The 144,179-nt window shown below is 40.9% G+C and overlaps 1 protein-coding gene across 2 annotated transcripts; it reads left to right on the top strand.

The window, feature by feature from the left end:
- Positions 1-31,621: 31,621 nt before the first annotated feature.
- Positions 31,622-120,693, top strand: col5a1 (procollagen, type V, alpha 1). 2 transcript variants are annotated; one of them, XM_033646867.2, is made up of 66 exons: positions 31,622-32,047; positions 51,779-51,946; positions 58,697-58,910; positions 60,483-60,645; positions 72,786-72,917; positions 73,728-73,835; positions 73,936-74,427; positions 75,101-75,604; positions 75,725-75,781; positions 78,320-78,361; positions 78,940-79,002; positions 79,113-79,187; positions 81,069-81,161; positions 81,613-81,669; positions 81,846-81,899; positions 82,116-82,169; positions 82,325-82,378; positions 82,499-82,552; positions 82,656-82,709; positions 83,200-83,244; positions 83,959-84,012; positions 84,536-84,580; positions 86,670-86,723; positions 86,810-86,854; positions 88,075-88,128; positions 89,238-89,282; positions 89,500-89,553; positions 91,157-91,201; positions 91,579-91,632; positions 95,037-95,144; positions 97,083-97,136; positions 97,606-97,659; positions 98,442-98,486; positions 98,667-98,720; positions 98,803-98,847; positions 98,944-98,997; positions 99,107-99,160; positions 99,261-99,314; positions 101,247-101,354; positions 101,510-101,599; positions 102,155-102,208; positions 102,504-102,611; positions 102,748-102,855; positions 104,041-104,094; positions 104,237-104,290; positions 104,419-104,526; positions 104,621-104,674; positions 104,803-104,910; positions 107,448-107,501; positions 107,743-107,850; positions 108,000-108,053; positions 108,154-108,207; positions 108,335-108,388; positions 108,492-108,545; positions 108,661-108,768; positions 108,974-109,027; positions 109,144-109,197; positions 109,429-109,536; positions 109,829-109,882; positions 109,978-110,013; positions 110,123-110,176; positions 110,321-110,588; positions 112,586-112,698; positions 114,422-114,490; positions 117,911-118,144; positions 118,369-120,693. In XM_033646867.2, exons 1-66 carry the CDS (start codon positions 31,948-31,950, stop codon positions 118,513-118,515), a joined length of 6,078 nt encoding a protein of 2,025 aa, XP_033502758.1. In that variant the 5' UTR covers positions 31,622-31,947; the 3' UTR covers positions 118,516-120,693. The 2 variants fall into 2 exon arrangements, with proteins under 2 accessions (XP_033502758.1, XP_033502757.1); XM_033646866.2 differs by lacking the exon at positions 114,422-114,490 and adding an exon at positions 114,288-114,356 and having other exon boundaries at positions 31,623-32,047.
- Positions 120,694-144,179: the final 23,486 nt, after the last annotated feature.

Here is a 144,179-nt window from a genome sequence, read left to right on the forward strand (position 1 = left end):
TATGTTTTTTTTCTAATCCTAACCACATGCTTTTGCTGCACAAGGACATAAACGTAAAAACGAGGTGTTGTACTGACGTTGTGAATGTATTTTGAAACAGACTGTTTGCATGTAACAAGCAGAAATTGTACATTTCCTGTGAAAACATAAGTGTATTCTGAATGTGACATGTGATGTAAATTCACAAGCCGTCTTGGAACATCAACAACAGACACAGAAGGTTACCTCATGTGTTACATGTGCACTTGAAAGTCCACCGACAAAGCAGCAATATTAGATGAGTTGGGATGAGAATGCGTCAGTTCACCATCTGAGTTTAGAGTCTTTGGATGCTAACAAATTTATTAAACAACACAGCTGAGCCTGATGGGAATGTCATTATTTCTGTGGGTACTTTGTCATAAGCCAAGACCAGTCATAAGTATTGGTCAAAGTAAAATTTTGACTTGCTGGAACCGAAACATCAGTGGATCCTCAAACTCAGTAGACGTCATCCTTGTGTAAACATGACTGTACAGAAGTTCATCCAAAGTTCCATTAGGCATTGTCATCTCTTGAGCCACGGCATTAGTGTAGCTAAAAACAAATAAAGAGATACAGATTAGATCCTGTCATAGCGTTTTGTTTTAGTCCATGTCTCCTGTTGTTCCTGGCCAGCCATGCAGTCTCAAGACAAATGTGACAAAGTAACAGGGAGGCAGCAGAAACTGTTGTTCAAAGAAAAAGTGATGTTCCTTGACTGAGTAAGCCATCAGAAAAACAAAGCTGTTCTCACTAGTTTCCCATGACTGAGCAGGCCTGTAAGAACACCAAGTCCTCAGACTGTAAAAGTGCAGTCATAAGTAGCAGACATAATCATAAGGTGATTTAAGTGGTGGTGAAGCAGACAGTGCAGACTGACCACAGCACTGTGAGTCAGCCAAAATGACAGCTGCATCAACATAGCGAGGAGGACACACGGCTGTTTTTCAAAATGTACTGTATGTGAATTGATTTAAATAATCTCACTTACTTTTTCTAAACAGAGAAAGGCGGACACTTTAGTTACGTTGCTACACTCACTAATGGCACACTATACGCCTGCTTTTAAAGGAACAGTTCATCATTTCAGGAAATATGCACAATTGCTTTTTTGCCAAGAGTTAAATGAGAAAATCAATACCACTTTCATATACAGTAATGTGTTAATCACTAAGATTTAAAGGTGTCACTGTGCTAGGCTAAGCTAACTGGTTGCTTGCTGCAGCTTCATATTTAGCATATGAAAGTGGTATTGATTTTGTCATCTAACTCTTGGCAAGAAAGTGACTTTAAAGTAGTTTTATTTCAGATTTCTCTTAGGGCGGAAACCACTTTCAGCTCTCTCTGTTCCTAAATTTTGCTAATTTATGCGGGGAATCCCATTTTTTCCTTGCACCCTTGCCCATGGCCCTTCCATTTCAATTAGCATTTTTCCAATAAAAAGCTTCCCTGTGAAAAATGTCAGTTTGGCCATTTCATCTCTCTAAACTGAAGAACGCTGGCTCTGTACTTGCCTTCTGGCTTCCGATAAACACCTCACAAACAGCTGAAGTAAATTTGTGCATCCTGATCTTACAGATATACAAGAAATGACCCTGACCTCTTAACACTGCATTACGTGGTTGTGGTACGTAATGTGTTTAAATTACGTGCCAGCACCACAGAAACAGTGCAAATGGAAAGTTGATGAGGATCCTTTGTTTGGCAGGTTTGTATGATATCCTAGATTTGCACCCCATAAATGAGTTTACATGTGGCGTTGTCGCAACACACTAGATTTTCCCTTTGCTCTCTCTCTCACCACACATGCTAAATGTAAAGTTTAACATAAAGTTACAGAAGTTAGGTTTAGGCAAGCAAAGTTAGTGTGGTTAGGTTTAGGAAAAAAACATCATGATGACTTACTTTGATATGAATCAAAGTTTACTCAAAAGTTCAAAGTGACAAATGGCGGTCTCCTGGGGGAAAGTCCTGTGTTTTGGGACCTATCTGCCACCCCATGCTGCCTCCTTACAGGACTGCTCTCTTCTGCACGAGAGCAGCCTGGTGGTGGACACATGAATTTCCTGGATCAACAACATCACTCAATGAATATGGTTACTGTTACGACCCCATAATTAGCAGTATAATATGAGTCAAACCAACTCAGCATCACGTTATTTGACGTACCTATGTCACTTTAGGACATGCTTATGTTCTGTATATTACAAATATAGTTTATTTTAACTGAAAACACAATCTTTTTTTTTAAACTTAAGCAAGTATTTTTCGTGCTTAACCATGATTTTACACATTACATGCCACCACCATGTAATGCCATGTTAAGAGGTCATGGTCACTTCCTGTATTTCTGTGAGATCCCGTTGCAAGCTTGACAGTGGAAAGCAGTAGAGGCAGATGGATGCAATAACCAACACAAGAAGTGGAAAAATGATGGCCCTCCAAAACCTTTTTGCCACAGACCTTCTACGTCATTTGCATGCGTCTGTTGGCTTGTGATGATGTGAACAAGTTGTACCATTCTGACGTGGACTCCAGTGACACTGTTGAGGAATAAAAAATGAAGACTATTTCAAAAGAAAAAAAAACAACCCTTCAAGCTACAGCACAGCAACAAGAATATTCCAATCCTGCATTGAAATATTATTACAAGAGTCAGATTTATGTCAAGAATCCCTTTCAAGGTAAATCATTACGAGCATAGAGTCTCAAAAGTGAGTAGATAAGCGCTTGTGATGCCAGACATGTGGTTTTCTATATAAAACTGTTGGACCAGGAGAAAGAGAATAAGCCAGTTGGCTATTGGTTTGTAATTCCTTGCTGCTCCTAATGACATTATCTTGATGCCTTTATTGATTTTCAGCTATGCTTGCTCTTTCTCATGCTGCTTCCATCTGCCTCAGCTAGCGATTTTGGCTTTGCTTTGTCATTGCTTTCACATAAGTAGAAACAGTGCTGATGGCTATTTCAAGGTGTTTGTACACCTCTTCAAATCTCTGCTATTGGAGTGGCAATTGACCTCGCAGTTTGTGTTCCCATCAAGAAGAACACCAAATGATGCCATATCCTGTGGAAGAATTGGGTGGCATTCCTCCACTAGAGGCACAGATGGTCGCCGAATCAATGCCAGCGTGTGCTGCAGGTTTCTGGCAGCCATGATGGCTCACAGTCTTATTAGCACACTTTGTATTTAGTGCTCCATGTCTCTTGATGGCTACTTGCCTGTATTTAGACATTTTGGTGGACAAAGATTTGCTGAGTTCAAGTTGAGTTCAACATTGTGTCACTGTTGTCCGGTTTGGTTCCATGTCAAAATGTCCATGCCACTTCACTGGAATAGTTTGTTTGTGGGTCATTTGATGCCAGAGGATTCAATAGACCACATATGAACATATAACCTTTTCTTATAGTGCAGTGGAAATCGTAAAATCTACATGAGTCACCATCAACTCTTGTCCGACTACAATCATGACTTCAAGCCTATATTCATCACATATTACCTAAATGTTTCTGGGAATTTATAGAACATGTGTTCTATAAATGTTTAGTTATATAGTTATACATATTATATTTATAAGTGTTTAATGTTTATTCAGGAAAACAATGTCTCATTCTTGCATATCACTTTTGCAGGGGTGGATGAGTCATCTAAGTGGAGTTTATATTTCAATTTCTCCAGAACTTCTCCAGAGTTATGAAGTGGGTGACACCCATTATTTCTACTATTTATTGTCTATAGTATCTTACCATTGTAGATTTTATGTTACTTGCTAATTATTTACAGATGTTTTAGTTCCTTCAAAGGTCAGGTGCAGAGCTTTGTGTATATAATAAGGACACAGCAAACTGGAGTGTTGAACTGGACAATAAAAAAGGCCAAAGGTCAAGACCACACAAATCACAAAACCTCCCACTGAAGCAGCATGTCTTTCCAGAAACATTGTCGTGGTTACTCATGATAATAAACAAACCCTGCTCTGGACAGTTACACCACCTGTACTTTCTTCCAAAGAAATAGTACCTATAAATGAACCTCCTTTCACCTCCCTTGGATTGTGATCGCAGCAGAAGTTTCAGAGAAGAATATCTCAAAAATTTCTATGCTGGTCTATTGGATGAGCATGTCAGATGAAGCTTTAGAATAACATCAATATGGGATATCTTGGTTATGGTTAATAAACTTTGGTTAAAGGGATTTTAAGAGGTACTTATCCAAAGTCAGTGTGTTACATACAGTGGATGGCAGTGGGCATGCCCCCAGTTTAGAGAAGCAGGCAGAATCTGAGCAATGTCCTCCTGTGGAGTCGGCAACAGCAACGTATTTTAGCCACCCAAAAAAGTTAGAGACGGAGCAGCAGAGGAGCAGAGAGCTGAATAGAGAGAATGTGTGATGAACTTGACCATTCGTTAATTCCTGTAGATATAGAATGCTCTGTTTCTTTGAATAACAGGGCTCACATTGTAGTGTAGAGCGTCAGATAGGATTTACAAAGACAGACAGCAATTGTGGACAGGGATCTTAAGCTGATATATTGCTTTCTTCAAAGCCAGACTCGAAAAACAGTAATTTAACATTACTGAACACAGGAGCTGCTGGTCTATTACTGCCTCCATCAGTTTGTCTGTTTTTGTGTTCAGATTCACCAAAGTCACACAGTAACTCAAACTAAATGATTGAGGCAGCAGTACACCAGTAGCGTGTGTGTCTACGGCTACTTTCTCAATGGAGTCTGGTGGCTTTGATGAGAGCATAGATGGGAAGCCGGTAATGTTGCTGTCTGCAGCAAGGTAAAGCAGTGAAAATACTTTAAACATAGCATACACTTTAACTGTCTCTGAATTTTTTTTAGGTGGGACTTTTTTTAAGGTGGCTAAAGTAACTTTGGAGAATACAATACATTGCTGCTGCCCCCCAGTCCACAGCAGTACATTGCATAGCTTGTGTGGTGGTACTCCTGCCTGCTTCTCCAAACTAGGAGCGTGCTAACCACCATGGACTGTATGTATAATACACTGACTATGGATGAATACTTCATACAACCCTACTTCAAAAAATCAGAACTAACCCTTTTAGGTATGGGTAGAGTCAGGCAAATAGAGGATGTTGTACTGTTTGTACCAGGCAAAGTTATAGTTATATAAAATAAGTCTTGCTAGAATGTCCATCCAGTACCCCATCCTCCAAACCACTAATGTGCCTCCCCCTCACTACATACTATAAAGGAAGTACTACTTTGTGTGCTTCTACTTAAATGCTGGCACTGGATGTAAATGTTGGCTCCAGAGGCTGTACTTTGTAATACAAATGATTTATACATGAAATGACAGATCAGCTTCTTCCTTTGATTTAGATCATTCAATATGCTCAGACTACTGCAAAGACATTTTTTTAATCCGTCTCTAATCTGGGAATTTGACATAATGATGAAAATGTTGGTGAGGAAGGTTCCTTTTGCTAGGCTGAGCCTGGACCCGCTGGAGGTAGTGGTGTAGAAAAGGATGTCAGCAAAACTACGCGCCATATTAGACTCAGTGACCTCCTCCCTTCATGCCATGCTGTCAATGTAATGAAACTCATTCGGTTACCGGCTAATTCCACTGAGGTGTGCCAAGGAGCACTTGAGGCACTGATTTGTGCCAGAGAAGATGATTTGTCTGTCCGTCTATCTTTCTACAAACATGCTAAATCAGAGTGCTCTTCTTTTGTATTTCTAATATGGAATGTATTTGTTGTCACTTTTCACTGCATCACTCATATTCCTCTTTAATTGTCAGACATGACACATGTTTTGCACTTCTGTTTGAGACATCTGTCATTCATTTTGAGAGTATTCTACACGGTACTGTATATCAATTCCTTTTTATTCTTTCTCCAGAAATCCTTCTCTCCAGTGTGTTCTGACATCACATCAAACCCTCTCTGCTGTGGGACACAACGCTTAAAGGCGCAGACGCCAAACTACAACAAAACTGACCGCAGAAAATGGTAAATCATCTTGTTTAATTCACTTAGCTCATTATTCCTCCGCCTTTCTTTCTGAAAGTGTACGTTACAGACACACACTTCGCCTGCCACAGCTTTTTTTAACAAGTTTCTGGGTGTTCATTTTTCTCAGTGGGTTGTATAGTTTAATAACTGCCAGCAGCTCCCAGTTGAGTAGACAAACCTCCATGGTCCCTCTGCCTCCTCCTACCCTCTGGCCTCCCTCCCTTCTTGTAATTTTCTGAAGATTCTGGAAAGTGCTACCTCACCCTTTCTATAAACCCCCCCTTTAAGCAGGGCAATACTTTATGTGTGAGTCGCTGAAATGTTTCTACCACTGCTAAAACTGGATTGTTTAAGACCCTGTTCATCTACAGTACAATACTCTGAATGACTTTTTCTGTGCTTTGGTAGAGTCATTACCATAGTCATGTTTTACTTTGAGAGGAAGTGGCTGTCATTAGAGTTACTGGCCTCCAGGGAGATCAGACAGAAAATCAATTAGAACATCCAGGTATGAGTATCGTCTTTGCATCGGATGAAATGTACAATCTGTGTCTCTCTTCCACGCATACATAAGGTATACGCACACATCTAACATCTGCTTGGAATGCGGCGGGGGCCAGCACTGCAAAGACGATGGAAAATGGCGTGAGGGAAGGCAAGGGAGGGAGAGGAGGAGGGGGACACGAAAGGGGAAAGGCATCTGTGAAAGGAATATGAATGGAAGAGGAAAGAAGAGAGAGCGCAGTGTGATGGGCACAAAGACTATAAACCTGGAGATGATGGTCTAAAAACAGAAGATCTGGAATAAGCCTCGTCAGAGCCTTGCACACATGCCCTGAGAGTGCAGCACGCATCACTAACGCGCACTTCAAAGAGCAGAGCTCAGGCAGGCCAGGAACAGTCTAGACATGCTCTTCCCATCACACCATCCAGTTCCCCTCTGTTCATTTTGGCCTCTCTCCACCAAGTTTTTTTTTCCCCATCTATGTGTCCCCCTTTGGACTGTGTGACTGCTTTTTGACAACAGTGACTGATGTTAATTACATTTATGTGCTCTGTTGGGGCTCAGCCGGATGAGAAACAACACTCTGCAGCCACGTTAGCAATCTCGCAGCCCATCAGCTATTGTCTAATGAAGATAAAGCCTCTTGGGGAAACGCCCAATATTTCTGGAGATCTGGTGTAGCTAGTAGGTATCCGGGCCAAGACTTCCTCTTCCGCATGCCAGTCATTTCAGTTAATCTCTAAAGACATCTGCATATGAATGCAGATACATTTTAAAAAGCTAATATACATCTAAATCATCATCAAATTATAGCCAGTGGGTTTTAAGATTGCATTTCAGCCAATGCATTTTGTTGTTTTTGCTCTCATACATCCTGGTCTAATTCCCAACTTGTCAAATATTGATGCTTGGTCAGTTGCCTAAGGCATCAGACACCGACACACCTAGGAACCCTTTAGCAGCAGTATGAGACACACCTGTCAGCTGCATTTTTTGGTGCTACCGTAGTATAAAGAACAAGAAAATCCACATACAGTAGGGGGGGTGTGAAGGGAGGTAGATGAGTCAAACAAACTTTGGACTTTCACCCGGGAGCCTGCTCTTCCTTTCCCATATGAAACAACATTAATAACAACGTTGTGTGCTAGTTTCTGTAGTATACTATGCTGGTGACTCATGTCACATGATGTAGGTCCTGTGATATTACATTAGTAATAAACATATTCATTTTAAGCCAACCATGTATTTTTCTAAATCTAAGCACATGCTTTTGTTGCCTTAAGTTAGGCACAATGCATTAAACAAGTAAAAATTGACACATCGTCCTTGTACGTCCAAAGTTGATGCAAGAGGGGTACCTAGTGTGTCATATTGTGACACTTAGGGCCACTGACCAAGTGTTTGGAGTGGCAATGTGGTGCTCCACACAAACTGTTTACCTGCTGCTCAAACGTGATTGGTCAGTCTTACTCGGACTACAAACAGACTAGAAACCAGAACCCTTCCAATACCAAAATCTTGTTCCATTGCCTGAATACTCTGCATACAATATGCTGATACCTGTTTTTAGAGATTACCATGTTAGTGGCTCTGTGAGGGTGTTCTTGGGCACACCCATATTCTAATCTAAATGCTGACATGCTGATTTTAAGGAGGGTTAATGTTTACCACAGTGACACAGTAGCATTTGCAGATTGGTACGGAACACAAAGTACAGCTGAGGCTGAATGTCACTAGTTTTGCATTGGAAAAAATCAAATTTTGACCTGATTCATGGTCCCCATCTTGAGGGATTGACAGTTAATGTTTCATGATTCAGTTTCATCCAATTGTTGTTGTGATATTTTACTTTAAACCTTAAATATGAACCTCATAGTGGCGCTAGTTGAAAAGTCAGAGGATCACCACAGTTTTTGGATTAATCCTCAGGAGAAAATGAATGCCCATACTAAATTAGTGGTGCATCATATCCTCATACAATAGTTTTTATCTTACAAAAATGCACATACAGCAGTTTGTATGATATCTAACGAATTAGCGGCCCTTGAATGATGTAATGTAAATTTGTAAAGTTACACACTTAAGGTAAGATTACATAGGTTTGGTTAAAGCAAGTAAGGGAAATAAACATGGTCAGGTATCTTTAGGTTCGGGCAAGTAAAGCTATGTAGCTTAGGTTTAGGAAAAGAAACCTGATGATAATGTACCTAAAGTGACTCAAAGTTTACTTGGTTTCACAATAAGGGTATAATGGGTGAGAGTATATAAGCTTTACTTCTTCTTACTCCTTTTCAGATATGTGCATTTTTTTCTCACTCTCGCTTTCATTTATTTTTTTTACTTTTTTTCCTGTTCATTTGTTGCTATGCTTCTGTTATACTTGCTTTCCTTGGTTTTATATTATTTGTATATTTTAGAAATAAACGTATCAAATCAAATCAAATCAAATCAAGGTCCTGAAGACTGGTCTGTGCTCAGAACCTGTGCGAGAAAGTCCTGTGTTTTGTGACCCATCCACCATCCCAACCTGCGGCCTCTCACAAACTACTTCCTTCTTTATTCCAGTCAGTTTATTGGCTATGTGGTTGCAGCCTTGCCAGTTACGTGGGTTATGCTCAAATTACTGACTCATGATTATGTGGGATATATGTCGAAACAGTGCATGAGAACAGCTTGTCTTGAGACATGTCACAGGATACGGAAGATCTTTGAGTTTGTGGTGAAGTTAGATGAAAATTCATGGGATCACCAAAGTCATTAGCCTCTTGGGACCATGAATGTTTGTACAAAATTTACTGGCAATCCATCTAGTAGTTGTTAAGCTATTTAAGTTTTGGACTGCAGTGTTGGACTGACCGACGAACATACCAACATTGCCAACCTTAGAGCCATGCTGCTAGCTTGACTAAAGAAACTAGGTTAGACTGTTAAAAGTGGAAAAAACACTGGAACAAGACAGGATAGAGGGTGTTAGAATTATAAAAGGAAAAAGGAGGAAAATGAAACATACACAGAGCGGATGAGTAGCTCCCAGTGAGTGGTGGGAAAGTCCCCCCCCCCCCCCCCCCCCCCACCTCCCTACATCTCCTCCTCCTCTCTCCCTCCAGTGATTCCAGTCCTCAGGGACGGGTTCTGTATGGAAGCACTGGACTGAATCAAGGTTAGACGCTGAGCAGACAGTAGGCAGAGTCTTCCGCCAAACACCACAGAAAAGCTTCAGGATGGTTTTGTCTCCATTATGTGCTCATCAGCATTTCAGCACGTGTAGTTTATATCTTGTTTGTGGAGTAAATGACTAAATTTTGTGCCAGTCTGTTGTAGTCTGGAATTATATTGGAGGAAAATCTTTACAGACATTTCTTATTCATTCAGAGTTCTGTGGTCTAGGCGTGTGAGTGTGTCATCAACCACATGAAACAGCCAGCACACTGGGATTTCTGACGTACCCCCTGGTGCCTCTCTTTCTTCAGACCATCGTGACCTGTGGCTGTCTGCATATTTTCAACATCATCTGTGCCCATCTGTGTTTTAACAAAGACACCAGAACTGTTTTAAACCGTATGGGTTTCCCAACTGTCCCTCTTCCATCTTCACCAAATGTATCCCCTCACGACCCCCCAAACTCTCCACCTCCTCTATCTTTTTTCAAGTGTGCATTCACCAGCAGACATCTGGGTTTCAACTGCAGACCATTACATGGTAACAGCTCCAGCTTTTATGATCTTACAGAAAGAAGTGGCAAGTAGCAACCATAAAATGACAGACATCCAAGGAGTGGTGTTACTGTAACGGGCATGTAATGAATGGGTAAATTGTGCCCTTGTGTTCCTTTCATCTGAGCTTTGATAAAAAAAAAAGTTGACTTTCAAACATACTACTGCAATAAATTCTCAACAAGAAGTCACCACTGTTCCTTGAGTCCGCTTTCCAGACATTGTGTTTATCAAGACCAATGAGCACTTTGGCATGGGTTTCAGTGTTAAGATTTTCCACAGGAGTGCTGCCAAACCTCAATGAGATGTTTGTGATGAATCGCGTTAGATGGAAAGTGTATTAAACAGGGCCGAGCAGGAAGATTACCAGTAAAATTATGAGTGATGGAACAATTTGCATGTACGTGTGCATGTATGCATTGTGTATATGTCCATGTGGTTGTGTGTGTGTGTGCTACAATTCACAAAGGAGCAGGGATGCTTGTATAAACACGTGTTATCCCCAGAAAGCCATTACTCTTTCTGTGTAAAGCCTTGAAGAAAAGCAGGGGGAGGGGAGTGACTGGTGGATTTAAATCAAGTCTATGTAGTTCAGGTCCCCCTGCCTGCATGCAGCTCCACCTGACTGTTAATGCATCTCTTTAATACACTCATCCATGCATACAATAAACATGGGATTTTCTTAGCCAGCAGAAAAAAAGGACTGAGGTGAGAAGGATTCATCCCTGAAGCTTTAAACACCACAGGGAAATAGTTTGAATGTCTGAGACGGCTGCTCCTGGAATCCAGAAAGGCCCATTAACTTCAGCAGTACATAAGCGTATTACATAGGGTGGGTCTTTTGTGTGTGTGAGAACATCTGCCGGGCAGATCTGGGATGGGATTAAGATGAGAGGAAGGCTAGGGTCCATCAGTCCTTGATCTCTGTGACCTCTGTACCTTCAGGAGGAATTGTTTCTAAAGTTGAACCTTATGATCGAAGGAGAAAGTCCAAGAATCTCCTCTGGCAAGAAAGACGAGCTCGAGACAAAGTGTCTCTTTTCTAAGAGGGGATTGTTTTGTTTCTGTATGAGTTTGACTCCAAACCCTCAGATTGGCCTTCTTGGTTGGGGAGGTAACTGAGCCAATGGCATTATGACCAGTTAAGGGAAAAAAGATGACCACAGGCTGTTTGACTCAGCACATCTCGCTGTTTCCAGCATTTCCTGAATATCTCACAGTGTTTCATACATAGAACATCTGATGAAACTCTGAGAAAAAGGTTAAACTTTAAGAGGTTTGGAATGACAAACAAAACTAATGCCCCACTTATGTCTAGCACTGTAACGTGATCTGTATCTAGATGAGGAAAAACGCATGCTAATGCCAGGTGTGAATGCATGTAGAACACACCGGGACCAAAATTCAACAACACACGGATCAGCCAGACCACATTTGGAGATGGTCAGGCTCACATTGTGATCAGAGCTCAGCCAGATGTCTGCAGCCATGCTAGCAGCTCCATAAGGCTGTGCTTAAGCTCAGCTGTGAGCTAAATGCTACAGTTAGGGTGCTAACATGCTCATGCTGACAATGCTAACATGTTGATGTAGCAGGTATAATGCTTAGTATGTTCTCCATCTTAGTGTATTGTGTTAGCATGCTGATATTTGCTTATTAGTGCTGAACAAAATGTACAGTTGAGGTTGATGGTAATGCCATATTTTGGTCATACACTAAAGTATTGGACAAATGAAAATATATCCAGTACATGAAATGTTAAGTATAATCACCAGAAAATAAGAATCATTCTGTTTTCGTTACCTTAGAATGAGCCACTAATATCTATATAGGAGGTAAGTCTTTGTTCACTGAGATCGCCATGCTGCACCATCATGTTTCTACAGTAGCCCACAATGGACAAACTAAACTCTGGCACGTAGACAGGGCCATTCCCATTTTTGTACTTGCACGTCTGCCTCTGTAGCCCCTCGCCATGAGAGCATTGGAAAATCACAGATTTTTGAACTGAAACTGCTTTATTCATTGTTTTTACTGGTTTAAATAACCCGGTCCATTTGTTGTGGAGAGGAAGGGACCTCTGTTGATAATTTGGCTCCCAGTGAAAACCTCTTGAACGTTTGGATCTTACATTATCAGAGTAAAAATGTGAGCACACAATAGCAGGTGCTGGGCTAGCAGCCCGTCTGCAACATGCCAAACAGCATTGGAGAAAAATTGTTTTTTGCTGTGAAACTACTTTATTCAATGTTTTTTACTGGTTGGAATCACTTGGTTTGTTTGAGGAAGAGATTTCTGGGGATAATTTGGCTCCTGGTTAAACCTCCTGAAGAATGAACACTGAAGGAATTCTATCTTGGCACATGGGAGAAGTTTCAGGTGGTTGCAATCTGCAATCCTCAACGCTAGATGCCACTTAATCATACATACTACTCTTTTCACAGCATTATGTGGTGGAGGCACCATGGAAACAATGCCAATGAAAAGTCAATTAGGATCCGTTGTCATGGTGAACGCACAGATTCTCTGGTTCAAAGACATCATGCAATGGGTGGCGATTAATGTTATGATCCCAGGTGGTATAAAGAGCAAGAACATCCACATAGGGAGGAGGTCGGGGTTAATGGATGGGTCAAACAAACAGGACTTTTACCCAGTAGACTGCTGTTCATGTGGTGGACCAACAACTGACATTGCCATCCCAAGACCCACACTGCTGACAGGGCTAAAAACCTTAAGCATTTTATACAAATTTTTAAATAAGCAGCTTTCGCCACAAACCTTTCCCTTCCAATTTTGCATTTATGAGGGATTCTAATTGCTTCTCTATCATCTGGCAGGCCATTGGGAAGAAGATCTCTGAGAACATCCAAAAATCATCAAAGCTACAACAAACCAGCAGAAACTGAGATACGATAAAAAATATTCAAACCAGATTTCGGGACAACCCCTTTCTACCCCAAGTGTCATCATTAATGTTTCAACCCCACCACTTCAGACATGTTATATGGGCATTTTGCTCGGATCTGAGCCACACCCACCGAGACTCCAGCTGGCCTGCACTCTATCTCCACTGTTCAACTTCATTTCTATGGTGGAGCCTCTGATTAGCATATCCTGCTGGCTCTTAATTATTACAGCCTGTATGTGATGTTTAATTTATGACATCAGCTCTCTAAAGAGTACAAAAAATACTGTGTGGGACAGAGAACAGCAGGACCAATGTGAGCCAAGAGCAGGGGCTGCATGCCACATGTGAGACCGGGGCAGTGTATTTGAGTGGTTGGTTGCCTGCAGAGTTGAGTGTACAGTCAGCCCAGGGGCAAGGAGCAGTCCAAGCTGTTTCTCAGCTGCCGAAAGAGTCACTGGGGTCATTCATATTACATACAACACTTACCTCCAAGGCACAGTTACAGGTGGTCACAAAACACATGACATCAACTCTACTGGTTGGATGTCTTTCGAGAAAGTGTCTGTCGTTTTTTATATTGGCTGTTGTTCATTCTTGTGTCTTGCACATTTATCACCGCCACTGCACATGGACGTGCATGTATAAGACAGCCAATATATGGCGAAATACAACTTGTCAAACAGGAACATAACTTCTTACATAAAATATTACGCTGCAACCAAAAAGAACATAGTCTTCTCCCATGAGCTCTATAAAATGACATCTTTCCTAAAACTGACTCAAGTGTTTTATGACCAAACAACCAGAAGATCATTAGATAGTATCATTAGATAATAAAAATAGCATAAACTGGACGTTGTTTTGTTTGAACACACACACACACACACACACACACACACACACATATATATATATATATATATATATATATATATGTATGTGCAAATACAGATCTCTGACTTTAAATTGCCAGAGATTTAAATTGTTCACATAAGTTTCTGTAGGAACTGCTGTTTTATTTAGTTGTTTCTCATGTTTAAAGGGACAGTTTGGATCTTTTGAAGTGGGGTTGTATGAGATACTTACTAATGGTCAACATATTACATTCATTACATGGCAGTTGGCACACCTCCAATTTGGAGAAGCAGGTGAGAGTACTGAAGCTAGGCAATGTACTGCTGTTGAGGGGTCAGCAACAAAATGGATTTTAGCCAAGGAAATAATTAATACCATTTTTCCAGAATTCCAGAATAGGATTTTCAATGGAAAGCTGAAGCCATTATATCGTTCTCTCTCTAAAGCCAGAGTCCACTGAAAAAAAAGCAGTAATTTAAATTTGCAGAACACACGAGCTGCTGGCCTACTGCTGCCTCAATCAGTTAGTTGGTTTGTTGTGTGACTTTGGTGTTTAAAATGGTTAGTTCGGATTCACCAAGGTCACACAGTAACACAAACTAACTAACTGATTGAGGCAGCAGTAGACCAGCAGCTCCGGTGTTCAGCAGGGTAAAATTATAGTTTTTGTCAATGGAGCCTGGCAGCTTTGTGCATCAAGGTTAAGTGGTATACATAATATAATGTATACTTAAGCTGTTTTTTGACAAGCTGATTTTTTTGTCCGGTGGGACTTTTTTTTAGGTGGCTAATATACATTTTGCTACTGCCCCGTCCACGGCAGTACATTGCTTAGCTTCCATAGCAGCACCCCTGCTTGTCTTTCCAAACTGCGGGCGTGCCGATAGACATCTACTGTATGTAATTCACTGACTAAGGATAAGTACTTCATACAGCTCCACTTCTAAAGATTCATATTATCCCTTTAAGAAAAATTCTGGCCTCTTCTAATGAGGTGACTCACACTTTATTTATCTAATCACTTAGGCTCATTAATTTTTGTTTTTAGTGTTAAAATTTTCAGAGCGAACATTATGCTGTGGTTTAAACAATTATAGTTTTTCTACTTGCAACTCATTTATGTTTTCATTTTTCCCTTCATTTTAACTGGAAGCATTTCATAAGCTGTCTGCACAAGAGAACTTCATTCACTGGAAACTGGAAACTGTAAACAGTTTACAGTGCCTTCCTGCAGCAGGAAACTTTTTTGTGGATATGCAGGCAAATGAAATCTTGGTGAAAATCATTTTAAACCACATTTTAAAAAAAATATTCTAAAACATAAAATAATGAGCCTTAACTGTGGTCACAGAGACACAGCTGGCAGCAAATCTTTACTGCGACAAAATGCCTAAGAGTATCACTGAGTGCACCCCAGCTTGCTAGGAAAAAAACAATCCATGCATCAATTTTAGTAGTGTCATGAAATAAATAGAAAACAATAGCTGTCATTAAGATAGGAAACAATCTAAAAAAATTATGTCATGCTTTTGGGAAATAAAAAGTTGACGTGATTTATGGGGAAAAAAAAGCAAACAAAAAAACATGTAGTACCACCTCAGTGTGTGTATCTAGCATATTGTAAAAGGTAGTTATGCAAAGAATTAAAAATGTATCGATGAGGTAACATTTTATCCTACTAATTTTAAACTGTGAAAGTTCATAATATATTTTATGTACAGAAAATTTTCTCCACAGGGATTACACTCCAGGCTCAAGGGAGAGGTATTCCTCCAGAGCCAAAACATGCAGACCACGGGATCCCTGCCAATTCGGGATTTGCACTCAATTGATAACTGGCAGCTGGCGAGTTCATGACAACGTGTCAAGTGTGTAGAGTGTGTGTGTGGTGTGGAGATGTCTTTGCGTTCACTAGCTTGTGTGAGTTTGTGTGTATCCATGCTTTTATGGTCGAATCTGATGTATTACTCTCCTGTGAACAGCTGCTGAACACTTTCACATGTGCACAAGTATTATGCACTCATGATAATATTTATATGAGCTCAGATCCAACTAAAGGCCAATGGAAACTCTCTGTGTGCTGAGCACTCATATCATCATCATCGTCATCATCATCAAAACAAACACCAAAAGAAGGGGGTGTTGTGTGTGAGTTTATTTTTGTCTGTGTAGGTGTCTTTACTCCCACAATGGATAAGCAACCACCAAAACTGTCTGTCTGCATGCAACAGAAAAAAAACAGTTTTAACTTCCTGCACTCATACTTGCTTTCCCTCCTTCCTTTATTTAAGTATGAAGTAAATATTTTTGAAGTACAGTAAATGCTGTCTGATTATGTAGTACCACAAAGAAGAAGCTTTCAATTTTAAGCCAGTAATCTCAAACTGTGCTTTTTTCCATTTAATTTTTACACTGTTGACATGACTTGGTTGTGATTGACACAGGGTGGGTCCTAACATAACCACACACTACACAGTCATTGTTTGGAAACCCCATTTGGAGAGGAAGCAAAAAGCAGAGGCAAAACACATGTCTCAATTCAGTCTACTGATAAGATGTGCCAACTTAATGTTGCACAACATATCCTCATACAGTGGCTTATATATCTTTTGAAAATGCACACACAAGAAACATGGTTATGTGTATTTAGGTTTAGACAAGTATAGTACCATCGGTTAGGTTTAGTCAAGTAAAGTTGCTTTGGTTAGGTTTAGGGAAAAGAAACTGCTTGGGCATCTTTAGGTTCAAGAGAATTAAGTTATGTAGGCTAGGTTTAGGAAAAGAAACATGGTGATGACATACCTTGAAATAACTTAAAGTTCCACTCTCCTTGGAGAAAGTCCTGTGTTTTGTGACCCATTCAACACCCCAACCTGCCTCTTATGCAGACTATTTCCTTCTTTACTCGCGTCAGTGTGGTCATGTGTATGCAGCCTTTCCAAATGCTTGGGTTATATATGAATACTTGCTCATGTCATGATGTTTAATGCATTACTTTAGGTATACACAGTGGTGTAATGGTAGCTGATAGGATGGGTGTACTACTAGGTAAATGTGTAGGTTAAAGAGGAGAAAGTGGCTATAATATCCTGTATATTTCAGTGGCTTTTTGGCTGATAGGTGGGTACACTTTAAAAAGCCAGAAAAATACCCCATATACCTCCATATACACTCCAGTACACCACTGGGTATTTGTACAGAGCAGTGCATGAGGACAGCTTGTGTTGTAATATGATCCACAGTGTTTGTCATAGGTTTGACTTCATTCACAAACAAAATAGGCCAAAAATATAAACTCAGTATAATGTTGCACACAGTTAAAACTATATTCATGTTTTATTGTTGCTGAAAATGTTTTTTGTCTCCAACCACACTACTGCCTGCACCAAGGTTGAGTCTGCATGGCCCAAATGCAGACTGTGTAGACTCGGCCATGACGCCATGGTTGAGGTGACATGGCACTGTACACTGGCCCCCTATTAGGGTTTTAAAAGGTTGAGAGTCTATGATGTCAGCAAAAAATTTGGATGGTTGGTGCGGCCAAGTTGTCCTTTTCATTCAACATGAAGCTCAAATCACTGTGAAACTGTACTTCCACAGGGCGGAGATCCTGAAACTGTGTGTGTTGCCCACACAATGACTGGTGGCTTGTTTGAGAGGCAGCAGGCCCCATAAAAGATGACCCTGACCCTAAGCTGTTTCTTTTGAAATGCAGGAACGATTCCTGCATCCTGCAAGCTGAGAATGTGGAGGGCTTGTCAGCTAATGATATATTGGGATGCCATGTTATGTAATGCCTCACAAGTTGGGAGCAGTACATTGTAATCAACACATGAGTTTATAGGGAGCTACTGGAAAGAGGCCCTGGCAGAGCTTATATATTCATATTTTTTCATTAGCAGTCTACTGTACTTTTGTAGTACTCTTATTACCACAGAATTTGAAGAAATCTGACCAAATCCTTTCAGCTTTGACGATATTATAATTATTTTTTTGTATATTTTCATTATTAAGAAGAAAAAAAGTTAATGGTATTAATTATTAGATTTCTAAAATAGTCTTGGTTTTGCCTGGAAAGATGCACGTCATCAACATATTAGATAAGATCTGATTCTACAGCCATGTTAGCAAAGTGGTGCCTTTGGTCAGCATGCTAACATGCTCACAGTGCTGAACACAATTACATGCTGGTGTTTCACAAGTAAATAATATTTACCATGGTCACCATCACAGGTTAGTGTGTTAGCATGCTAACATTCATTATTGAATACTAAACACAAAGTACAGCTGAGTTTGATGGGAGTGTCAGTAGCTTTGCTGGTATTTGGTCATTAGCCAAAGTATTGGAAACATTTTGACTAATTCTGACTATGATAATCACAATAAAAACATTAAGCAGTGACAAAGTTGTTATAATTCTGATAAAAAAAATAATCCTGAGGGGTAGTTAAATGTTTGCACTAACTTATACTGATCAGTTGACATTGCCAACCTTAGAGATATGTTGGTTGTATGGCTAAAAAATAAAATTAGACTCTGAATATGATCTGGCAGGAAGATGTTTGAAGTTCCCCTGTGGGCACTGAATAAACCCCTAAAAACACATCTCTGTTCATCAAAATAAAAATATTTAGCAGTTTTTTTTTCCATGAATAAGACCATCCTTCAAGCCCAAAGTAACTCTACGCCTTTGCCTCATTAAGTATACACAGATCTATGAATATGCAACTTACACCCCCCACAATTCACCTGTAGCTCCAGTGTACCTGCTCACCTTCAACTCTGCTCATCAAACACGCAAAAGTCTACTTATAAATGGCAATAGATGACATGAGCCTTCAGCCTGATTACATTATCAAACAGCTAATATGTTGCTAATGTTAGATAAACCTTGTTCCTGATTGCCAGTTTTGCATAGTTGAAATCAAAGTGAAATTTAGCTTGGAAAATACCCATACTACACCTGGCTTCTCCTCTGATATGACCTGTTTCACTGTAGGGTTATGCTAATGATATGGAAAGCCCCACCTCACAAGTTGACGCAATTGGTTTCTTAGGTTTGTGATGTAGCAAACCCTGGTCATTAGAATCTGTTTTTTGAGACTGTCATGGTTACACTGCAGTTCTATGGCCAAAATCTTGGACCATATAAAAACCACCATATGGACATAATGACAAGATTAAATAGTTCATTTTCACTAGAGGTGTCTTTAAGTGGACCTGGAAGACAATTCTTTAAAAATTCAAATGCAAAATTTGAGTGCTGTTTTCAGCCCTGGTGCAAGATTACAGGAGGTCACAGATAGTAAAAAGACTTAAGGTGAGCTGCCAGACTTTAACCTTTTTGAATGGAATAAAATGGAAAATGGTCTGAAGTACTGAGTGTAATAGAAACTGGCCTACATTTTTCCAATTCTCCAGTGGTGACTTTGGCCTTCTCTAACTAAAAAATGCTTATTTCCACTGTTGGAGATTTCAGTTTCATAAACAACTCGGAGTCTGACTTGAGTCAGTGTAACCCCCATTTACTCTGCTGGATGAATTTGCATTTTACTCATTTTTAATCACCTTTAAATAAGAACATATACAGGTGTCAAAAGCAAATGCAGCCACAATCACTATAAAATATAACTTTTTACAGTGTTCTCAGAATTATGTCAAATACATAACCCGAACATGTCAAGTGACTTTCTAATTTGTTGGATCCACCAGCTTTTGTTTAATGTTTATTTAGCAGTAAAAGTAAAAATAGTGTTTATCTTCTTAAATAACTGATGAACAAGAAGTAATAGAGTTGCCAAAACAAGAAGTTGGGATAAATCAAGGAGCTGATGAGAAACAAAGAGCGAGCCTGTACATGTTTTCTACTGGAGTGAGAGGGGAACACTTTAACAAATTACACTGTCATTACACTGGCTTTGATGTAGATGTTAATTAGTTGAGGGTTGTCTAGCATCATGAATGTACTGCTGTGAAGTGCATTATAACTTGGCTGAGTAAATTAAACTTGTTATAACAATGTTAAGAGGGCAATCTCACATATTATTGCAAACATTTTCCCCACATTACATCAGTATGAACTATCCTTTTTTCTTTTTGTTAACTGGTGTATCACATTTTTTCAGATTTGGGTTCAAACCCAGCTCCCCTCTCCTGCGAACAGACCTTGACATTAAATCTGTCCACCAAAGCAAGGAGAATTAAAGTGCCAAAGTTGTCGCCTGTCGTCTCAGGAATTAACTAACCATGTCTCCTTCCCCACCCCGTGAGCCCAGCTCCGCCCTGTCGGCTGTTTGTAGTGGTGACTGTAATTATGGAAGGCAGTACATACCCATGTGTTTTAACAAGACCCATTCGTTATGTTCCTCTCTCCCTGCTGAAGGCGGCTCGTCAAATAATTGCAAAGCACAGAGGAGTGACATGGTGCAAACAAGACTGTGTCTACTGAGGTTTGAACTGAGGTTCACTTCATTACAGGTGCAGGAGTATTTATGTAAAGGAAGAAAAAAAACCCAACAACTTCTAATCGAAGAAGTAGAGTGATTTGTGTTGTGACTGTTATCTCAGGAAGCTCAACTCAAAAACTGGAACCAAAAATTTGCTGAATCCAAACTGAGGGTCTGTAGCATTAACTGCCTTAGATGTAAGGATATTTACAGTGAAATAAAAAAAAAAAAAAACATTAATGCACAGATGACACATGACCATGATTTGAAACACTTCATTTGTGAGTGGGGAAAATCATAAATAGCAAATGTTATTTTATCTTCATGTGTTTATTTTATGAAGTACATAGTAGATATGCAATCTGCAGAATCTTGACCTCTCATACAGTAGTGAAAGATGCCCTTTCTTGTTTCAGTGATATTTTGTAAAGACATCCAAAGTGTACTCAACACTTGAAGCTACAGTTTAAATGTATTTGCTGAAACTGTCACTATATCCGCTCAGAACATGACACAGATAGTATATGAGAAAAATCATTCCCCTCTTCCTCTTCATAGTGCTTCCAATGGTATTTGCTAGAATCTACCACAGTAATAGGAAAACAGCCAATCAGAGCTGAGGAGTCTCTAATGCAGCTGTCAGTCATGTCAATAACTACTCGTGAACTGTAGTCAAACCGTCAAACTAGGCAGCGATGATCGAATATGAATCAAGACTGTGTTACTGCATTGTCTATTTCATGCCTCAAATGTTTTCAGAAACATAGTTTAGTGTACAGTTTAGCTGTAAAATGAGAAAGTGTGCTCCGGCTGGTGGGTGGGCAGCGCTTTGATGTGACTCGACTGTTTTCAACATCTCCCACTTCGAACCCTGGGGTGGGGGAGCCCTTCAGTGTGGAGTTTGCATGTTATCCCCAGGTCAGTGTGGGTTTTCTCTGGGTACTCCAGCTTCCTCCCATAGTCCAAAGACATGCAGATTAGGTTAACTGGTGACTCTAACTTGGCCGTAGGTGTGACTGTAAGCGTGAATGGTTGTCTGTCTCTATGTGTCAGCCCTATATAAATGCTCCAGCCCTTCTGTGACCCTTAACAGGATTATCAGTTATGGAAAATGAATGAATGTTTTTAACATGGCAGCCGGGTCAGAATGTTTATGAAAACATTCGAGGCAAGAAATAGGCAATCCTGAAACAAAATATTGATTCATATTTGATCAGCAATGCCTAGTTTGACAGTTTGACTGCAGTTCATGAGCTGACAGCTGCGTCAGAGACTCCTCAGCTCTGAATGGTTGTTTTCCTTCACGTGCAGTGGATTTTTGTGAATGTCATTAGAAGCACTACGAGGAGGCAGAGGAACATGACTATCTGTCTCATGTTCTATTTGTTGTTTCAGCAAGTTTGATACAAAGATGTTTCATAAAAGTTACTAACTATGGCTTCAAGATATTCTTTATTTCACTCACTGGCTCAAATATTAGCAAAAACTTACTGTGCCTAAACTACAAATGCAACCCCTAATAGAACATGGTCATTAGGTCACATTTTAAAGGGAAAATAGATAGCTGCCTGTGGGATTTTTCCTACATCCTGTGGGGATACATGGTGCTGAATAAACACTGCAGTGCATTTAACAGTACAGTGTGTTTCAAACAATCAAGACCCTACTTTACTGAGAATGTCAATGCCAGTTTTGCAACAATTATTTAAAAAGAAAATATGTGACAGGCAGTACATTAACAAAGAGAAATACCCGGCTGATGATTGCATCAGTGAGTTCTCAGAAGCTAACACTTTCGAAGAGTGTAAGCAGATGTTCTGCATTTCTTGAATAGCACAAGTTGGATCAAGCTCCGTATTGTTAAAACAGGAAGAAGGTTGCAGCTCTACTGAACTCAAGGATCACGAAGAACACAAGAGTTTGCCACATGGGTTATAAACCAAACCCACTGTTGCTGTCTAACAAAATCACATCGTAGTCTCAACAGTCCACTGTTAGTGCAACTGACGATACTCTCTGATCATCCCTGAGTCACTCTCTTTGAAGGCATACAGTGCAAGGCCATACATGCATGGTTGTCTTTTTGCATTTCATGTACTTAATACTCATTGATTGATTCATGCCTGGCATCAATATTTTTGGCCTGCGTATTTGTGCTAGAGGAAATGTGTGCTTGCAAATCTTTTCCAATACAATGTCAATGAGCTGCAGCTGGGAGCATGAGAAGACAGGTGAGACTAGCTCCTTGTGTTTTTCTTTGATGACAGGCATTGCTTTGTCACAATTCCAATGCACTCCTAAGATTTTTTTTCTCTCTAGACTTAACAGTCAAGTTCCTTAACACTCCACAATTCCTCCCCCGCAAGTGTGTACGAGGAGGTTTGCCATAATAAAATCTGGCACAGGATAGAGTCACACATTGTGGAATGGAAAATATGGTGTTCTGCCATGGTGCACTGTGCCAAAAAGGCTTTAACAATGCATAACAACACCAGCGTGCAGGTTCATTTTCCATCAAGACATTGTACAGCTGTCTTCAAATTAGAAACACTAGTGACAAATGTGTCTGGAGGCATTATGTTTTCAGGTTGTCTGTTCATCCAACTGTCCAGAGGAAATTTCTTTAAATTTGGCAAAAATGTCCACTTGGACTCAACAATGATTTGATTAGATTTTGGTGGTCAAAGGTCAAGGTCACTATGACCTTGCGCCTGTCTCATTTTCGTGAGCATGATATCCCAAGAACACCTTCAGGGAATGTCTTTTGGCAAAAACGTCCTCTTTGATTTAGGGATGAACCGATTGGAATTTGGTGGTCATAGGCGAATTTCATCAAATTTGGCAGTAACGTCCACTTGGACTCAGTGTAAACTGATTACAATTTGGTGGTGAAGGGTCATCGCCCCTGTGGCCATAACACAAGAATTCATACGCTAATTATCACAAAATTTCACACAAATGTCTCATTGTACACACTGATAAAGTGATGATATATCCAAAAGGTTAAAGGTCAACTTCACTTTGACATCATAATGTTCAGCAAAAACCCTTTTATGGTGATTAACATTACAAATCAGGAACAGAAGGGGAGACATTTGGTCAGTTACTGGATTGGATTTAATCTTGGACATCCAGATTGAAACTGTGCTTATTGTATAGATCTTCTGTGCTGCCCAGTTGAACATATATGTGAAGCATCCGCGTTTTCACAGACATTGATGTAAACTGTAACTGCAACTTGACTGGTTTATGGCGGCATACAACCGTGAACGTTTATTGTGGTTAAATGTGTACAACAGCTTGTTCTGCAAAGTCTTGAAAATCTCAAAAAGAATTGAACACCACAAATTGAAAAATTATTTGCAAATTGACCTGGAGCTACTGCACATTTGTGTTTCAGATGCACACTAATTTAATTGTGAGGTTGTGTTTTTAAATATAAAACTGGTGCCTGACTCATGCTGTCCTTTTCTCTCTCTCTCTTTTCTATTGTATTATTTTTCTTTCTTAGAGAGAAATCAGCTCCTGGGTGTCCCCTTCTCTGATAGTGCATTTGCCTCATTTACATCTAGGACTGTCTTTTGTTCCAGAGAGAAAACAGAACAAGCGGAAGAAACATGCAAACCCACACTGTAAAACTATTTCAAATACACACTCCTTTTGTCACTCCCAGATTTTTGATCTGCAGCACAACATCCTACATTGCATAAAAATCTCATCTGTTTTGAAGCTGCCAGGAGCTGCTCAGTGCCAGGATCCACTATTTATCTGCTCTTTTGGTGTGTTGTATTTGAGTTCCCCCCTTCTGGCTCCCAAAGAGTGTGTCATTAAAGTGGAACCACAGAATCAACTCCATTCTGTAATTCATCTCCATCACAACACTGGAGAGCGATGTTTTGATGTGGGGTCTGTGTAAAAGTATTGGGTGTTTGGGAAATGATTGAAGGGGGCGAAAAGGCAGGTTTAAATATGTGTAATTCAACTTGTACAAAGTTTACGAGTTCTTGACAAATGAAATGCTTTGGTTTACAGGGAACCTGAGGAGGAAGAAGACGTGCAGATGCAAGCTTCTGTTTGTGTAGACTCTCCTTTACAGTCTTGCCCATAAAGGTGTCCTTTTAAAAACCTCCACAGATTTTAAGATCCTACTGCCTGATTAAAACCTTGAGTATTTGTAAAAACACAGTCCATTTGCAGCCATTTATAATGCCAGCAAAAGCTGATTTCTTTCTTAGTTTGAAATTTTAAACAGAAAATGGTCATGGTCATCAGCCAAATTTAAAGTATTCAAAGAATGTATCCTGTATAATTGTGTCTACTTAATCAGGCTACACCCTTAAAACTTAAGGAATGTCTTAGCTCCTAATACTTAAGAGATGGGTACATTGGTTGCTTGGAAACATTTGTAATACAGTCAACTAAGAGTGTAAAGTATCACCAAATTGCTGTAGCATAACCTCCAAAAATAAAATAACAGCTTTAAAAAGCCAAACAATACATCCAACTTATTTCAAATGATATCTGCATCCATGGTGAAAAATATGTGTTTCAGAGTTAGTAGTTTTTCCACCAAGCTCAGAGTGAAATATCAGTAATAGACTATATAATAGCAACATATACTTATAGAACAGTTTGCATGTTATCCTATGAAAATGCACACACAACAGTTTGCATGTTATTCTATGAATTAGCGCGCCACGAATTACGTTGCATCCTTAACGTAAAGTTACGTAATTGACTTAAAGTTACCAAGGTTAGGTATGGGCAATTAAAGTTTCTGTGGTTAGGTTTAAGAAGAGAAACATAGTGGTGACGCATCTTAAAATTACTCCAAGTTCACTCCAAGTTCACACAGTACCAGACTCTCGTCTCCCAGGAAAAGTCCTGTGTTATGTGAACCATCCTCCACCCCAAACTGCCTGCTAACAGAACCCACAAGATTGCTTCCTTGCTGTCTCCTGCTGCGCATTGGTCACATGATTGCAGCCTTCCAAAATACATGGGTAATGCATGAATTACTGACTCATGATTATGTGAGATGTGTATAAATTTGGGTGCTTTAGACATACAGTATTACAATTTATGAGAACATTCTGGTAATTGTGAGGTTTTTTTTGCCTATATAAACACAGATATACAACAGAACTATCCCTATGAACCATGTTTCTAGGACATTCTGATCCTTTGTAACATTAAAATGATACTAACAGAAATGCTGAAGAATACCCCCATTTGCCATTTAAACTTTCAGCTGAATCATTTGCATACTTGGGGATAAAAGTCACTAAATCCTACTACAGTTTAGAGACTAATGCAAAAAGATATTAAATGATGGTCTGTTTTACTGTTATCTCTTCTGGGGAGAACAAACTCTGTAAATATTAAACGATAATTCTTATATGTGTTCCAAGCGATACCTACTTTCATAGCAAAATCAGTTTTCAAGGCATGCAAACAGATGATCTATTCCTTTATTTGGAATAATAAATCAGCTCACATAAGGAAAGAATTCATGGAAAGACCAAAAGACCTAGGTGGGCTCTCCCTTCCAAACCTGCTCTCATATTACTGGGCTGCAAATTTCAATGATGTCTTCCTGTGGCTAAAGGAGTGGAAAGGTACAGCCCCCTGTGTGGCTCAAGATTAGTCAATAATATTAATGAAAACATAATTGTAACCAAACCTTTAGGCATTGTGAAACAGTTCAAAGAGTGCCTGGGTATTCAGAACATTTCTGTTCAATCATCGATAGTATAGAATCATCTTTTCCAACCATCTTTATTAGATAAAGGCTTCCAAATTTGGTATGATAAGGGTATACTGGATAAGGGAACTGTATACTGTAACACTTTTGTAAGTCTTGGACAATTATCCAAAAAATGTGCACTGACTAATATTGATGTTTTCCCCATTACTTACAAATCAGAGACTTTGTACACAAAAAGTTTGCTCATTTTCCAGCAACTCCTCCATTATCATGCCTGGATTCTTTGTTAACGGTCAGTATGCTAAATAAGGGTAGAATCACAATGATTAATACTCATCATGACTGGATATAATATCTCTATATCTCATATTTGACAACAATGGGAAGAGATGAGGATGATGATGATGATGATGATGATGATGATGGGGAATGGAACACGGCTCTTTCTAGGGGTCAGTCGTCTTCTATATACTCAATGTACGCCTTGATACAGATTAAAGTGCTGCAGCGGCTATAAAGCTAAACGTTAAAGAATATTCTCAAACGTAAGCCCTATATGTGACAGCTGTAAACAGCCCAGCAACCATCCGCCATATGTTGTGGTCTTGCTTAAATCTTGACCCTTTCTGGTTATCCTTTGCTGACACCATTTCCAAGGCATATGGCTGTAATATTATGCCCTCTCCTACAGCTGGTATTTTTGGTATATTCTCCGTTCCAGATGATTCCAGTATCCCTGCTCACTTATAGAAGGTCATTACCTTTCCCCCCCTATTAGCCAGATGCTCAGTTCTATTTGGATGTGAACCCTCCATCTCACACAGCTAATAGACCAAGATGCAAAACATCAAGCCGGAATAATGAAATGCACCCTCAATGGCTCCATTAAGATATTTTACAAAACCTGGGACCCCTTAATAAACTATGTGAACAGTCTACTAGGCCTGGAACTATTTGTACTTTGAGATTTTAGCTTATGGTAATGTATTTTCTGATTAATGGAAAATCACTGAAAATACAATGTTAAACAATTTAATCAGAGGCCTGTTCTACGGAGCCAGTTCAACTCACCCAGCATATCTTTCTTTTATTTGGCTTGGCTAATCCTAACATTGGACGTCTTGATAACAGGGGCTACAAAGCTGGTTATCAACTAGTTCAGTCAGGTTTGGGTTTTCCTATCCAGCCATGAACGTCTTCATGTGAAAGAGGCAGGGGTGTTAATTATGAGCAACATTATGAAACAGTACCGAAAGTGTCTGCGACTGTGAGACAGTAAAATATTAGTGGCGTGGGATATAAACGATACTCTGTAATCTTATAACGGAAATGAAAAAATATTGAAAAAATTATCCAAAAAAAAATCACCATTGGCTGAGTCTTAAATTACGTGTAGGTATCACTAATCTATATCTGATAGGAGTGTAGTGTATTTTTTGCTGTTTAGTTGGATGATGATGAATATGTCACATAAAACACTTTAAAGTAGTGCCAGACTGTTTCTGCTGCTGAAGTAAAGGGTAAAAAAAGTAGCCTGGTTAATGACTGATTAGGTCTGTCTGACTGATTTTCTTATCACACAGGTGTCTCATTATTTTGAGCTGCAGTGATGGCATCAGAGTGTAAAATAGCAACACTGTCACTGCAGACTAAAAAAAAAAAACTTTGCATGAGTTAAAATAAAATCATGTATTTAGAATGTAAACAATCTCTCCCTTAGTTAGAGGATCTGTTTTAAAACCACTGGAAATAGAGCCCTGAAACAATGAAATGACCTACTATTACCACTGACCTATAACAAAAGGTTACTCTTTTTTTGCCTGAGACTCCAGACTTCTGTCCATGGATACTTTTTTCTTCTGATCTGACTGGTCAGATGTCAGGGTGTTGACAGGCTGTGTTCTGATACTCCGAGCATAACCTGCTCCAAACCAAGTAGCTGTTCAGCATAAGTTACCACTGTGATTTGTCCCAGTAAAAAGAGAACTAACTTTGTAGTACTAAAAACCCAGGGTTAACCCTGAAGTTACCTCGCTAAGTCCAAATACTGCTTCGTAATACAGGCCTCAGGTGTCAGCTCATTTTGTTAGTCTTCATCATAAAGTAAAGGAGTATATTAGCAAGCTAACTCAAGATTTGTCAGTTAATTCAGTTACTGTAGCTATGCAGTACACAGCTACTGGGAGTAACTATTCTAAATCAATGACTAATCTCTACACTCAATTAAACCATTTGCACCACACACACTTTCCTGTTTAATTTAGTGATGTGTAAATCCCCAGCAGTAAACTAGGTTTTAACTAAGCTAAGTCTGAACTTGGAAACAGCTGGTGCGGCCTGCTTCTACTGTGTGTGTGTGTGTGCTGAGATAACTGGAATTTCTCAGCTGGCTTCAGTAAGAGTCTCATCATCTGTAGGTGTTGCTTCAGCAATGGAGGACAATAATACAGGTGGATCAAATTAGATTCTCTTTGGCTTTCATATCCCAGCCTTTTGCAACATATCCAGCCTGACACCTGGTGAAAGTGAAAAATAGGACAAAGAGAGGGAATTGAAGAAATGGCTTTGAACTGAAACCTGGATCACTAAAACACAATTTGCCTCTCTGTTTCAGACAGTAGGCTATATCCTATCTTTTGTCTCACAGGGACTTACTTTGAGAAAGGTTGTTCTGTCTGAAAGTCCTCAAATGAGGCAAAACCACCAGTGGTCCAGCATCAGATAAAACACCATGTTTCTGGTTAGAGGACAGTTTAAGGGAGCAAGTAGAGGCCTTGTACAGGAGTAGTTAGAGAGCTTTGAGATTAGTGTGGTGTAGGTATAAAGACACCCTAAATACAGGGCTCAGGCCATAATTTGAACCATATATCTGACCACATAACCATAATATGGCTAAGTGGTCAGTTTGAAAAAGGCCAGTGTATTCTTGATGTAAATATTCTCTCCCTTTGAGGGCGAGCTCTTCAAGTGAAACAACTGAATCAAACATTTAACTCCTTTAAATCCCAAGAAAGTATAAACATACAGTATTAGGAGTGACCTGAGGTAAAAGGCAAGGCTGCTCCTCTTGTCAATATTGTATGTTCCTTTATGTTGCAGACTGGATAATTATCGTCTCGTCTTGTCAAGATGATCTAACTTAACACCTCACAATGTGACCCGGTGTCAAATGTGGCTGCAATATTGTGCTGTCTGTTTGCTGTGCTTAAAACCAACTTTTACTGGGCAGTTAATTGAAGTCTGCCCCCCGCTGGAGCAGCCATATGACAGCTTATAAAACACAGCTGCCATTTTTGGCTGTTCTGGAGACAACGTCAGCAAGAGCTGGTGTCTGAATCGCACTGTGGCTCTAAAAAGTTTTTCCTCTGTTCTTCAATGTGGGTAAATGTACAAACTACAGCACGATATGTTTTCTGTGACTCGTTCAAATCATGCGTCACATATAAGGTGCTTGCAGTTGTGGCTATTCTCACTAAATTGAAATACAACGGTGACATGTTTGCTTTATATGTTGGCTTTAAATGTCTTCGACACCCTAAATAGTAAGTTGTTAAAACCAACTGATCAATAAATCCTGTAACACCTGATTAATGAAAAATAACTGCTGTTTTTATTTAGAGGTTGGTCTTTTCTTACATAGGGCCTGTACATAACCAAAGCTGGACCATTGTGCAAGTGGGTGTCAATCACTTAGGTATCCATTATGTCTGTAATTGTTGGTGCTCTCTATTTGTCCACTGAGAGTCAAGGTTATTTATCCTACAGCCTATTGTGTACCTGGCAAAGTACCAAGAGAGAGACCTGGTCTTTTCTCCAAGTCTGCAGGTCTTCTCCTGGTCTCTCCTCTAAAAGAGATTTTCAATCTCAATGGAACTTCCTGGTTAAAAAAAGGTTAAATACAAAACTAAATAACATGCAGTGAACCTTGGGCTTTTGGGGCCTCTGTAGGTCTCCCAGTCACACACTTCGGCATATTGTTAAAGAAATATTCACCCCTCAAATCACGATTGGTATATCAATTACTCACCACATGTCATGTTAAATTTGTGACGAGTACCGTTTTTCCTGCATGAACAAAGAATCTAAATACAGAGAAAATTCTTTTTAAATTGAAATCATACAGTTGGCAACTGCATTTAACAACAGCAAAACTTTGGTTTACAACTCTCACACAACTCGTGTAGTATAGTCCAAGTCTCATTTATCAGTACTTTCTTAACAGACAACCCTTTCTGACAGGGGACTGAAGTAAAACTGAAACTTGTCTATGCTCTCTTCAAAGCCAGATTCCATTTACAAAAACAGTAATTTTACATCGCTGAACACGGAAGCTGCTACTCTACCACTGCCTTAATCAGTAGTTTGTTTGTGTAATAGAGTAACTCTAGTGAATCCAAACTAACCTTTTAAAACACCAAAGTCACTCAATAAGACAAACTAACTAACTGATCGAGGAAGCGGTAGATCAGCAGCTCCTGTGTTCAGCAATGTAAAATTACTGTTTTTGTGAGTGGAGTCTGCCTGTGAAGAGGGCATAGATAAGTTTCACTTTTAGATTAGTTCCCTATCAGAAAGGGCTGACTGTTTGGGAAGTACTGAATATACAAATAGATAAATTAAAGTTGGATTATACTGCACAAGTTGTGTGAGAAAGAAAATGAATGTTTTGATATAGTTTTGCTGTTGTTAGATGTGGACCCCTATGACTTCAATTCATCCAGAATATTCTCTATTTTTGGAATCTTCATATACTGGAGACATGAGAGAGAAAGAAAAAGTTTTCTTCACAAATTCAGCGTAACACAGGATGACTTACTGATCTACAAATGATCATTTAAACGATGAAGTGTTCCTTTAAAATAATAAAGACTTAACCTAAATAAGTTAAGCTAGATGAGTTAAATTTAGTCATTTAATAAGTTAAAAAAAAGTTGGTAATCCAGCTTTATGTGAAAAAAAAACACTAATTGAAACAACAACCTGACTGGTTACATTTAATAAATACACAATTTAAATATATTTACAAAGTAGATCATCGAAATAATGTTCAGAAACATACTGGCTTAACCCTAATATGTGTAAGTACAGACAGACTGGTTTAAGTGGTGCCCACCTGTTTATACAATAAATCTCATCATCTCACCAGGACTCCCTGACCATCACACCCAGCTTGGACAATCACAACTACACACAAAAAGTCATGCATATTAAACTGCACGCCTTTCTTCATGATTTGTGTCAGGAGCAGTTTGCTTTTCCCGCTCTGAGTCTCTCCTCTGGAAATAGCGGACTCCATGTAAAAGAATTCAGAGCGCAAGAATTGTAGGCGTGAAACTTTCCCTCAACTTTTCCTCCCACCCACGGCCAATAACAGGGCTGGCTCTTTCATACGGACTCCTCTGATTTGCCTGAGTCTCCTGTCCGCAGAGTGACTGACAGCCTGGGGGGAAGACTTTTTTTGTGTTGCCCCGTTGGACTTGAAGGGGCTCTACGTGACGACTGAAAGAGTGGGGAGCACTTCTGAACGGAGGCGCAGCGGTGCAGGACAGTTCAGAAAAGCAGAGAGGAGAGGAGCAGTGCGGGAGAGACGGGTGCCCATCCGTCTACTAGCTGGAGGAACGCACACTAACAAACCCTTATGGCTGCTTGAGAAATAACGATACACCCCCCCTCCCCCTTTTTTCTCTTTCTCTGGGACTTTTGGCTTTTAGTATAGTCCTGACCAGAAGTTGTTGCAAGCCTAATTAGTTGCTCCAAGTTGACAAAGTGAATCCACTTGCCGTGGACGTCTCTGGCGGTCATGGATACCCATATAAGATGGAAAGTTAAACGGAGGATAAGGGACGCCCAAATCACTTTAGCGGTGATTCTGCTTTTTGTCACATCGCAAGCAAGTTCAGGTAAGATGCAGCTGTGAGTTTTTTTTTTTTCGTGGATACAGTTTGGAGCTGCGCTGCGCTGGAAAACTTTCTCTTTGGTTATAGTGGATCACTGTGACGTCCGCCCCTCCTCCTAAACTCATCTTTGTGCCTGTATTGGTGCCTTAATGTATTCAGCTTGGTGTTCCCGAAACTATGGGACTTGTCAAAGTATCAAAAGGCTGCAAGTTCTTAAGAAAAAGCGTTTTTTTTTTTTTTTTTGTTTTGTTGAGAAAAGCTCACTTAGTGTGTCTGAGGAGCTGGTCTGCAGGGAGGTTGTGCAAAAGGTTTTGCCACTGCAAAAACATCCAATAGCTGATAAATAGCTATAGATGCAGGCCTGAAAAATGTCTTGTTGTGGCATAATTTATATGCATTAGATAGTGGGAAGATATAAAGTACAGTATGTCCCTGAATTACAAACAAAATCAATTAATTCCAGATGTCACTTTAGGAAGATATATCAAATTTCTGTCTTCCATTTTGCAGACTTATTGTAATGATTTTATGTAGCACAGCTCAAAAAACTTTTTTTCCATCGCTTTTTCCTTTTTCTTTTTTTTAACTGATGAGAGGGATGAGCATAATTTTCATAAGAGGGAGGGGCTGTAGCTCATCTAAAGTGGTAGGGTGGAGCCGCCTTTAAGACTCCAACATCAGAACACACAGTTTTCTTAAGCACAGGGCCCTTTGCTAAGGCTTGAACCTCATATATTTTATTAATGGCATTCTACAAATTCTCCACATGCTTATTAGTAACTGTTTTATAACTCAGAGTCTGAAATATGACTGTAAAAGTTTGGAATGCCGTTTAGATATCAGTCAAACCCAGTCCATATATGGGCTTGAAGGAAGAAAAGATTTTTATCATCTCATCTCAGATTCTCTGGTGTAGCACTGTTGTGTGTCCAGAGGTCATGCAGTGCTGTGGCTGTGGGGCTAGGGTCTGGCCTACATGTATTATTAGCACCTTAAGGCTGCCTGGCATGGTTGGTGGTCTGCTGTCTGCCGTGAGGCTCTGACACAGGAGTTTGAGGCGAACAGGTGGTTTCTTCTGTCTGCTTCATGGACAGTTAGGAAGATTCCAAGACTGTACTGACATGGCATGAATGAGATGCTGTGCAGATGGTCTGTTTAAAGCTACAGAACATTTGAAATGATTAAAAAAACAGATGCAGCTGAGGTGGTTTTACAAGCTCATATAGGCTATACTGTTAAACATATGAAGAAATCACTGCAGCGTGTTTATTTTCATGTTGCCTGTAAACACTGGTTGTTAACCGAACACAACTTTTGTCACAGTGTAAGAGCTGGATCCAGATCTGGGTCATTTTTGATGACAGAGGAGGAGTTAGACTTGAGTTTTGGTGGGACGTTATAGAGAAATTGGAACTGAATCCATTTTGATGCTGCAAGCTGGATTTAATCACCTCTTGATACCGATAGAGAGCAACCAAAGTCTTGTAAGTCATCCTCAAGGGGTCTGGTACAATTCCTGAAACTTGACACTTGACACATGCTGGATAGGAAATACTTGATGACTAGCAACATGCCAGCAGCTACATGCAAGTTTTATGTAAACTAATTATCGTGTTCCTCAAGTTTAAGATTTTCACTTTTTTCCATTTTTTGCCCATTTAACTTATTTTAAGTATTTGTCGTAGTACTAGATTGCAGCTTTTGCGTCAGTGTTCACACTAATGTGGAATTCTGGTAAAATATTACATTTTTAACATATTAAACATCTGTCAGCATATTAAAACGGTAATTGCAGACAATTAGCTAGTTTGTCAGCAGTAAAAAAATCATCTTGACCCAAACCACATGACCCCATAGCCTCAGGGAAGACCTGGTTACATTCATTTGAAAGCTTACAGAGGCTTGTCCTGACACACCAGCACTGCTTATCAGGGACTTGCCATCTTGAAACACAGTATACATGCCTGGAGGGGTAATTGGGTAAAAAAAACAAAAACATTTAGCAGTCATGAATAATCTGGTATTGAATATCATATCAATAATTTATTATTTTAATAAATTGTGTGATTTTTACATTTCACTGAAACTAAAACAAAAATGATTGGGCAACTTTAACATACAACTGACTGTAGACAGTTCAGAGAGTCAATGTTACATCTTTGCGTTATATTAATATTTGACAACTGTTTCATGTAGACTAATGATACTTTAGTAAATTAATGAGGTCCAGTAACTATTTCCACAATGGATTTTATTCCAAATACCCAGATCTGCTAGCAAAAAATCTCTTATGGAATAATTTACAACCATTTTTAATATAAATTATATTGGTCATTTAGCTAAATAACATGATGTAAGCTACACACAGTCATTAATTAGTCATTAATAAGTAAAATTTGGAGTTTTAGTTGATAAAGCTACATTCATTTTGGTGGTGATTTTTGTCACCACCTGGAGGCAGCAGATCCAGCTGAAAACACAACACTGACAATAAGGTTTTATACGCTAGCAAACATTTGCTAACAGTTGCAGACACAAAGCAACATTAGCATTCATTTGGAGTCGTGTTTCTGTCCACCTAGAGAAAGTAAGTTTAATTTTCACTTTCCTTTTAGCTATGTTTTTGTCTTCATTAACTAGTGACTAACTAAGGAACATATCTGGGTCTTTAGCTTGCTAATTGCTCCCCTTTGCTAACTAGCTAACCAGCTGCTAACATTGTGGGCTGTTTGGTGGTGGGTAGGCAGGGTATAGTTGGTTTACCTGAACATTTTCACTTAAAATAGCTGCCTGCTGCTCCTGGAAACAAGGTTGATGACAGATAGTGAACAAATACGTAGAGTTGTGGGCTGTAAAACCCAAATTGTTAAGCAGAAAGATGCTAAAATGGTTAGCAGTAAGATGCTAAAAATGGTTAGCACAGAGATGCTAAATGCTTCACAGAGCTGAGGAAAACTGCAGTGTCAGGTGATAATTTTTGGGTGGGTTTGTCAAATAAGTAGTCCCTTTCATATAACATACAGTCATTTCATCATTCTTAAATGCAGAAAATATTAGTGTCGCTTTAAGGTTGTAACATTACTGGCACACTGAAAAAGATGAGTCAGCAGTCAAACATAGCTTACCTTGTTAGCATGCTAAACTGTTAGCCTTAAATAATATCACAGGATTTACATAGGCCTACTCACAAATCTAACAGTAAAACGAAAACATTTGAAGATATGTTTTAAGTGTTGCAGCGTATTCTAAGAGTATATTCTTCGCGCACTACCAAATTGTTAATTTCAACAGCAACCTGAGTTCATAGAGGATCAGCACAGTGAATGTAAGTCACGCTCTATCTGAGTGAAGTCATAGTCCAGTTCTTCAGAGAGGCCATCCTGCCCTGGCATTAATGAGGAAACCTTACTTTAAACCTCTGTCAAAAGGTGTAATAACAGAAGGCCTATAAGACATAGAGGTTAAGAATGAGAAGAGGGGTCAGAGTTTAGAGGTGAAGGTCAGGACTTGAGGACTGCGGTCAGGTTTACAGTTTCATTGCCTGAAGAAAGGAATTCTGGCTGTTGAAGCTCCGCTGCTCCTTGTTTCTGTAAATTCTCCTCTGACTCTTGGAGGTCAAAGAGTAAGATAAGAAGCGTGTATTGATATATATAAGGCTAGTGTTTAATGCATTTTAAGATTAGAATCATTAGAAGATTCAGTTTTTGGGCTCAGCAACAATCTGATGTACATCTTTAGCCCGAGATGCAGATTTTAAACTTAAACTGATTGAGTTCATAAAGGTGGTTTGTCTGTCTAGTTTCTAGCTAGTTGATGTTTTCAGTCTGACTTAATTGCATCTATTTAACTCTAGTAGACAGCAGGCTTCCTAGTGTGGAGCCTCAGTTATTTCATAGTTCTATGATTAGCATACCTGCTGTAGACCAAATCTACCCTCTTCTCCAAATGGTTTCCTTTGTGTTTCTGCTGAGTTGCTTTTTCTTCTTAGTTTCCTCAATCAATGGACTCTTTTCACAAGTCTTAGAAAGTCTGTTTTGACTCTTTTCACTGTGGTTTGTTATCATTAATTAACCAAAAGTTTTTTTGTCTGTAGCAAACACTCACACAGGACCAAACCCTACTTGTGCAGCATACTTTAGTCATCAAAAATACTGAAATAACATTCTTCGAATACCTTGTGCAAATGAAAACAAGGATGGATTCTGGCCAAAGCTGGTGCTAATAGATGACAGTATTTAATAGACCAGCAGATATGCTAACAAATTAGCAAATATAGCCATGATTTGAATATTATGCTACATGTGTTAGGAGCTGGTATTTGTTCCTTATGTACATTTTAAAGGGATAAACAGAAGAAGGCCTTGCTGTTTGACTGAGCGCCTCCACATCTGGATCCGATAAGTTCCATTGTGCTGTCTGCTAAGCCCTCCAAAACCCCAGAAAAAATGTCTTCCAGATGTTTTCTTCCCATTTTGGTGGAACAGGGGACCATGAAAAAAATATACTGTTGCATTTTTCAAAAGAAAATACACCGCTCTGTGCTGGTTTTAGAGAAAATTCCTAATCGAATAACATCTGCAGCCTTAGAGCTGAGTCTGTAAAAATAATAGCAGTGTGCCTTGTGTTTCAGCCAGGTTCGCACATACACATCCAGGGTCATTAAAAGGTTCTTTTTGTTTAAGCCAGCCAACTTTATGACAGGGTTAAAGGTCGAATACAGCTGGTACGCAGCTGTTTTTCATTTACAGTCTCTTTATATCTGGACTGGTCCTTCTAAAGGAATTTATATGGATAAGTAAGTTTGCCTTTTTGTCACAGTGTATTAACTTCCTCATGAGGCTGATTAGAAAAGCGCATAGAGCTGAATGAATCCATGCAAAATTGAACAAATTGCACGACTTCCAATGTGCTTTATTTGTAAATTCTACAGGATGCTAACAGGTGGTTGTCCTGAATGAAAACTGAAGACATTTTGATTTTGTCAGTGTCGTGGATGCAGTTGTGCACTTATTTTATATTTAGAGCAGATGGTTTTGTTGAGATCTGTCAAAATCAAACCAACTTGTTCAAGGGGAGAGACAGACACAGGTGTGGCTTTGTGTTATCACCTAGCAACATGGCATGAGTCACTGACATCACTCGCTTCCATCAGTAATTATCTGTCAGGCAGACATGATGTAACTGTAAATTTTCTGTGGGGGGTTTCAGGAGGTTGTTCCTTACTCACCTTAAAGTGGCAATCCTGAGGTCATGTCCAACTCAATCAGATAAACAGCGGTGAGAAGAAGTGGCTTCTTTTGTGTGCCTTTTGCCATGGCGCTGAGGAAGGAATCTGAGTTAGCTGGACTGTGGAGAAAAGCAGTGACCCTGCAACTGCATGTGCCACTTCAGCCTGTAAATGCAGGCTTTGTGGAAAGGACTCTGTAAATCAGCTCTAATGCCTGATAACAACATGGGAGATAAAACAAAATATGCAGGGCAAGTTTTTGACCCTATGTCAGAGTTAAGGAGACCCTTTGTGTAGCACAAATAGTGCATTATTTGCCATATCCTGGACAGTATATCGTCTATTCCTTTCCAGACTAATTAAGGGTCAAATAATTGTTTTGAACTGCTCAATGGTCCTCTGTACTCATGACACAGCGTGCTTGATTTGAAGCCAGATACAGATGGTTTTCTCTTTAGGTGTTGTTTGCCCAAAGCTAGTATCTGCTAAAAACACTCAGGCAAAGATGGATCATTTGTTCTTTACTCCCTGGCAGACAAAAAGGGAACAAAATGGAGGCAGTGGTGTTTGAAATGTGAACACGATCACATCAGTGATGTAAAAGTTGGATATGCTACAATCATGATGCAACTCCCACTCCTGTATTTGATTTTTAAGAATATGCTTTTTTGCAGCATGTAGTGCATGGCAGAGTAAAAAGTGAAGTCTGGTCCAGGCTCACAAACCGAGTATTCACTTCAGCAGGGAAACAGTGCTTTTCTCTGTAATGGGGTATTATAATCATTGAGCATGGAAAGCAATGTATGAGTCATCCTTTCCAACCCCATTCCCCCTTCCCCTGCCCGAGCTTAGCCACAGCCTGGACAGTAGGAATACTGAGTGTAAGCATTTCTTTCCTAGTAGGGGAAATACAATGGTTTCTGGTCACTCCAGAGACTTCACAGTCGTCACGTGTATTCAATTTTTACTTTATTAGGTGATGAAATAAGTAGGAGTTGGAATGGAAAGGCGACATTAAATCAAGACTTCAAGTTTCTGCTTATTCAGTGTAGTGCAGTATTTTGTAATTAAGCTTGGGACTTAATTAATTGGGTTTTGTTGTTACAAGGGACCAAGCTAGAGTGTGACCGCAGATGCTAGTTTGTGCTGAAGCAGGCTGAACGAAATGTGTTAGACAAATGAAAAAAGCTGAGATAATTGTTTGAGCAACACTGTCGCCTAGAAATACATTTACATAGTACTATATTTCCACAGTTAATTAATTTAGTCACAAATGTAATGCTGTCTGGATTACATAATGAGGACACTTTATTAATGAATCTGTATGAAAATGACACTGAATGTTTCAGTATGTTGTATGCTGACACCATATTTTTTACAATACTCCCTCTTACAGTAAAATATCACAAAATGACAAAACTAAACCGTGGTTATGTTTGCACACTCGCTGCAAGCAGCTGGTTAACTTTCAGGAAAGACTGTGGTCTTGGTTGCGTATTGAAAAAGTCAACAATGTCTGTATTAACATGTAACCCTAACCATGATCTTTCCTGATCCTTAGCCAAAATGCTTTTGTTGTGCAAACTAGACCATACGTGGCACTCTGGATGTGTCAGAGTAGGACACTTTGTTCGCAAGAAAAAGAAAAACAAGCAAACAAAAAAACCCACCACAGAACATGATCTAGGCAGTAATTTCAATTCCAATTGGTAAACCAAAGTTGGCCCCCTCTTTTTAATTTTACAAAAACATTTAACTAAACTGGAGACCATCTTGCGATGGGATCATTTTAGCTGTGATACAGCAATATTCGACTTAAAACAAATGTGGGCCAGGAGTGTTAAGTGGGGGAGCTTGGCCCCTTTCTTACTTCCTAATTCCCGACTTCTGCCCCCCTTGCTCGGACTACACCTATCTGAAAACTCAACCTTCATTTTGATGTCAGCTACACACCTGTAAACATTGCATGGTTGTGATGCCACTGAGTTGACAAAATCTGCCCACAGACAGACAGACAGACAGACAGACAGCAAGACATGGAAACACCTGGCAAAGTACTTAAAACTGCTTTTGTGGTAGTGTCCGCTACAAGGCTGTTGCCAGGACCACAGTTTGCCATAATGACACACAGACTCATAAAGTGAACACAATACCAGCCGTTGCGACAGTAGATGCGTTTCTGTGCATTTTATGCATTTTTAATTTGCGGAAATGCCAAAAATTCTAAAAAAAAATCTTGAAGTAACGCAAAAATGTTTTAAGTTGGTGTACTGATAAAAGGTAAATGCGATTTAGCGCGATTGAAACAGATGGAAAAAATAAATGATGATGTCATCGCTTAGGCCACTGCTAGCTCCGTTCAACATCTCTGGATGGCTTTTAGCACGCTTATATGCAGATGGGCTGGCATCAGAACTTCTCCAAGAGCACATAACTGTCATTTTAGTTGTTGAAACTTTCTGTTTCCATTGTCCAGAGTGCTCTTCGTTGTTTTCCTTTGTTTTAGGTTTGGCTGGCGCTCTTCTAATTATGTCATCTTGTTGCACCTCCTTCTGCAGGAGCACCTGACTGGAGAATAAGTGCTGCCCACTGTTTACCTCGATGCACCAATTATATTTGCATAACAGTAGTGGATGGAAAAACACATAAATGTGCATTTTTTTGCTGTTTTTCTGATAATTTGCTGAAAATCTCTGCTACATTTGGATGGAAACCCAACTTTTGTCATGGCTGGTGACCAGGGATACAAAGAAGGAAGCCAATGTTGATGAGTCATAAGTTGATGACTCAAGTTAAGTAGCCTACTGACAGTCAGGCAATTTATTCTCATAGTAACATTTGTTCACCCACAGGGTTGATGTTGCTCCAGTCTGACTCTGGTAAAAGTGTCAGTAGGAGATGAATTGACTGTTGACTTGGCTGCCACTGCAACTCCACCAGATTATTTGGCACTACCGTACATGATATGGCAAGCTTTCCTCACCCCAGGCTGCAATTACGGTGTTATCACTATCACAAGAACAGTGATTGATAGCCTAAATATTACCTTCATTTTTCCCTTTCGTGCTTTGCCACTCTTTCCACAACTTACTGAAGCTGTGCCATTACTTTTATTTTTAACTCTGCCCATCCTGTGTCTGTGATTTCCTTTTCCAGACATTGTTGACATTATTACTTGTGCATCAGCAAATGGCTGCTTTTTCTGTATTACAGACATTTACTTCCTTTTGTCTCAAGTTGTCAATAATCAGTGATGCACTATTTCAATGAAACATTATTAGTCTATATGCATTACAGGATTTTAATTGGGAATTTTGATGCTTTTAGTTGCACATAAAGTATCCCTGTAAACCATTTTTAATGTTGCATTTTCATCTAGCCTTGTTGCTGTATATTGGTGTCCATATATTGATTATGTGGAATGGGTAAAAGCATTTATGAAACTCCTCTGTTGTGAGAAACCATTGCATATTTTGATTGATTCCCATCATTAGCTAAGAGACACAGCTACTCAGTTAAGTTTTAGAGACTCTGCCACTTAGGTTTGACAGGCCTTACTTGCATGTCAGTGCTGGATAGTCCTCAACAAAGGGGGAAAAGCCTCATAATTGTGCAGAGTTTCACATTTAGTAGATTCAGTTTCATTGTTTTGTGTCAGTGTGTTTGGTGCTGGAATAATGGTTATCTGTGAGGCTGGGTGAGAGGAAATGGCTCTGTAATGTCGGTGCTGCAGGGCCCTCTTTTATCATAAATTTCTCAGCATTCAGCCATCAAAACCATATCTGCTGTGGGAGAGACAGAATGAGGAGAAGATAAAAGAGGTAGAGGGAAATAACGTGGCTAATGGAGGTTAGAAAATAAAACTGAATGAAGCTGGTGCAGAAGGAGAGGAAGCTACGAAGGGTGGAAGTAGAAGAAGAAGGAGAGATAAGACAGAGATAAAGGCCATCACACGTGCCTTAAACGTACCAGTCCCGCAGTTTTTCACTGTAAAATGAGCATTCAGAGGTGCACTGTGGAATCTTGACTCAGTTTTTCCATCTTAGTCTGTGGTGGACGGCAGACAGTGATTTATCCACACTGCTGTGAGCTGCAGCGTGGAGACAGTGAAGTAAACCATCTGGTATTCCCCCTGTTAAAGCAATAAGAGTCTGGCTATAGCACTGAGCCTCAGAGTACACAAGAGAATCTCTGGTCAGGAAAACTCTCTGTTCTCTGGATCATCTTTCAGGTCTGTGTGCTTGTGTTTTTGTGTGTGTGTGAGTTGTCTGTGGGTGTAGAGGTGAATATGCAAGACTATATCTGCACATTCTGGGTGGATTTGTCTGAGTCTGTCTATGCATGTGTTTGTGCCAGGCTGCTTATCATTTCGTATGTTTCCAAATTCATCTTGCTTGGTGTTTCCTGTAATTTTGCAATTAGAGGCTGGGGTTAATCTTTGACTATCTCATTACGAATGAGTCAGAATGAGTCGATCATGACCAGGGAAATGAAGGCATGGGGTGTATAAACAAAAAGATCTCGCTCTTTTCATTTCCTCCCTTGCCTCTTCCTCCCTGCTGCTGCTTTCACAAGCAGCTCACAGCCCAGGTCACTGGGTCAGTGTCCTGAAATGTCTGGATTACAGCTGGCTGATAAAATGAAATGTGACTGATACTGGCATGTTAGGTCATTTTTTTACAGACTTAATTTTGCTCATGCCAGAGTAAACACTGTCCTCAGTTGGCTTTGAGACCCTGTCCCAGTCACACACGTTCACCTGGCTAGCATTCATGCTTCATCTTTAATCAAAACAAAGCTGCTGACAACATGATGATTGTTAATGCTAATAATTTAGCATTTAAGTGAGCAGCTGTAACTGTTGCTGAACAGCACCTACTGTGGCCACAAGTGGTAATAGACCAAATAACAATGTTGACATTAACTTTTGGGTAGAAAACCCCCGTGTCATGTGTATACACTGTAATGGTGCTGAGCAAACACTGCCACAATTGTTAAGTTTTAGCTACTTACAAAGGACCCTCGTAAAAAAATCAATATCCGTTTAAGTGCACACTATATTTCAAATATTTTCATCACATTACCTTACCAATCAGACAACCATTTCTGATGGTCTACCACTGCCTCGATAACTGTGTAAGGTAGAGTGGATAAAATATTCCACATATAGTGTACGCTAAAAACTGATATTGTTTTTTTTAAGTGGGTCCTTTTAGTTGGCTAAAATGTGTACGCAAACTATGTCCCCATTGGTACATTGCTTAGCTTTGTTGCCTGTTGATTTGAGCTAAGTTCAAATGGAACTGTTTCCATTTGACTGTTTACGATATGGAAAGTTGTGTACACAAAGGTTGTAAATTCCACAACAGCGAAGCATTCATATGGTCTCTTCTCCTGAATATGGTAAATACCATCCCTATTGAACACAGCATTGGTTTATCAAAGACACTTTCAAAGCAGCTCAATACGTTAAATATGCACATCAGAAACATCAGATAGGTCGGACCACCGTTTCAATTTATAATTTCAGCGTATATCTCCGCAATTCAGATCAATTGCCAATTTTCCACCTGAAAGTGATTGTGTTTGTAAGCATGACGTCACGGTGATTAGACCACTTAATAGTTACTCTTGATTACATGTTATTCTAAGGGAGCATATCAATATTGGTACTTTATCCGTATTTTGAACTCTTATTTTTTGTCAGCTTATCAATAGTAACATAAATTTATGTTTTTCAACCACTGTTACAGTTGATTTTTGTTCATATCACCTGGACCTTGGTAGGATTTTATTTTAGCTGTTAACTGAAATATAACAAACTAACAGCCACTAGCACATCACATTTGTGCACACTTGTGGCTGTCCTCTTGTCTTCAGAACTGTTTGAGTACAGTTTGTTACACATGGTGCAGCTTAAATTTTTGTTGGAGCCTCACAGCAAAGCTCATGCAGCGATTGCCAAGAAATCTCTCTGATAGTATTTTGGTAGATTTAATTAAGCCATGTTGCAGAGGTGTGTGTGATTGCTTGCCATCTTGCTAACTCACATCCCATTCAGTTTTAGCAAAGGCATTAGTTTACTCATGTGTTGCATGTCTGCAGTAATGTGTGTGTGTTCTCTCACAGGATGTCCATGCAGTGTATGTAATGCGTTCAATCTAGCAAGCCTAATGCCTGCAGTATGATTTCCAGGTCTGGTCACATGAAACCCAGAAGCAACAGCTGAAGGTCAATGCTGATGGAAGTGCGTCTTCTTTTGTTATCATATTCTTGGACCTGATATCTTAATGCCTTAGTATTTCACAGGAGTTGTGTTTAAAAGGTCTCATGCTGTGTTTTATAGCAGAGCCGAAAAGGGCTGTACTTCCGCAAAACTTATTAAAAGTTAATGCACTTTTATAAGATAAGACATTAACCTTTAAAGGAAAAGGATGAGAGGCAGACTATTTCACACTGAAAATGCCATGTATTTAATGAGTGTTAGTATTGATTAGGCGTTGTGTCAGTATCCAGGTGGCTTACAATCTCAGGTATATGCTAGACTTTGAATTCAAGCTTTAATCTGATGAAAGCCTTACTTCCTTTTAAAGTAAGTAATTAAAGTCAGGGCCCTAATTGTAACCTGCTGCATTTACAGTGAGGCTCCAATTACACAACATTTGGCTTCAGTTAAAGTTTTATAACAGAATCAGGTGAAAAAAACTTGTACACCCTCCCTGTCTGTGATGCGCTCTAGGAGGGGGAAGTCTCTCATTGGGTATTCTTGTTTTTGGCTGTGCTGGTTTCCAAGAGAGGCAGGGTCCTCTTTATGGCTGCTAATTACTCCTTGTCCTCAGCACCAGGTCAAGCATGTGCCTGGAGAGTCAGGCCTCACTTCAGGAAGGGCTAGAGGAGGATAGGGGGCAGGGAACGAGAGAAGAATGTTAATCTCGTCCCCCATGAAAAAGTCCTAATTCACTGGTCCGGCACCCCTCCTCCTGTCAAATGAAATGGTGCCGTCTGGAGTCACAAAGCGTTGTTACAGAATGTGTGCGTGTACATGTATGTGCGCGTTTGTGGAAATGAAGGGTCGATGGATAGGTTAGGGGAATGGGATCCACCACAGTCTTGGCACTGAGCCGAGTGCAGGATTATGAATCTGGCACTCAAGCTACTGTTCAGAGAGGGAGAGAAAAAAGGTAGGAAGAAAGTGTAGTGAGATAGGGAGGGTAAGATATTTGCAAAACCACATCATACCCACTTCTCTCTGTGACGGTTATAAGTTTCACCACACATTTTAAAATAATTCCCCTCTAAAGTATGCTTTTATGAATTCATTATCCTTTATTGTGCTGCAGCCTCATCCAGCCCATGTCTGACAAACAAACCCATAAAAGGCTGAAGACAAAGTGAACCACTCCTCTTTTAGCACACTATATCAAAGATGCAGCACTTTGCTTGCTAATTTGTACATTACACTTACAAGTTCCCACTGTGCATGTGGCCTGGAAAGACCTAACTGTGGGAGTAGACTTGGATACTCTATAACCCAGCCATCAAAGAGTTTATCTTTCAGAAAAAAAGATAGTTTTGAAACACTGAACATGACAACGTAGAGCATTTTTGCATTGTGTAGAATCTGAGCAACACCACTGGACTTCGCAAGAAGTCATGATGAAGTCATTCTACCTGTGCCCTGTGTGAGTTATGTGTCCCTGTCTTGTAATTGTGTCGTAAATGCATTTACTTGTGGAAAGCAGATGCCCGGTGGCTCATCCGAGCATTACAGACATCCGAAATAATACCCCAGCATGTTGATGGAGGCAATGTCAAGATAACATGAGAGGCAAAGGATGTTTTTATTTACACATGAGAAAACTTCCAAAGAGTGCTAAGGCTTACAGGATGCACTGTATTTCTGGTGTTGCTTTTTTGTGTCATGCTCAGCTGCATGAAAGTAGTTAAAGCAGCAGCAGAGGGACGACAGACTGGCAGAGAGCAAATGTACACAAGACCAGGTCATATAAACAGTTTCTGTGTATGTGCGGGGAACCTGCCTCTTGGATGTGAGGGGCTGTGGTCAGAGGGAGAAGTATTTTTAGCATCTAGTGCCAGAAGTGTTGGTCTCTTGAGGGATCTGCCATGCTAAGTGGGTAAACATCTCAGTTTAACAAGGTGGGACTGAGACCCGTACCTGCGGCTTAGGATGTGGTCAGGATAGCTTCCCCTGGAAGGTCAACTGCCGGTGACAGAAATCCATGAATGAAAGTGTGTAAGAATACATCAAGGAGGGAAAAAGAGCTGATCATGCTTGTGTTTGAAACATTGTGAAGTGTTTGTCTGACTGTCTTTTCTCTGGCTCTTTGCATCCATTGCTTTATTGGAAAAGACATTTGCTGTTTCTCAGATGGGTTTTCGATAGGTCTATTATTTTGTAGTTGGCGTCTGGACAAGAATATATTATGCCGTCCTTTCACCTTCCTCCTCTTTTCCTGTAAGCTGCTAATTGGCCCTCTCCACCTGGCTCACCTCCAGGTGACCCAGAAGAGGCCCTGTGGTCCTTTTTTAGATCCATCAGGGGATCTAAAGCCTTGGATGAAAAAATGAATATAAGGAAAAAGGAAATTGGAAAATAGAAATGAGAAAGTGGAACAGTTTAATAATATAACTTGCTGATTGATGGAAGGAAAGGAGTGGTCATCAGGTATGGAATCTCAATGACAATTGTTTCCTTCTCAAAAAAGCTGCTGATCTTTATGGGATTCGTTTGTGTCAGTGTGAATTAGCAAAAGCAGCACTCCTCAGCAGGGGTCGTGACACAGTTAGCATCGACTGGATGCTCCTTATAGACTTCCTCCTTTTTCCTTTTTTTCCCTGTGGTGCTGAGCTGGCTGTTACTATGATGGTGTTGTTGCTATTATGACAGCCATATTGTTACAGTATGATGCACTGTGAGAGCAAGCTGCTGTTGTCCCAAGGGAACCTATTTGAATCATTTATCACTGTTTGTGTGTTACTGTCATCTGCAAAGTAATAAAATGTCTGTGGCTTCTTGGAAACATCTGAACAATGGAGGTAGTTTGCCACCAGTCACTGCTGGTGTTTACCTGTTTTTATTAAGGCACCCTGTTGTGAAGACAGACCTCACATCTAAGTTTAAAAGCAAGAACAGCATTATAAGCACCTTTCTGCACAAAGTGACACTGAAATAATAGCCAATGTGTCGCCATGTTGACAGGGTGATCTCGGAGTACTCTTAAACCTATATTATTAGGGTTATATGAGGGAAGATAGGAAGTGAGTGTTTGTACCTGTCACCACCAGAATCTCTCGCTGCAGGGCTTATACAAGGTTGTGTCCTTATAAGGTGATGGAGAGACTGTGTGTGGTAGGCAGAGGCTACATGGAGATGAATCAAGAGGAAATGGAAAAGGGAGGCCATGGTTGGTTGGTTGTTACAGTCTGAGAATCAGTCTGACCCCACCTTGTCATCCAATACAGATCTTAATACTGTAGCTTGGTTTTATTGTGACATGTAAGTTCCATCATTTAGACAGTGGTCGCTGTGTTTAATCATAGGACAGTAAAGTTATTTCCATGCCTTGTATGGACTCCGTCTACGCAGCCGTCAGTGATCAATTCATTTATTTCCCAAGGGAATGATGTGCCGGTGGATGTTGGCAGGTCAGAGGGAATTAGTGTTGTGTCAAAGCAGGCTGTTGTAGCTTTTACAGGGAACATTTGTGGCTGTCTGAGAAAAGGGTAAAATTGTGAGCTTTGCGTTTGGTCAACCAAGGTTCTTGTTAAAAACAGTATTAAATGAAAAACGCTTTATGTGCCAGTTTATGTGTCACTTACGTCTCTTATATTAGAGGCTGAGAAACTGTAACTCCCTGTGTCAGTCTCACTGAAAGTAATTTTGAATTTAAAGGTTCTGTTTACGACATTCAGAGCATTAATATAGCAGCAAACAACTATTTGTGGAGTAATAGGCTCTCAAGCAGAGAATGAAGTCACACGACCTTTGCATTAGGGCTGGGCGGTATGGAGAAAATCAAATGTCACAATATTTTTTTTTGCTTTCAGAAAATATTTGCACATTAAGATTTTTGATAAATAATAATCAGAAATGTGGATATAATGAACAGTCTAGTAGGTTCAAAAAATTACATCACTTTAATGCAGCCTTTAAATCCAGGAAAAGACAACACACACAGAACTTGGTATATTATGATATCCAAAATCTAAGATGATATCTTGTCTTATACCATAGTATCGATATAATTTTGATTCATTGCCCAACCCTAGTAGACAGTCTGACCGCATGTACATGTTAGAGCTTGTGAGTCCCTGGGAGTGTATCCCACTGGCTAGCTAATTGCGGCCACTCTGCACTGTGCTCATACGCTGTTTTTGGGCAGTTACCGCTGAAAAATGGCGATGGTATTGTCACATAAGTGTATCGATGAAACCTCCAGTTCCCCTCAGGTTAACACAGTTAGCCTTGTCAGCACCAGTGCCCTTGTTAGCACTGTACCCGCTGTTACCACCGTTAGCTGCTAGCTGCTGGCTCAGCCATCTCCATGTTGAGAGCCATGTGCAGACAACCCCAGCCTGACTCTGAATCATAGATATGCTCTGAATGTTGTGTTCAGCTCCTTTAGGGAAGCTCTAGCAGGAAGTTTTGATGTTTACAATTTTGATTTGTTTGATAGATGCTAAATTTATTATTATATTTACGTTATATACTGCAATAGTTAAAAACTTTTAGTGAATGTTTACAATAAGTCTAAAAGGTTAGTGTGTTTATGCTTTACAATGCTTATTCAGACATTTTTTTCATTACTGATAAAAGCATAAAACATTTTGATGCTACAGTGTAAATGCTGCCATTAAGCAGATGTAAAGTCATCACGCTTTCCTGGGTGCTAATTAGTTCTACAACCCCAAGAGTCCCTGTGCGTTAATGCTGTATCTTCTGACACAATGCTGACACCTTAACCCAACATTTCAGAAGTTTACAGGCATTTTTAGACATTCAGGCCCCTGAACGTCTCACTTGCTAAGCGACCAGTGTAACAGACTTTAAAAATGAAAGCCATACCATTTTTTTTTTACATCACATTATCAGCTCCCAGAACCTTCCACTAATAGATCAATAGGTGACAACAATATAGAACACATTTTTTTATTAAAGACCGGTCAATCGGAGCATTTGTAACAGAACTGCATTTCTTTGACATTCTGACATGTTGTTACACTGTAGCAGAGCGCTCAGAGACTCATTTAATGAACCTCTCTCATCACTTCATGGTGAATGATAGACATTTTCTGGCTGGTGGGGGAGTTTTTGTGTGTCTCTTCATTATGAGTTGATGACAGACAAAGCTGTCTTTTTGTTTAGACCCTTCACCTGAGAGGCTCTGTCATCCTGTGGTATGCACTTCCAGGAATATAAATAAAGTTATCCTTATGACGTGCCTAAATCCTACACTGGTTGGGTTTCGAAACAGTCGGGTGTGGTCCTCGGATTTATATGTTTCTCCCAGATGAGGTGATATTACAGTTCTGTGTGCGTCTGCCTAATCATAGACTGTATATGATAACAATCATAGCCACCTTGACATCACCAATTGATCTTTAGGACCCCTGTTTTGAAACCTCAAGTTTGGCATTTTGGCATCATCATTTTGGATTTTTGGAGCCAGAAGCAATCCTATCTGGACGAGAGGATGGAGACAGTCTCAGAACCCAGCAGCTATTGGTCTGATAATGATGAGCTTCTGAGTGAGGGCCAATATTTTGGGCTGATCTGGTGAAGCCAACGGATATCAGAGCCAAGACTTCCTGTTTTGTGCACAAGTCATTTTCGCTAATCTTCATATATAGATGTTTGCATATGAATGCAGATATATTAAAATAAGCTAATATAAAGCTAGCTCCACATGGACTGTGTAACTGCTGTTCAGACGTGATTGGTCAATACCACTCTGACTACAAATGGACTACAAATGGAAACAAGACTTGCGATACCAAAATGTTGTCCTGTCGGCAACAAATTCTGCCCACATATGCAGAATCTCTTCATAGATATTAGGGTGGAGATAACCCTAACTCTAGCTGCTAGCTTTGTTAGGATGGCTCATTTACAGCTACGGTTAACTGTGATAATGCTAATGCTAATTTTTCCTAGTGAAAAACAGGCTTAAAACCATTGAAACAAAATATCCTTATTGGAAAACTAAACATCTGCCTCCTAAGCAGGTCTTTTAGTACAACCAAATGCTGAACAAGACTTTTAGGCCACTGAACTGAAAACACACTGTAATAGCCACAGCTACGACCATGCCTATATTCTGTGAATCTGTGGTTACACCTAACCAACATTGTCGCCACGGTGGGGACTTACCAGTGGACAACACCTATCTGTCACTCAGAGTGGTCACGCCTTAATTATACATAACCTTAAACCTTGATAACATTTAAACAGGTGAGTTATATAAAAATGTAGCCTCCATACAATTGTCATGAAAGGGGAAATTAGTTTAGGAGTCCAAAACTGATTTTTGTCCCAGGCTGTAAATATGTTTATTTCTGCTGTAAAGTTGGGCATTTTAACATGGGTGTCTATGGGGGTTGATTCACTCTTGGAGCCAGCCTCAAGTGGACATTTATGGAACTGCAGGTTCTGGCACTTCTATGTTGGCTTCATTTTTCAGTCCCTGAGGTTGCTGCTTGTGCCTAATACGTCTCCCAAAGCAATGTTGCCTTCCGCATTCACATGTTCATAAATAGAAGTACAGAGACTGACATTGGATAATAGACTTCCTCCAAGACAGGAAATGGGCTGGCTTAGGAGAGAGATAGAAAGAGTGAGATGAGATGAGAACATACAGATTAGGAAATCACAACACACCAAATTTATCTAAGTCAGATCCCACATTTTCCCCTCAAAATGGTCTACAGACTTGTTCCAGACTGTTGTGTGTATAAAGAGGTATAAACTGTTATAAAGTGTGTTTATATCTTGTGTCATTGTTGAGTAATTGAAACAAGTTGCTCCACGACTAATGTCTGCTTAGCAAATTGATGTGATTTGTGTTTTGTATTTGTTGTCAGGCAGATTGTTTGTAAATCAAAGAACTTGGTTACTTTTGGCTAACTCTCGGTCTTGAAGACTCAGAAAGCTTTCTTCAGTTGGGTCTTTGTCTTGTTGATGATACGATAATGAAGGCAAAATGCTATCAGACCTCAGCTGATAAGGAGGAAGTTTGTTTTCCACCATTACTGTACAGCTGTGGACAAAAACGTGCAGCCAAAGTGTTCTTAAATGGAGACCTCTGTTTAAGAATTCCGAGTTTTAAGAAAAAAAATTGATCCACGCTGCACGTGAGCCATGTGTAATGACATCCAGCTGGAGGTTGTTGCAGGGTAATGCAGAATGTACAAACACTCCCGCTCTGCCCATTCGCCTTTCCACCTTTCCCAGCATCCCTTTCACTCTTAGATGGATGGAGCTATTGAAAGTTTTTTTCTTTTTTTTTTTTTTCTCTGAACTGTGTGTGTGGTCTTTGTAGCCTGACAGTGGGACTTTTGTACCTGTGTGTGGGAGTGTGTGCATGCTTTTGTACTTGTCTGTGGGGTTGTCTTTGACACTCCTCATTCACATGCACAAAAATGCATCCAGCAGAATACCACACCACGCTTGCTTTTGTTTTTGTTTTATTTCTTAAACTCCTGTGCCATAAAAGCCTTCTGTTGTGCTCTGTTTAGTTTGTTTCCTCACTTTAGTGTTTGCCCTCCTCTAAAACACCCTGACAGCCCCCATTCCGTATGCTGCTGTCCCTGTAGACGTGACCCAGCATCCCTTTCTGTCCAGGTCTTCCCTGGGACAAGGCTGGATGCTAATGGGTGTCATTGTGTCGCTTGTTGTGTATGCATTTGGCTGCAGGAACAGCTGTTTGTCCTGGGTGGTTTTGGCATGCGAGGGTGCGGTGCAGGGTCAAACCCGATGTCACATTGTTCTGACCCAGTGTACTTCTGTGGTGGCCTGGTTACAGCCGGGACGACCGGTCTGAAAGTGTGCTAATTGCATGTTTGTGGCCAAAGGGAGGCAGCGGTAGATTTAGCATTGCAGGCAAATGGATGGAAGGATGGGTTTTGCTGCAGCTGCAACCCATGATCATGGTCATCTATAAATGGGCACATCTCTGTTTAGCGCCTAAATGGATAACAGAAATCTTCTCTGAACCACAACAGTAAGATCTCCTGCTGAGTAACTAGAGCTTTGAGTCAGCAAAAGACAGAAAATAGAGGGAATGGCAAAAAATGGCCATAATTAAGGCTGGTTTGATAGACAGAAATTTTGTGCTGTTTGTAAAAAGTTGTCTGTTCACACAATATGATATAGTGGCTGTAAATTTAGCAATGTGTGCTGTGGAGTTTGTACAAATGTCATGACAATTTAAGTGCTATTTTTAAAAAAAGTCTAACCTCCTTTTTTTGTCTTTTTCTTCTCTCTGCAGCGGAACCAGCAGACCTCTTGAAGATTTTAGATTTTCACAGTTTACCTGAGGGTGTTAAAAAAACAACGGGTTTCTGCTCACATAGGAGGTCAACACAAGGACCTGATGTGGCTTACAGAGTATCCAAAGACGCCCAGCTCAGTGCCCCCACCAAACAGCTGTATCCAGGTGAGTATCTGACTCGACACATGGTATCTTTGCACCTCTAAGGCTACATCCACACTATTACGTTTTCATTTTAAAACGCATAACTATTGCGTCCCCACTACTCTGGTGTTTTGGAAGCCCTAAAATGTAGACCTTTGAAAAAACTACTAACCCCGTTTTAATTTGGAAACCCATTTTCGCTTCCTAATTGGGTGTTATCAGTCACAACATGTCAAGCCAAAACATTATAGCTCTTTCTAGGCAATTTTGGTATTTTTATCCTTTATGTGTGAGTACTCCTTTCCCATTGCCATGGCTTCCTCAGACAAAGGATAATGCTCCTGGTACCACTCTAATATGTCGCCATATTTGCTTTGTTAGGACTACCAATCTGTTTGCCACCACCTTGACCACCTTATACTTGTGTTACTGTCAGTAACAGTTCCACTTTGTTGTCCGTCGGAGCAAAGAAATGTTTCTACTTGAGGTTAATCACTGCAGATGTTTTTTCAAGACCTTTAAGTTATCTAAAAAGCTCTGCTTGGCAGTCTTGCCATCTGGTCAGCACTCTGACCTTTCACCCCACATCATAGTAAACTGGGACTACAACATTTAAACGTGGCTGGAAAGTAATTTATATTTGCTCCCACCTAGCCTGTTCCTGTCCTTCCCCTCAAGGCAAGAGTTTTATTGGCTCCTGTAACTTGATTATTCATGTCAAGTCTATCTTTGGATTATGAGATTTTCCTGCTGTTTAAGTTTTCTCTCCCGCTTGAACTTGTTTACCCCCTTACTAAAACACAAAGAGTATGTCTACAGTTTGTACTGTAAGCCTTACACATGTAAAGAAATGAAAGCACATCTGGACAATTCTGTTAACTGAGTTAGTCTGGTTGCTTAGTCACAAACATTGAAATGTTGAAGATAATTTAAGGATGGATCAAGATAATGCGTGCTAATTCCCCCCCTTGAAAACACACACCAGATGCATGAGAAATCCAGCCCTGTAATATTTAATGTGGTAGGAGGAGCTGGGTGATGGAAAAGCAGTGAAAATAGGGGTGGTAGAGGGGAGGGAAAGTCTGGGGTTCCACTTTTTTGCCTTATTCTATTGTGCTGACGTGGCTTTGGGTTACTGCTTTATGGTGCGCTGCAGTAGTACTTTGCTCTCTCTCCTCCCTCTCCGCCGATCTTTCCTCGCTTTTCTCCCTCCTTCTCTTTTTATTTTCCCTCAAGCGCCATAATTTTTCTCTCTATCATTTCTCCCACTAGACTGCTGCTGCCTTGCTCTGTTTTCTCCCTTTGTGTTTCATCTAAACTTTGTCTTGTGACACATGCTGTGCTCCCTTTTCTGTATACTTTCTTTTACAGAACTTCAAAACTATAATTGTCTGACTCAAACAACCAACCTCTGAAATTATTGATTGGTTTTCCTGTAGCTTAAAGATATAAAAGGGAAAAAAAAGAGCAGTCTTGTGCTTTAGCGCCAGAGAAGAGGGAGAGATAATAACCCTTCCTGTGAGCTAATCTTCCACAAAGCTTAGATTGGATGACAGCCCCATTCACGGTCCTTTGAGATGTTGCATTGGCCTCAGTGGACCTTTGATCCGTGTCATGGCTCTTCTTTGGGGCTTAAAGCAGAGCCACAGAGCTCCTGCGGCCTGCGTGCCCTATCACGCTCTCCAATCAAACAAATACTGTTCACTTTGAAGCTCTATGAAAGCAGAGCCCATATGAGTCTCTGTTTAGATACACATGCTGTAATTACACACATGCTACTCTGGATCATCCAAAATAACAGTCTTCATAAAACAAAGCAACTTGAAGGAGTTCATAACAGGCACCACATAGTCTTAAGGTGCAAACAGAATAACTAGCTGTCTGTGGCTTGAAGGCCTTAAAATCTAGTCAAAGCGTCTGTGATGTGGTCCCTCTCTTGCCTCAACATTAAGAGAATGTACAGCTAATATATTCCAGAGGGCTGCTAAACTTGTGAGATCACTTTATCCATCTCTTTTTTTCCCCTTTAAGTAAGTTTACTACTAAGTTCTGCCTTTGGCCCGAAGCCTGGAGCCACAATTTGCCTAAATTATCAACCCAGCATCCTGCCTCCTAAAGGTTAGAAAAATGCCACATATAGAAAACAAAGGCATGCAAACATGCTTGTTTTATTTGGACTATATTGTTGGTAATAAAAACCACAGTAGTTCTGATTGAGAACACACTGGCCCGTGACCCCATAACCACAGACAGTCTGTGATGATGTGTTGGAAAAGAGCAAGCGCAGACATGCAATCATTAGGCAAGCATGTGGAAGGGATGATTCATTTACTGAGGCCCTGAAAACATAAGAGTCCTTTCTTACCTTTATGATGTGAATGAAAAATGAGGAAACAGGACGATGAAGCCGCCGGTCCTCTTTAACTTTTATGCCACACACTTCCCATGTCTCAATAGGTTGTTGTCATCGAGCAACGCTCTCTGTATCCAGATAAATCTATGAGAAATAGCATGAATACAAATTCAAATTGCCATAAATCTCGGGCTGTAGCGTTGGCATTTTGTGCACAAGAGTTTTCCTCTGTGTTGTTTGTCATAATTAGCCCAAACAGCAAGGAAAGTATGATGCAGTGGCTCTTACATTGCCACTGAATGGGGTTAGCTGTCACTTGGCATTCATGCTTCTGGTCTGGACTGCTGTGGCTAAATGGCACCGGCCATTCAGTGAGGGCCCTCTGTTGTGGCCTACAGTGAGATTCAAATGGCAAAGCTAAAATCACAAGCTGTAAAAGCAGTAATAGTGCCTGTATTTATTATCTTAGAAGAGATTTCTATCCCACAGGCACAGTATTACTTAATTTTAGCAGAACCACGCCTGTATTTGGGGCTTATTAATAATCTGTTTTATAAAATTCACAGTACCAAAAAAACCACAGTAAAGTGAGATGGCTGTTATTAGAAATTCAGTTTTTCACTGCAAAACACAAAAAGATAATTAACACAATGATTGCAATTATGGGATTATACTGCACATGACATGTAGTAAGTCAGGATGTATGATAGAGAACATTTTGCCAAATTCTGATCACCAGTCAGTCATTATAGCTGATGCAGATAATAATACTAATCGTTTGCTGTGGCTGTCTCTGTGGTATCAACTAAAAGATTAGAGTCTGCTGCACTTTTACTCACATTACTTCAGGATATGCCATTTATCAGTCATAAATCATATCATATTGGCCTCTGGCAATGGGAGGTGAGGACAAGCAGAGGTAATCAGAGGTGGATCATAAGGAATAAGTTGCCATTGATCCAAGTGAGCTGTTTCCAAAAAAAAAGGACACATAATTATACATAGCTCCATCTTCAACCACACAGAGCTTCATCATATTATTTGGGCCTTGAACTTGACACACAAGCTAGGGCTGAGTATCATTAAAAAAGTGATACCAGTGCCAATATCAAAACCAAAACCCTTGAAGTGATACCAATACCAATAGAGTACTTCACTGGATACTCATTATGGGAGTGGAAGCATTCAGTTGGATAAAATGCCACTAGACGCCACAGTTGTTTTGGTGGCATCGCAGCCTGCTGAGCAGCGCTCGACTTCACCACACCACAGACTGCATGGGATTTTAGCTGCTGTGGTAGTGGGCCAATCACAAGTTGCAGAAAATCAAAGAATGCTTGTGGTGATTGGCTGGGTATTGTTTGATGGAAGTTTGGATACTTTTGGTACTGGGTTATTTCAGTAGATACCTATTAAGTGTAACATACCAATACCCAGCCCTATTTGTATTCTGCCTTTACATTAGAGCCATGTACATGTAGGGCACACACATCCATCTTCTTTTCTCGCTATTTGCATCTGCTTTCTCCATGTTTCTCCTTTTTTTGCACAGGCACACTTGTTGTCTCTGCAGCAATGTGCAATCCTACTGCAATGCAATGCTACTTGCCTCATACAGGAGGGGGTGATTTGGACACAGCGATGACTGAATGACCCATTACAGGACACAAGACTTTCTACCCCATTTACCTGCTTGTATGCACACTGACAGATGGTGAAGAGAATCCGTCAAAGTGCTGGCATAACTCCTGCCCCTCCCTGACTTATGAGGCATTCTTAGCGAAGAATGTCAAATATCAACAAATTGTAGACAGGGTGGCAAACCACTCTTTCCGTCTCTTTTAACTTGTAAATAAGACCTCTCTCGATCAACTCTAAAGTTTTAGTCCTCCCACAGGATTGTCCAAAGAAAATGAAAGCTCCCTAAATCACACTTGAGATTTTGTCAAAATAAAAACTTTAATTGGTTATTTAACTCAAGGAGACTGCTGGTTCGTGCCTGATTGGCCAGTTGAGTTGTCTGGGCTCGTCATTGAGTCTTTCCCAGACCTTTTTAGTCTGACACTGATGATGGTGCTGCCAGTCAGTGTAAACTCCCATGACTTCTGGCACCACAACCTTTCCATTCCAAACCATGTCCACACACACACACACACACACACACACACACACACACACTCTAAATGAGAAATGAGGTATCTCTCATCTGGTGGCCTGAAGGAGCAGTTTGAGAGTCACATTCCAGAGAAACCTGATCTTTTCTGAATGACACCCCCTACACACACACATACACACACACACTTTGCTATGAGGTCCTGAGGAGAGAGTGAAGAGGAAGGGTCACAGACACAAGAGAGTGCTCATTTCATCTTTGTCCTCTTCTCATAATCAGTTTCCTATTTTTGTTAACCTCGTACTTGGAGGTTCTCTAAGGGCATCTAAGTCCTTGTAGTGATTGCAGGGAGGACAGGACACACTGCACAAATCCACAAATGAAAAACCTTGCTGTGTAAATGTCACTTCAGTTCAGACACAGTGAAATTCTCAATCTCTGCTCTCTAAGAAGTACTTTAATTTTGAAAATTGGTCATTTCTTTCCTCCCCCAGCTCCCTCTTCCTCTGTGCCATGGTGTCCCTTTTGCCCCTCAACTGACCCTTGACCTTCACACAAACAGCCTTTTCTGAGCCAGCGCTGAGTCATGGTCTCTACAACAGACATGGCTCATGCAACAAGATGCAGTGACAAACTTCCCCCATCTGGTGTCTTTTTCTCTGATATTTCCCACTGTCCTTTTTTGTTTGCCTCAGAACCCTTTCATTTCAAGATATTCTGCCTTCTCAAGCCTTTATGTATCTTTTCTTCATCTTTCTTATGCCCTCCCTCTCTTGATGTCTGCCTAACACCATCCTGTCGGAGCATCTGTCAATTAAAGCAGTCTTTCTCATATGATGCCAAGCTGAATTCCTGTGGGAGCACACTGCCAAGGCATGTGCTCTCCGCATGATGTGATTTGATGCCTGGCATTAATGGAGGAGTCATAGAAAAAGGCACGAAAGACAAGACAGTAAGACAAGCAGATAGCCAGATGCTGACTGGGTGAAAGTCAGTGAAAAAAAGAAAGTATGAAGTGAATGGATGATGACGGCGAAATTTGGTTCAAGGGCTTCTCGTCTTTCTTCTTTACCTTTTCCACTATCTCTTCCTAACCTCAGGTTTCCACACCACATTCCCCTCTCAGGCGTCTTTTTCTCCACAGTCTCCGATTGGCTAGCCACTTCAATTTAGCATTTTCCAGCCTGTCTCCTATTATTCTGAAAATGGTGGCAGAGTAAGGGGGTTTGATGGCTGCACGAGGTGCTACAAAACCACTGCAACCACAAACCCTGCCTCTCTTTTCCGGTCGTCTGGAAATCTCAGCTCTGCACATACTGAGCAGCAGAGATCTGCTACTGGAATCCAAGTGGTTTCTTTGCTCATATGAAATGTAATCCAGATCGCTGGTTTCTCTTAACAATAGTGGTTTCAGTATAGTCAGATGGAATCTGTGTTTTCTTTCCAAACTTAAAGATCAGAAAGCTCTGTTTGCCTCAAGTGTAGTCTGACCTCAACACCAGCAAGCGACAGTCTCCTCAGATGGTTGGAGAGGCTGCCCTCTTTCTGGGGTCCTGAGAACACCCCACTAAGGGAGTCTGTCTGGCAGATGTGCCCCACACTTGAGCAAAATGGAGGAAATAGTTGAGGCTGCAGGGTGGTGCAGATTTTATGTGTTTAAATACCAAAGTATTATTGGTATTTCCATTTCCATACTTTAGTGTCTTTAACTTTTTCTCCTGTAATTTTTTTTTTTGCTCCTACTTCCTCATCTCCAGCCCTCTGCTGGAGCGTCTCGGTGTCTGTTAGATCGATCAGCTGTAGAAAAAGAGAGAAGCGGAGTGGAGAGGTTTGAAGGATGGTTTGACAAAGTCTCCCAGGATCACATGGTTTTGTCATTATGCTTCTCATCCTGTGCTGCACTGGAAATGCTCCACTTTGCACTTCTGTTGCTAACTTTCTGGGGTTTTTTTCCTGAAAACCAGCTAGTCTGCCAGCCACCTCTTTCAGATTAATCCTATCCTGTTACATTTTGGGCACTCCACAAATCACTAGTGTTTCCTTTCGGCGCTCAAAGCTCATCTTCCCAATTCTTCCAATCTAAATTGACTGTTGTAACTTTCCTATCCATTAGAAGTAAAAAATAATTCCTATACTCCCTCTTGACACCGAAGAGCGCAGTCTGTCGCCTAAAATAATAATAAGATTACAACATCTTGAACACAAACATAGTTTTTCATTCCTCTTATGATGATGAATGGTTTCTGCTACTTATAACTCTCCAAAACTTCTCTCTCTCTGTCCAACCCGCCAACTGTCCTGCCAGGTGATGTGTTCCCGGAGGATTTTTCCATCTTGGCCACAGTGAAGCCCAAGAAGGGCAGCCAGTCCTTCCTGTTGTCTGTGTACAATGAACAGGGCATCCAGCAGCTCGGACTGGAAGTAGGCCGTTCTCCAGTGTTCCTGTACGAGGACCACACAGGCAAACCCAGCCCTGAGGACTACCCCCTCTTCAGAGGAGTCAACCTAGCTGACGGAAAGTAGGTGCACTTGCTGCCGGCTTAACGAACATCCAACAATTATACAGTACACTTATATAAATGCCCATTAGACAATTTGTTTGAGTGTGTCCCCCTCTAATCAGAGTCCAGGTGGATGTGTAAAGGTTTGATGTTGGTTTATTCTGTTAAGCACCTGGCCCAGGTGTCACTTTTGTAACAGATTTGTTAGTGACCTTGTGATTTTGTACATTTGATCCCTTACACTTAGAGGGACAGTTCTCTATATTTCCTCTTACCTGTAGTGCTATTTATCAGACTAGATTGCTGTGGTGTGATTTACTGAATGTTTGAGAAATCGGCCTTTGGAATCTGCCTTCTCGTCAATAAAATGAAAATACTCTAATGCCATACACTTGGCTTTTGATGCTCAATGTACCAAATAAACCGACACGTTCTCATACCAAGTCATCACATATTGCTGCTCTGGTAGTGGCCTTTCATGTCTACATATTATGTGCTAAGTATCTCCTGCATCTGCTGTTGAGTTTCCGGGATGCTGCATCCAAGGTTGTCCACAAAATCACATGGTAAGGTAAAGTCAACAAAAGCACGTGGCAACCAACACCGTGACGTCAAAGAAAAGACATGGCTAGGTTTAGGCAACAAAAGCACATGGCTAGGTTTAGGCAACAAAAGCACATGGTTAGAAATAAACATCATGGTTCGGCTCTACATTCATATGGGAAGTGAGATCCTCGCTGAAAGTCCGGGGTTTGTTGGACCCTTCACCACCCCTCCTGCCTGCCCTATAGGGACTTTCCAGCTCCCTATATTATGTCGTTGGAAGCAGTGTTTCAACGTTACACCGTCCAGGGTCTTATCCTACTGCTGCGACAGGTACTATCTGGCTGCATTATGAATTGACGCCGCCCATCTGCTTACCATACTGCCTCAGCAGGTGCCATTCAGCCGACTGGCGGTGCATCATAAAACCTTGAAAGGTTTGGCGCGGCTGCATTACAAAAAAAGATGGTGAAAGATAGCTTTTTTGTGTCTGGTGTCTGACGCCGAAATAACTGACATAGCGATAGGCTGAAAATATATGAAAAACTCATTATTGATGTCTCTTTTCACAAATCATTACCTGCTTACTTAAGATAACCCGCAGGCCCTTTAATGAGCAGTTTCACGTAGAAACATGGCCCATGTCCCATGTGTTAACATGGAGGGGGCAGGCTTTATGACCTATACTGCAGCCAGCCAACAGGGGGCGCTTGAGAAGTTTATGGCTTCACTTTTGGGAAGATGTCATGTCTTCCTTTTCTTCTTACACAGTCTGTGTAGGCAACTCACAGCAAAACTGTCTATAATAACAAATAGCACTACAGGTAAGAGGAAGAATATGTATATTGACTTTGTGTGTCTCTTTAATGTGGATTGCAGTGTCTTCAAATGTGAATCTTCTTCTTGGTGGGCAGAGTGTAGAATTTTGTTTTGTTTAGACCACCAAAAGAGGCCAAACACAAAAGGGGCTCTCAGTAGTGTACCACTGTGTAAGTGGGCAGCATGTAACCCAGTATGTGTGTGAATTAACTTCACCTTCCCTTCCAGATGGCATCGAGTGGCCATCAGTGTGCACAAGCAGACCATCACCCTCATTCTGGACTGTAAAAAGAAGACCTCCCAGAGGCTGCTCCGAAGCGCCAACCCCATCATCGACACCAAGGGAATTGTAGTATTTGGAACTAGAATACTTGATGAAGAAGTCTTTGAGGTAGGCATTAAACTGAAACTCCTCATCTGCATGCTTTTAATGGCATTATTCTAGAACCTGTTTTATTATTGCCCCATTTAGGACTGTTTGTATGTTGAGTCAGTGTCATTTTTACCAGATGCACACCAGTTTTCCACTCAGCTCTGTCCGTTGGCACATACCTGTGTGTGAACTGATTGTGCCAAAGGGGGATGAGTGAATTGATTTATAGGTTTGACAACTGATCCAATTTTGAATCTCCTGTTACATGCTATTTTCAAGGCTGTAGTAAACAAATCTGCATACCAGACCTTTTTGTGGATGATACTCAGGCCAACTTGACTTTGATGTAATGTCCTTCAACAAATTAGACAAAAGCAGATGAGATTCTCCATCCTAACTACAGTAGAGACACATGTGGCTGTGGTGCAAATGATGATCATCCCCAGTTCCCATTCTGCACGCCATGGCACATGGAATGGGGCTTGTGGCAGCGGCCACATCCTCTGTAGATGTGTGGATTTAGCTTGTGGAGCCCCCAATGTCTGATCCTCGAACCTCTGCCACAGACAGACACACAAATCAAATTTAATTTAAAGTGCCACATAGTCCACATCTTCTGCACAAGAACATAATGTCCCTGCATTCTGTGTCTGTTTCCAACTCTGCTGCATTTGTTTGCTGTTCAACTTTGCATCTGTTGTTGCTGCTTTGAAGTTTGGCCTCATCTTGGCCACAAAGCAGTAACATATCAAACTGTTATATTTCTGATTGTGGTTTCATGTCTGAATTCTTTCTCTGAATTGGCTGCAACATTTTTGTTTACAGAGGTATTAAAGAAGTGGTGACAGGTTTTCATTATTAGAACAGGGGCTTAACTCCTTCCTCTCTCCTCTTTTTATAAACACTTTGTGGCTGGAGTTGAAGATTAATGTTAATCTGACAAGTGACAGGCAGCCTTTTGGGACTTCTAATACCCAGAGATACCTGATGTGCATCATAACGTGACCTTTTTTTAACTTTTACCTAGCATGAAGAATCAGAGTTTAGACAGCGCCTTAAATGAGCTTTTGTGGGGATATTTGTGGCTCTTAAACATGACCTCTGAGAGGGACACACACACACTAAAACGCACACAGAGAGGCACAAGGCACAAGGAATAGTGTTGTCTTTGTCCCGTCAGAGTTGTGCTTGTTTAAAGGGGGATTAGTCTGTGAGGCTGAGGCCCTCAATAATAATTAGTAACAGAGGCTGACTGATGTGACTGATGCTGAGCCAGCTGACCTTTAACCTCACTGCTGCTCGGCAAGAACAGACAAAAAGAATGAAATATGACATCACTCCCCCCCACAATCCCTAAAGTTGGTCTGCCAAGCCATGGGGGAGATGTATATATGATGGGATATAAAACTTAAAGTTCTTGCTTTCATTCTAAACCATTAATCACAGCCTCACAACCAAAGCCAGATTTCAACAAAGACTATGTATTGTACTGTATATGTATGCATTATTTCCATAACAGTGTTAGATGTGGTTCATGAGGGAAAGTACAACACTATTTTATACTACATGGATTATGTTCACATCGTGGCAAAATTGTTGACTTGTACTATTTAAAGAGGCATAAACACCAATGTTTTTGGTGTGTGTTTGTGTACATGTGTTATAGCTATTATTTACCCTAAATCTAATAACCACCAGTAAATTCCTCCGGTTGCCAACAGGGTGACTGCATTTATTCCACAACAGTTGTAATTCTGCTGTAGTTTTATTACTGCCTGTAGCATGCTCATCATAAGATCTCGGTGATACAGGACCAATATTAATCTTAACCCAGCTATCAGAGCAGTGGTAACAGCCCAATGGTTACCGTGGGAACAGACAGATATTTTGTGTGAGATGTTTAAAGCCCTCCTGCTGTGTGTCTGCCAGTCGGGAGACAGGACAGGCTCCAGTGCGTGCAGAAAATGGAAAATATGCCACATAGTTTCCAAATTATGCTCAGGCTGTGCTCCTTTTCCTCCTCTTACTCCCTTCTCCCCTCTGTAGTTTAGTCTGATCCTGTGTTGACTTTTGCCAGAGTCAGTTACCAACTAAGAGGTGGTGAGCTTGAAAACACACACACACACACACACACACACACACACACACACACACACACACGCAAATGTATGTGATTTCACCGGGAGGCCAATTAATTCAGCTGACTCAAGAGGCTACAATTTCCAGTCAGTCTTTTTAGAAAAACAGCATGTAAAGTGGGAAATAATAAGAACTGTCAATTTTAGAGAGCTGTTTTTGATTTGATTTCTCACACTAGACTTCCATGAGTCATAAGGGAGACTGCTAAAAAAGAATTTCCTTTAAAAAAAAGATACTGAAATACAGCGGCAAGAAGCAGTTAATCCGACTTATGACACCTTTACATTACAGTGAATGGTGTGTTTTGTTTCCCTATAAAGCTCCTTAGAGAAGCGTGGGCCTTTTCTTTACATACAGCAGTCAGGAGACAAGTAGTACTTATATGCTGAGGTGGTTTGTGGTTTGGTTTCTGACATGGTTATTGTGGTCACAGAGAAAGCGTCTACCCTCTATAAACGCCATAATGTTATTTTTTTTTCTTAGCAGCTTGCATAAGAGTAGTGTAGCGTGTGCCAGTAAAGACGATGAAGGTAATTAAGGTGATGGTTATATAAGAAGACAGGTATTTTACTTGGTAATCAGTGCTCATCTGTTGCAAATGAAATAGTAATTAGTTCTTCATAATGACTGTCATGTACATGTTAAAGCATTAAGAGCCAGTTTCATTAGTTAAGTCCAGCTTTTAGTTCAGTGTTGTTTTTCTTAACAACTGTAGGGTTAAGGGTGTTGAACGTGTGTATTTTCAGTGTGTTTCAATCCCTGTTGTTGAGAATTTAGGGCCTGCTTGACATAGTCCATCTGCAGAATGTGTCCCTTGATTTCCCTGTTCGCTGTTGTTTCCCCCAGTGAGTGTGCCAAGAAAAACCAGAGATAATTTAATGCCCATCCCTCGGTTCTAAGTAGTGAAACAAATGGCTGTGGTTGGTTTGAGGGATCACAAATAGGACAGACGGACCACTCAACCTCACTCAGAGGGGACCACAGGGGACCTTGAGTGAATCAAGGAGCTGTGCAAACACAGCACTTCTTGTCTGGCCTCCATTGTTGAAGCTGAAGCAGTGCAAAAGCATCCGAGTCCAGCATGAATGTAGGCGATCATATAGTGTAGCTTTGCCACATAAAGACATGATTTTGGCATATTAAAGAGTCGGAGCAAGGGAGATCAAAAGAACAAGATGTTCAGGATTGAGAGAGTGCAGAGGGAAGCTGGAGCAGTAGGTTCGGGCAGTAGAGCCAAAACTTTTGGGTCATACTCTGGAAAGAATGAGGAGCTCTCTCCCCACTGATGTCAGTCTTGGAACAGCAACCATACCACATGACATCATCCAGAGGTTTCCTTGGTATCCGCTGATAGGCTGTCCCAGGCTGATGGTCTGAACGAGGGGGAGGGTGGGGGGGGTGAACGTGCATGTGCGTGGGCGGTAGGGGGGATGATAAGTCTGGGAGGATGGGTAAGAAAGCATGATGTGCTTGAGAAGAGGTTGATCAAGGATAAGATATATTGAATAAAGGATTAGGAGATGGAATGCGTGGAGGAGTTAAAGGCAATGTGATAAGAGTAAGCAGAGCAGTGCAAATGGTCTCTAGGCGTTTAACTGAGCTGAGATGAAACTTGTTGTGTAGCTCCCATGGTGCAACCAGAGCCAGGAAAAAGTAGTAAAAACATGCAACACATGCACTTGATGCTCGTTAAGAGCTTTAATATTGTTGATGGCATGATGAGTTTTATACATCCTGTTTCCTCATCTTTACCTCAGCACTTTTCTTCTTCGTTTCCTGCCAGTCACTCAGCACCCATTATTTACAGTTCACATGTTTCATTCATCGAAGGTAAAGATGTATCTACATTTCCATATTTACAGCAGATTTTCCAAACTCTGAATCCGATTTAAGCCCATTTTGGCCCAGTGTCTGAGGTAGTAGTAAAATCGGGTTGACTGATGTTTCCAGGCCCTGACTGGGCTTCTGTTTTATTATTTGTTATTAGCAGTAGCTCTAGTAAAACTTTATAATCAGTGGTTTCATAGTATGGCTGCTATTGAGGTTTTTGAATGAAGTTTCGAATGTCTGTTGTATTTTTATGACATCATCACCCTAAAAAAGAGAATGCTTAGTGAGATATAAACATGTTGTAAATTTCGGAAATGATTACATTCTATTTTTGATCAATTTTGTCTTTTGGACTTTGGAGTTATTGGAAATGCATGGATCACATGAATTGGAAATCCTATGTAGCCACCACTGGAATTTAATTCTATAAATAGTATAGTACTAAAAATATTAGTATATCCTACTTTTTATCTGCAACTGTGCAGAAATGCCCTACCCCTACCCCTAACCCTTATACCCTAATTGAAATGATGATTTAGAATTCAAAGATCAACATTATGAATGAAGCCTCAAAGCTCTGAACTGTTCAGTACAGCCCTATTCCTCAGTTCAACACTTTACACAGATGTACCTGGCCATTTTTTGTTGTAAAAACTACTTCTGGGTGTCAGAAATCAGTAACATGTCTACCTTGGGTGGTAAATGGATGGATAATGGCTGGTCTCATGGAGCCCTATTAGGGGAGACCTGGAAATTTGATGCGCTGCATGGGTCCCTGGTGTCAGAAATATGAAGGGGTAGTTAGGCCCTGTTTTCACAAAACACTAAATTGTGTCTTGGCATGGTACAAGTGGACAATTCTGAAAAATGGTCTTCTAAATGGAGGAGCAAATTGTTGAGGATGCGTTAAGAGGCGGTCACCAAATCCCATTCAGAGGTGAGACCACAAATAAGTCCTTGACAGCACTGCAGGCCATTGAAACATGGTTGATTTTAGCAAACAGTTTGGACAGGGTTTGGATGTACCAAGACTCCATCTTAGTCATCTTACAGTCAGTTGCCAGTTTATCAGGTGAATAGGTCTTAGGGCTGGGCAATATATTGATACTAAATTGATATCATGATGAGACTAGATACCACCTTAGATTTTGGACATCATAATATCATAAGTGTTATCTTTTCCTGGTTTTAGAGGGTGCATTACAGTAAAGTGATGTCATTTTCTGAAGTTATCAGACTGCTCTAGCCATTATTTGCCTTTACCCACTTACAGATTATATCAACATTACTGATTAATCTCATTGTGTAAGTATTTCGTGAGGGCGCTAATAGTCAACCTTACAATTCCATTTTAATACCGATATCGAGGTATTTGGTCAAAAATATTGTGATATTTGATTTTTCTCCACATTGCCTAGCCCCAATAGGTCTTTCAGAGGTGTTTCTGTTATTTAGTGTACTCTCATTGATATAAACGAGGTGGACAAAATAATAGAAACACCTGTCAGTACAACTCAATACAATTCATCAGCACCACAAACTGTAGCCTCCAAAACCACTATACAGTTGAATCAACATCTCTCAGAAACAGTCTCAACAAAAACCGAAGATCACGAAGGTAGACTTTGTTTCAGGACTGCTGTATGAGTCGCATTAGTTTTAGCGAGGCATACCTAATAATTGGCAAATGAGTGTTTGTTCCTGCAGTGTTGAGCGCTAATGTAAACGTTTTTTTTCTGCTGGACTGCAGTTTTCCCACAGATAAGATCAAGTCAGTGGGGAAGCTGGGAACTGCAATCTGTCCCAGCTGGATTTAGGCGTACAGCAATCCAGATGTTGTGATCCAGATGATAATGAATTATTACAGATTCAAGTAGAGAATTTACAGCTGTGTATTTCACTTTCAGTGTAACCATAATGTCACTTCTGAATTGTATACTGTGGTGCTACAGTCAATGATATATTTTAAAACACCCAAAGCGTTTTTTCCAAAGCATATAATAATAAATCCCTATACATGTACATTGCTGTAGTCACATTTGTCTGCATTATCTTGTCAAAGGTTTATGTCATGCTTCACTGTCAGAACACACTACCGCCATACATTATAGGTTGAGGAATGGGACGTAGACTTCAGTAGCCCCAGGGAAGATGGAGTTTCCACCATGGATAATTAAGAGAATTTCCCTAACTCATGTCAGATGTTTGTCTTTCGCCCCCTATTCCCTCTGTTATTCCTTTACTGTGTCAGCAAGCCCTGAAGTGTGCCCTCAGCACTTTTTCATGTAGATTTCAGCAAATGGCCAAGCCAAGTGCTCAGAATCCACGTCTGTTAGATGAAGTGAGCCCGCTCTGGTTTCCACCACCCCCAAATGAATGGGAAATGTGAATATGGTGTCCTCAGAGACGTGGAATTAAAATCTTATACAGAGGGGAGTGCGACGGGGGCTGGGAGGCTGAGGGTGGAGATGACAGAGAGGCCTAGATGGGATCTGAAAACAGGGAAGAGGCAAAGAGGTGAGGGAATGGTTAAGGTGCTGTGCAGTGGATAAGTGGGGTGGCAGACGGGCTTGTTGCTCTTGGCAGCCGCTCTGAGCGCTGGGATTGAGCTACAGTCTGGAGGGGAAAGTGTATGTGGGTGAAATGGTCTTGATGTCTGGTGAAGGTTTACTTCTGTAAATTTGTTGAAGTGGGATTTCTCTGCAGGCATGTGTGTGTTTTTGAACATGTATGTCTGCACGCATGATGACAAAGTGTATCTGGTTTGTTTATATGTCCATGTGCGTTTTTTGTGTGTGTATCCGTGCTGATTTATGGCCTCTGTGCGGCGGGCTGACCTCTGCAATGTGTTGTTTGGTTTTCGCGGTCAGGTTGGAGTATGCCCAGGCGCTGGGACTGCGAGTGTGCCGGTGTGGGCTGGCAGTGGGACCAAGGCCTGGCTCAGAGCTCAGGGGTGACTGTGTAAATATGTTGTGAAAGTAGCTTGCCTTAAAATGCAGCCAGAGCTCGGACCTCCCAGAGTCTTATCCTGCTCTGTGGGGCCCTCCTACCCAATTTTTTCCTTTGCTGACATATAATCCAGAGAAAAAAATATGAGAAACTAGACTTGAGTTTTTCTCCTTAATGTTGTTTTCTTGGAAGCATAAAAGGTAAACAGGGCCATTATCAGGTGTCCCTGGGGATATAAACTGATCAGCATGGGGTCGCCTGACATCACCTCAAGACCGTACTTGAATTAAAGTAAGCCTTTGTTGGGCGGCCTTCACCTCATGCATAAAATATGTGTGTATAAGACAGAGAGGAAGAGAGCATATGGGCATGCAGTAATTTTGTTAAAGTTTTAGACACTTGTGTAGCAATAATTTACCACATTCATTAGCTGTCCATTGTGTCCCGATGATTTTGAAATTGCACCACTATTGCTTTCCATCACATGCATCATATCTTTGAATTCAGTGGAGGGAACACAATGAACTCGGTCCACCCCTGCATGATTGTGGGTCAGGTTCAGACAGAGATGAATGTTTGGCTTCATGCTCACTAGAGCACTCTCCTGCCCCCACCTGGACACAACCAGAACATCCAGGCAGGGATTCATGTGTGTGGGCCGAACAGGGTGAGGTTCGGGAATAAAAGCCAAGAAGTTGATGTGACATTTTAGTAAATAAAATACAGAAAAAATAGAAAAATCTGAACGTTTATACACGTTATTGATCAGTCTTTGTTCTGTAATCTCATCTTGTAAACTGCAGCCCTGTAATTATCGACGGATTCATGTGCATGTTTAATGTGCACGTGCTGCAGGTGTCTTCAGCAGTGTCTTAAACACAAAGTATGTGAGGCAACTTGGCTTGCTGTTGCTCACAGCCACAGGCAGTGGCTTTTCCACCAGAGCTTTGGCCAGAAGAAGAGTCATATTTCAGCTGAGTCCAGGGAGATGCTGACAGCAGCAGCCCTGTTATTGTCTGAAAATTCTGCCTTAAGCACCACTCTGATGTGCCACATGATGCTCCAGAGTGAAAAATGTCGCTGTCCCCTCTCAAATATGAAAGCTGATTGCATGTCTTTTATGGTTCCCTCAGGGCTTTGGGTGTGATTGTGTGATTCCAGGTTTTTTTCTCCCTTTGGTGTGCTCTATTTGGGTGTGGGGTTGGTGGTTCTTGTGTGTCTGTGTTTGCATGTGTTGCTGTATATTAATCATTTTACATATATTTCCGTCTGCGTTTGTGTCATGCATCAGTTCTGGTTGATGTGACTGGAAGTGAGGAATAAGCTATAATTTCCTGTTCTTTTTAAGTGTTGGGTTTAACCAATCAGCATTATCAAACTCTGAATCCCTGACTCTGCACATACAGAAGTTGCAGTGTGGTTTCCTGCCATCAAAATATAGAGAAGTAGCCTCCATATACAGTAATGGAGTAAATATCTCATGCTTTAATGGGCTGCTGGACTGAGTTGACCATTCATCGCCAGAATTCTAAATGAGAAGTTTGGCATTAGCATACAGCTGGAGTACAGTATAGGAATATTTACTGCTTCCCTACATCTGTAAAACAGCAGCTTATATAACGTTTGGCACCCTAATCTGTCGAGCGACGTGTGGTGAAAAGAGCAGCTCCAGCTCAAAGAAAGGAAATCAGAACCAGCTTTAGAGGTTGTCACGGTGGATCAAGACTTTGACAATAGTTTTACTGTGAAGGTGTACAGTTTCATGGGAACGCGTGTACCGTATGCCTTTTATATCAACACAGAAATAATTTATGTGTAGAGATGGAGGGTGAAAAACTATTAAGTGTCATTTTGTGAGGTACTCTATCAAATATACATTTTGTGTATAGCTGCAGTTTAGTTTCCCATGTTTATACAAAAGCGTGCACATCCAAATAATCATATATAATTATAATTACATACTTATATGTTTATTTGTATGAAATTGTGGCGAAATAATTAAAGTCAGTAAATTTACTACTCACAGAGAGTACTGCACAGCCTGTTAACAGATTGGTTTAATGTTTTCTGTAGCACTGGAAAAGCTTTGTCAAGTGTGAGAAAATAACCCCCTGATGATGATCATTGTGATGTCATCTAGGTGATATTGGATTTGGAGTCTATAGATTTGTAACAGAAAGTTTGCGTTACAAACAGGTGTGAGGTAGAGGCGTAAAAAATATTATGATTCTGGAATTTCTAACAATGCCTTAAAAAAATATCTACGTTAGATGCTAGTACAATTCAAAGTTTTAATTAAAAGATAAACATGACAACAACGACTTGTCTTGGTTAGTGGCAGAGAACAGCAGAATGACTGTAGTAAACACTGACAATAAGAGAGGGCAAGGAAACTCAGCTGCTCAGAAAAATGAGTATTAAAACTCTTTCAGTTATTCAGAATTGATATGTATCCATAAATCAATATTTACACTATTCCATACTACTATACTGTACTATGTATACTATAGTATCAGCATCAGTTTGCAAATAAAGCAGTGATGTGATGTTGGATATGACAGTGACTGTGATTATTACAAATGCAAGTCTGACTGTTGATGTGATTGCATAAAAATAGTAAACTTTTTCATGCATATGGTGCTATGTTCTTTATACTATGACACTTTTCCTAAAATTAGAAAACAATGAAAATGTATGAACTTGCTGAAAGTATTGCAATATATCACAATATATTGAATAGTAATCCCTGTATCGTGATACATATCTTATTGCCACAGTCTTGGCAATGCATAGCCCTAGTGTGCAGGTTGATAGATGTCTGCAATAACAAGGCAGTGAGGGTCTAATGAAGACATGCTATGAAGCTGCATTATAGGAAATGTAAGATCCAGAGTTTTTGGAGCTTCAGCCACACTAAAGACTAGAAATGATTGATTCTGATCATTCTTTTTTCCTTCCCCGTTTTCCAGGCTTAATCAAAGTGCATTTTTTTGTTGTTAGAATGCCTCTTAAAGCTAGAGATGCTGGTTTCCAACTTTTCTTTGCCTGTCCATCTGCATTTGGTTTTGTGCAGCGCTTAGTTCTTGGCCTCCCTTTTTTATAGTTCAGAACATTTAACACAGAATAAAACCTCAGAAGGCTGGAACTGTTTGTGCTGAATGGTCCAACATGTATGAGCCCAGCTCAGCTCAGCTCAGCTCAGCTCAGGTCTGCATTCCCTATCGAGCTTCTTCTAATCCTTTTTTTCCCCTTCTCGCATGCCTTTGGCCATAGAGTTGGGAGAAATCAAAAGCAGCCACCAGCTTTTCCAGCCTTAATAAGATCCTTATAACAGCATACTTTTCTCTCCAGGCATGCACACGCTTCTTTCTCTCTCTGTGTACATGTCACACATCATTAAACACACTCTGCCACGGTGCTCTCAGTGCTGCGAGGATGTTATCATTAATGCCTAGGTGTATGATTAATTATCTCATCTTAGTACAATTAGGATCACACCACTTGTGGTCAGGATCTTGCCTGACATTCCCCTGACTGCTCTGGGAGATGGAGAAAGGGATAAGCATAAGGAAAGCAGAAGAATGGCATATGAATAGGAAAGCAGTTGCAATGCTCCAGACTACAGGGCTGTTTTGTTGTACAGAGGGCTTATTCCTTATTGAATGTGACCTCATTTCAAACACTGAATTCCCATCATCCCCTTTCAGTGCAGCTGTTACACACAGCCTTGCCAGTATAAGGGAGAGACAGACTGTCAAACTGATACCAAGTAAAGGCTCCTTACAGATCCTGACTTTTGACAAATGACTCAGGGGTAGCCATTTGAAAGTTTCCTGGGAGCTCTGAGTTCATAGTTGGGAGAGTTGTGTAATGGCTACTCCAGCCACTCTGTCTAGGAGGAAGTTCTGGGATTTGTTTTCCTGCATCCACCATAAACCCCACTGATAGCATAAGCCAAGGACAGAGCAGGAAACATCATCTCGTGGAGTGTTTTGCAAGGGTTATTAAAGGATCTGAGACAAGGAGTTCTGTGTGGTGTGTTCGAGTGTAGCAGTGGGACCAGCGCTCCTCAGTCAACTGTCACTGGTTAGACCACAAATGCAATCCATGTATGTTTGTCAGAAAAGATGGCTATCCATGGAGAGTTTCAGCTGGAAAGACATGTTGAGAGGTTTCAAATTTTAGGCAATTGGACATAATTAGAAACACTTCATCCTCTGTGGCGGTCCGTTCCCATAGTTGCGTTGCTTCATGGTTCTCATATCCCGCCCTCCTGAAATATATTTGTTTCAGCTAAGTTGACATTGTGTTTGATTGATGTGGAATGACATCACTGCATTTGGAAGTGTGATTAGGACATGTTTGGATAGATGCAATACAGCGTTTTGGTGCCATGTGCATTCTGTTCCGAAACATGTGGCAAACACACACACCCAGCTCCCTATGTAGCCTGGGGATCCTTCTGAGCCTTCACTCTTTTCCCTCTTGTTCTCTCTTGCTCTTTTTCTATCAATCTCTGCTTCTTCCTCTTCCTCTCTTTCTTAAAATCTCTTGACTTCTGCTACTGTTCCACCCCCACCCCCCCACCCCCCTCCCCCCACCCCCCCGTGCCTGAACTCAGCCTATGCACACACTCCTTGAAGTCAAACGGCTCAGGTCAGCTATCTGCAACTGCAGGTCTGCTCATGTTCTCCATGTCGCACATGCTAAGTTGATTCATTCATCTTACACAATCAGCTCCAAAGCAAAATCACTCATGTCCCATTCAGCTCTGGGGTAGGGCATCATCCTGTTGAAGACTCACTTTGTGGGTGTGTGAGCCAGTGGTTGTGTGTGTTTGTTTGTGTCATAGTCCGCAGCTACATGAAGTCACTTGTTCCATGTTCTCTTGTAACTCCACTCTTGTTTGCTGTAAGCTTTTTTGTCTCACATTCTGGTGCTCAGCTCTGATGCAAAATGACACTCTTGGACCTGGGACAAAGTTCTTCATCATTTAAGTCAGCCTCAGATTCCCCTGCCTTGACCTAGTTTCAGGACTGCCTGTTCTGCATGTGATAATGCGGCACACAGATGTTCCCCCTCATCTTTATTTGTTTATATGCTTTCATTTTTTCCCCAGGGGTCACTGAGTGTGAGACCGCCGTCTCCGTTGCTGCCGATTGTTTGCTTGTTTATTTACACGCACGACTTGTAGCTGCGTCCAGTGAGTCTCATGACTTCCTGTTTCTTCTGGTTTCCAGGGAGACATCCAGCAGCTAATGATTGTAGCAGACCATCGTGCTGCCTATGACTACTGTGAGCACTACAGCCCCGATTGTGAAGTGCAAGTGCCCGACCAGCCTCAGAACCAGGACCCCAACACAGATGAATATGTAAGTAACAAGACCTTTCTTAAGTTATTATAATGTCTTCCTTTTAACTCGAGGCAATTACACTGTCCATTATTGAGAGGTCATGTTGAGGTATTTTGGCATTGTAGCAACCAGCAAGAGAAGTGTTCTCATGGCTGACCTTACAAAAGGAAGTTCATTTCCCTTAATCCATAATTGTCTCTAATACTCAAATCAGATCTCAGTTGGATCCTGTGCTGAAAAGAGCCTCTTGGCTTATACAAGAGAACTGCACTCTGCCAGAGGAAAGTGCTGACTGGGAAGAACAGGGTTATCAGGCTATGCAGTTAGTTAATAATGTTCAGGAATGATGTGGTGCCTGCCTAAGCCTGCATCCCTGCACCGTGCTGTTTTCCGCACAAAATACCAATACACTGCATGCTGATTAAAGGCGTGTCAGACAAATGTTAAAAGATGGACAGGAAGTCCTTCCTCTTGACCTTTTCCTTGCCCCAGGGCCTGTCAGTATACCTGCGAGGTACACAAAAACTTGACCTGTGTTTTATTTTTCTGTCAAGATGTGTGAGAGATTCATTAAGAGAGCAGCGGAAAAGTAATTTGTCATTCAGTCGTAACAAGTTGCAACAGGGAGATGCAGCATGAGGTTTGTGCAAGTAGAAGGCATTCCTGTGTGCCTCTGACCGATGGACAATCTGTCGCACATATATCAGCCAGAGCCAGCAGCAACACAGCAGTGGATCACGTTTGGAAATCGTGTTTTTTAATAATTGATAGTTTTTCTCTCTCAGTTACACTCCCTCTCAGTGTTGGTGTCACGTTTATCTCCTTTAGAACACAGAGGAGGACAGCTACTATTATGAATACCCTTACTATGAGGACGTGGACGGAAAGCCTTTTGATTCGACATCTGATACTGAGACAACCACAAAAGAAGTCACGGTAGTCTACCAATACGTTTTGCCACTTCTTATATTGATGTAAATACAGCTATATTGCTTTTACCAAACTAACTGACAATTGTATCTTTTTTACATTATAGGTAACAGATGGAGACAGTGTGGCGACCACAGTGGAGGAGATTTTGAAGGGTGGCTCTGGTGCCACCGGCGACAAAATTTTGACCTCCATCTCCACCGGCTCGTCCTCCGGCTCATCCTCCAGCTCATCCTCTGGCTCATCCACCGGCTCTTCCTCTAGCTCTTCCTCTAGCTCTTCGTCTAGCTCTTCAGGTACTGCCACTGGTGGTGGAGACGCCTACGGAGAGGAGACCAGCCCTTACGACGGCTACGACGGCTATGGTAACTACGAGACCTACTACGACGAGTCCACGGCCTCGCCCGACGGGGACACCTCTCGACGTGTCACCATCACCAGCACCAGCATCGGCACTGGTGGAGAGCTGGATCTGGGAGCAGGGGGAAAGATTGATTTGGGTACAGGGACTGGAATCGAAAGGCGGGTCATCACCAGCGGAGGAGGAGGAGGAGGAGGAGGAGGATCTACATTAACCATCACCAGCAATAAGACATCAGTAAGTTGATATTAATTACACCGACATCTGCGCCTAATTGTTGTGGCTGTGACCTGTGGGTCTAACAGATGTATTGATATACTGTCAAATAACATTTTAAATTCTGTTCTTTACTTAGCTGCACTTGTGTGTGGGATGCATAAGCAGGACCTATCCTCATGTTATAATCCACCAATCCACATGGGGGAAGCAAAGCCAATGTGGATGTGTTTAAAAATGCCACCAGGAAGGAATAAATGCTTTCATAAAAATCTCCATCATCGCAGCTGTGATGATTAGTTGATTAATCGCTTGACAGAACTGACAGATCCACCACTATTTTTGATGATAATTGATCAAACTGTGACAGTAAACTCAATGTCTCTGGGTTTGTGGGCAGTTCATCAGGCAAAGCAATTTGAGGATGTCACCTCGGGTTTTAATGTTTCAGATTTCCAATTGTATTTTCTAGTATTTTCTTAAATTTTACAGATAAAACTAAATAATTATCAGCAGATTTATCTATAGTGAAAGTAATCATTAGTTGCAGCATTAGTGTGCTACATGTATGTTTTAATAGGTCATGTTCTTGCATTTCTTGGTTAATGGTTTTTGCAGGAGGTATCCTGTTCATTGTCAGTTGCTTCTAACTGCTGCAAATTTCACTTTATAAACTTTATCTGTGTTTTTATAGGTAGGAGGTGCCTATGATGACTACGGAGATGAATATGATTACAACGTGGACCTTTACACTGGTGGAGCCGGTGGCAGCAGCAGTAGTTCAGTTCACATTGCCAGTGGTGGTGGTGCTGGTGGTGGAGGCAGTAGCAGCACAATTCATGTCAGTGGTGGTGGAGGAGGAGGCAGCAGCAGCAGCAGTACAGTCCACATTGGAGGTGGAGGCAGCAGCAGCAGCAGTTCGACCATCACCACTGGGGGCGGATCTGCTGGAGGTGGTTCTGTGGGAGGATCCTCCACCACTGGAGGTGGATCTGCCGCTGCTGGCACCGGAGCAGGGGGATCCATTGCCACCGGAACAGGCCTGGGCTTGGATGGTGATGGTGACTACACAGATCTGGAAGGGTTCAAGGAGGAGCACCTCACCGACTATGGCGATTTAGATGTCTATGCCTATGGAGATTATGACGACAAAGAGGACAAAGTGCTGCCCGCTGAGACCGATGAGTACTATGGACAGGTAAAAAAAAAAAAGGAAGGACGTCCTGGCAAAGAGATGATGTAGCAGATGAAGGGGATAGCGTGGTGAGGGTGTTGAAGATGAGGGTTGGCTGATTATGTTTGTGTGTTTGGCGTGTAGGTCGACGGAGCTCGTGGCGAGAAAGGACAGAAGGGAGAGCCTGCTGTTATTGAGCCTGTGAGTATCACTATTTGAACAACATACTTGGGCGACAGATGTAGGCTGCGTGCAGTGTGTGCACATGGGTGTATGCGTGGATGTTTATGTTTGCCAGTACATATGTATGATCCACATCTAAACACAGTCCATCCCTCACTTCTGAATGAGAATCCTGAGGCCAAACACACTGAGCAGGGCCCACCAGACCTTTCTCATAGTATCCTTGGGCAAGGCCTTGCTGCTGACTGGCCATCAGGACTACAGCATAAACATTTGGAGAACGGCCATGCAGGGATTGTCAATAATCTCTAAACACAGTGTGGGTAGTGTGTAAACACAGGGGGAGATGGAGGGAGGAGGAGAACAAAAGAGAGTAGGGAGGACTTTTCCTGCCTCTCTGCCAAAAACCATAGCTTGTTTTAAATGCAAACAGGTGGAATACTTTCAACCTGGATTCAGATATTCATACAGTATATATACTCTTTTTGTATGTTTGCAAAAGGAACATAAGACACAGACAGAGTTTATAACTCCAATTCAGCCACAGCTGTTTCACTTCAAACAAATGTCACTGAACTCCACTGAGTATACATGCCCCTGTCACTGAGCGTCTTTATGTTTATAGGTGAGAGCAGAAAGAAGTGTGTGTCTGAATCCACTTCCTAGAAGACTGTTGAGTGCCTGTGTAACATAGACTGTATAAAAATGATTGTCATAGCCACCATGATGTCACCCATTCGTTTTTGGACTCCCGTTATGAATAGGCCTTCAAGAAGTGTGCCCAAGCCAATTTTCATAGTGGTAAAACAGTGTAATTACATACATCACATGATGCTCAGTGGATATATCTTTTTGAGCTTCAAACTCCCAGCAAAATCACTATCACAATTTGATCCATTCGATGTGATAACATTTCAAAAGTCAAGAAGAGCTGCACGACTGAATCATGTTATTTGCAATCAAGTTAGCGGAGCGCTAAACCAGAAATAGCCGGCTAATGGCCAATGGCAGTGTTGATCATCTGGGTATACACGGCAATTTAACTTTTTTGGTTTCACACACCACTGAGCACCTTTCATAGGAGTGAGCGAGGCCCCGCCTCTAACACTCTATCCAGTTATTTGTCTAAATCCAGGTTATTTTAAGCCTCAAGTTTGGCAATTTGACTGTCGCCTGTAGCCAGAAGTGACTGTATTTGGATGAGAGCTGCTGCTAGCTTAGTTAGCACGGTGCAAATACTGTCTATGGTTAATTGTGATAATGCTAATGCTAATTTGCTAATGTAAAACACCAAACCTTTAAAACAAAATGTATTTGACTGAAAAACAGAACATCCGACTCCTTAGAGGGTCTGTTAGTACATCCTGAACAAGACGTTTACTTTTCTTTTTAGACAACCAAAATATTACAGTTAACTTTCATGAACTCAAAACACACTGACATAGTGACAGCTCCAACTACGTGTGAAGTCTTTTTTTTTTACCAGGCTGTAAACATGTTTATTTCTGCTGAAAAGTTGTCCATTTTAACATAATGGCCTATGGGGATTGACTCCCTTTTGGAGCCAGCCTCAAGTGGCCATTAGAGGAACTGCATTTTTGGCACTTCTGCAGTGACCTAATCTTTCTAGCGCTGGAGGTTATTACCAACCAAATTTGTGTACACATCACCACCCAATGTGTCTTGTCTCTTGTAAACATGCAAAAAGCTGAGCATCACACACAAACATGAAAACATGCACTCTTTTTTCCCAAGGTCTAGCCCCTTTCCCATCACACACACACACTGCAGGCGAGACACGGGCATAACCTGGGGAGTGTCAAAGATCTGTTGCAATAATTTGATGTACTCTTTGAAAATGCTTGGGGGTTGATAAAAAAACATCACATATTTCAAGTATGTTTGGATAACGTGTGGGTTTCTGCCCTCATCACAAAGCAGGAAGGCAAAATGTTACCACAAAGGCAAACAAAGCAATATCTCTGCAGCCACAGAGCTGCAACAGTGCATCTGTGAGTCACGTGCTTGTAAGTGGTCCACACCAAATTGCTTGCGATTTTTGGCTAAAAGTATATATGATGGAAATTCAATAATTACATTGAATGTATATCAGAGCACACGCGTATAAACTAGCTTTATATCGCATGCATGACCAAATATTTCATCTGACAGGGCGAACAAATTAATTATCGCTTCATTTTCATCAGTGCTTCCCTCAGCTTGTCCAGGTAGGAGAGCACCTCAGGGCGTCATTGCCTTTCTGTCTCTGCGGTCATTCACCCTCCTTTTCTCTGTGGATTTGATTGCAAGCATAACCAAAATGACAGGCAGGAATGTACATTAAGTTAGCAAAGACTCTGAGATGGAAGGTTGATAGGCAGGTGTGTTGAGGCATGTATTCATGTACATTTACCTCCTTTAACTAAAGCTATGTGTTAATGAACACATGAAACGCTTGTGGGTGCATCTGTACACTGTGGGATCATGGCAGATAGACATACTGATGAATGAGGCCCTGAGTGGTAACTGATGATTTCTGTGCTTGTGTGTTTTTAGGGGATGTTAGTGGAGGGTCCACCTGGGCCTGAAGGGCCAACAGTAAGTATATTTGTCTCAAATTCTGTCTATTTACTTCCTCTCTTTGGTCTCTCTTTCATGTACTACTCTTGTCACTGTCATTTTTTTGTGTTTATAAATAAAAACTGATAATAGTTTATGTCACCCATTCTTCTAGTCTGTGCATGCTGTGTCCTTAGGATAGGAAAATTCACATTTTAGTGCTTTACTGTGAAAAATCCCCTGCTGCCCGATTTGTAATGCAAAGGGAGTGGCCAAAACAGTTCCCCCCGAAGAGATATGGACTTGCCCAGATGTTAAAGAACTTAATTATTTATCTAGGACGACTTTTTCCAACACAGTTGCTCTTGACACCCTGCAGATGGAGTCCCACAGAGGCCAGCCGTTCAAGCGCTGAGCTATAGACAAATAAAGAGCGCCTCACAAAGGATTTACAACTCAACAAGCTGTCCCATATTGCCTCATGCATTCCTTTCTCCCATGTGTGACCACTTTGCAAGATGAAGGCGAGAAGTTTTAGTGGAGCAAATATGACTGTGTCTTTGTGATGCATTATGTATGTATGATGTGTGTAAAATGAAATCTTTTGCTCAACATAGGGTCTCCCCGGACCCCCAGGTGCTTCTGGCCCACCAGGCGGCCCTGGAGATACTGGAGAGAGGGTGTGTATAAATTGCATACATCACACTGATTTTCAAAGCTGTAGAAATACAGAATGTAACTATATTTCTGTCTGCATGTTTGCTCACGTTTGTGTTACTTCCTGTCTAAGGGTCCTCCGGGTCGCCCTGGTCTTCCTGGTGCTGATGGTCTGCCAGGACCCCCTGGAACTGTCCTGATGCTGCCAGTAAGTAAATTACAGCTGTAAAAAAAAGGAGTTTAAATATTAAGCGCTGTGTGTTTTCATGTTTACCCCCACTGTGAGCGCTAAAACATTTTCCATGTTGCACTATATCCTTGTTTAGCCTTGTTTAAAGCCAAGTATGATGTATCTTACTCTGTTTTATCAATAACTCTGACATGTGGTTTACACAGTGTAGTGGAATGGAGGGGGTTTCCTTTTTAACAGTTGTTGATGGGCCTGTCCTTTACAAATATTTTGCAATGTAAATCTGTGCTTTAGCAACCCCTTGTGGTGTGTTTAGTGAGTGAGCTAGTGCCCCTCTCTATCACCCCTCAGTTGTTTTGACTACATAAACTCAGACTTTCTCTACTTGCATAGTTTTAACTTATTCCACATTCTTCAGCTAAAATTTAAGCTATCCTATCATGTGTCCTTCCAGGAAGTCGTCTAGGTATAGACAGGAGGCAAAGCAACACTGTCGGTTCTCACTGTAGCTTCAGCTGCGTCCAATGATTCAACTGCGACACTTACACACAGCCATGCTAACGACTTCCTGCGCACCTTTTTTACTTTCTTTTTCTTGTACTTGGAAGATGTCTGATTCTGCCGCTGTTGGACCTGATTAGTTGTACAGATGTGAAGTTGTGGTTTCAGGGGTCCACAGAGCTGTGTCTCTGTCTGGACAGGAACTCAAGCCCTTCTGGCGTATCCACTGGCAGAAAGCACGGCTTGAAATCTGATCCTTGAGCTCCGAGGCTAATGGGAAACATGAATTGTTGTTTCACTCTTCGTTCACCAGAGGACTCAGTGTTAAAATTGTGGAATCAATAAAACAGGGTTAACTGGTGAATCTTAACACTATGTTTTTGCTTAAATGCTCCAATGACTTGTAATGCATCTTCTTTTCATTTTCTGTGGATAGTCTGCTCTACCATGAGTTGGTGGTGTGTAAAAAAGAAAAAAAAAAAGAAAAATGTAGTTCCCATCAGAGCATTTTCTCTCTCTGTCTGGCCTCGCTAGACGACAGTTTGATGTAGCAGAACATTTTGTTCAAGGTCCGATGATGCATAGAAATGCATATTGGGGAAGGAATGACGAAAAGCGTGAAACTAGATGAAGAGAGAAAGAATCAAAGACAGACCGAAAGGATCACAGATTGGCAGGCAGGAAAAAAAAGAAATAGCTGCATATATTTGATTGTGACTGAGATAGCAAAGGGAAGGGCCAATATTTAATCAAGCTCAGCAGAAATTTAGTCTGAAGAAGAAACCGTGGGATTTGCACAGTGCTTTTGAAAAGTTTTTGCTCCGGATAAATTTGGTTTATGCTGGGTGAGCTGCAGTAGATCTGACTCAGCCCTGATGTTCTGAATCAACTGTTTGTATTTTCTTCTTGGTAACACTGTTTCTGTGATGGTAACAGTCCTGCTCACTATTTCACTGTTGTGTTGCCGTGCATCTGTGAACCAACCGACAGTCACCCTCCTAAGGACTGTGCTATGTATCCCAACCTGAGATGCTTGGCCCAAACAAACCTGTGTTGGATATTCACCTATGGCTGCAGTGCCGGCTTATCACCACCAGATGCCACTAGAATTCGAAGCCTGCAACTTGTAGAGGCAGCCTTCGATGGTGCTGGCTTGACAGCTGGAGGCTGATGCTTAGTTCCACATCTGTTGCAAAGTTTCTAGGCAGGGACATCCTATTAAAGAAATATTGAACACGTTGTTGGGAATAGATTTCAACTAAAATATTTATTTTGCTGCAAGAAGCTTTAGTTATTCCACATTTTTCTCAGCTAGTACTTTTGTGTTTTGCCAGTGCCTCCTGTGTGCTGGTGTCTTCACTGCAGCGAAGTCTCACCAATCTGTGATTCCCTCCATAGTTCAGATTCAGCGCTGGAGGTGACTCGGGACAGAAGGGACCTGCTGTATCAGCACAGGAGGCCCAGATGCAAGCCATCATGCAGCAGGCTAGGGTAACAGTTCACACATGAACACACTGCAGTAGTCAGTATCACACTGTATGTAGAAATGTATTTTTTCCCCTCCATTCTCAAACTTGCTTCTCCTGTTGAAATACGTTGAAATATGTTTCATTCCCTACTGCCATATTTGCATTGATTGTTTTAAACCTGTTTTTTCCTTTTCCCCTTTATTTTCATCAGTATTGCATTTTTGTATTTCAGTGTTACGTTTTATTTCCCTGTGGTTGCTCACAAGCATGCATTATTCATATACAATTACACATGTAGAACACATAGACACAAATACACTTACAGCACACACACACACACACACACACGCAAATAGCTAAATCCATGGTATATTTAATCACACATCTGCTACATGCACAACAGCTTTGAATATTTTATCCTTTATATATTTTTATTTTCATCTTATCGCTAATCTTTTCCTTCCTGTGTTCAGCTGGCCATGCGCGGCCCTACAGGTCCAATGGGTTTGACTGGCAGACCTGGCCCTCTGGTAGGTATTTTGAATCACCTCATGGCAGGCAGACTCAAAATCAATACATTTTATTCCAAAAATTTGATCAGCAGCTATTGTAGTACACAAAATGAATATACAAACAGTTTGTAGCTGATTTAAAAGCTAGTATTGGTTCAGTGTCCATTAAATCTTCTATTCGTTTTTCCTCTCAGGGTCCTCCAGGTGTAGCGGGACTGAAGGGAGAGTCTGGAGAGGCAGGTCCTCAGGTAAGATATAAGAATGTGAAATTTAGTTTAGCTTAAAACTTGTTATCCTAATCACACATACACACGTATATATTGTTAAACCATTGTAGTTCTAACAAATTATTGTTGTTGCCCTTTAAAGCAAAGCGGTATGCATCTTCTCTTGTATTAGTATGATATTTCCAAGTTGGAACATTAAAGAAATGCTTCTGAGTAATATAAGTGTTTTTGCTTCAGGGACCACGTGGACCTATGGGATCTACTGGACCCCCTGGAAAACCTGGCAGAAGGGTAAGTGGAGTTCAGAACAGCAAAGCATGCAACATATTACTTTCTGATACTTATACCTATCGGAGTGCTGATTTAAAAAGCCAGGCATCTTGTTGTCTTCATAGTACATTCACAGCGATGTCTGATGTGTTATGTAACTGTTGTTATTTTTACAGGGTCGTTCTGGAGCCGACGGTGCCAGGGGCATGCCGGGACAGTCTGGACCCAAAGTACCTTGTCTACCATATTCATAATGCACTCAATACACCACATTTCATAATGCCGGTTTAAAAGTGTGTTTTTGAATCCCGTACAAGAGGCATGCAACCTGATTTTTCTTTGCTCTTCAGGGAGACAGAGGGTTTGATGGCCTGGCTGGACTTCCTGGTGAAAAAGGACACAGAGTAAGTCCTTTTGTGCTGCTATGAAAAGTATGTTTGTATGGTGTGCGTGTGTGTAGTCGTTTTGATGTGTGCCATTGTTAAATCTAAATGTTTGTTGTCGTAGGGTGAACCTGGCCCGTCTGGACCTCCTGGCAGTCCTGGAGAGGATGGAGAAAGGGTAATGGAGAAAAATCACAATTTCACAGCTCTCTCTTTTTAGTTTTTCCTTTGTTTTCAAAGAAATAAACGGTGAATGCTTGTGTCTGATGTATCTCACCCCTTACCTGTTAATGTTATACTGCAGAAAGACAGAGATTACTCTGAACTGAACTTCCTCTTACCAAACTTACCTTTTGTGTCAGCACCTGAATTTCACTTCCACTTGCCCTCCCCGCCTCTCTCTCAGTTTCCTCCTTAATATTACTTGATCTCTGCACACCTTCATCTGCTTCTAATGTCCCTCACCACCCTCACTACCCACAGCTGATGCAACCTGATCCCCTCTTTCCCAGCTTTTTCTTTGTGTCTTCCCATTATTTCTCGATCCTCGTAACACACACACACACACACACACACACACACACACACACACACACACACACACACTTTCCCCTCCATTACCATTCACTGTCTGTTCCACATTCTGACCTGCTCTCTCTCTTTCCCAGGGAGATGATGGAGAGATCGGACCTAGGGGACTTCCTGGTGAACCAGTGAGTGATCGCACGCATTACCATTCGGTCTTAACACTGAGAGATAGTATGATAAAGCTGAGAGGGCCTGCTCTCGTCATGTCATATTGTTAGCAAAAACCAAATGATGTGAAGATATTGTATATCATCTGCAGAGTGCAGCCGCCGTTTGTATTCATAGAAATGGAGATTTATTTTTTAGCATTATATTGCTGGAAAGTGTATGCTGATGAGGCTTTGCTCGTGCCTCATCTGTACAAGAGAAGCTTTGGAGGTGAGAAATGCAGGCAGCTCACATCAAGCTTGTTATAATAGCCTCCCACTCTCTCAGGCAGGATATTCCCCACGGAGGGGGGGGGGAGACAGGGAAGGAGAGACCGCTAGATATCTGCTGTTATGACTTAATTTGTCCACCAGGGTGTGCTACATCAGTTTGAAGGACAATGGGTCTTGTTAGGTAACTGTGGCTGTGAGGCAAAGCACAGAAATTCAAAGCAATGTTTGATAGGCATAGCTGTGGGGAATTAATGTGTAGTAAAGAAAAAAAAGAAGGGGTTTCAGCTTTCCCTCACAGTCTGACTCAGTAGAATATCCTCAAGGACATTTGGGAAGTCAGGTTGTTTCCAGAAGTATAATTTTGAAACTTGATTTAGCTGAACGTGTTTAATAATTCAACAGTTCTTTCACAGGTGTGATATCGTTCTCAGTCTCATTTCCCCTTCTTTTTCTCCCCAGGGGCCCCGTGGTTTGCTGGGACCAAAAGGACCCCAGGGACCTCCTGGACCCCCTGTGAGTCCCCTTTACCTTCCTCTCACCTTTTCATATCCATGCTGTTACAGTAGATTTACTGTTTGGAGAGCAGATTCATTTTTTTCACTGTCTCAAAGAACAGAAGACACTGCAAACAACACCCACAGAGAAATACAAAACTCAATATATTTCAGACAGCATACACGAAGAGTGGCATACGTTATTGAGTTTAACTTCAGCGTTTCAGACGAATGTCTACAGCGGAGCAAAGTATAATCTTAATGTTTATATTGTCTCAACAGATTTAATTTAACATGGACAGTGAACATCAATCAAGTAGCTTGTTTTGAACTGATATCCCTGTGCAGGATGTAGAGATACCACGAACAATAAATCACTCATTCAGATTCATAACATGCAGATGCAAAAACCAGGGTGTGGTTTTTAAATCTATCTTCAGCTCAGAGTGAGATTTAACAGCTAAAAGTGCATTCAGTGTATTGCATATTTGCTGGCCTGCATTGATATGTGCTAAATGTTGTGTTCATGTCATCTGCTGTAGGGTGTTACTGGAATGGATGGCCACCCTGGTCCCAAAGGAAACATAGTAAGTGAGGCTGGAATTGATTCAATTGCAAATTTCTCAGACACAACACACACACAGCTGTCACAGAGTCTGAAAATGCACCATTTTAATCTCTTTATTTTATCCTTAAATCCATGATATCGCCTCATGAGCCCTCTCTCTCTCTCTTACACTTACACCCAAACACACACGCACACACAGCAGTACAATCAGAGGATACTTAGCAGATAATGAAGAATAGACGGGCTGTGTTTAGATTCATTTGAGCAGTCCACTATGGCCAGTTGTATCATTCCAGGTCAATTTCTCGTAGCGCCTGACCATAATGAGAGAATACCTGGCCCGAGCAGCTCGTCTCGTCTGTTGGGAATGTTCCAACTAGGTAGAGATGGAAGATCAACAGCTTTCCCTAGACTCTTGGACTGGGGCAACATAATTGATTGCCAGTTATCTGAGATGGAAAGTGTTTTGTGTTTGTGGTTCAGCAGGATCTGTCATTAGGAAAGTACATGTGAGAATGTGTGCTGTGTATACGTGTGTGTGTGTGTGTGTGTGTGTCTTCTACCTTGAGCTAGAGCAAGATATTGTGCTATTTGCCTGTTAAGGTATAACTCAAGTCAAGTCAATTTTAGTTATATCGCCCCATATATCCTAAATTACAAATTTGCCTCAGGGGACTAAAACTGTACAGCAGATGAAACCCTCTGTCCTTTTCATCCTCTTGCTTGTAAAAAGGAAAAACTCCCACCAAAGACCCTTAGTGGGGGAAAAATGGAGGAAACCTTTGGAAGAGCAACAGTCCCAGGATGTACAGTAGATGTTCTGTCTACAGAATGACCAACATTATAACATTACAGTAACCCAGTGACAAAAATGATGAATGAATGTGAATATATACGAAAGATGGATCCAGGAGGTTGTCAAGCAGCTTCCATGTGTCGCCAAAATGCTAGAACCTGAGCCACACTACCCCCAACAGGCAACACAATCACACAGAAGGCAAAACTGAAGTGCCTTATTCACACTAGAGTGCGACTCAGGCTGCATATTTCTGTCCGAACCTGACTTGTGTCCCAAAGCAGTAACCAAGCCCAACCCGAACCCAAAGGCTAAATCATGTAACTACAACTCTGGGTCTGTTCCGTGATGCCATATGGCCCAAAAAGACTTTTCCCATAGACTTACATTGTGAAGGAGACGTCTTGAAATGAGTGGATACATTTTTTGAGCATTACAACACCCACAAAATGACTCATTTCGGTTTGGGAAATGACCCATACAGTTTGAAGTCTGTAGGAAGTTAACAATTAAATCATTTTATCCTCATTCAAGTTAGTATAAGGCTAAACCGGAAGTCAACCGCTCGGCTAGCAATAATTAGCCGCTTGGCTGGCACAAATTTGAGTGTGTTTGCTCTGTGAGAAGATCTGGGTAATTTTATACCTAGTTATGTCAAACTTTTTTGGCGCTACTGAGCAACTTCCATAAGCATGAACGGAATAAACTCCCATGCTGTATCCAGTTCTCTTTATACATTTGTGGTCTGTACCAACCTGAGTCTGATGCAGTTAATGTAAGCTAAAGCACTGAGGTTACGTTAGCGTTCATGCATTGTCTCATAAATAACACACCCCAGCATTGAACAAGAAGTAGTCCAACACAGACAGTATGTCCATCATCTTTTTTTATTTTTACACTACATTTTCAATTAATAAACTTTAAGGCCCATGTCAAGTAGGCTGAAACTGACCCGCACATCTTGCGTAAATATTTGTCCAAACCTGGCCCTGCCTGGCATGAAGGATCTCGTCAGGTTCCATCAGGCTCAGGTTGCATATCCACACTCTAATTCACACAGATAGGAGAATGAAACAAACACACAGACGGAGAGAGAGAAAAGGAGGAGGCTGGTAATAAGGTAATAATGCAGTGATGCGCTGTTGGACAGCTTCTGATTTATTTCTGTTGAGAGCAACATTTCACTTTTAATGGACCATATGGAGCAACAAATCACTCTTACCTTCACATGGGAGGTTTTACTCAAGTAAATAAAGAGATCAATCTTTGTATTTATAACGAGGTTTCTAAAATTAACTTCATTTTTCTATAGGGACCTCAAGGAGAGCCAGGACCTCCTGGACAGCAAGGCAACCCAGGTGCCCAGGTCAGTGATGAACAGGTTGTCTGACATTAGATTTTCTTCTCATTCACTGAATAAAATGTTCTGAGTGTTTTGTGTCCTCTTCACAGGGACTTGCAGGGCCCCAAGGACCCATCGGACCTCCAGGAGAGAAGGTAAGCTATCACATGATCACTAAATAACAATAACGTATTGAGAAGCATGCCATTTCTGCATCTCCACAGAAAAAAAATGCCAGCTTGATAAAATGGTAATAAACACAGGCCCACAATCTATAAAATTGCTGGAAATTGTCTCATTCATTTGCATGAGCTGAAAGCCAAGTTGCTATCTTATTCAGTTCCAAATGCTTATCACACCATTATGCAAACGTGTCCCCATCCCCAACGCAGGACCAAATAGTGCCGAGTAGACAGTGCAGACAGATTTTAATCCTGATACATTTTAATCCAATTTTAGCTAAATCACATTTGCCAGTTTATATGGAAGGTATTCAGTTTATTATTGAACAGGAATTTGAGAATGAATGATGCGGGTATAATGTGTCTCCTGATTATATATGAAAAATGAGAAGGCTGTGGTATTAGTGAAGCAAAATAGAATGGAACAAGGAGTAGCTCGTTTAATATTGGTTCAAAGAAGAAATCAGTGTGTTAGCATGCTGATGTTACAATTTACCTCAAAACACCACCCTGCCTAAGTATAGCATCACAGCTGCTAGCGTGATTCTTAAGCTGCTTTTACACCGTGGCACGGTAACCACCCTGACAACCACTAGCCTGCAAGAGCCTTCCCCAAAAAAGCAAAGGGTTTATAACAGCAACTTCTGTGGCTATGGCTTGTAGCTGCATACTGTAGCAAGAAAATTGTTAAAATTACCAAAGATTTGTACATATTGTTACAATTTACCAGTCATCTGAATTTGGATGCAAATGTTATCCCATGCCAGATTTTTCCTCTAGTTGTCTTATAAGTTGCTACTGCCGTGTTGAACAACTCAGATATTTAGACACAGCTCCTCCATCTTGTCTTCTTTCTGCTTTTGCGACACCTGCTACTTGATGGGCAAGTGCCAGGTGGCAAACACCAGAAGTTCAGCGTGATGAACTGTGATCAGCAGAGCAAAATCTGTGCCCTTTCATGTGGGCGGCAAATGCTTCATGCCCCTACTGCCTTGTTCAAAGCCACTTCCTCTCTGCCCCCTTCCCCTCACTGAAACGACTGGAGGCGGCGAGTTACTGCGTGGCAGTCTGAAAGGCCCTTTAGTCTTGTTTTTATAGACTTTTATAATCCCTTTAACCTTTGATTGCTATGTGTTGTCTAATTCTGTGATGTCTTATTTGCCCTAACATCTTTTCTCTTGTCTTCTCTCTAGGGTCCCACTGGAAAGCCAGGCTTGCCAGGAATGCCAGGAGCTGATGGTCCACCGGTAAGCTCATAGATACTAACGTCCAAAGAGATATACGCAAGTGAAACAGCCTTTCTCTGTCTCCCTCTGTCTTTTTTTCATAGTTTGCCTATTCTAATTGCCACAACTGTGAGAAACAACACTTTCAAAGCAGTACATCACATTTTAATGTTTAGAAAAACACTTCACACTCAAAACACACCAAGATAATTATGTGGCTCAAACATATGTATGATACAACACATTGACACAGCTGTGTAACAGTGGAACCCGCCCACACACATGCAAACACTCTCTTTCCCATCTTTGCACAAGGAGACACCTGCGATAACGGCAGGTGTGTCTCAGAAGGCACCAGGTGGCACCTAAGAGAGACAGAGACGAGAGAGAGGCTGTGAGATACGAATAACTGAAGCGAGAGAGAAAGATACACAGAGATGGTGTAGAAAAATGATGGATTTGTTGAAAGAGAGCAAAGAGAGATGGAGGAGAGCCAGCAGCATAGTGTCCCCTGGTCCTTTAATGGCTTTCAGAGTCTTTTTAGAGTAGAAATAGCACCATTGACACACTTAGCTTTTTTATTCATCCATTTGTTGCATCTTCCATTAACCACAGTATTCCCTCTCTCTCTGTCTCAGCGTTCACTCCTTGCCCCTCATTTTTGCCCTCTCTAGTATCTATTTCCTTCTCCATCCTCTCTCAAGTCACTAAAAAACCCATCAGAGGCTATGAGGAGCTGCTTTGTCTCATGAGAATGCAATCAGTTTCCTTCTATTTCTTTTCTTCTTTTTACCGGACATCCAAATTAGATGTGTGTTTTTGTGTCTTCTGCACTGTGTTTGTACGCACACATGTACAGTATGTGCATAATGTATTGTGAAGTCCCAAAACCGCAGCCTTGGCTTTTAGAGCCCATTAATAGCCGGTAGTGCCCTCTATAACATGTGTGCACAGAGGTTAAAAATCCCAAATGAGATTGAACTCTAAAGGCCCTTATTTCAATTTTCCAGTTTGATATGTCCTCCCATAGTTTTACTGCTTAATCCCTCAGTTATAGGGGCTGCTGTAGTATTTATGGTGGTAATTATCCTGAAATGAGATGCAATAATATTTCTCTTAATAATTCACAGGGTCACCCTGGAAAGGAGGGGCCTAATGGAGAGAAAGGGCACATGGTATGTTTCAGTTCTGTCTTTGCTTCTTATACTTTTGGAGCTTGCAATTGTTCTTTTCTGAATTTATTTAAGTTTCTTTCCCCTCTCTTTGTCCTAGATCAGATACATTTGCATACAACATTTTGCATTAATGTGGATAACATTAGCACTGTGGGTGCCTGTGTGTACTGTAATTGTGTGTGTGCTACACACTCATGCTGAACATTTATCTCCCCAGGGCCCTCCTGGCCCTCAAGGACCCATTGGTTACCCTGGGCCCCGAGGCGTGAAGGTGAGATGATTATCAACCACTAATAAATTCATTTGTGATATCGTCAGGTAGTGGTACCCTGCAATTAACAATTGTTATGGGCTAATAGTTGCCAATTATCTTGTTAAAATGCCTGTGAAGAAAAAGCTGTCTTATTATTTCCAAGGTTTGTCCAACAACCAACTGTGAATTAGTAAAAAGCTGTTGTTTAACAAATTAAAAGCCCTAGTTTCTGCTAATTTACCTTCCCTTGAAAGGGGAAACTCTCTGTAGTGGTTATTGGCCTGCGCTTTTGTCACAGAGACATGAAAACGATCTCAGTGATGCAAAGACTAAGACAGAGAAGTCATCTTTTCAGATCTTACATCACTTTGCTCACATAAGGTGCTTCTAAGGTTAGTCACAGGGACTGGTGATGGCTTAGGGCGAACAGCCCTTCGTCAGTAGAAGATAAAACCAAGACAAAAGAAATCCCTTCAAATAAAATCTTGGCAAGATGTGATTTATCCAATCATTAAAGCCTCTGCTGAGAAAGGGGATCACACGTGGCTTGACTTCCAGCTAAAAGTCCCCCAGTTACATGGCTGAAATATCTGCTCTCTCTGACAGATGAGATGAACAGTCAAGAAAACTAGTTGTGAGGATTTCAAATGCTTTTTTAAGATTTTTTTTGGCCATTTTGCCTTTAATGGACAGGACAGGTAAGTGTGAAGGGGGGAGAGAGAGAGAGAGAGAGGGGAGATGACATGCAGCAAAGGGCCACAGGCTGGATTCGAACCCGGGCCGCTGCGGCAACAGCCTTGTACATGGGGCGCCTGCTCTACCACTAAGCCACCGACGCCCCGGATTTCAAATGCTTTTATATAGCTTTCTTGTTTGTCACATTTTGGGAAAAAAGCAGTAACTGTGACTTTTACTACTTTGCAGCCTTATTTAAGAAAAACTGAAATAATCTAACGTATCCTCATACAGTGGTTCCTATTATATCTAATGAATCAGTGCCCCAGGAATGGCGTCTCACATAATGTACTCAGCATAAAGTTACGTAGATTAGGAAAGTAAAGTTATGTGGGTCAGGTTTAGCCAAGTAAAGTAATGCATGTTGAGTTTAGGAAAAGAATCATGGTTGGGTTATTGTCATGTTATAACTGAACATAAAGTTGCGTAGGTAAGGTTTAGGGAAAAGAAACAGGGCTTGGTGGCGTCAAATTACGTTCGTAACATTAAGTTACCAACTTAATGTAACTTAAAATTATGTAGGTTAGGTACAGGAAAAGAAACATGGTGATGACGTAATTTGATATTAAGTAAAGTTCACATGGTTTCGCATGAGACACAAACACCGGTCTCCTGGGGGAAAGTCCTACTTGTTTGACCCATCCCAACCTGCCACGTTACGCAGATCGCAGCCTCCCCAGTTATGTGGGTTGAATGCAAATTCCAGTGCATTACTTTTTATAGGTATATGTACGAGAACAGTGCATGAGAACAGCCTGAATCATCCAATTGGTAGTGAATGTCTTCCTGGCTCATGGTTGGACTTAATGCTCTACAATTCAACCCCTCCTGTTTGTTCAACATGCACCCTGTCGGTCAGTAATACCTGTCTTTTCTTGCATCACAGGGAGCCGATGGTGTGCGCGGTCTTAAAGGACACAAGGGTGAAAAGGTAAAAAAGCTCAGACTTACTGGCTAAGAAATGGTCTGTGTGAAAGGAAGAGACTTTATGAGGAATTTTAGTATTTGTATGAATTATTCGTAACAGGTGGTGATCTTGCATGAAATGTCTCATGCTAATGATTATCTCAATGATATGCTGTAAAACTGATGCCGGTACAGAAGAAAGAAAAAGGCTATCAAGAGTTTCTATGGCAACAGGGGATCTTGCCAAGACTCTGCATCTGTGTGTGTGTGTGTGTGTGTGTGTGCTTGTCTTTGAGTGTGTTTCTCTGTATGAATAACACAAATGCTTTCAACATCTGTATTATCCCATTATTTCTTCTTCATTACATCCTCACCTCTTTGTCTCTTTTATTCTCTTGCTAGGGAGAAGACGGCTTCCCCGGCTTCAAGGGAGATATGGGAATCAAGGGTGACAGGGTAAGGCTTCTTTGTCTATATTGTACTCAGCAGTGTGTCAGTCACAAAGTGAGGGCTGGAAACATCTTCCAAATGAATGCAACTAATCAGACAACTGTAAGTCCTACACTCAAAATAGCTTTTGGGGCTTAGTTGTGTTGGGGGTGACCTCTACCTGAACTAAGTGAAAGCCCCAAACACTCCTTAGATGTTAGCCCCTTATGGCCTAAGCCTGTGTGACTACTGTGGAATTGTGGGTAATGAGCAAACATAAGGTGTTGCTCCTGTTGCCAGCTGTTAGTGCCTGTGTGTGCGTATGTACTTACGTGAGCAGTTTCCAATGCCTTTTCTTTCCCCTTTGCCACTCTCAAGTCAGTCCTAACCTCAACAACACAAAGGGAAAAAAAAGCGCACGTTTGACAGGTGTACCCAAGAACAACTTCCTTCTCCAAACTACATTAGGGATTTACAATGTCAAGTTGGAGGAAAACAGTCTTTTAGACTGAGAAACATGACTCACTCCAACCCATACTTCAAACATCAATCCCCCCAATCCCTGACCAGGCTGTCTATAGTTGAGTACAGAAAGGAAGGAGAAATCAATGGCACTCTAAACCCCTTCAAACCTGAGAGAGAGACATGGGGCTCCAGCCTGTTTTCCTCTGGAGATGTAGCAGATCCAGATGAAAGCAAGGATTTGAGGAGGCCCTCTGTTCTGGAGGAGACACACATGGACTTGAATCTAAATGACTCATTTTTAAGCATGCCTATGAAAAGTGTGTGTGTTTTTGTGTGTGTGTGTGTGTGTGTGAGAGTGCTCAATTTAAAGTGTTCTCTTTGATAAGCTTGCAAGTGTGAGTCAAGTACAGTTTGCTTGATGCCGTTTTATGTGTACTTGAGTGGGGGCGTGCGCGCGCTTGCTTGCTTGTGCAACTCCGCACAAGCCTTTAACTATAGATACCTTTCACACACCACTGGGTCTCCGCTGCAGCGACTGGTTGTCAGAGTGAGTTTGTACTCTGTCATTTAGTGGGTGTCCTGCTAGAAGGGGAGCACACTTACAGAGAGAAGCAATAATAGGATTGCTAACTGCTTTGAAGGGGAAAGGCAGCAAAGGAAAATAGCTTTACATGATTCTTTACGCAACTTTACACCCACAACCGTTTTAAAAGGGCGACCTGAGTTACCCAGAAAGGATGGACTTGTTTGCTTTACACGTTAACATTAAGTTGCACTTGGGAAACAAATTAAAATGTGAACACGACAGTACTCCATACTATTGTATGACTTGACATGTCCCTGCATTTAATACGTCTGATAGTTTGGTTTCAAATCTTATAGGGACAGTTCACCCATAGGGACAGTTCACCCCAAAATCAGTCTCACCTGTAGTACTATTTGTCAGTCAAGATACTTTGTGTGAGTTGCATAGTGATGGAGATATCAGCTGTAGACGTCTGCATTCTCTTGAATATAATGGAACTCAATGGCGCTCTGCTTGTGGCGCTCAAAGTGCCAAAAAATAAATTCGAAAAACTCAACACCAATGTCTCTTTCCAGAAATCATGACCTAGTTCCTTAAGATAATCCACGGACCTTGCTATGCAGTTTCATGTAGGAATTTTTTCTGTCCACCAAACTACACCTGTGAACCAAATCACTGCACAAAAGAAAGCATGCATCTACACATGAACAAGAAGCTCATGCTTGTGATACTGCAAGATGTAAACATAAATGGCCTCTTCTGCTGAGCTGTAACGTTAGCTAGCTCAGTGGTGTTAGGTGAGCTAGCAGTAGATGCATGCTTCCCTCTGTGTGGTGATTCAGTTTGCAAGAGTAGTCTGGTAGAAATTAAGTAGCTCCTATATGAAACTGCTCACAACAGGGTCTGTGGATTGAGTAACCAGGTCATGATTTCCGGAAAGAGACATTGATGTTAGGTTTTTCAAATTTATTTATTTTTGGCACTTTGAGCACCACAAGCTGAGTGCCATCTAGTTCCATAGTTCCATTAAATTGGAGAGAAGGCAGACATCTCTATGCTCGATATCTCCAACACTCTGCAACTCACACCAAAACAGTCTACACTAATATACAGCACTACAGGTAAGAGAAAAATATGTATTTTTAATTTTGGGGTGAACTGTCCCTTTATTTTGTTTCTACAACATTTGACATTCAGGCCTAAATAAGCAACACTAAAGGTAAAGAAAAAAATACCCTTAGGTACTATTCAAAGAAGAATAAAATTAAAAAAACAATGGTGATTGACATTGGCCTGTCAACATAAGCAAACAATCCCATAAGTATTATCAAATTTTGTTTCATGAAATTGCTCGCTCCTGAGTGGTGCATTGAAATACTTGACATCAGCTTTATCCAACTGAGCACTGCCCACATTAAACCTTTTAGACTACAAGCACACTAATAAGTTTTTGTTTCAAATGCATAACTATCACTACATGTATGCCGGGTGTCTACACTAACAATATTTTGGAGCACATAAAATGGATACCTATTAAAACGCTGCTGACCCTGCTTTTGGCGTTGTGTTTTAGTCTGGATGGGCGTAAATGGAGACACCCATGTTCACTTCCTGACTGCGTCTTATCACTTACAATGTGTCAAGTCAAAACATTATAGATAGGTCTACATACACATTGTGATTTTATCCTTCTTGTGTGGGAAGTCCTTTCCCATTGCCATAGCTTCCTTCAGGAATGATAATGCTCCTGGTGCTGCTCTGATAGATTGCCGTATTTACTTTATAACGACTCCCAATCTGTTTTCTGCCGCCTTGACCACCTTATACTCATGCATTAGTTTAAGTAAGAGTTTCGTCGCGTCGTCAGTTCAAGCATAAATATTTAGTCTTACTTTTTGTCATCTCTGTAGCATTATCTGTGTCTAAGCAACCAACTGCAGAGTAGACAATCTGCTTCCTGTTTACACAGGCATCGTTTTAAAACGCTGTTGAAAAATTAATATGTATTAGTGTGGTTGGGGCCTAAGGAGAGCACGGATGAAAAAAAATAAGAAAAATCAGTCTTGTGAAACAACTGAAACTGTTGGGCCTCTAAAGGTACATTAATGTTCATGCAGGTTGTAGAGGGCAATAACGCAAACTTCTATTGTAGTGTTTCATGCAGTTCAACTGGTGTAATGAGCCAAGAAAGGTAGACATTCACCAGCAAGTGGCAGGAAAGAGCAAATGGTCTAGTTGGTGTATACATAATATAAGTGATTTAGGTATTAAAATATATTTAACACAATACATTCAACATATTTTACAAGAAAACTCCACATGGTAGCTTTAAGGAAAATAATCATTTCTAAGTGTGTGCTCAGAGTTAATGCTGACAGTGGATCTAGTGTATCATGTTCAAGTATAAGGCATGTGATATTTGTGCTTCTTGTGTTTCCAGGGAGAGCTTGGACCAGCAGGACCCAGGGGAGAAGATGGTCCTGAGGGACCAAAGGGTCGCTCAGGTCTCCCAGGAGATGCTGGTCCTCTCGGCCCAAGTGGTGAGAAGGTAAGCACCTTTGATATCCCACACGCACTGTGTCCTCTGCCTACATTTTGCACTGACTGATGAAACTGAATAAAAAACCAAGTTGTAATTTTGTATCATCAGTCATGTTTGATCTGGGATGATAGCTCAGCATGGCTTAACAAGGGAAATAGTTTTTCCAATCGTTCTCTTCTGAACAGCAATCGATTTTTCATTGCTGCTACTCTTGAACCAGCTGGGAGCATACAATGGATTCAGTTTTTAGCAATCATTATTGTTAAATTGAACACTGGGTTAGCACTTGATGACAATACCTCAGACATGTTTGTAGTTTAAAAAGAATTCTTATATTTGTCTTTTACTAAAGGTTTAAACACTGGATTGAACTGTTGTTGAGTATCATTGAGACTGTACTAACAAATTCATGCACAGTCTGATTTGGCAAGTCATTAGCCAAAGTCGAAGGGAACACTGTGATAATGTTCCACAGTAGCCACAGTGCACATGTTTATTATCCTTAAAGCTTAAAGTGCTTGTTCTGAATCTGAATTGAATTTGCATTACGGCAGTAACGCCATTATAAATATAGACTCGGATCTGTATCTGGATCACACATGAGCTAACAGCTGAGTCATTTTCATATTGGATTGTATCTTGCACAGCAGCCAACATTTTAACATTCAAACACTGAGCTGGTTCTAATAAATGCTGCTGTGTTTAGCAGGTGTTCATTTGTAGTTTTACTACCAGAATAACACTGCTATTCTGTTTACATTCGTTGCTGTATGGATGTAGTATAATCCAATCTGTCTTTGCTGGCAAGTTACTCATTAAGAGATAAACATTGTTAGAAATTCTAGTGATGATTTTATTATTTTTGTGTCATTGATAACCCAGAAAAATATTTCTATAATTCTATTTCTATTTTATATATTTATAATGTTGAAAAATATTTTATATACATAGTTACATTAATACCAGGTGTCTCATATAAGCATCAGGTAATATAGAATTGCATAATGTGTGAAGCCATGATGATGTCATTAGGGCATTTAGAACAGGCCTCCAGGAATGCCGCTCAACCGGGCTTCCAGTTTTTTCCCAGTGGCCACTTGGGGTATTGCAGCAAGAACATTCCCTGCGACCCAAAAAGCATTTCTCTCATAGACCACTATTATAAAAGAGACATCTGTAAAACTGTTGACAGGGCACCTCAAACTGCAAACTAGGTCAAATATGACTCTGTCTTGTATGTGGTTTTGATTCAATTAAGGTTTTATATTTGTAAAACTTTCCTCAAGTCGAGAAAAGGGTAGAGCGGGAACTTGCTTGCGGGGCCAGCATGAGAAATGCTACTGCTTATATTTAGTGGGCCACATTTCCCAGAAAAAAACCTGGAAGCTAGATACTTTTTTTGCTGTATGCGCCAGGTCAACAATTCTCATTAGGCTGAATAGGAGCCATCTTGGCATCCAGTCACGCAACACAGCATGCTTTTCTGGCTAATCTGACCCACAATTCTTTGCAATATGCAAATGCAATATGTAGCATTGACTGAACCGCAAACAAACGACAGCTCTGTAACAGCTGTAAGAAGCCGCAGTGATGGATGACAGCACATTCAAGTGGATGATGGCCACTCAAACAGTTATAATGGCAATTTTGATTAAGTGAAGTAGTAGTATGTCCTGATTGTGTGCATACTGTACTGCATGCAACAGTACGTACTGCGTAAAAGCAGCTGCAGTACCTACTGAAAGAAAGAAGGGAAAGTATGTGATTTGGAACGCAGGTTGAATATCAAAATATCTCTGTCTCTTCTGAATCAAATTTGATTATTTGGTTTTTTAAATCTGTATCTAATGAGTCCCCCAGCCTTATGGAAGTGCAGTACTAAATGGCTGGAATAGCCTGTGAATCTAAGTGAATCTAATCAAATTTGCCTTTTCTCATTCACAGGGTAAACTTGGAGTTCCTGGATTGCCAGGATACCCAGGAAGACAAGGACCAAAGGTAACTGAACACATATTGGTATTACTCACCAACAGCATCATTAGTTCACTGGTATCAGTAGAGAGTAAGTTAAAAGCATATTGAACCACAATATATTTGGCAAAAGTGTCACAACACATGCATGTTTCTGTGTGTATTTGAAAGAGAATAAAAAATTCATACATGTGCATGTGAAGGCTGCTTTGCTAAACTTTTGATGGCTCATCCTTTAGCCTCTCAGAGGCAAAGCCGCAGTCTGACAAGTGGACATGCTTGAAGCTCCCTGATCAAAGAGCCGGGGATTTGAATATGCCTTTTGGTGCCAGCCCTCATCCCCTAATACGACAACAATAAAACACTGCTTTTATTTATGGTGCACCCTATCTCCTGTTGCATTTAATATGCTAGTGCTATCTCAGGGAATAAACAAGGCTTATAATATTTAAGGTTTGTCTATCAAATGATTAATTACTCTCTTTCTCTCACACAGGGATCTCAAGGTTTCCAAGGTTTCCCTGGCGCCAATGGAGAGAAAGGAGCTCGGGTATGTCAGATAGGCTCCTTATTATTCTTCTCATTCCTACAAGGGTTGGATCAATACTGGTGTAGTGCTGGAGACAGGCTCCTGTCCGAGGTCCAGATTTATCAACCTGGAGCAAGTTGCATGGCTCTAAAATAAAGATTTTCACCAAGGACAGAAAGACAATTGCATTCCCTCGTCTTTACCACTTACACAACTCATTTGGAACCACCAAAAGCATTGTTTATCACTTTGCGGTACTTGAGCAATGTTTCATTTTCTTTGTTTAAGGGACGGGCCATTAGCCTGGCTGCAAGAGTAATGGTTTGCCACCACGAGTAGAGCAAGGCACATAAAGCTTTTCATCTTCACAAAACATTTGTGATGTTTATGGGACCAAGCTTCCAGACAGAGAGGGATAACAGTGCCATTAACACAGTTTCAAAGCACTTCATTAAAACTTAAAAGCCACACAAAAGATATAATTGTTTTTCTCATTAAAGTTTTATGCAGCACAGTAATTGTACCATTGCTTTCAAATTATTATGTTGTGCTTTATTGTTTATTATGTGCCCTATTCTGAAATAGTAATGAATCTAATGTATGTGATGATAAATGCTGATGCTCATTTCTAAACAGATGATATTACTATTAATGATAAAAGAAGATCTCCTAAATTGCCCAATTCTGTTGAAATCTGTTTGCAAATGTTGCTGTCTGCTGGCATTAGATTCATTCTTCAAGAGGATGCAGCCTCTTAATGACGTGACTCCTTTGATCATTGTGTGTGTTCTCTGTGTCCACAGGGAACAGCAGGAAAGCCTGGCCCACGCGGACAGAGGGGACCGACGGTAAGTCTTACTCAGCAGACACGTGCTTGTATACAGATGGCGAGCTTGGCACTTGAGACGAAATGGAGGTTCAACCTGTGCATGCTCAAGGGGAACCCACACTCAACAGTTTCATTTTCAGGTCACAAAAATCTCTCAGGACCCTTTCTATGATTTTAATCACTTTGTCTTGTCATCAAGGGACCTCGAGGAGAGAGAGGACCAAGAGGACCAACAGGAAAAGCTGGACCCAAGGTGCGTACATTTATTTTACTGCCACTTTCTTGCATATGTTGTGGTACAAGTTCACCATTTTCTCCTCATTCTGCCTCCTCAGGGTAACTCAGGAAATGACGGCCCACCAGGACCTCCCGGTGAGAGGGTAGGTATCGTCACACTGTTATCAAAGGTCATTTTACTCTCATAACATGTAGAGTCAACTGATTATTAACCAAGATTCATTTCTTGTCTGTTTCAGGGTCTGCCAGGGCCTCAGGGACCAACAGGTTTCCCAGGACCAAAGGGCCCTCCTGTGAGTCCAAACTCATACAACACACACACACACTATTTTGTAAACCCATCATACCTTTTCCTTTGGCATTCTTTACACATCCAGTCATCTATTTGTGTGTATTTCTCAGGGACCTGCAGGAAAAGATGGACTGCCTGGACATCCTGGACAGAGAGGAGAGACCGTGAGTAAACTAGTTTGATTACACAGCTCTGCATCTGTGTACAACAGAGTCATTTGACTCGTATGTCATGTAATTCTGTTTTTGCCTCTGTAATAAACAGGGATTCCAAGGCAAGACTGGCCCTCCCGGCCCCCCAGGCGTGGTTGGACCACAGGTGAGTCACAGTCTCTGATCATCTTGCTGTATTGCTCCCTTACATGTACGGTTAGTATTATCACCACAACTTATATTGGTTGATTCTTCTGTGCATAGACAAATCTCTATTAAGAAATACTGAATATTATTCATATTCAACTCAAAATCAGTTGATGCAAAATTTCACCCCTTCTATGCACATGAGCCTCATTGCAGTATCCGTCCAAGTCACAAAGATCAGTACTAATATAGTCACACGCAGTCAAAGTGAAATTATTAGTATCTTCAAAGAGTTCTTGGTACCCACAGCCTGTAAAAATAATGAATGTAGCTACTGTGACGTCACCCGTTGGTTTGTGGACTTCCATTTTCAAACCTCAATTTCAACATTTTGGCCATGGGCTTCTTGGTTTTTTGGAGCCAGAATTGACCATATTTGTGTGAGAGGCTGGTGCTGTGGAGGAGCGAGGGATGGCTCTGACTGAGAGGTCAAGGAAACTTATCAGCAGACAGCCTCAATGTCTCAATGTGGCCCACCCTCAATTATACTTAACTTTGAGCTTTAATAAAACGTAAATGGGTGAGTTATATAAAAATTCACCCCCCTGCACAGGCTGTAAACATGTTTATTTCTGCTGTAAAGTTGGGCATTTTAACACCGGGGTCTATGGGGGTTGACTAGCTTCTGGAGCCAGGTTCAAGTTGCCATTTAAAGAACCGCTGTTTATAGCACTTCTGTGTTGGCTTCATTTTTCAGCCCTGGAGGTGATAATTGAAGCCTAAACATAAGGGGTGACACGCCAATGTTACAAAGTAATGCATTTGTCTAATCACATTACATTTCTCTGTAGTAACATAACACATTACGCAATCACATTATAGTTACTTATTAAACAATTATGCCGTTACTTGTGATACATAAGTTCTTCAATTATCTGCGTAATTGGTGGGTAGAAAAAACTCATGGGACATGCTGACAACAGTGATGCTGTCTAGTATTGCTTTATTATTTTAAGGCAACTGGGAATTCTACTAGGTGGTGTAAGGAAGGTCAAACTTTTTTATAATGTTTTAAGTATTGATATATTTTATATTACCTGATAATGCATTTCAGGCATTGTTGTGGAGTAACACAAAAGTATTGTAATGAATTACTTTCTACAGGGAGTAATTAAGTAATGCATTACTTTTTTTTTTAAAGTAATAAGTATTGTGTAATTCATTACTTTATTTTAAAATGACACTGGTCACAGTCAGCACTGACCCAAATACTCCTTGTCTGAAGTTTTGAGGAATGCCTCTACACTTCATCGATCAAGACCTGTAGCTCGCAGCCTTAAAATTTCAGTTTTCTTTTTCTCTTTGCAGTTGTTCTGTTCCCTGTGTTCTCAACACAAAGGCAGCATTCATACTTTAACAAATGGATAATTGCAATCAAATGCCAAAAAGTTGTGTTGTAGTGGTACCTGTACAGAAACCCGTGGGTGATCATTAAGATGTGCACTAGTAAAGCTACCAGAATGCTCCCAGCATTTTGTCTTTCAGACGAAAAATGGATTTATCCTCATACTTATATCTCACGAGCCATGACTTAAGTGTTGTTTATCCTCTTTCATATTAACACTGGGCTCTTCATCCATTATGCATAAGCGTTTAACAGACTTTCCCTCCCAGCCGCTCTGCTAATGCCAGCTGAGAACATTGATGATAACGTAGCTGTATGTGGCCTTAATGACTAGTAGGCCTCCCACACAGCAAATGCTCAGCTTCTCCATGCCGTGGTTTGTAATAGATGGAGAAATTGTAACATCTTTTTTTTTTTTTATTGAATTGTTGATTTTGCTCACAATGTTCCTTTATACTGTAGTTCCTCTTCTTCACACCTCCTCTGCAACTGGGTTTTAGAGTGGTAGTGTATATGATTTTATTTTTGTTTTTTTTTCTATTGTAGGGACCAACAGGTGAGACTGGACCAATGGGAGATCGGGGTCATCCTGGACCCCCAGGCCCACCTGGTGAGCAGGGTCTACCTGGAGCTGCAGGGAAAGAAGGAGCCAAGGTAAATCATTTTTTAGTATAATACATACCAGTGATAACACTGTCCCCATCACATACTGAGTGTTTGTTTTGTAGAATGAACACTTATCTAAATTTACCATTTGACCATAACACTAATTTTACACACAGTTAATGGCATTGTGTTTTAATCCACAGGGTGACCCCGGTCCTGCTGGCCCAGCAGGTAAGGATGGCCCTCCTGGGCCAAGAGGTTTCCCTGGAGAGAGAGGTCTGCCTGGCCCTGTGGTTAGTATTCCCTTCTGCTCAGCACAAAAGCATGTCACAAATTCAGTATCTCTCACAGCTTGGTTATTGCATAATAGTTCTGGGCTATTAAATCTCTGTAAGACTGTGGTTAAACTTCTAGAATCAGACATGATATCACATCCCTGAGTGGGCTTCAGAAGAAGAACAGTGTGCTCTAGGCTGTTCATTTTTTAAATTTTTTATTCTATTCTAACTTGACAAAGTCATGTCCCGGTAGTTACGCAATTCACACTGTTTTCTAACAGCAAACTTGTTAGAAAAAAAATCAACGGCAGAAAACAGCTTTTAGTTTAACTCTAGGATGCAAAAAAATTGTGATACACCTGTTCCTTTGTAATATGAAGGATGTTTGCAGCAGTTTTAGTAAATCACTGTTCTCCCCGGCTGCTCTCAGCCTCCACTTTGGGGACTATAGGAGGTTTTCCATCTCACACTGAGCCTGTTTGAAGATTGGGAGTCCAGCATGAGGCAGGATGTGTGCTTCCCCAACAGATGTGTTTGTCTCTGATGCCTTCATTTTATTTTGTTCTGCAGGGGGCTCACGGCCTAAAAGGGAATGAAGGACCCCACGGCCCACCTGGACCTGCTGTGAGTACGATTTACTGCATCCACATCCTCAGTTTGTCACTCTCATTCTCTCACTGTGACTCTCACCTTACCTATTCTGTCTCCACGACTGGGGATTGTCTTCATAGCAAAGTTCCCACCCTCAGTTGTTCTAGGCTCTTATATAATATAATGATATGCACAGTTTGCTACTTACATAAGAGAGGTCTGACCTATTTGGTAGATGTGCCTGATGTTATGATTTTGTTCCAGTCTTAACACTTAGATGTCTTCAATACTTGTCCTGTACTAACATTACTGTGTGGTGGTATTGTAGGGTTCTCCTGGTGAGCGTGGTCCCGCCGGCCCTGCTGGACCTACTGGTCTCCCTGGACGTCCTGGCCCCCAGGGACCTCCAGGCCCCGCTGGAGAGAAAGGTGGACCGGTAAGAACATTGAATTATCAAGATTATGGGACATACAGATCAATAAAAAATATTTCTATCACGATTTGGGTGAAAACATTTCACATAATAAGCATGGCTGACAACATGGTGTTATGTTATGAAAAACATATTTTAGGGAGAGAAAGGACCTCAAGGACCAGCTGGAAGAGACGGTATTCAGGGACCTGTGGGTCTGCCAGGACCTGGAGGACCTCCCGGACCACCTGGAGAGGACGGAGACAAGGTGAGTTACTTTTCATATCTTTTTTTCCCATCCACTTAAAAAGAAAAATGATAAAATTCAATAAAGCTCAGAGTGCTCTGCATACACACACACACACACACACACACACACACACACAAACACACACACACGCGCGCTAATATGCAGCACAGTTACCACCTTAAAAGGACACTGAACTTTACAGTTGAGATCTAAGCCAGAGATCCTCTTGTCTCTTTCCCTGTGACCTTAAACACTCTGAGGGGAATTTGTCTGACAGAGTTTGCATCGATTAACAGATCTTTAAAAGGCGAACCTGCCTTGTTGCAGCTTTGTTCTCCTCTCTACAAACAGACAGAGGAGAGGGAGGAATTTTGTGGCAATGACAGAATGTGTGAAAGTGACCCTTTAGTATTCAGAAGCAAGAACAACTCCTCATCCCCCTCTAAAAACATTTGCAGGAAGATCAGCCACGGAGATACTCTGAGGATAATCTCTTATCCTTTGAAGAATGCCTCAGTTCTTAACCGGCCTTACATTGGTCCCCATGGTGCAGACGGACACAGAGAATACAGAGGGTATTTGCCATGCAGATAAAAAGGATCTCTCAAGCTAATGTTTACACACATTCAGACACTTTCTCATTATAAGTTCTGTCCACAGGGAACGAACAACTCCAAGGCCTTTATTTTAAGACTAATACTGCCTCACAAAGAGCATTGTCTGACTCAAACCCAAAAGTAAATGCCTTTGGCTTTGGCAGATATTAACATTATTTCTCCAAACACCCACAGCATGAGGAGGCTTTGAAAGAATGGTGCAAGGTTCTTCACTCTGGGAATGCTCATGCAAACAGGTTGAGACGGGACTAATTATCTATTGTGTTTTGGTTGGTAACGGTGCCAGTAACTCAGCCATCACGATAAGCCCCCCCTCAGATGTGAACTATATTTGTCACTATTTGTCAGAGAAGAAGAGATATAATTGAAATATCCATTGACAGATCTCTAAAAAAGATCCAAAAGGTGGGATACAGTAGAGTAAAGGTTTTTATTGTGCTTTGATATGTCAGTTTCTGTTCTGGGTGTTTGATGATAATTTAACATTATTCACTGTCACATTTTTATCTCACTCTCGCTTGTGTATTTCTTTGACTTGAGAGTTTTATCTGTCTTCTTTTTACAATGTGATCGTGTCGTTCCACAGGGAGAGCTTGGAGAGCCCGGCCAGAAAGGAGGCAAAGGTGACAAAGGAGAACATGTAAGTTGTTTATTTACAGCAACCATAAATACATTATTTACGTATCATTTGACCACCTGAGATTGTACGGCTGATCCATTATAACTTTGAATTCAAGTTTTTGAGTTGATGGACATTTCGATGTGTTCCTATTCCTCTGCAGGGTCCACCTGGTCCCACCGGCCCTCAGGGACCTGTTGGAGCGCCCGGTCCTGCTGTAAGTGTCGAGTTTGGATTAGGTGTTCAGCTCATGCAGCGCTTCATCTACTGTATCTGGTAGGCCAACAGTACCACCAGCCTTTACATCTTCTGATCGTGACTCCTTCCATCTGTCGCATTGTGCAGGGTGCAGATGGTGAGCCAGGTCCCAGAGGTCAGCAGGGTCTGTTCGGCCAGAAGGGAGACGAAGGATCAAGAGGATTCCCCGGACCTCCAGGTCCAGTTGGGCTGCAGGTGCGGACTGTGATCAAACATTTAAACTATGGTCATTGATGTATCATTAAGAAACACTGAGACAATGTGATTAAACCCTCTGCACACTCCTCAGGGCTTGCCTGGTCCACCAGGTGAGAAAGGTGAAACTGGAGACGTTGGTCAGATGGTAAGTGTATATGTGTTTACATACAGTATATGTATATATATGAATGACTTAGTACATCACATTATAACATTAGCAGTTTGCATATGAAATGTCTTTACTCAATAGACTGTATCCTCTCTTACATATAGGGTCCACCTGGTCCCCCCGGTCCCAGAGGCCCCTCAGGACCCCCAGGAGCTGATGGACCTCAGGGACCTCCTGGTGGCATTGGAAACCCTGGTGCTGTTGGAGAAAAGGTAAACCTCTCTGGGCTAGGTATGCTTGAAAACTAGACATCTAGAAACAGATATTTAGTATGGGTCTCATGCTTGGGTGAGGCAAGTTGACTTGACAGCGCCCCCAGACAATTTTCAAAGTTGAAGCCCCCACCTCTATATTTCATGTAGATTAACAAATTTTGGAAGACAGATGTCTTGTTGAAGAGTAGAGTGGTGCAGCTGGAGTTTTGTTTAAGCAGTTCGAGTAACATAATGCCATTTTTGATGGCTTTCTTGGCAGCAAATGTTTTTAAATTACATCTGCCACTTTAGTTGGTGTAAGTGTAAACACAGACATCTCCAAAGTCACATAAACTCCTTTCAGTTATGTTGTTTTGCAGCTCTTTTCATTTGATACTAATTATATCTATCCTGTCAGCAATTAAGTAAATGGACAATATAATCACTTCAGTAAACAAAAAATTAGGCAAACAGTAAACTCACATTTATTGTACTTCAAGTTTGCACCCTAACCTCACAGGTATTTGTCTACCAAAACAAAATTTTGCACATAATTACACACAGAAATTGTGATTTAATTGTTTCCTGGAACATCAGTTTAACTGATGACTGTATTTGGACTGCTGTATAATCATATTTGACATATTATGTATTCGTGTTTTGGGACTCAACTCCCAGAGAAAAACAGTCTTCGCTTGGAGAAGCCAGCCTGAACTGAAACTTTTAAACTGGAAGTGAGAAACAGTTGTGATTAGCCGCCATGGAAGTCCACTCAACCTGCTGAAATGTATTCTTTCAGCTGACAATGTATTCATCGTGCTACAGCCTTTTTGTTCCAGATGGCACCTCTGGTCCTGTTCCAAAGAAACTGAGTTGCCATGTCTCTCTTGATGTGAATTTTTAAAGTAAAGATGATGCAGTTTTTCCAGAATGGTAGACATCACAACAAAGGCCCCCAAGTGGGCTCAGTGTTTTGTTTTCCAAACCACTGTGGCACCTGATCGTGTGCACATTTTTAATGTAAACCCACTTTAAGATAGATGTCATTCAGTTTTTATCCAGTTGACTTGTTTTTGTAACACTTTGGAAGTGACAGTTTCAGTGTGCTAGCAGTTTGTTTGAGTGCTCTGTGGTAAAGACTGTGAATGATACCTCTTTAAAAGGCTTTTGCAGCCATTAATATTTCCCATGCCTATTTATATGAGACCCTTGTAAGTGGGCCATGATCATTTATATCCGCAGCAGAATGACAGATGCACAGCAAATCCAATGGACGGGTTGCCCATCCCCAGCAGAACTATCGCTGGGTGAAGAGAGTATGAATAAATACTCAAAGGCACTGTACTTGCAAGATGATACATGCATTATTAAAAGGAGCCTCTTAAAAATCAGCATTTGTTGCTGCTGTTTCATAATGAAAGGCCTGCATCAGTGGCTTTTGCAGCCGTTGGACTGCAGCGCTGTGCACTTTTTCATCACTTTCTGTCCGTAGTGATGGTTTGATTTGTTTTATCTGGTTGAGTCAATAGAATCACCTTTTGCCCCTTTATAATATCCCAGAGGATAGCCTGTCCTTCTCCTGTGCAAACAAACACAGCACTCTTTTGGCTAATCACTCTTTAGCTGATCTGGCATTTTATTGGCCAGCTAAGGGAGCTGACAAGTGACTGAGCTCAGGCCTTTTTTTTCTTTTTTTTTGTAAACACATCCCTCATATATCTGTGATGAGCAGCTGTCTTTCATGCCCTCGGTTTTCCTGTTGTCAGCAGATTTTAGCAGCAGCCCTGTGGTGAACAGGAGCAGGTTGTTGTAAGGATGGAGTCGAGGCATGTGCAGAGCTTCTCAGATGCAACATTGCATTAAGACCAGCTCCTAATACAGGAGGATCAGTCATGCTTTTAAACAGGCATACCAAGTGCTTAGAGTGGATTTCTTGACAGCAACAAGAGAGGGTTTGGAAGGCAGCCAGACACTAATTTAGAGTATCAGCTGATGCTCACAATACAGAGCTGTTTTTCCTGCTAGAGAGAATACGGACATGCTTATCATAACATCACCTCACAGCTTGGCTCTGGCTCTGCAGAGCTGTGCTATCGATTGGCACCCTGTCTCCCAAATATGACATGAGCTGGTATTTGTACCTTAAACAGGTGTGGCAGACTGTATCTGCAGTAAACCCCAGCAGAGAGGATGGTAGCCGTATGTGACAGTGAATAACGATAGTGCCTCGTGTATAGGTGAGTCAACAGGGCAACTATCCAATAAGGCAGGGGAAAGAGGACAAGATGTATGGGCAGGGTCCAGGGAGAACAGTGAGGTCAGCGCCCTCCTGCGCTCCAGCCACCCAACCTGCCTGCACTTGATGGATTGAAATCTCTTGTGTCATCTCTTTCTATCCCCATTTGGGTGACAAGGGCACCGGGACAGTGAGGGCTGCTGTAAATGATGGGATTTTTAGAACCATGTTAGATCAACAAATCACTTTTCTGATAATATATGTGTCTCCTCACCCTCTGATATCCCCTCCCTCTCTCTCTACCTCTGTCTCTTATCAGGGAGATGCCGGTGAAACAGGAGAGCCAGGTCTTCAGGGAGAAGTTGGTCCACCAGTGAGTTATTCCATTCTCTTTCCTCCATATTTACATGAACTGCCAACAAAAAATGGAAGGACCAACAATAATTTCATCACCAACTGAATCATTGTTGATCAATACCTGGGCTACAAATCATTTTATCTACAATGACCATATAGTATAATTAGGCTGTTCAATTTTCAAAGTTTCCATTGTCATTTTGCACTTGTTTTTGTTTTACAAAAAACAATCTCTAACGCACTGCGTATTATTCCAGGGTCCAAGAGGAGAACGAGGAGAAAAGGGAGAGGGTGGTCCAGCTGGTACAGCAGGGCCTCCTGGCCCTAAGGGTCCCCCCGGAGATGATGGTCCCAAAGGCAGCCCTGTAAGTCTTTTTCCACCATTGACTCAAAAAAGACACTCTATTTTATGAATCATTGTACTCTCACTACCTATTTTAGCTCACAAAAAGGACAACCATTGTGACCTCAGCCAGCTCTCAGAAAAAGTAATGCAACTTTTATTGATTTTCAGGGTCCAAGTGGTTTCCCTGGTGACCCTGGCCCCCCTGGAGAGCCTGGTCCAGCTGTACGTATGGCATGAAAGAAAAACTGGTGCAAAGTCTATTTTTACTGTTTGTTTTTAATGCAATGCAGTATAACTGGGGCTGTGTTCATTTCTCATGCAGGGGTTAGACGGTCCCCCTGGTGACAAGGGAGATGATGGAGAGGCTGGTCAAGCTGTGAGTATTGTGTTCCAGTTGTGTTCAACTACCACTCTATGTGCCGAAAAGAAATTGTTCCATGACATTCTATTTAAATTACAAAATACATACTGATTGATTTTTATTTCATAAAATTTCAAACTAGGGTTCTCCTGGACCCACTGGAGAGTCTGGTCCCTCTGGACCACCAGGAAAGAGAGTAAGTACCGTCCTTGTCATTGCAAAATATTATCGATGTCAAAATGCTGAAAATGTTCTGCCTTTGTATTTCACATTAATCTTTGTAATCTTTTTTTTAATAGGGCCCCCCTGGAGCAGCAGGACCTGAGGGAAGACAAGGAGAGAAGGGAGCCAAGGTAATAGATCCAACAAATACAGATATTCTGTTCACTGACTACATCAACAATGTCAAGTCACCAACAAATGAGCAAGAATCTAATGGTTTGTGTGCATACTCTTTTTGTTTGAAAGGGAGAGTCTGGATTGGAAGGGCCCCAAGGAAAGACAGGTCCTGTTGGTCCTCAAGGATCACCTGGCAAGCCCGGTTCTGAAGGCCTCAGGGGTATCCCTGGCCCAGTTGTAAGTAAAGTGTTTCTTACCGTCACACCAATTTATCACAGCCATATCCCGATGTCGTGTAGTATTGTTAAAACAGCTTACAGAGCAGGTGTACATAAATGGTTTTCAATAAACTGCTGAAAGTAGAGGAGTCATGCTATTTATAGAAACATGTTTTCCTACAAGCCGGGGGTAAAAACATAGTGTAATTGTTATTTTTGTGCAGGGAGAGCAAGGTCTACCTGGTTCTCCAGGCCCCGATGGACCTCCTGGACCTATGGTGAGTAGAAGTGACTGCTGGCCTCTGAACTGAGGTTTCTCACATAATGTGTACGATCTGATCTGAATCCTTAATCAACAGTAATCGCTAACTCCAATGTATCATTGCTCTCACAGGGTCCTCCTGGTTTACCCGGTTTGAAAGGAGACTCTGGTGTCAAAGGAGAAAAGGTGAGCTACTTGCCCAGCTGAATGTCGGATGTAGAGCATAAGCTTAACAGTGTGACTAATGGACCTATTTGCTAACAGATTGATTAGTTCTGTTGTTTCCCTCCAGCCATCAAATCATTACCCTAACGATTAGAGGGTGTGCCAGATAGATGTATTATATGGCTAATGTTTGTGATGGTGTATTATTGACTGCTGTATTGATGATATGTGTGTGTTGTTCTCTACCCTCAGGGCCATCCTGGTCTCATTGGTCTCATCGGACCCCCAGGTGAACAGGGAGAAAAGGGTGACAGAGGTCTTCCTGGTCCTCCAGGATCACATGGTGCAAAAGGAGACAATGTAAGTAAACAAAACTACACTGGAGTCATACTAAAAAGCCCACACATGCTCACACAATCTATTATAAGTCTGTATACCAAAAACAGAGTGAGCGCTGCAGAGTATTTGTGCCAATAGTCATCCCACTGAAGCTTATTGATTATCTTTGTCTTTGTGGTCTTTTTAAAAATTTAGCAGAAGCAAAATGTAGTCACTAGTGTTAATAATCCCTTGTCAGTAGTGTTGCATCAGAAATAAACAATGCTTCACCTGTTGTAACACAACACTCATTGATTCACTTTTTCCCCTTTAGGGTATTGCTGGTCCTTCAGGTCCACTTGGTCCCCTTGGTCCTCCTGGATTACCTGTAAGACTCATCACGTGTTGTACTGCAGCATGTGTGTAACAGAGTGGTGTATAATGTCCAAGCTTATATTGATTTGTGTCCCTTTGTGTCTTTAGGGTCCTCCTGGTCCCAAAGGAGCTAAAGGGTCATCGGTAAGTGTTTTACTCAAAGCTGAATCCCATCAGAAACAGTAACAAGCATGAATCATGACACTTATTAATCATTATAGGATCAATCATCGCTTTAATTTGTCTTGTTTAGGGTCAAACTGGACCAAAGGGAGAGACTGGTGTATCTGGACCTCCTGGCCCTCCTGTAAGTCAAAGACTTTTGAATTGTACTCTATCATCATTTTGGATCTTATCCCCAGTGTGAGTCATTATCTCCAGACATTTACATAATCTCCATCCTTTTCCCTGACTGGCATTTGTCTCTCCTCATTTCATCTCTCTATAACAGGGCCCTCCCGGCGATGTCATCCACCCACTCCCTATCCAGTCTTCCATGAAGGGCAGAACTCGTAGGAGCATAGATGCCAGCCAGATGTTGGACGAAGCAGCCGTGGACGCCAACTACAAGGACTACGACGACGGCATGGAGGAAATCTTTGGCTCGCTTAACTCTCTTAAACTGGAGATTGAGCAGATGAAGCACCCACTGGGCACACAGAGCAACCCCGCTCGTACCTGCAAGGACCTGCAGCTCTGCCATCCTGATTTCCCTGATGGTTTGTATTACACTCCGTCTAAAATGAGGCATGAGGTCTATTGTCTAATCTTTCCCCTCTGCAGTTTTTAATTACTCCACTGAAATGGCTGTTATCACACTGCAGCTCTCTAGAAATGTTGAAGGAAAAAAAGAGCCCTGGCCACATACTATGCAGATTTGAGCTCTGTTGTTTGGCTGCAAGCCTCACTGTGGGAGCCACAACTTAGCTCCCTTCCAATCACACCTATGTGATACACATACACCTCAAGTAGTATACACCCCCAAATTTATGTACATCACCTAAAAGCCATGGTTAGCTTAATGGGGGTTTTGGGCTTGAAAACACAGGGTTAGAAGGTCAGAGTCACTGACCTGTTATATGTCCTGTTGAGTATACAATACAACTACAGCTGATCAATTGATTAGTAAATTGACAGAAAAATAATTGGCAGCTAATTTGATAATAATTAAAGGAATAGTTTATGTCTTTTGGAGTGGGGTTGTATTACTTACTCATTTATAGTCAGTGTATAACATATAGTAGATGGCGGTCAGCATGCCCCCAGTTTGCAGAGGCAGGCAGGACAACCGACAAGGAAGCTAATATTTGTACCGCTGTGGAGGGATCGGCGACAAAACGTATTGCAGCCACCTAAAATCAATTGATATCAATATATATTTAGGATATTCTCACTATTTTACCCTGCCAAAGACCACCCTTTGTGACGGGGAAGCCATGAACAGGTCCTGGTCTTGCTCTTGTCAAAGCCACCTTTTGCCATTAACAAAAAAAGTCATTTTAGCTTGTTTGATTCAGGAACTGCTGATCTACCGCTGCCTCGTTCAGTTAATTTGTTTGTGTTATTGTGTGACTTTGGTAAATCCAAACAAACCCTTAAATGCCAAAGCAACTCAATAACACAAACACCAGCAGCTCCTGCGTTCAGTGATGTTAAATGACTGTTTTCCTCAATGGAGTTTGGTTTTGCAGAGAGGGATATAACGGCTTCAGTTCCCTGTGTGATATCTTTGTCTGACGGTAATGTAAAGAGGTTAAATTATTCTAAATATAGCTTACACTTAAACTGATGCTGATTTTTTTTTTCGGTGGCTCAAATACCTTTTGTTGCTGACCCCTCCATAGCAGTACATTACTCAATCTCTGTGGTGCTGCTTCTGCCTGCTTGTCCGTACTGGGGTTTCGGCGACCACCATCTACTGCATGTAATACACTGACAATAGATAAGTCCCTCATACAACCCCACTCTAAAAGATCCAAACTATCCCTTTAATTGATGGAGTCATTTCTCTAGCAAAAATTCCACTTTCCCCCATTTCAGCTTCTCATTTGGGAGGATTTGCTGCTTGTCTTTTTCTTGTACAATAGTAAATAGATTATCTTTATCTCCCGCTGGGCTTCAGATAATCTTTGCTAACCAAACTGATTATTGATTAATTGAGAAAATAATATAGATCTTTCCATGATGAAAATAATCATTATTTGCAGCTCTTAGAATCAATCACCATTACACGCCACATTTTCAGTATTTCAGCAGCTAATCCATCACAGCTGCATGGCACTTGCAATGGTTTACATATTACTAGTTACTGCAAATATTTGCTTTTCCATGTTCCATCTCTGCATAATGATGTTATCAAACAGCAGAAATCACAAGATGAATGTTTTTGGTAAATTATCTCAAACTTGCTGGAAAACTTTTAATGCTGAATTTGATAGAAAACACCATGTGTTGTATATTTTGTTTCACAAGATATGTAATGTTTGCTTCAGGCAAAGCAATGTCAAACAGTTTGGTGACTTTTTCTCAATACAAGATCTCTAAATATGATATTGGCAAAATACAGATTGATAGTGTAGACACAGAGACATGAAAGATACTTTTAGCCAGGCCATACAATGTCGGACGGTGCCTTGACCTAAAGGAGTACAATATAGGCTTCAAATTATATATACCACTCTATTAATGCTCTCTCTTCCTCTCTCCGTTTCTCCAGGTGAGTACTGGATTGATCCAAACCAGGGCTGCTCTCGGGACTCCTTCAAGGTTTACTGCAACTTCACAGCGGGTGGAGAGAGCTGCATCTTCCCAGATAAGAAATCTGAAGGGGTAAGCCTGCTCGCAAGTACACAAACACTTGCAAATACACATGTTGGACAGTTCAGTTGAACACAACGCAGAAAGGTTGGGATGGCAAGATGATGTAGTGTGAAAAAGAGAAAGGAAACAACACTATTATTTTAGCCTCCAGTTTGTGATTTGATTGACAGTGAAGTAGCATTAGCTGAATACTCCAGATAAGTGAGTGATTTCTTTTCCACACGTCTGGGACTAACCACTGCACACACTGTATAAATAACCCCGACATCTCAAGACAGTGCTAGTTGCAACAGCAACTCTATTGTACCTACTCATGTACCCATATAATTAGCCTCCATGAGATTACCTTGTGTGTTGTTACCAAGAATGTAACGCAACAGGACTCCCTGCAGTTCCCTGCGGGGCCAAAGTTATTTTACAAACATACTAAATCTCAGTTTAGTTCTGACAGTTGGTAACCGCAGAGAGACTCCCTCATTCAGACACACACATTCACTCGTCCATGCTGTTGTTTCTGTGCCATTTTTAGATCGAATACCATTAAGGACCTGTAAAGCCTTTGGCAGGTGACAGACACATTGAGAAGATTTTTGGTTCATTATGCATGAGTGTGCGGAGGAGACGAGAGTAGCAGAGTGGTGAAACATTGGGAACACTGTCTTTGACAAGTCGGGGGTTGTGTAATAGCACAGTGCTACAGCCATTTTAATGATCCCACTCACCGAGCCTCAGAGGAGCAGGAGTTTGCTTAAGCTTAGAATAATGAAGCAGACTTTTTATAGCGTGCTGGTGATGGGCCGCTCTCATTTGTGTCGGGGGTGAAAAGAAAAGCCTGCGCTGTCAGTCTTTCAGCAGAGACTGCAAACACACCCACGTGCGTTTAGATTGGCACAGTTATTATGAGAGCACATAGTTATACTGTCCACGCACTGTACAGAGTCACAGTCACAAAGAGGAGAGAGTCACAGAGAGAATATTTCTCCTCCTCTGCACAGTCCACTCCAGTGTAGAACAACTGAAGGTCACCTTCAAGGCAGCATGGGTCTAATGTGTGCCATCTCCCAGTGATAAGTGATCTCCGGCTCATCATTCATTAACGCATTAAGCTATTGATGACAGTTCCATATCAAACCCTGCTATCTAATTATAGAGAAATTCATCATTGTCATGGCTGAAATCATTAGAGCTGTGCCCTGTTGGCCAATTCACAGCTTTTAATGGCATAACAAAGTTAGTGCACCATGGCTGCACAGCGCTAACACTGAACAGCAGGCATAGAGGCCGCCGTATAAGAGCTCCTTGCAGGCGATCATTTCTTAATTAATCACTGTGTACTCATGAATTTTTCAGCAGCAATTAGCTGCCAGCTACAGTTTGTACTGTACAAAATGGCATAATGGCTTACTAAAATTTTCTGCCCTGGACCGCTTGGTCTGGTTGATCTTACTGAATGCTGTTTCAGGTCTGGAAGACTCCTCAGAGGACATACAGGAGGAGGAAGAGGGGAGGAAGAAAAAAGATGCGATGTGTTTCTGTCAGATGTGTTTCTTTTCTTTAACACTGCTGTTTTTCCCTCCTCTGTCGATCCATGCCCCCAGGCTAGGCTCACCTCCTGGGTAAAAGAGAATCCCGGCTCCTGGTTCAGTGAATTCAAACGTGGTAAACTGGTAAGCCAGACTCCGGACTTTCCCAAGTCCCTTTCCCTTCCCTGAACGCCTCTTATATTTTACAGAGCAAAATGGCAAAATGGCCCAAAGACTCGCCAGGCACATGGTATAGTCACTACAAGAGAGGTTCCCTGGTAAGTGGCCCCGCCTGCGGTCCCAGAGTCCTGGCTGAGGCCTGGAGTCTGTGTGCCTAAGGCTCTGCATGGTCCTGGTTCTGCCCTACAGAGTATGTTTGTGCAGTGACACCTTGCTTGTTGGTTGTTTTTTTATTGTGGTGCATGATTCAGCACGAGCTGCACTCACCTTCAGTCCAAAAACATGGGTGATGCTCTCACAGGAAATGGAGGAGAGGTTTGTGGACCATAGAGACATTATATTTGACATCTAATGGAGTTTAACAAATGGAAAACAATGTGCTGCTGTTTGACTGTTTAAATTTGCTCAGTATATATCCACACCTCTACTGCATTAAGAGAGCATCTCCTCAGAGTGACTGTGTGCCTTGACACTCCCATGACTCAGGAAGCAATATTCTTACATAGCTGATTTAATAGTTGGGACAAAAACACCTGAGAGTGAATACATCACTTAACTCCTCTCTTCCTTACACATAACATTTTTTTAGTCGTAGCTCTCAACAGGTTTCATGCCTCAGCAGGTCATCTATCCTCCATAAGGGGGGACAAATAAGTATCATTCCCTCTCTGCTGCAGCCATTCAGCTGCACTCACATTCCCAGTGTCTCCCTTAAACACTACTTAGATCCGGCAGAGTAGCTCCGAGTCAAACAGGTCAGGCACTCAGTCACCACCCAGGGGCTTCTGGGTACTCAGTCACTGTTGACTTGCGGCTGTGATGATAAAGAGGTAATGTTTCTGTGGCGATGTTGGGCTGGATCCACACACTGCGTGGGGCCGGGGAGGAAGGGGATGAGGAGTAGTGGGGTAAATGAGAAAAGCATGAGACTACCCACCCACTCTGAGGATGAAAACATCAGAACAGTGGCACTTTGTTGAGCCACGGTGCCGACACTCATAGACATATTGCAGAACAAAGTCTTCATTGTTTATATCTTGTGATTAATAAGCTAATTAAATCAATCATGGCCACTAAATTGTTGCACAAATAAACAGAGAGGGTGATAAGCGCATTCTGTTAATGTCAAGTTTGAGTGTCGGTACTCTGGGTTTGTATGTGCATGTGTGTGTGTATGTGTGTGTGTGTGTACGTTGGCTTATGAGCAAGAACAAGTCGAGAAAGACCACATCCAGACTCACAGACGGTTTGCTGCTCTGGCTGCATGGTGTGAATGCTGCATGCGCTCTACTCTCAGTAAGTCCTTTTTGTCTGAAAGACGAAGCGACTATGTGGATCTAATGGATTCCTGATGGTTGGTATGCAGATAGTCACTTATGGACATTACACTGAAAACTGAACCGCGACTGGTTCTAAACCTGATATCTTATCAGTACAGATAACAAAGCAATATAATCAGCTTAATGGAAAATATCTCACTTTTCTCTAACATGGGCGGAAACATCAAAATTCTAGGTTAATTATAGGTTAATTACCAGGCAATTAACATATCATTACTCCAACATATTTCCTATTAAGATAATTACATTTTCATGTACTTACCATAATTTGCTCATATCGGATATACATTTTACATAATTACAAAATCAACATTTAAATGAGGTGTTTAGTTATGCTTATTTTTTGTACTTTGATGGCAGATTTTTCCACATTAAGCATTGCACATCAGTACAGCTTCCAGGCATTAGACCGTGGAAGATTCTGCACCTATCTATACAGTATCATCATCTGATACATTGTTTAACAAATAAGGACTTTATTTCATGCTCATCTTAAGCCTGGAGTCCTGCACAGGTCTGATTTTGAGCACCCGCTCCTTTTGAAAACCACCCCACCTTTCACACATATACCTAAGTAGTTCCACAACCTGACCAGACCCAACTACATGAAAACTGCAAGTCCTATAATCACCATATGGCGTTCACTTAATGGGACACTTAATACATGCGAAACAAAGATAATATATTTTAAAACAAAGGTAATTCACATAATACAATTTAATGAATATTTTCCGCCTATTCTCATCATATTGCGCAGCACATCTCCACAGTTAATGTGCCTGTTAGTGATGCACCTAACTGAAGCGGCTCCTATATTCCAGCTGGCACAGAAGACAAAATCAACAGTTATAGGATTAAAATGTTAAAACATTCAATTTAATTCAATTATTACTATTTATTTTATGTTATTTTAATATATTAAAAATTAAACACCACGATACAACCCACATGTTATATGTTTCACCCAGAACTGAACCTGGATACAAAATTTAGACAAAATCCCACCTGCAAATCACCTTTTTTTGTGGCGGGTACCCACGGGTGACCCAGCCTGATGCGGGACTCTCCCATAGAGACATTTACATATGCCATGTTACGTATGTTTACATATCACAACTTTTCAACTAGCTAGCTGATGCTATCAGTTGATCAACTCCTCAATCACAATAGAACACAATGACTTTCACCACTGCTCATTTTAGATAGGCCGCTGCAAGAGAATGTGTACTTTGTTTATGTTATGTTATGTAATCTACATTCAGATTGGTCCCTCTAAGCCTTGCTTTCACTGCCCTGGGAAAATGTTGGCGTGCTAGCTACACTAGCTAACAATGGCAGCCAAAACTTAACATCTGTGATCCACTATTGATTTGATTATCTAAACAAAGAACATATTTCCTTGTGGTGGCCTTTTTAAAATGAGCAGGGGTGAAAGTTACTTTACTCTGTCATCAAGGAGTTGATAAGCAGGCAGTGTTAGCTAGCTAGCACACTAGCTAGTTAAAAAGTCATCTACTTCCACATTAAGGGTATGGGGATTATATTGGATATTTTGGCTTGTCAACAAATCCCAATGAAAAGACAGAAACCAACAATTATTGACTGTACTCCTACAAAACTAACATTAAAAACATATTAGTGAAACACAAGAGGTGCACTGGCTGACATGTTCCTTTATTACGATTGACATGGGCATTGTAGTTTATTTTGATTCAGTCCCACACACTCTGGTCTGTTGTTAATACTTAATAGTGCACTAAATGTGTATTAATCCACAGGTAAAAAGAGTCCCTTAACAAATGTACTTTGCCTCCTGTTGGAGTAAGGTTTGCAAAGAACTGCAGTGCATAGCTGAAAAGGATATACTTATTATTTTTCTTTTTAATGATATTAGCAACCTGCTTTTTAGTGTGGTAGTATATTAACTTTATCCCTGAGTGACATCTCCTTTTTCTAACAATGTCAATAAAGAAAAACATCCTAGAAATCCAAACAGCAGTATAACAGGAGCTACTAATCATAAGTTTAATTAAAATGTCCCAAAACACTGCACAGTATAGACATTACATAGTATTCAGTGAATCTCTTCTTCCTCTCCGTCCACTCATTCTTTACACTGGTCCCTTCTTATAGTGTTACGTTTTTGTTGTTCAATCCATCTGTGTTCCTCTCTCACAGCTCTCCTACGTGGATGCAGAGGGCAACCCCATCGGCGTGGTCCAGATGACTTTCATGCGGCTGCTGAGCGCCGCAGCCAGACAGAACATGACATACAACTGCTACCAGTCGGTCGCCTGGCACGACCAGGATCAGGACAACTACGACAAGGCCATCCGCTTCCTGGGCTCCAACGATGAGGAGATGTCTTATGATAACAACCCCTACATCCGCGCCGTGGTCGATGGCTGTGCGGTAAGTCAAGGAGATGTGTGTGTGTGTGTGTGTGTGTGTGTGTGTGCGTGTGTAAGCAGTTGGCAGGGTTCCTTTGATGAACAGTCAGAACATTATGTTTCTGCTGTCTTTGTAGTGGTTCAGTCAATAAGAGCCCTGCAGAAGTGTGTGATGTTTTTATTTCTGAAGAATATATTTTCCACACACTAACTCTCCCTCCTGCTGTCTTTTTTTTTCGCCCACAGTTGAAAAAGGGTTACGAAAAGACAGTACTTGAGATTAACACACCAAAGGTGGAACAGGTGCCGTTTGTGGACATCATGTTCAACGATTTTGGCGGCTCCACGCAGAAGTTTGGATTCGAAGTGGGCCCTGTCTGTTTCATCGGCTAAGACTGTTTACTGAACAAATGGAGAAAAAAAAAGCATATATTTGTTTTCTCAGAAAAAAAACAATTGAAAAAGAATAGGACAATTCTATTTGTAAAAAAGTAACTTTTTTTTCCATAAAGCAACAAGTATGAGTAAAATGAAATCAAGTTGAGAATACAGTGAAATTCTATAGGAATAGAGGAAATAACCTTGAAACCTCAGTGTGCCTTCTCCATCACATGCAAGTTTTGAAACTGGATGTCAGATCCTGCCTCATACACAACACTTTCAACAAACACAACCCTAGCCCCATGACATCACTCTTGATTTTTGTTTTTTTGACCCAAACAACGAAGGCGACCCTGAGAGCTGCAGCCGTTCCAGACGGTCGCAGTATTTGCCACGGACTCCATCTGATTTGGCTCTTTTTTCTTTTCTTAAGTTCTGCTCTCATGTTTTCCCTCGTCTCCTTGGCTTTTTCCACTTGTCTTTTGTTGGTTTGTTTGCTCATTCACTACGGGAGCTTTGTTTGTGCATAATTCTCTCCCCATTCCCTTGGAATGGACCTTATATATATAAATATATATAAATAATTTTTATGTTTGTAAGTACATTCTGTATATTTTTCCTGGTAATGTTTATTGCTTCTGGCTTCAAAACGTGCATGTGACTTTTTATTGTGAGGTAGGAACAATGGATACGGGGATAACATCTAAATTGTGGAAATATATTGAAAGTGAGGAAATTCGACTTGTAAATTGAAAAAAAACAAACAGAAAAACACAAATTGGGAAGTCCTGTCTTGTTGCGGCTGTGGAGCACACCTTGTTGTAATTTAAAAACAGAATGGAAATAAAAGACGAAAACAAGCTCTGTGATATTATGTGACAGTTTGATTTGCGTCACGAACAAAAAATAATAATACATTCCTCCTTTTTTTTGCCCTCTGAACTTTTGAACAGCCACCTTGATGGTAATATCATTAACTTAATAAACAGCTTCTATTTCTTTCCTCAAATACACATCTGTCTGACTATGCAATGGGAGATGTTGTCACATTTAATGAAAACACAAAGAAATCAAACCTAGGTGCTATTTTCTCTCTTCTGTGGTGCTATGTATTTTTCTAGTTTGTGTTGTTTGAATGAAAGGAAATCTGTGGTGATAATATTCCGTCACCAGCAGCCCCATGACTCTAAACCACCACATTCGACGCAGGTGGATCTTTGCTGCATCCATTTTTGTTTTTTTGTTTTTTCTCCCGGCGGTGGTGTTTGCATGCCATTTCTCTACATATCCACTCACAGATCAGTGCAGCATGGCGGCGTATGTTATCTCCTGCTTCAGCGGACCGCAGAGATGAGAAACTTGTACCAAATGTTGGAATAACGAGAGGAGACTAAGATGGTGCTGTTGGCTTTGCATATCATTGCTCTAAGACGCTGCATTATGGCTCTTGCTGTTGGATCATCTGTGCCACATCAAACTGATGGGAGTTGAGAAGTGGGACATGTTTGTGATTGGGCAAGCCATCCAAAAGGGACATGGTCCAAAGTTTTGTTTGGTGTGTGAAACCCTAAACCCTTCCACCAAAGGTTTTCAGGTATATATTTAGCTTTAAGGGCACATGGTGGCTTGAAATCATTTTTTTTGTATGGGAAACAACTTGAAGAGTATTTTTCCTTGTGGGAGCAGGTCGCCAAATTAACCAGATGAAAGTGTTTGCTCATGCAGCGTCAAAAAATCGCTTGTTGGTCTTCTATTTTTGCCCTTATTGTAATTATGCTCTTTGTTCAAACTATGCACTCTCTATGCTTATGACCACTAGTATCTACCACAGAATTTTTACAGCCCTTCTTACATAGGTTTATTTTGTTTCCTTTTTTTTATCTTCAGATATGTGACTTGAACCATTTCTGTTAACTCAATATTGCTTGTAGATCTTTGGCTTTATTTTTCATTGTGATGCAGTACACCCAAATTTAACACTTTCCTCTCAATAAAAAAAGGAGAAACAAATTCTTGTAAATTTCCAGAACCAGCAGTGATGCTGCCATCGTTTTTGTTTTTTTGTTTTATTTTGTAGATTTCCGTTTGTCTGTCTGTCTGTTTTGTTTTCACGGTCTTGTCAAACCTGTGTAAGGATAAGAGGATAGAAGTTATATTGGTTTTTATGTCAATAAATTCAAGTTTACTGTGGCCATCCACTCTTGTATGTCTTTTGAAGCATTAAAACCTATCTGTATGCATGAAATTGTAAAGTTTTTTCTCTTGTTGTTATAATTGTGTAGAGTGGCATGATCTCCAGTCCACGTTTTATTCATCGGGATACATCAGTTTTTTTCCAGTGCCACGGATGAATAAAAGGTCATGTCCGCAATTGTGAAGTGGAGAGAAAATGATGAACTTGTAACTCTACCGAAGCCAATGTTCGTTTGTAGTATATTTATTGTATTATTTAAAATAAAAAAAATAAATGTTAAATGATACCATAGTGTAAAGTGTAAGAGGCCCCCTCTTTACATGCACACAGGAAAAGGTTATTAATTGACCACATGCTATTTGACACAACATATGGAGCCTTTCAGACTGAGTTACATTTAAATATATAGTCCTCATATTAACAATCGGTGTGTTTGAGTGTGTGTGAGAGACAGAGAATGTGTGTTGAAGGTTTAGACTAAACCCTAAATGAATGATTGGTCTGTCTAACAGGTAAGGCAGCTTTTAATTGCACTACCATGTATATTTTAATGGTGTCAAACAACTCTTGCTCCACAGATGCTCCACAGGAAAGAAGTCCTCAGGCTGCAAATCGTGATCAGACGTCCAATCATCCTCTGATTGATCCCTGCTGATGCCTCCAACAAAGACTGCTTAAAGAATCTCCCTGGCTAGGTATTTTTGGACAGCTTAATGTATGTACTTCTATCACTTCAAGCTTATTTTTATACACTGCCTGCAGCCAGTGCTGGACCCGGCACATTTAGTACCTTGGGCAAGCTTCCTCTGCCCCCCAGGCCCCCAGCAAAACAGAAAATGATTATTGTCTTTTATATTTATTGTATTTTCCTCTAACAAGAACTGCTAATGAGAAATCAACAGAAATAAACAACTTAGCTAACCAACAACAATAACAAATAACACACAATATGAGCAGACCGTATGTGCAAATTTGCAAATCTTGTCGTCTTCTTGTTTTTGTAGCGTGCCTCGGATGGCTTTTGCCTTTCCATTTTCTTTTACTCCAGTGCTCTCTACATACACTCCAGGCCCCCATTAGTGGCCAAACAATGGTACTGCAATACTAGGAGTCCATCATGTGATTCTGGCTCAGTGCCGGTCTGTCGTGGTGAAGAGGGAGCTGAGTCAGAAGGCGAAGCTTTCAATTTACTGGTCCATCTACTTCCCAACCCTCACCTATGGTCATGAGCTCTGGGTAGTGACTGAAAGAATTAGATAAAAGTGTCTGAAATGATTGTCCTCCAAGGGGTGGCTGAGCCCAGCCTTTGAGATAGAGTAAGGAGCTCAGGAACATCCGGAGGGAGCTCAGAGTAGAGCCGCTGCTCCTTCACATCGAAAGGGGTCAGTTGAGGTGGTTCGAGCATCTGATCAGGATGCCTCCTGGGCGCTTCCTGCTGGAGGTGTTTCGGGCACATCCGACTGGTAGGAGGCTCCGGAGTAGACCTAGAACACCTTGGAGGGATTACATATCTCGTCCGGCCTGGGAACGCCCAGGAGGAGCTGGAAAGCGTTGCTGGGAAGAGGGATGTCTGGGGTGCTTTGCTCGGCCTGCTGCTCCCACAACCCTGCTGCGGATAAGCGGATGAAAAAAGATGGATGGATGGATGGTTGGATGGATGGATCATGTGATTCCCTGTCGCCCAAAAAGACTTCTTCCCATTGACTTACAAGGCAAAAGACACTTGTAAAGAGTGGATACATTGTTTGGAGCATCACAGCCCTCGCAAAACGACTAGTTTCACTATCAGGATTTGATCCATTCAGTCTGATAACATTTGGAAAGTCAAGCAAAGCTGCAAGATTAAATCTTTCTATCCCCATTTCCATTAGCAGAGTGCTAAACTGGATGTTAACTGTTTGGCTGCACTTGACTGCCTTGGGCCGCTGTAAGTCTCTAGTGTGCTTGTTCGATGGGCCGCTCAGTGCGGAAAAAGTGCCAATAATTGCCCGGATCATCCGGGTAATTTTATACATGATAATTGAACCATTTTGGCTTCATGCACCACTGAGATGCTCTCACAGGAATTGGAGGTCTCTTAATTCAGTGGATCCCAACTGGTCCAGCCACAGGGGCCAGATTTTTCCTTAGTCATTTGCTCAAAGTCCACACAGTTTAACACATTCAGTGTCATACTTGCATTTGGCCCTGTTGTTGAGCTACTTTGCGGTCTCTGTCAAGTAGCTGTCCGTTAGTCACTCAGTCTACAGCAGGATACAGCACTTCAAAATGAAAGCTCTCAGCCAGCAATTCACTGTACTTAGAAATTAAGAGTGTTTTTTGCAAACATGACGTTGCGACCCACTTTTGGACCGCGACCCACTTTTGGACCGCGACCCACCAGTTGGGAACCACTGTTTCTTAATACATCTATGATACACTCCACCATTTCTCTTATGTTTGATTTTTTTTAAATGTGAAAAATAAATAAATAAAAGTTGGGGTAGTGGGGGCAGTTTTGGCGCCCTATCAAAATCCCCACCATCCCCCTCTAGGTGGCGCCCTAGGAAGGTCTGCCACTGCCTGCAGCACATTATGATAAGCCATATGTATAATATGTATGATAAACCCTCCACTGTATGTAATTAATGCAAACCTCTCTTGGTGGTCATTAAAATAAAGTCTTCTTAACCCTCTCATGCACCACTAATTTCAAGAATCTGTAATCTTTGGGCTTTGATCAGATCTTTGGTTTTGAAGATGACTTGCAGCACTTCAAGTGTCTCATTAGCAGAGAACCCTCGCACAGTGCACATTAAGCCTAGCACAGCAAAAAAAAAAAAAAAGAAAGTTGTTGTGCATGATGCTATAATCAATATTTAATGCAGCGTTTACAGGATAGATTTAGGATGATCAGAATGCATGGATTCTACTGAGGCAGCAGCATCCTGGGTGAGTAAAGCAGAAACCAAAGCTAATTCCTCATCTTAGCACAGACAACGCAGGGGAGATAAGTGGGGCATCAAAGTGGGTTGAGGATGGTGAGCACAAAAAAAACAGCAGGTAGGGATTTAGCTTCCTCTGATTATGGCAACAGGTGATGTTTCAAGAGTACAGCAGCACCCGAGTGTGATAAGCTTATGAAACATTTTAGGAGAGCAGATTCAGGATGTGTGAAGAGGTCACTTTGGGGCGTGCTAATGTGCTTGGAGCAAAGCAGTACTCGAGGAAATTTATAGTGGAGAAAATGTCAACCAAACACTAAAGTGTGCCAGTGAGACTGAGCTGCAAGAGAAAAACTGGGAGGAATCAGAGCCTGTCCTTTGTTGTAACTAAAGAGGTATTATCAGCATGTGTAGGCTACTTACAGTAAGCTATCAGAATGGCCCCAGTGACTGGTGTATTATTTACTGTTGTAGCCTGTTAAAGTGCAGCTAGTTTTAATAAGCAGTTAGGTTGTTTAGCCTGTGATTATCCACGGGACAGAGGTGGAGAATAACTCAGATCCTTTATCTAAGTAAAAGTAAAAATGACATCATCTAAAAATACTCTGATATAAGTAAAAGTCTATAATTCAAAATGTAACATGTTTGAGACAGTTCACCCCTAAATCCAAATTACACGTTTCTTACCTGTATTTACATGCCTATATTGTCTTGGTGTGAGTTACTGAGGGTTGGAGATAATGGCCGTAGAGTTGTCCGCCTTCAAGGAACTATTCTCCGTCTTCTGAAGAAAGAGAGGCTCTGACTTGTGACAGCCCAAGATGTAAACTTTGATAGCGCCCTCCTCAGCTAACTAGTAACATTAACTAGCTCAGCGTTGCTAGGTGAGCTAGCAGTAGATGCACACTTCCTTCTGTGCAGTGATGCAGTTGGCTCCTACATGAAACTGCTCACAACATAGTCTGTGGATTATCTTGAGTAACCAGAGACATTGCTGTTGAGTTTTTCAAATGTATTTCTTTGGCACTTCGAGCACCACAAGCCAAGTGCCATCTAGTTCCATTGTACTGGAGAGAAGGGAGACATCTCTACAGCCGACATTTCCAATACTCAGCAAATCACACCAAAACAATCTCAACTGATAAACAGCACTAAAGGTAAGAGGAAAACATGTAGTTTTGATTTTAGGATGAACTGTCCCTTTAAGTAAAAGAACAGAAGTGTTACGTCAAAATGTTGTTTAAGTATCAAGCATAACGGCTATTACATTTTAGAATATTATATTATTTTGTTTTTATTACTATAAAATACATATAGGAACATTTTAATGTTGTATGTGGAATGTTCTCATTGTGGTTCCAGTTCAAGGTTCTATATTTATACCACTGGCAGTTTTGGGAAGGTTACTTTTGAAATGTAATAGGTTACAGATTACAAGTTACCCGGGTGAAAGTGTAATGAGACATTGTAATGTTTATTCACTGCTGAATCAAAGTCATACACCACAGTTGAATCACTGCTGAGTTATGTTTTGACGTTAAAAGATTAATCAGCATTGATTTTGCAATGTTGTTTCAATGTTGTTTCTTTAAACATTGTTTCAAAATTGTTCCAACATTGAAACAGATCTTTCTGAAATTTCAGTGTTGATTTATGAGTATTTTGTTAACCTTTTTAAAACTAAACAATTCAATTAAACATCGAAAACTGTTGTTTCAATGTTGTTTAATGTTGAAACAACTGACATAGATTCAGCCACATTTGAACTTAAAGCAGTTGTGCGGAACTTTTCTTTTTCATTGATTATAGCACCCCTTTGGTCGAAGCGGTATGACACCCACAGCCTGGTGTTGTAAAATTCCAACTGCAGCCGGCAATTACAGCATGCATTTGTTTTGGAGAGCGAGAGGATTAACTAACATCAGGTCAGTCCAAGTAATTAGTGGAAACAGCAAAATTACTCAGTAAATTCTCCTGTCGTGTTTCTGTTCTGATCTAACCTAAGCTGTTGTGTATTTTGAGCTACTAAGGCTACCGTAGTAGTGTGAGCCTCAAGTTATTCTGGGTAATGTAGTAACCGAAGTAGCCGTGTACGTTCGGTGTAAGGAGGAATAAACAGTTAACAAGTCATCTGCTGAGTCCGCATTATTATGTGAAAAGAATACTCCGACGATTTGGGAATTATGCCCTTTCTCTATCATTTTCATATTGAGACAGCGGTTAGCATGGCACTTGTAGGGGGTCAGTACATCTTGCGCGGAGGGATACACCGGTGAGCAACAGCTGCAGATGGCTCTGGGACAGGTACGCTAGGTCACTCGGTAAAAGCAAACAAAGAGACGACACAGATGATATTACTCACCCGAAAGCTGTCCATCAGCTCCTGCAGGCCTGGGTGTTTTTTCCAGTTCATCTTAGGAACATGAAAAAAAGTTTCAATCACGCCAGGATTAGTGATTGCTGCAAAGTTGTGATGCACTCTCTGTGGCGCTTTTCCTCCTGATGATATATCTTCACAACGATGGTAGCACCGAATCCCATTCTGTACAGCAAAATGGGAGCGGAGGATTCAGCCTCTCTTCTCGCCTGCTCAGCATGCAACACATGAAGTTCCTCATCTGTGTATTCCGGCTCAAACAGGTATGGTTCTGGGTCTGTGTCCGCTACAAGAAACTCTTCAAAATCGCGTTCAAAGTTTACAAGCTACATCTGTGCCTGCTCACTGGTGTATCCCTCCGCGGGTCACAGCGCAGGACATACTGACCCCCTATAAGCGCAATGCTAACCGCTGAGACCCAGCCACTGGATGTACGACACAAAAAAGATATCGATCATGTTGTCTCAGTATGAAAATGATAGAGAAAGGGCATAACTCCCAAATGGTCGGAGTATTCTTTTATGTGAAGATACACAGTGAAGACATAACATAATCCTAACACAGCAAAGCTGTTACCTGCAGCCTTCGCTTGCAAAGCTAACGCTACTAACGTTAGGTCAGTCCAAGTAATTAGTGGAAACATGCTAACATGCTAACGTTACACACAAATTAGTAATGAAGTAAGGCCTGTTCATGAATGTTCTGGTGTAGCTCTGAATTTCTTATAAACTGAGGACAACTGCCTGCTGTATATTTGTGTTCATGGTCACAGTCACAGATAATTTTACATGATGCTCCTTCGTTATCCGCCATGACATCAAAAGTACAACCAAGTCCTCATAGACACATCTCTGGTAAAACTGTTAGGTGTTATGTGTTCAGCAATGCCCGTTGCATACTGCTTACTCGAAGAACACTGTAAACACGGCTCCTTCTTCTGTGGTTTAATCGCTGCGGCTGCTGTGGGCGAGCAGAATCACTTCCGCCTCGGGTGCCGTATTCTGGTTGCTGACTTCCGTTGTGTGTCCGACCCGAGCGAGGCTACGCTAAATAGCCATATAGAGAAAGGCTTTGTTGTCGCTGTTGGGTTCAAATAAATATGCGGATCTTCAAGGGGGGGTGATACGAACTAGGGACAGTTTTATTAATGGTAAAAAGTTCCGCACAGCTGCTTTAACTATTTAATTACTTCATAAAAGTAATATCACTTACACATTTGATGACTTTTTGATGACTTTTCTAACTGTTTTATGTTTATGGATGTGTTAAACTGGGCAAAAAAGCTGGAACATTTCAGGAAATAGACTCTGCCAAAAGAACACATACCTGCACAGTGATGCAAAGCAACAGAATGAATATCTACATATGAACTTTTTACAGAATAGAATAGTCAAATATAACCCCTTTGTAATCACCTACATTGTGATTAGTAACTGAATTTAGTGACATTTTTTCTCAGTAACTGTAACCGATGATAATCACATTTATTTTGTAATTTAATTACTATAACTAATTACTCCCCAACACGGAATACAGGGTAGATCAAATGTTTTGTACTGCATCATATTATAATGGCATACATCATGTGCTTTTATATGTTAAAAGTAACTGTTCCATCCAATAAAGCATGAAAAGCTAAAAAAAAATCTTTAAAAAGTAGCTCAGTGCTTAATACACTGTAGAGGAGTAAAAAAAGTACAATATTTCCCACTGAAGTGTAATGGAGTAGAATTACTGTGAGTGATTACAGAACTTAAGTAAATGTACTTAGTTTATTCCCACCACTGCCTGTGAGTGCTAAAATATGTATTAAGATATCCAAATGTAAAATTATGTGACTGACTAAACTGTTGTTATAATTTATAATTATAGCTCCTCCTGTAGAAATATAATTATACTCCACAGTGTAGTCTATTAAATACCAACCTCCTGAAGGCCCGAAGAAAGGTGTCTGTGCTCATTTGCAGTTTTGTCTTTCACCATGAACAACAGCTTTGTAGACACTCACTTCAGGTCAGATGTGGAAGACAAACCATAAGAAAATACAGGCAGAGCAGCAGATTGAGAGATTTTAGGTACAGGAGGTTCAGACTGCAGTAAACTTCGCAGACAGTTGTGACTTTTTAAAGAAATAATGAGTGAAGACTATGACGAGGGGACCTGGATAAACTAAAGTAGCAGCTAGTCGGGCTGGAGCAGTGGAGAGAATGCTGTTTTGAGTATGAGTGCCATGGATTTATTGACATGTCACTGTCTGGGAATACTGCAGGCCATTTGTGAGACAGCCTCCAAGAATAGGACACCAGTCAGGATCCAAATGCACTGTAAATGTTTCTCTCGATGTTATTGTTGTGTTAGAAAACTGTTCACAGCTGCTGTTTCTTATTGTTATTTGACAACTGCTCTTGCTCCTCTATTCTGTGATCGCTCTAGAAGTTAGAAACGGACTATACATAAGCATAATATATCATATATTCACAGTCTTCACACAGTACATGAAAGTCTAATTATCAAACGTCAAGGAGAGCTGTTAATGTGTGGTCCGGGCTGGTTAGGGAAGAGCTAAAGGGTCAAGCAGCAGACGTTAAAAGGGAAATTTGGGACGGAGCCCCGTGTTAATGTGTAATTGCTTTGAGCCTGTGGATCTTCTGCTAACAGAGCCCATTCATAGCCGGCCCCGGCACCACTGACCTACTTACATATTAATCAGATAACGGGGAGAGAACGAGAAAGTGTTACAACACGGGGACTGTCATATTGGGATATTAATACCAGGCTTTTCCGCTCTAATAGACTTTGAGATTGAGGAGTGGCTGTAGTTCAAGATGTTGGTTTTTCTAATGTGATTAGGGGCTGGCCACCCAAACATTACACATGACTGCATCTCTCCAATATCAATGCTGGGTTTGTGTGCTGCTGTATTAAGCTTAGTGGGAATCATCATTTTACATTTAGGATGTCAAATAAAAGACATTTAACGAAACACAATGTGCTCTTGTCTCTATTATTTGACCCCACACGTAGCCACAGTAGCCAGAAGTGATGATATAGAGTGCTGCAGGGATGATGTTATTTTTGTAGGCCAACCCAAAAGTTTGTGTCACCCTGGTCTCGTGACAAAAAGCCAATGGGACTTTGTGGCAAACAAATGTTTGTGACAATTACACATGTTCAGCAAGATAATCTTCACATACACATTAATGCTGCTTTTATGATTTTTGCAGCGTAAATACATTCGACAGAAGAAAAAAGGTAATATTACACTATACACAATGAGACAATGTGCTTTTGTCTCTATTATTTGACGATTAGAAACCGTCTTTTTCAAGGCACATAAAGCAGGATATATATTTGTGCGTCGTATCAATGCCGTACCTACATTGTAGCCTGACATACACCTTCCCAGTAATGTAGCTATACAGTAGGCTATGTTGTGGCGACGCAGACTTGTTTATTCCTGTAAGCTGAAAGCTATTTCCCTCAGTGGAAACGAAGCTTTAATTTACTTTTGTATCACAGATTAAACAATAGATTGTGACAACAACAAAGCCCTCGAAAAAATAGCATTTTAAGTCCTGTGTGTGATTTATCCTGGCTTCATATGAGCAGAGGACATCTCCACAATGTAAAATACCATAGGCTTGAGTCAATAATGTTAGCATGTTGTATTTGTTAAGAAGACGTGTTTAGTATAAGACAGTTGTTTTGTCGGTGAACCTTGTGCGCTATAATGGAGCCAAATTTTGTAACGTTACCTTTGAATGTTGCTGATGTCCCTGGCTTCATGAGAAGAGGAAATGTCCGCTAGCTGCTAGGCTAATTTATACAATGCAAAATGCTATAGGCGTGTGCTAATAACATTAGCATGCTGTATTTGTGGGGAAAATTTGTCCAGATAAAGACAAGTGCTTTGTCTGTCAATGCTGCCAGTGAGAGTGAAGCTGATTTGTGTACTTGTGTTTGAAATTGTTGCTATTAAGCCATATTTAATGTGTGTTTAATGTGTGTTTTCGGTTTATTTCTAATCAACTAAACTTTACAGCACTTCACAGAAACCACACCACCAACTAGTGTTGTGGAGGTGTAACTGCAGAGTGACACAAACAATAAATGCTCACAACAGCTTGGCCATGTGCGTAGGCTATGGCATAGGGTCTGTATAGAGCTGATGCACAAGCATAAATCTGCCTTAAGCCTTTAAAACAAGAATCATATAACCAAAAACCCACTCAAAAAACCATCTCACTTCAAAATGAGAGAACCAGGGGTACTAAAATGATAACTCACATCTGCATTTTGGCAATCTGTTTTGACCAGAGAGTGGATCTGACATCGGCCTCTCAGACAGCCTGTCAACAAAGCGATCACACCCTTAATTATGAATAAATTTGGGCAAGTTATCAAGAAAATCCATCTCCCATTCAGTTGTCATGAGTGGGCAAATTAGCTATAAAGATCAAAACCATTCTTGTATCAGGCTGTAAACATGTTTATTTCTGCTGTAAAGTTTGGCAATTAAACATGGGCGGATTGATTTGCTGTTGGAGCCAGCCTCAAGTGGCCATTAAAAAGCAAAAGATTCAGCATGTTAAATTGCTGTCGCAGACGCTGGAGCATGGCGGTGAGAGAAATTTCTCTGATCAGCAGTTTAGCTCAATGCATGAGAAAAGAAAGAGATGTGGAAAGCAAACAAAGGGCTAAAATGTATAATATGGATCTCTTTAGCAGAAACTGTTTGTAATTATCTTGTTGTTTGCAAGCTCTCTGTGATTATAATTTGTTATTTATACATCGGGTTGTGTTAGCTGCCCAAGCTAACTCGTGTCTTGAATCCATCCTGTTGGTCTTCCAGTTTCCCTTTTTAAATGGTGAATAAGGACTACTGCCACCTGCTGCTGTGAAGACTTATCTCCTCTCAGGTAGGCACAGACCATACAAGCTATTTGGCCCTTGGCTGTAGTCTTTGTGGTGTATTCAGATGCAAGACACAGAGCAATGCACAATGCAAAAGTCTGCCTTCTTTGCCTCTAGCTCTTTAATGGCAGTTTCTTGTTTCTGGGCCTTTAATTTGTATCAAGGAGAGTCAACACACCTTGTGAAGCAGACTGTAATTTAACACACCTGATGGATGTAGGGAGCTTGCAGCCATCCACAACCTTGTGTCAGCTCTAATCTATCAGGTGCATCTAATCACACCAACTGACGACATAGTCTGCACTCATAAAAACTGGGCTAAGAGCTCCAATTTATTTTGGCTTTTTTTTTTTAATCAGCAAAGACAGAATGAAAACAGCAAAAACATTTCACCCTTAAGCCATCTTAAGTGTGCTGCAGTGATGGACTCCACCTACCATCTCATTGCTGTGGGCCCTCAGTCATTTGCTGATCTAATTAGACGAAGCAAAAAGCATAAATGTCTGTAGGAGACTTCAACAACCTCAGACCAAATCATGAATGTGGAACTAGACAGAAGTTGCCTTTGTTCATCCAGAGAAGCAAACCATTAAATAAAAGCATCCTTTTGATGACACAGACACATCAGACAAGACTTTACAAAGAATATTCAAATATGTAAAGTATGAAAGCAGCAAGACGTGCCATGGATGAGTTTAGCAGGAATCAACCTATAAAATATCCAACAGGCAGGCTAAAGTGGGACACTTTACTATTTTAAATTGCTTAAGAGCTCTACTTTACTATACAGAAGAAAAAATAAAGAATAAAGACAGGATGGATGACTCCTCCTCAAACAAACATTGACCCACAGCCACATTTTTCCAGGCGCTACTGTCAAAGTGACACTTAGAATATATTCTATGCAATTTAAGTGTAGGCCTAATAAATGAATACACAACTGGAATATAAACAACACATTTTTTTTTTAAAACAAAACTGGTTTAGGTACAGCAGATGCCATTGGCGAATGGGACAGTGTCAAAACCACATTTAAAAAAAAGACAATTAATATCAACATGATTTTTTAAAAAAACTTGATACACCATTACATCCTATAACAAAATATGCAACAATTACAAACACAAAAATTTTAAACATTTTTATAACCTTATCATTGTTCCAAAGTGTTTGTATACAACGGTTTGTATGATATCTTATGAATTAGCGCTCCACAAATGATGTTAGGTGTTTAACGTGATGTTACCTAACTAACGTAAAGTTACTGTAGTTAGGATGAGGAAAAGAAACATGGTGAGGACGTACATTTAAAATAACTCATAGATCACACAGTTCTGAACACTGGTCTCCTGGGGACAGTCCTGTGTTTTGTGACCCTTTCACCCCCAACAACTTTTCTCCTTAATGCAACGCATGGGGCGGCTTCCTTTTTTACTCCTTTCTGCACATTTGTTGCGTGATCACAGTCTTCCAAAATGTGTGGGTTATGCACAAATTACTGGCTCATGGTTAGGTGGCATATGTACAAATTTTGGTGCATTACTTTTTGTAGGCAAATGCATGAACAGTTCATTAGATCAGCTTGTGTTATTTAACTCAGAAGCCTAGATTAGTGGTTCTCCACTTGTCCGGGCCATGGGTCCAGATTATTTCTTAGGCCCTGATCACGCAAAAAGTGTTTTAGCAACTGGAGGTGCCATTTTGTAAGTAGAATGAAGCTTTTTGCTTGCGGTTTCTATGCTCTAGGCACCTTGAGTTTTTGCCAGAGCGCTTTGAACTCCTTGAGCTGAAAACACTTCATCTCAAAACGCAAAAATGCCCAGCATCACCTCTTTTTTCGTCATCTTTTTCCCATTGTCCAATCTGATGATTTGAGAGGCGGGCCTTCTGTGGTGGTCACAACAATACGTTTACAGTTGGTAAGCAATGGAGGAGAAACTGGTGGTAGTGGTTGCTAAATACACATAACTATACAGCCTGATGACAGACAGCAGGTTGTCAAACTGCTCCCCCGTTATCCTTAAATATGCCTGGAAACAGCCATCATGGAGGTGAAGCTCCTGCACCAACTGGTGGTAGGCTACTCCCTGTGATCCACCCTCTTTTTTAGGGTCTCATGTACCCACACAGATCTCCGTTTCGCCGTGCCCAACAAACTATTTGCTGACAGCCTCTCACCCCCAACCAGAGCTGGAGCAAGTACCCTCCATTTTAGGAACTTGATACTAATTACTGTCAAATAACTAAAATATATAAATAAACAGTAGATTGATTACGGGTAAGGCTAAGGTCAGAATAAGGAGGTGAGTCCGTGGTTGCCTGGCAACAATAAAAAGGTGCTGCAAACCTTTTAATTAAATTTTTAAAAAAGGCTGTGCGTTGCACCTCACGTTTTGCAACCTGCAAAATGCTCTCTTTGTGATCGGGGCCTTCGTCAATAGTTTAAGGTCCACACAGTTTAATACATTCATCGTCATACTTTCGTTTGGCCCTGTCATCAAGCTACCATGCTGTCTCTGTCAAGTAGCTATCTGTTCATCACTTACTCTACAGCCGGAAATGGCACTTCAAAATGAAAGCTATGTGCTGGAAATTAACTATAGCTCAAAATAAAGGTTGAGAGTCACTTGTTGTCCATGATGAGTGGACCCACCTTTGGACTGCGACCCACCAGTTGGGAACCACTGGGCTAGGCTATGTCATTTTACTTTGCACCACAATTTACTGCAAGGTTGTTAAATATGGTGTGACACACCCCAGGAAGTGATGCTAAAGCCACATAACGTTTTATTTTATTCTTTTTTCTTTTTCTTATAATGAGCTCAGTAATGTTAGTATGTACATATAAAGATGAAGATGATGAAGCTTAACTGGTCCACTTTACCCATTGTCCCATTTCACCAGTTTCATCTTACTTTTCAGAGGTACATTTCATTCTTGTACTAGAAAGTCAGTACATTACAGGGAAATACTTTTTGCAGTGGCACATTAAGGGAGGCTTTGATTATTATGGGCATGTCTTCAAAAGTCAGTTTTGTCAAAGTCCCTGCACACCCACACAAGTGTTTCACTTATTAAGGATGGTTAGACCCCTTTTGAGGTTGACATCAGGTGTTTTCTGAAAACGCAAACCTCCAAGCACTTAAAAACAAATACATTTTACCATCATTAAAAACCAAAAAACAGATCTCAGAGGTGCCAGGAGAGTCAGGCAGGTGTCAATCAAGCACAGTCTGTACACGCCCACGCAGTGCTGAGAGGTCTAATAAGCTTAGTGACAACACCTGTGTGGGTGTGCAGAGGCATAAGATGCTTCAGAATCCTATTTATTTATATCAAATACTTGAAAGGTAAAGTATTTAAGCTTACCTCAAACATTCCTAAGTTTATTAGCTGCTGCTGTTTCTTCTACAAGCTTGCATTCATTCAATTTTAAGCTGTGGATCATGTATAACAAATGTAATGAATTTTATACTGTGGTGATTTTCAGATTGTGGTTTTAAGATTAATAAGATAATGATCATAAGATAAGACTGTCCTTTGAGGGGAGTTAAAACGAGAGATAAGAGCAGACGAGAGAGGATCGGAGGAAAACTAGACGACAAAAAAAAAAAGAAAAAGCAGTGATGAGGAAGCGAGGGAGATGTTTGATGTGTAAATACAGCACACACAGCCGGTGATGTTTTCCCTGCAGTAATGCAGGTAAATAACACATGAGTTTGGTTCATATTTAGAATAATATTCAAATAAGTGTCAGCAGATATCATTAGCATGGGGAGAATGAATTAGTCTCTTCGTCCTGCGTTGCTTCTTTGTTCCTCGCAGCTATTGTCATGAGGGGTGTGACAGCTGGGATGTTGTTACATTCAGCTCCTCAGAAGATTCTCAGATGTCTCCACAATTAAAAATGTATAAAGTAAAAAATTTAAAAGATTGCGAGATTACCATAAATACCACATTTTTCAATACTGTGTTTCAGTGTAGTTGAATGAGAACTGAATGTGTGGGGTTGCTTTAAGGTATAATTCTTGGTGTTGAATCGATGAGATGAATTCTGTGCCAAAAAGGAATAGCTAACAATATGACTTTGAACCTTCTCTCAGCAGGAGAAGCTTTGTCCCACTCATGTAAAACTTAGCACTTGATTTAATTAGATCATCTTGTTTCACGGCCAGAAGGAAGAGCATATGGTCCTGCTCTTTTTTTCCCCCCCTTCACTCACATACAGTAGCTCTGTTCTATTTTCAGGATCCTGGAGTATCAGCTTTGAAGCTGCGGGCCTCTCCTCCACACTTTGTTGGTCCCCTGTAGAGAGACAGGGTCAAAGAGACCTGTGTGGTACAGGACCCAAACAGCAGCCAAGGACGGGCCCGTATTAACAGCATTAATTACTTTTCCTAGACACAGTGTGAGCGCAGCTTTTTTTACCTTGATGTTATTCAAGAGAGACAGAGAAGGACGGGGTAAATTATTCACCTAAAGGACTCGCTTGTCAGCTCTGCTATTGGTTTGTGTCTTAAAATATTTTTGCAGCCTTATGCAATTCTTCCCTACAACTGTGGTGTGAGTGATGCTGCTGCAATTTTTAGTATAACAGCTTTATACTAAAACCCTGCCTTCTATTTCTCAAATTTATTATGACTAAATCAACAACGATCAGAGCTAAAGTTGGGAAGAAAATGTAGAATGTATGTAGATATATGTCAAAGTTTAACATTGAGGCTGAGTGCCAAAGACAATTACAGCCATGGTGCTGTAATTTCCGCTAGAAAAGACACAGTGTCTTACTATAAATCACCCAGTTTTTTGGTGCCACAGTCATGGCTGGAAAAGCCACAGTGTCTGGAAATACTATAATGTCTCGTCACAGTAAACACCTGGTTTTGTTGCTACAATCGCCGCTGGAAATGCTGTAACGTCTTGATAAAAAAATACCTTGCTTTGGTGCCACAATCACAGGTGGAAATGATGCGAACTGTTGCCAAACATCACCAAGTTTTGATGGTGCATAGCTGCTGGAAATACTGCGATACTTACTTCAAAACATCCAGGTCTGGTGGCTCAGTCGCCGCTGGAAATGCAGTGATGTCTGGCTAAAGAACACCCAATTTGGATGTTTGTTGGTCTGCGATAGTCTGCAGCTTTGTAAACATCTCATGTAGGTCTTATGCCATCAACAATCCCCTACAACTCATGAAGACCATGTCAGCTCATATACATGTAATTAGAACTATGTCACAAAAAAGTTAATATGATATGCATGACATGAACAATTGCAAACTATCTGTAGTTTGATGCACAAATTTTCATCTGCCAACTGGGCTGAAACTGGGCTACGACTGTTCAAACTTTGTCAGAATTAACAGAGTTCATATCGAACCCCATTGGTCATAGCGGGAAGATGATTGACAGAATTGGATGTCAGGGTCTTTAAGTTCCCTCCGTCCAATAAAACCACACAGAAGCTAACCACGTACAAGCCACCAGGGAAAAGGAATTCACTTAACCTTTTACACTGGCAAATCTTCATTTATCTGTGCAGAAACGGAGACAGTGTGTGCCTGCTGATATAGCTCAGATGGAAGTGAACATGTATCATGTTATTCTTTCCTGAGGTGCGCTCTCCAGAGTGCAGAGAGAAGGGCTTGGTGGTGGAGTGGTAGGGGGAGAAGGCAGTCTTTCATGGCTTGACATTTGGAGACAAAAAAACGTCATATACTGAAGAGGGCTCACTAGGTCGATGAACACAGAAACCAATATTGTTTGTTCTCAGATTCAATTGGGGGATTTTTATATGTGGCTCTGTTAGCTGTCAACAAACAATTTCTCATAATGTTTCTTCAACTGTTGCGTTCATTCCCATTCCCTCTCCTCTCCTCTCCTCTCCTCTCCTCTCCTCTCCTCTCCTCTCCTCTCTTCTCCTCTCTTCTCCTCTCTTCTCCTCTCCTCTCCTCTCCTCTCAGATGGAGTACATCTTTGCTGATAAATATGTTGGTCAAGCACAGGTGGGAAAGAAACGGAGACCTGTTAATGAATTGGGAACAGATAAAAAGCAGTGTCGACATTGTGCAGTTGTTTGTAATGCAGGTGTGCACTGTGTTGTGTGGCTGCATTAGTAGCTCAAGGATTCAGCCAAAGGTTATCGACACTGCAGGAACAAACATTTTGGAGTCATTATACCTTTTATTGGTCCATTACTTGAGCTCATAACTGTAGAGAGTAATGTGCAATATATTATAAATCTGGATTTAATAGGGATTATATTTTATTTGTTATGGAGGAATGTGCATGACTAAGTGGCCATTATTAGAAGATATTAGCTATGTACATGTGTCTTAGTTCTCAGTTTGCTCTATGGTATATTAAAGGGATAGTGCACCCAAAAATGAAAATTCAGCCATTATCTACTCACCCATATGCCGATGGAGGCCCTGGTGAAGTTTTAGAGTCCTCACATCCCTTGCGGAGATCGGCGGGGGCAGCGGCTAGCACACCTAATGGCAGACGGCGCCCCAGACTAACGTCCAAGAACACAAAATTGAATCCACAAAGTATCTCCATACTGCTCATCTTGGACATTAGTCTGGGGAGTCGTCTGTCGTTAGGTGTGCTAGCCGCTGCCCCCGCCGATCTCCGCAAGGGATGTGAGGACTCTAAAACTTCAGTAGGGCCTCCGTCGGCATATGGGTGAGTAGATAATGGCTGAATTTACATTTTTGGACGCACTATCCCTTTAAGTGTGGTGGTCCTGAGGGTCAAAACACAACATTTCACACAACACAACATTTCACAAAACACAACAACATTTTAGAGAACACAACATTTCACAAAACATATACTACACAAAACACTGATATTTTAGAAAACACATTTCACAAAACACACTTTACAAAACACAACATTATAGAAAACAATGACATGTCAGAAAACACAATGACATTTTAGAAAACAAGGCATCTCACAAAACATACTACACAAAACATGACATTATAGAAAACACAATGATGTTTCACATAACATGACATTTCAGAAATCATCTCACAAAACAGACATTTTAGAAAACACATTTCACAAAACACACTTTACAAAACACAACACAATGACATGTCAGAAAACACAATGACGTTTTAGAAAACAAGACATCTCACAAAACACAACATTATATAAAACACAATGACATTTCCTAAAACACACTTCACAAAATATTACATTTTAGAAAACATCTCAGAAAACACTGACATTTTGGAAAACACATTTACAAAACACAACATTATAGGAAACAATGACATGCCAGAAAACACATTTCAGAAAACACTACAACTTTTAATAAATATGGTAGTGTAATGTTGTACTGTCCTTAAGCATCGTTTGGTCCTGAAATATGGTTGTGTTTCCTGAAATTTTTGTATTTTGGCCACCACAATTAAGACATACTGTACAAAGTCGAACTAGCATCAAATGCATTTGATTTGTTAGCCATTTTCAACAGTAAGAGAAAATATATTCTTATGACTATGTCAGTTTGATTCAGCCATCAGTTGTTCTGTATTTTCTCGGGTGGGAGACCACATCTCTCAGCTCTCCATCAGCATATGTCTAACAGAATCAGGTGATAAAATCATTTCAGTGCAACTCAACTGAATATTTCATGATGCTGGCAAAAGCTATCGACAGCAGGATCTCACATCCCTCTCCTAGGTGCTTTTTATTTGCTATTAAATCATTTGTGAAATGTCAAAATAGAATCCAGGCTTGGTCATTTGCTGATGCAAATTCAGCCACTCAAACATGTGAATGAATTAGCTTCGAGAGACTTGTTCATGCATACCCCTGCGAGTATACACTGATTACAAATACTGGCTTTATATATCACAATGGGACATATTCTGTCATATGTCCTATATATCAAAATGCAAACAGAACCCCAAGGCCCTTCTCTGCAGCTCTCTGCAGACTGAGACACTGACCCTATAACAACTAAAATAGCCACTGGTTGGCTCCTTTGACTGGCCTTGACCACATTCAGTGCCTGTGATATTTCAGTCTGTCATTCAAATGGCCATTTAAATGATTTGTAATCCTCTTTCTACAATGAAGGGTTTGTTATTGCATGTGTGCATCTGGCAGCTGAGCTGACTCTTTCTGTGTTGGAACTCACTTGAAGGTGTTATTCTTCTTGTATTTTTTTTTAACTAAGAATTGAGTGTAATAACTTCCACATTTTCTTTGGTGTTTAAATTTTGAAAAACGCCAGGGAACCTACTTGCCAAAACTTAATTTTGTATTGATTAGAGTCACCTGGAATCATCCACCTTCGCTGCATCCTGCCAAAAAAAAGTATAATTTGAAAAAAGCTAAGATTAAATTATGGAAGTGCGAATGTACCACCTGAGGTCACAGCACATGGCGGTAATTCATCACTGTCATTTCAACATCAACACCTTTCCAGCAGGTCAAAAAGCTTCCTCTGATTAAACATCAAGTGGAGACAGTGCTGCCAAGGAGAATCAAACCAGTGAAGCATCTTTGGCCTGCAGGAGACTCTTTTCGCAGTCTGCTAAGCAAGACAGATCTCCAACCAGTCCTATAAGAAACATTTAATTATAATGAGGTTATATTGCTCACAGCGATTGAACACAAGCTCTTTCTTTTTTTTGCTCCAAAAATAGATTGCAACCTTGAGAATGATTTGTTTTTGTCTTTTTTTTTTTAAAACCTGTGGTCTATAGTAACCTTATTATATGATGCAATTCAATACAAAAATCAACAATCACAGTTGAGTTTAATGAGCACCTCCTTTCTCAACAAAAATGGATGAGTATGCTTTGCAAAGCTAATTTGTATTTCAGCCAGGACCATTATATTGGATTGTATTAGATTAATGTGTGTCAACCCCAATTACATGCTGATTCCCATAACATTCAAATTGAGTTCATTGTATTAGAAAATTCATATTTTAGTCACAATTACCATAAATTTATGATCTAAGTCGATTTTCAGTATTATCAGTCCTCACAATGTGCATTTGCTGTTATCATCCATGTATTTGGTTATGCAGTTTGAATAACAAGCAGGAAAAATATTGGTTTGGATCATGTTCCTGTGGAGGAAGGCTACACCCAGACTAACAGAGCTAATGACAGCGTGTGAAATGACTGAATCTGAAACACAATAACTTTTTAATGCTATGCATATGTTTTTGCTTATTATATTTTTATTTCATGAGGCAAATTTTAATTGCCTTGCAGATTAGTAAGTTTTTCTGATTCTGATTAATTACAGATGCACTTCATTCAGGTTTACTAGATCCATGGGCCTGGTTTTCTATATTCAGACTTACTGCCATTAAAGCCTGGACATACCAGAAAGTAGTACTTCATCTGTGTGTCTTCTCAAAATATTTAGTTTCAGATGCTTAAGACTCATTTATGCTCAACATTAGATACATGTAGTGTTGGGCATTATTAGTAACGCGTTACAGTAACACTGTTAGTTTTGGCAGTAACTAATACTCTTACGCGTTAGTTTTTAAATTCAGTAACTCAGTTACCGTTACCAGACGAAGTTCCCTTTCACTAAAACATTTTAGCCCTAAACAATAAAAGATAGTCAAGTCAGATAGAGGTATATGAACAATTCTTACCAGAGCATCTTAATGAAACACTTCTCTCACCATCTCTGAAGTCACTGTCGACCTGCTGGCCTCACCACAGTGCTGTAACGTTACATTAAGCGGTAGCGCTACTGTAGATTTTTAGTCCCAGTAACGTTATATCCAGTGACGTGATATCCATTGTTATCCTGAGGAAGCTTTTGTTGTGGACAGACAATGTCTGTGGTGGGCGACAGACTCAACATCATCATGTAGCTCTACAAATGTTCTCTTCAGCTCATTTTCTATATTTGTATCCAAGTACCGTAGTTGTAAAACGTTTAGCTGCCTGACAGCGAGCGACTCCACTGTAAAGGACGGTTGTATGTTTCCTATACCGTTCAATTGTTTTGTCAAGTTGTAGTCTGACAGTCCCTTGGTTAAACTCCATCCGCTGTTGCTTAGGCGATGTAGCTATGAGCCAATACAGTTAGGAAATGTTTTGGGCTGCAGGGCTGAGTTGCCCAAAACATCAATAAACATTTTCTTCTTTGTGGCATAGAAAAACTACACTGCACAAAAGAAAAGCACCTAGCGCTCTCTAGCGTCCCCACTCAGTCATCTCCAGGACGTACTCAGAGTATAGATGACACTAGTGCGCGTGCGTCAAGGTCATGGTGTGATGGCATTACTTTTTGGTTTAAGTAACTGAGTTACTAACTGAGTTACTTTTTAATGAAGTAACTAGTAATGGTAACTAGTTACTATTTTTCAGTAACTAGCACAACACTGGATACATACAGTTGGAGATGGAGCCCTCTGTCCATACTTTGCGTTCATGTCCTTTTCTGAATACTTATGGATAGAGAGGAAATGAAGCAGTGCCACTTGAAATTGTGGGGGCAATGCAGCCAGTAGTTTAAGTCAGACACAACCATAGGACATGACAAAGTCATTTTTAAAGTGGCTGAACTTTTTCTGGGGAGGTTATGTCAGTTGGTTAGAAATTTTAAACATCTTCATGATGTTACTTAGCTCAGGCACAGGGACAAAAAAAGTCACTACAGAACAGCTGGAACAAGACTGGACGAAAATGAATTATAAGTTTGGAGAGTAGCAAAAGAAACAAACTTAATTGTTTCTCTAGTGCCCTCTAGTTGATATATTCATGGCAGCATGAAGGATGCTTCCTGTTTTTGTTTGTTATTTGTTGTTTTATATTTTATGACTTCTGTGTTCCTGTTTTTGTGTTTTTTAATGGCCTGAGGTCTTTTTAACATCGTGCCAGAGGACTACAGTTGAAAATTAGCCTTTGACTAACACTGGCACATTTACAGCAATGTTCATTAATGTGCACTGTCCTCTAAATAAATTTAAAAAAACAAAACAAAAAAAAAAAAAACGTGGGCATTGAAGGTTACTTTTGAAATGGACGTATCTATTTTTACACATAAAGGGAGTATAAGTTAGCCTTCACTGGTGTACGCACTACTTGCAGGGCTGATTGGTAAACTACTGCAGCTCTAGAGCCCACTGCTAACATGCTAACCACCTAGAAACATGCAAGAGCCATTCAGTCACAACAGCTTTTGGAGCTTTTTAAAACCTGTTGAACCCTAAAGTCCCGGGGTCTGCCTATTGGTCCGACAGCCCATTGGTCCGACATCCCATTATTCCGACCATATTAAACTCATTGCTCTGAAGTCCGTTCCGAAATCATCATGATGCCCTGTGGTTAAGGTCTGGTTAGGTTTAGGCACAAAAACCACTTGGTTAGGGTCAGGAAAAGATCATGGTGTGGGTTAAAATGAAAAAGAAAGTGGCAAACACATAAGTCGTGAGCCTGCTTCGCCTCAAGCCTTTCCCAACTGACCCAGAGCCGGTCGCGGCGCACCATCAAGGCAGAAATACGCCCGCCGGGAGCCGTTCAGCACCGCGGAGAGCTCCCCACACAACCCCGACCCCAGAGTTAATAACAGGAGGTTATGGTGTTTCACTCTCTTCTCTCTATGACACTTGTATCTTGACCAGTAGCCTACTTTTGTTGAGTTGCTGATCCTCTATGGTACACAAATGCAGTATAGCCTAGTATAATCACATATCAGAACAACGGAACAACGGGACGTTGGACTAATGAGAGGTCGGAACAATGAGAGGTCAGAACAATGCTACGACACCAAAGTCCCCCAATTGGGGGACCTCTAGAGCTGCTAATAAAGGCCTGGTGTGTATCAATACACTGATCAGAAGAATATAGTGATGTTGCCCATCAAATTTAACAGCAGAACCTCAGCTACAAGGCTGTAAAAAAAACGTTTTACATGCCCCAAACTCAGTTTTAACATCAACTAGATAAACAACAACAACAACTAACTCCAACAACTCCAAACAGCACCGATATATTTCGGGCTCTAACTCGACCACACATTATTCAAAACATGCACCATTCATCTCAATTGAAAGCGAGACTCCACTCTTTCCACATGTATACTCCAAATCACTCTCCCTTTAACCATCACAGAGCTACAGCCCAAAGAAGAACAACAACAGAAATCTCTTTGCCAAAATATATTTGTAATATGGCTCTTACCTTATTAATTTTGCCGTAAAATGTGTTTCATGCTCCGTTCGCGTACTACCGGAAGCTGTTCGTCATTCAAATGAATCTGGGCGGAAAAAAAGGTTCCGGGGGACAAAACCCATGCCCACTCACAGCAGCCGACATCTCCCCACAACGCGTTCTGCTGACTCTGATTGGCTTACAGTGCTGTCAGTCTCGTTTTGGTGGGTATAGCGTCATTCTATTGGCTCTAATGAATCAAACGAAGTGTCAGTCACTCAAATCGACCAAACCGTCGTGGGGATACAGGCCTCCAAAGCTCAAAATAGAAACTCAGATTCAAATGTAGTAGGTGCATACTGGTCAGTTTGGAGTGGGAAATAGTAAAAAAAACGAAACAGACAGTTGTATGTGTATATCCTAAACATCAGTAGGGATTTACAGAAACAAAAAAATGAAAGAAATAGGATTGTATATGACAAAAATCACATGCAAATGTGGTACAATTTTGGAGAGCTCGCCTGAATTTTCTGTACTAAAACCTCTCTTATATTGTTCTGCTTCGCTTTATCAGAATCAACCTTTGCAGAATTAATGTTCACATATTGTACTATGATTTGATAGAGCTGCAGCTGCATCATTCCAAAGGGATACTCATCCTAAAAATGCTTTTTTTTTTTTAGGCGAACCTCAAAATGTTTCATTTGTGCTGTGTGCCATCTTCATTTACTCTTCACATATAACACATATACTGATATTTACACATCTTAACAAATCTCACAAGTGTTCCCTTTACCATGACACCAAAAGTATTCAAATAGACCTTGTGTTTGCAGAGATATATTCATTTCATTATGGATATGCAATTTTCGAGCAGAGGCCTATAAAATAGGGTCAGGGTTTATATAAAATATATTATTCTGTTATCTCTGTACTTTGCAGTTTACTCCATGCTGACATTCAGTTCTTTGACCGCACATCATTTCATTGAATAAAGAGTTTTCAGAGAAGGAAAAGGCTTGCTGATCTTGGAAGCTTGCTAACTGTAAGGTCAAAACACATCAGCCTGGTCACTAAAGGGTCAAGGTTGTTCAGTGGAAGCCAAAAAATAAAGC

Source organism: Epinephelus lanceolatus, chromosome 19 (assembly GCF_041903045.1).
Source record: "Epinephelus lanceolatus isolate andai-2023 chromosome 19, ASM4190304v1, whole genome shotgun sequence".
In the NCBI taxonomy this organism is placed as follows: Eukaryota; Metazoa; Chordata; class Actinopteri; order Perciformes; family Serranidae; genus Epinephelus; species Epinephelus lanceolatus.

Bases quoted from the DNA above. Each gene is read 5' to 3' on its own strand.
- col5a1 (XM_033646867.2), top strand. From the start codon at position 31,948: ATGGATACCCATATAAGATGGAAAGTTAAACGGAGGATAAGGGACGCC. The intron at 79,003-79,112 runs GTGTGTATAAAT...TTCCTGTCTAAG, and splicing joins CTGGAGATACTGGAGAGAGG to GGTCCTCCGGGTCGCCCTGG. The intron at 102,856-104,040 runs GTGAGTTACTTT...GTCGTTCCACAG, and splicing joins CTGGAGAGGACGGAGACAAG to GGAGAGCTTGGAGAGCCCGG.